Genomic DNA, 110,883 nt, shown 5'->3' with positions numbered 1-110,883 from the left:
GGGTGTCTGCCCTGGCACTCCCCCGCTGTTGTCTCCAAAATGACTCGTTCTCCACGCCTGTCGCTGCAGGTCGGGTGGACGCAAAGCCAGGTGGAAACTCTGTCATGTTCCACTTTTGGATTGGGGGGTGTTGGGGGTGGAGGTGTTGTGGAGGAGGGTGGGGGTGCCATTTTTCTCCACCATTATCACTTTACGTCGAGGAGGCGCCATAAAATGGCCGCCCGAGCCGTGTGTCAGCCCAGGGTCAGTTACACACTCGTAACTTGCCTCGCACAAAGAACTCTGTGTGAAATGAACACAACCACACAACAGGGGCCGCATTCTCCCCGGTCAGAGCTACAGTGGACAGGACAGCTTCGTCCTCAGACAGACACATGCTCACATCGCATTGTCCAAAGGCCATCCGAGGCCTCAGCGCACTCACGGATCCAAAAAAAAGAGAAAATAAATTTTCCAAAGAATAGTGTAACCTGCATCCATGCACACCACACCCACCACAGTGCCAGCCGAGTGGTTCACTCAGTGGCCGTGTGATTTTATTGCTATGCCGTCACCACGGGTGATGGCCTTATCTGGTGGCTGATAAACCGGTGGGAAGCAGGTGGAGGTGGAGCCACTCCCATGCAGCTGCAGGCATCAAGGCATCTGGGAAAAAACGGATTTCGGTGCCAGCTTTAGATCATCCTGTGTCCCAGGTGTCAATGCTGCCTGGGCCTGGCTGATGTAAATAGGATGGTGAGAGTCCTCTTACTCATAAGTAGTCATGGTGAAAACCGTCTGGTATTGATACGTGGGGAGATACGGAGGAGCTTTGTGAGTGAAGCGCTTTGCTTGTCACGGATATTTCAGCCCAAACTGATGGGTGCTGATCCGGAGTGCTCTGTGTGTCGAGCCCTTGTTCCATATCAGCTGTGAGGTTGTAGTAAAGTCTTGACTGACTAGTGCAATAAACACATGATAAAGTATATATTTATGTCTCACTATGCTTTGCGGTGCAATTGCATCTTCTTTAACCTTTAGACCATGGATGATTGATATGAAGTCTGTAAAAATTAGTTCATGAGAAGGAGATTTATCATCGCAAGCAAAGGTCACCTATACATCTAGAAAGGGTCAAGTGTCATAAATCTCACTGGGGCAACAGGTATTTAACAGATATTTAAATTAATACCTCTCAACATTATAATTATAATAAAATAACATTGATATATCTAATTGTTGTATAAAGTCATATACATTTAATGTCACGTACTCTTTCATCACTGAGTGGGAACGGTATGACAGGTCACACCCACAGAGGCCACACCCTTCCTTTACCTAACTCACAAAAAAAACAACGATCCCCACCCACTGACGTCCATATGTTACACAACATGAGCTATATACATAATGCTGTTTCTACCGCTGCATATGGTAGAGACGCCCTGTAAAGCTTTGAGCAGTAAAGCTCGTTTGTATATCCTGATACACTGCAAACATGTGCTGATTAGAGCAGCAGATAAAAGTGATTAACATCTCACTGGGTTTCATTGGGCCAGTTGTGTAACCCACCCACTGAGTAACAAATTAACTATTACGTTTGAAACTTTGAAAAATAGTATTATATACAAAATTAAGCGTTACAAAGTAATTTTCAGTATACACAAAATCCTTTGTAAGTCATGCACAGTTATCATCAGGACAGAATAGTTTAAGAAATAGAGGAATTCAGGACAATGGGAGGACTTTCAAATGTAGAGGAGAGCGAGTTCTGTGACACTAAACTAGATTCTTTCGATCGCGCCCTTCCCGTCTCTCAGAGCAAAAACACATTCCAGTACTTGGGAAAACAAAACAATCCTATCCTGTTGCTCTACCCCCCCCCCCCCCCCCCCCACACACACACACACACGTCTTTGATCCTCTAAAGCAGTTTCATTGCTATTTACATAAAAATAAGTCAAGTTAGTGTGCTTAGAGCAGTACCGAGAACCTCTGAATCCCTACAAAGTGTCACTGCCTGTGCTTAATTCCATGAGAACCTCAGTAGTAACTTACACATAAGTACTCAATTTAGTGAAAAAAGGATTCCAGTGTGCATGAATGAGTAAATGGGCCAGGGGGGCAGTGAGACCACAGGGTAGCTGCAGCAGTGAGTTTAGCAGGCTCTTTGTCCCTACATGCGTGTGTACTCTGGAGCCAGACTAATTGTTCATTTATTTACCATTGCAAACATCCATATCCTCTTACAGGCAGCGCTGTGACACCAATAGATCTGTTGGCCAAGCTTTGGAAACGCCATTATAGTTACGGTGTCATGGAAAGGCAGTTTTACTTACATAGCGGTTTTCACAATACTATCATAAAGCATCTCAGCATACGGCATACCGATGTCCAGAAAGAAAAAGTGGATGGGGACTGTGGTGTTTAAAAATCCGCCAAATATAGCATGAAGAACGTACTTGGATATGAGCCAAGACCCAAAGTGGGGACTTGTCCTGCCCTTATGGTGGTGTTCTAGTCTTTGAAGAGAGGTCTATGTACTATTTCACACCTATCTCATTGCTTTTCTTTCTTTTCATGATAATGGTTTAAGAGAAACAGATACGTGCGGCAAGTATTGACCTGAACTAATTTCCATGAAGGTGTGGACGCGTTGCCTTACAACATCTGTCATTGGAACAAAAAACATTATGTCACTGATTTCTCAATCAGTGTGTCATTACATTATTTCCCTATACTGGTTAGGAGACTTTTTTAGTTTTTGTCGGTTTCTTTTCTTACATCTGGCATAATAAAGGAAATGGACTTTGTAAACTTTGTGAGAAATATACATTTTACTTGTTTTATTTCAGAATATTCTGTGACTGCCAGGATTTTCTTATTTATCCAGAAGATATTGTCAACAAATGACATACTAAGATGGTCGTAAATATATAGAAAATAATTCATTTTATTCATTTTAAAGAAACAAACATTTACAAACTTCTTCCTTTATCATTTATTTTTTCCCCCAAAAATGTTCAGAGTAACTGAAATTCCGCACACACATTACCATAAAAGAGAAGTACATTTTAGCAAAGAAATGGATTGGTGAGGGAGAGCCTCGGGGGGTGGGACTTGGAAGGACTTGATTGGTGTGAGGGCGGGCCCTGTGGGCCGGACTTTGAAGGCTGGAGTTGCTTTAAAAGCCTGGCAGTCTCCCTCCCTCCTACCCTGTGCACTCATTTGCCTGCATTGCTGCTCTTTGCCTCGCCGTTGCAATCCTCTCTCACTCGCACTACAGATACCATGAGTACAAGGCTCTCCTATTCTGTGCGTTCCTCCACCTCCCAGGCGCCCCTGGCCCAGGTGTCCATGCAGCGCACCTCTGTCCGGCCTTCCTTCACGTCGGCCAGCATCCACGGCGGAGCCGGAGGCCAGGGTTCTCGCATCTCCTCGGCCTCCTTCGGCGGCCTGCGCAGCGGGCTGGGAGTTCCGGCCTCCTCCGTGGCCACCTCCTTCCAGGTATCCTCAGGCGGCGGCACCGGCGAGATCATGGGCAACGAGAAGTTTGCCATGCAGAACCTGAACGACCGCCTGGCCTCCTACCTGGAGAAGGTGAGGTCCCTGGAGAAGGCCAACAGCAAGTTGGAGCTGCAGATCCGCGAGGCCCTGGAGAAGAGGGGCCCTGACGTCCATGACTACAGCCGCTACCAGGCCATCCTCGATGACCTGCGAAAGAAGGTGAGCGTGTGTGGGCGCAGAGTGCAGGGATCCGGGGGGGCGGACGGACACCAGAGAGCCTGGGCCTGACCTTGAATGTCCAAATGAATGAACACCGCAGAGGACTTTCACTGGGTCCAGGACAGAATGTAACCTATGAGAGAAATGGCACATCTCGGCCAGTTAAAGGTGGTCTGGGTTAGTGAGTAGGTCCAGGGAGTTTTTCTAGAGAAGTATAAGATAGCCAAGACTGATGAGCATAGAGCTGAGGTAGAAAACTGGTTTTAAAGGTCTGCTGCTTTTCATAGTTTACATTCCTATGAGTAAGCATATCCGTCCTGTGTTTATTCCTCGTCACGCGTTCCTGCAGCTCCCTGAGGACAGAAACTCTACTTCAGAGGAGAGAGAATTTTGTAGCCTGTGGGAAAAGTCGAAAAGTCTAAACAGTCTAAGCTGAGTCCACCTGGTACAAAATGATATAGGCTGACAGACATTAATAGTGTGAAAGTTCTGAGGGGTTTTGACTGTCATGACCAACTATCCTGTCACAGTAAATGATCAATGTTGAATTGTTCAGAAAGCTGAAGTGGAGACAATAATATGCTAAAGCACACCTAAGGCCGTGGAAGTTAAGACTTCTTTGCTTTACATCCAAGGGTAATATTAGCTAAGTTATATATGGTATGAAGGTGTATGTCATCGGCGTCATGTGGTTGCCATTCATCGGGCAGGCTCAGGGTAAAATGACTGCTTCATTACACTTAAATAAAGCTTAAGTTCCCATTTGTCAAGAGTGAGTCAAGCAAAAAAGACATCCAGAACAGTTGTATGAGGTCATATTATATAGCCATTTATAACATGTTATTAAAACTTTTATCATGAGCTCAAAAAAATGTTTTAATTATGACTATATCAACAATAAATATCAACTATATCAACTACTGAATGCAGGCATGACAGGTTTATATGGAATTGTAATTTATTGATTGATTATTAACTAGATTAACATGACTTTATACTTAAATAGTGTTTGGGAAAACTAAAACCTTTTTATTGAATTAGCATTAGCATAATTATGCATGCATAGCTCAAACCCCTTGTGACACATGGTAGCATTAGCGATTGGTCAACATGATTAGCCTACATAAGGCTAGCTCACTGGAAGTTGGCACAATGGGTAACACTTATGGCTTTCATACAAGGATAGGTTTGCATGCTATCATGCAAAGCTTTTACAAAAAAGCCTCGCAGGCAAGGAAAAACAAGAAACCTGACAACCTCCGCCTTGCTCCTAACAAGCTTTGATGTCCCCTTAAACTGGTTTAGCCTATGAATGAACTGTTGTTAATGATTGTCCCTTGGACTCTGACACCTGCTACTCCCCAGGTCTTATCTAAGCAAACTAAAGCCACAGGACCCCGTTGCCTCTCCAGCTAACAAGGTGTCAGTTTTCCTTTCCTGAGAGTTTCCAGTTTTAGCAGAATTTCCAGTTTCATATACAGAAAAGTCACTGAAGAGAATAGGATTGCTTTGATCTTTGACCTATTCATTGTTTAATAAATACATTCTTTTTTAAAATTTTAATAATGTTCTTCCAGAAGTTTTTATATTGAAGCTACATTTCTGTATTTTTCCTTCTGGCCCATTTTCTCCAGCCCTCCAATCATTGGAATGGTTTGTTAACCTTTATCTTCTGATTGGTTGTAGGTCTTTGATGCTACTGTGGATAACGCCCGCCTCGTGCTCCAGATTGACAATGCTCGCCTAGCTGCTGACGACTTCAGGGTGAAGTGAGTGAACCCTTTTTTTTTTTGGCATAGAAAACACATGTTTTCAAAATAAACCATCGTTTCATATCCATAAAGTAGGGTGATCTGTGTAATTCCCTATATTAATAATGTGTTACACTATAGCAACATTTAATAATTCGTGTTTTTTTTTAAAGGTATGAGTCAGAGTTGACCATCCGCCAGTCAGTGGAGGCTGATATTGTTGGCCTGAGGAAGGTCATCGATGATACCAACCTTGGCCGCATGAACCTTGAGAGTGAGATCGAGGCCCTCAAGGAGGAGCTTATCTTTCTCAAGAAGAACCACGACAATGTGAGTCTTCATCCAGCGTTGTCCAGCTTCAGCTGGCTTCATCCAGCTGGGCCTCTAAAACTATGTTCACTTGGTCATCACTTTCTTTCTTTGTCTTAATAGGAGGTGATGGAGCTGCGCAACCAGATTGCCCAGTCGGGAGTGCAGGTGGACGTTGATGCTCCAAAGGGCCAGGACCTCGCTCAGATCATGGAGGAGATGAGATCCAAGTATGAGAAGATAGCCCAGAAGAACCAAGACGAGCTCAAAACCTGGCATGAGTCACAGGTATGTTTAAACAAAACCTGTTGTAGATATTAGTTCTTTTTTACCATGTCTTGGGAGGACAAGCTCTGAAAACAGTGGGTTTTTTTCTTTAGAAAGGTCAAGCTCTTTCCAATTCTCTGTTCATAAGATAAAAACTCAACTGTCCCCTTTACAGATCCAAGAAGTGCAGGTACAGGTCACACAGAGCACAGAGGCCCTCCAGGGTGCAAGAACAGAAATCAATGACCTGCGCAGACAGCTTCAGACGCTGGAGATCGAGCTGGAATCACAGAAGAACTTGGTGCGTTCCACATGCTGCTTTCCTTTGTACTTTTTAGTTAATCCATGTCAGTTGCTTTTCTCCTTGTGGAGTTGGACAGGTTTCATATATAAACCAACAACCAAACAGCTTTGAAAATTTAAGGCACTAATCGATGATTCTAGTGAGCCTGAAATTCACCAAGCTTCAGGATTTGAACTTGCTTCTATCAGTAGTTTGTGTACTAAGAATGTCCCTACCAAGACCTAAAGTGTGTCTCTGCTTCTCCGTCACTGGGTGAACAGGGTTCCTCGTGGTTCTAATGGCTCCTGTGTGTTTTGTTTTTTTTTTGCAGAAAGCGTCACTGGAGGGCACACTGCGGGACACAGAGATGCGCTATAACATGGAGATCGAGAATCTGAATTCAGTCATCGTGCAGTTGGAGGCCGAGCTGATGCAGATTCGCGCCAACATTCAGCAGCAGTCCCAGGATTATGAAGCTCTCCTCAACATGAAAATGAAGCTGGAGGCGGAGATTGCCACCTACAGGAGACTCCTCGATGGCGGAGACTTCAAGTGAGCTCACGTTCGTACAACGCCTTCTTGCTGTAGTTCACCGTGTAGTGCAAATGTAGTCATCTCAACGCAATTCGAGAAATCTCTCTCTGCATCTCTCTTTCTCTGTCTCACCTCACCTTAGGCTCGAGGACGCTGTTGACGAGCAGAAAAGGGTAAAAGTGATGACCGTCACACAGACACTGGTGGATGGAAAAGTGGTGTCCTCAACCACGGAGACGAAGGAGAGAAAACTCTAAATAACCCAACCTGGACAACACAATGCAAACACTTCATAGGCCAATACTAACAACTATCCACAGTGTAGTAAGTTTGGAGGAAGAGAGCTATTTATTGGAGCCAGAGTGCCTTAGCTTCAGTCTGTCAGGGATAATGGTGAAGTTTATTTTTCAGAGTTAACAGATATGGGCAGAAGCATACATCCCTGTGTTAAGTAACACGGCTATTTTGTGAAATCATCAAGAATGGCCATGTTTGTTTTGCTTGTTGTGTTGTACATGATCTGGTTAGTTTCAATAAATCTGAAGTCTTCTCATACTTCACGTCTCTGTGATATTGTGGGAATTGAACAGAAAAATTCAGTTATAACACAAAAGCCTTTACATCATTTTTGTTTATATCAAGTATCAAACACAAAATCAGCAAAAAAGCATACTATTCCTTACACTTTATCATTTGAATTCTGATAAATAAACTTAAAATGAATAAACTTTCATCTTAGCACTAGTTGAGATATTCTTAGCTTTTTTTCCTCCAAGAAGTCACAAAGAAGCTATTTTAAAAAAGGTTAAGACTAAGTGAAGCAAGGGAAAGGAGAAAGCAGGATAATGAAGGAGTGGCCACGAGACCTGTCTGGATGTCTGGAGGAGGCAGGATGTGTGGACTTTGAGTCAGAGGTTCTGCTCCTTAAAACAATGTATTTCATTAACTGAAGGTCATTCAGTATTCAATACCCCCTTCAGATGTAACATCTCATTTTCACATGGTAAATATGCTTGGAAAACATCGCCACATTCATATAAAAAATCTGATCATAAAGCCCACCCCCCAAAAATTAATTAAACAAATAAAAATGACTAAAATTAAGCTTGTGGAAATTTGCTAACCCTGAAATGCCTTTAAATTATTTGATTTATTGGAGAACAGGCCACACGCAGAGACAAACAAGCAAAGGCAATCTCTCATAAATGATATTTGTGAACTTAACTGCGGCATTCAATATGAATTAAAGGCTAGTACCATTTCATTCTGAAACAAGTGAAATGGGTTATGTTGTTGTGCATGAATACTGTAATAGTATATAAATCTAATTTTAATGTTTGTTATTACATAAGACTTACCTTTTCATATCTGGTTGCTTTATGCGAATAACCATTCAATTAGTTTGTTTTGTTACTGCTGTTGTTGTTGTTGTTGTTCACACCTAGATACACAGGACCAAAATATACACCAATTAGCCATTGCTATCACTTTCGTAATAAATGATGTAGGTCCCCCTCGTGCCGACACATGCACATATAACAATATCTATATATAGATACAAATATCTCCACATACATACACACATACTTCATCATCATCTCACCCCTCTAGGTCCTTAGCAAAGGCAACCTTTAATAACACCGCGAACGTGTGGAAACAAAACAGCTTTTCTTGATGTTTTAAGCTGGATGCAAGCTTTCCCTGCAGAACTGCTGAAAGCATCAGACTCCACCTTCGCAGGCTTCCCTTCTGCCGGTGGTGCTTCCTGGTGCCATCTCTTCCTCAGGAACGTGACACACACCCACTCGTCCACATGATGTAAAAGAAAGCGTGATTCATCAGACCAGGACGCCCTCTTCCATTGCTCTATGGTTCAGTTCTCATGCTCACATGCCTGTTGTAGAAGCTTTAGGCAGTGTACAGGGATGGGGTGGGTGGGGCAGTGATGGGGTGGGTGGGGCAGTGATGGGGCAGTGGTGAGGCAGTGATGGGGTGGGTGGGGCAGTGATGGGGCAGTGGTGAGGCAGTGATGGGGTGGGTGGGGCAGTGATGGGGCAGTGGTGAGGCAGTGATGGGGTGGGTGGGGCAGTGATGGGGCAGTGCTGAGGCAGTGATGGGGTGGGTGGGGCAGTGATGGGGCAGTGGTGAGGCAGTGATGGGGTGGGTGGGGCAGTGATGGGGCAGTGGTGAGGCAGTGATGGGGTGGGTGGGGCAGTGAAGGGGCAGTGATGAGGCAGGTGGGGCAGTGATGGGGCATATGAATGCACATGAGGAACTGAAGAAGTTCAAAGTGGTGACTGTCACATAAAACCTAATGGATGGGAAGATGGAAATGAAGGAACAGAACATAGGATCATAGAGAGCTTCAGGTCCTCCAGCAGGTCCAAACATTGCAGTATACAAGAAACTGGAAAGATAACTGGAAAAATAACACTGACAACCATTCTGGAAACTGGAAAGAAAACTGGAAAAATAACACTGACTACCATTCTGGAAACTGGAAAAATAACTGGAAAAATAACTTCCCACTATGAAACTGCGTCACTACTTTAAGTGTCCTTTAGCAAGTGTTTGACATTGCATTCTGTTTTACTGGACATCATTCTGTAGAGTTATACTTATGATCAATCTCTTTGGTAGTATGTTGTATATTTCAAAAATGATAATACGTGTATTTCATCGGTATCATACCAATCACTATATTCTGCCAAAGCTGTTGCAAGATCTGAAAACTTGCCAGTCACATAGCTTTTTCCCCTAAAGAAAAACTACAAACCATAAATCTGTTGCAAAGCTGTTTTAAGAAACCTTAGTTGTTGTATTTGGTTCCCGATTCTTGCTAGTGTCTTCTAAACTTGTCCCCATCCTCCTCCTTCAGTCCAGCATGCTTCATGGAAAGCTTTCTCCAAAGCACTTCCCACCGGACTGTGTTGCATCGGAGGGTGACAAGCTGGTGTTGCAAAAAAGCACTAGAAAAGAAACTTTGACTTGACCACATGATACTTGTTCTCAGAGCAATTATTGCAGTGACAGCTATCAGGATGTAAAGGCACTTTAGCCAAATTATTCTTAAAAAAAATCGGTACGATAGTTTTAATTCTACATGAAAGCCTTCATGAAAGAATATCCATGACTACCTATTTTTCCCTCTTTATGAGAACTGCTATTTAAATTGTCTTGGTTTTATGCAAAGATGGCTCAGAGTCTCTCTCTCCCTCTCTCTCTATCTGTGTGTGTGTGTGTGTGTGTGTGTGTGTGTGTGTGTGTGTGTGTGTGTGTGTGTGTAAATGGACTATTAACTACAGGTCAACGAAGGCAACTCTGGTAGTATCATGTACTGTATTTGCAGCCAAGCCAGGAAGATGTTACAGAATTTAGACAGACAAGTATCCAAGGATTTCACAGTCCTTATAAAAGCCTTACATTGTATGAATAATCATAACTTATAATGCATTATTAACCTTAGTTAAACTCTCTGAACCTGATCAACTATATTACTCAATAAAATGTTGCACTGTACTGTGAGAAATAGCTTGACATGCTACTCTCCTCAGTAAGCGCCTCTCCCTAAGGAGTGGTTTCCTTCCCTCTCCTCATGCGTGAACTTTTGTATAATAACTGGTAACTTACAATGTACCAGATTATTCATTCTTTAATCCCTGCGTTCCCTCTAAACTATTTTTATTAAATTAGTTTGACTCGATATCGCACACACTTAGGGAGACGAACACCATGAACTGATCCCTGAGTGAGAGAGATGGAGTGTTACAGTGACTAAGTTTAGAACGTTCCACTGTGGCTTCGTCTAAAAGGAGAGTTTTGTGGCTGACTGTGATGCAGAGTTTCCACTCAGGACCTCCCTCCTCCTCAGACTGGGCAGCTTGAAAGAGCTCATTCAAAAGAAAAGACAACTGTTCTGAAGGCAGACAGACTGAAGGGAGGAGTGTGAACCAAAGATTGACAAATAATGAATCTTTTGAGTGTATTTACTGAACTGGATTGGTTTCCTGTACTGCATCTAAAGGAGTTTTAACAAAAAACAGTGACTGACACTTGACTTCTTTTGTCTGCATCACTTTCATTTAGTTGACGCTTTTATCCAAAGCAACTTACAATTATGACTGAGTACAACTTGAGCAATTGAGGGTTAAGGGTCTTGCTCAGGGGTCCAACAGTGGCAAATTGGCAGCAACCTTCCGATTACAAGTCAAGTACCTTAACCACTGAGCTACCACTAAGTTTACACGATGTGTCTTATCTTCATACCAGACATATACATAATGTACAAAATAGACAAACGGTAGTTTAGAAAAACTGATAAACATCTTAATATCCTAATATGAGTTTGGTTCTATTTCAGCATAATGTGTGAATATTTGATCATGTACACTACATGTTGCACAATCCCTGAATTTACATTTCACATCACTAGCATAAATCCAGCCTGGGAACATTTCTTGCAAGAGAGACTTTCTATTTATTTATTTATTTAATGTCGTAAAATGAAACTTAAGGCAAACTCATGGGAAACTCATGACAAACTAACTAAATACTATAAACCTTGTCAGATATAGAACACAAAACCTATTTGCTTATAAAATCAAACAAAACGGCATCATAAGAATATGTAGACATTACTCAGACTATGAATTATGTGAAACTGGAGAGCTCGCAATTTCAGTCCTTTGAAGACAAAGTCACTGATGCCTTTCTTATCTCAAACAAGGAATCTGAATATTAGACTTGCAGATGTTACAGGTCTAGTGCCTTGTAATTGCTTCCAAGGTGCACAAAACACGTAACAACCCTCCAGGCCCTGGTATGAGTTTCAGTTTCAGGTTGCTCAATGAACCTTTGTCCAACCTATATTGATCATGTTCTCAGACCCCTGGTTATGCAGATCCAGTACCCCCCCCAACCCCCCCCCCCCCCCCCCCCCCCCCCCCCCCGCCCACACACACACACACACACACACACACACACACCAGGGAGGTTTGGGAGTTACGTTAATCCCTTTGATCTACACACCTTGCAAGGTATTTAAGACAATATGCTGAGTATGACTCTGTATAAATAAGAGCCTCCTATACAATCAGTTTCTGAGGATGGTACTTTGCTGTACTGATTGTGTGCGGGATTGCAAAGATGTTCACCACCAGGAATGAAAGAATAAAAGAAGGATAGATAATATCCTGAACAGTGACTGGACAGCAGCACAATAAGTTAAGAGTTATGAAGTTCTGCTACGACAGTAAAAAACAAACAAACTGTTCACTGCTACCTAAATGGTCCACAGCCCTAAATCCAAGAAAAACATGCAGCAAAATACAACCTTTTTCCATGTAGGACCATCATGTCCTTCAAAGCAAGGGAATATATCATCAAGGAGGTCATGACTTGTACATCACCCCATGTGATCTGTTTGCTCTACTGCAATCACGTGGACTTTAGTGTATTGGACTGCAGGCGTTAATGTGGACAGTGTAGATCTTAGGTGAATGAACTTTCGTCGAAACTATCATACCGGCTCTGCAGCCCAAAAGACTGCTGGCGACTCCCGTTATCCTCCAATCTGTGGATTCTGCTGCAAATTCTTTTGTAATCGAAGCATGCTAACACCTGGTTGTTCTTATCTCCTGGGTGGGAGTCGCTAGTGACATCCAGTTGTGGTGCATTCTTAAGCTCCTGCCTCCTGGTGTTACTTAACACAGTAGGATGGACATATTCTGCCTTGTTGTACTCCATATTTGTGCAGAGGGCTTTTGACTGGGTGGGTATCATCAGCCCCATCTTTAGATTATGACTTTTTTAAAAATTATTATCTTTTATGATTAGTCCTATGTTACATTTATTTACATTTACATTTATGGTTAGTCCTATGTTCCATTTGTTCCATTTCATTCTGTAAATGTGTTATTTAAAATATCATTTGTATGTGTAACTATTTATCTTATGTTGTGCTAATAAACCCTTAGTTACCTTGAACCCACATAAAGCTCAGCTTTTTAGACAGCATTACATCATGTAAAGGCCTAATCACTAAGTTATGATTATTTAGTTATGATGACGTTTAGATTTCAGGACAAAATGTGCTCAAACTTCACCTTTATCTGGTAATTGATTTGGTAACGTTCCCACCATATGTGACTTCATCACACGCACACTTTGTCCACTCCAAAACATCGATGAATTCCGGTAAGTTTGGGCAGGTCACTAAACTAAGCTGGGCTCCAGTTCACCAGAGTCCTAAACTACAGCCTCAAAAATCTCTACGCTAAATTAACTCTCTCTATATATACTCTTTATAACTCTTTATAAAGCCACTAAGAAAGACTCCTGCTCAGATTATGTACCACTACTGACTAATTTCAAACACCTAAAAGAAACTGTCAAATAAACAAGGCCGTATTGACAGCTTTTCTTTCCATATTTAGTCTCATTTTTGTTGTCCAGCTTCGCGCCAGACCACTCGTCTTGCTGCTCTCGGCTCTGTCTGCACCTGAGCCAGCGTTAGCATCCCTGACAGGATGAGTGGACTTCAAAGGGAACGTTTACAATGCAGCTGCTATAAGAGAAATATCTTGGCCCTTTGAACATCGCATAGCTGCCATTCTGAGTACCCAGTTTGCCCTGAGCTAGAGATCATGCCATAAATCCCCCCACAGCTGTTTTGCTCCTGCACGTTCCGCAGCTTCGGCTGAGAACATGTGAGTTGTGTGGACCTTTACTTTCAATTCAGACTGGAGGACAAACTCATTATGCTCTCACCTCTGTTCAAATTTAAGGTGAAATTACTGGGCCGGTTTTTTGGACACACGTTAAGCTTGGTCTTAAAATAAACTGAGCTATCAAGTGCTGCTATCATGGAAACCCCTTGTTTAAACTATAAGTAAAAAATCTATTATAGTGAAATAGCGGCCTAGGCGAAGATTTCATTAACAAAAACATATTACGGTGGTTTTTGTTCGTCATCAAAGAGGGGAAGGATTTGTCAGGAGGGAAAGCAAAGGGAAACAGGTGGGAAATAAATTAAGTCAAAAGAAGTAGCATTTAAGAAAACCACAGGTAGACCGTTATATTCTCCCTCCGCATATGTTAGTCATCACCGCGTGGTGAGTGGCACTTAGACCCAGTGCTCTGGCAGCTTCCATTTTAATTTAGGGAAAACCCAATGGAATGTTAACCATAGTTACCATGGTAGCGCGTAATAAAAACTCCTACCTACTCCTGTGGGTGGCTCCATGAAAACCAAACTTTAGGCTGAACTGGGAGAATAAGTGACACCATATGAAGCAGCATGCTCTTTCCTTATAGATAGAGAATTCTTCTGCTTTCATGGGTTACTACTTATTATACATTATGGCAATTACTTCAAAATACAACAAAAACAAAAGAATTCAAATTCTATTATTAAAGTGATTTTGAATTCAAAATATACGGTCAAAAAAAAACCAAAACAGAATAAGACTGTAAAATAACAAATATGTTAATAATGTGCCAAAGCCACAGTTTATTGTTGATGGACTGCTTTCAATATGTTATTGTTATTAGCAAAGAAATAAAAGAGATTGTAACTAGCTGCTCATTTTTATGATAGAAAGTCCCACAGTCTTAATGGGATTTTAGGTATTTGCTCTCACAAACAGTAATTATCGTAAATATCATCCCTTATGTATAATGAAATAGTATTCCAGTAGTATATAGTATTGTGAGTAAAAGCTAAATAGTGATTTTGCTATAGAGGCAACATGGCATTCACTTTTAAACTACTGCTAAATGTCACACAAGTAGCCCCTGGTAACTAATTACCTTCTGAGTGGGTATTTCTTTAATGTAGAATCCTTGAATTTAAATAGGGAGAGGAAAAAGGACTAAAATATACGATCACCAAGAACAAGTTAATGTCAGGTAACTGCAGGCTGGTGACAAACAGTAACATTTTGTCAGTATAAAGTGCATATATTCACCTTTTAAAGAGACGTTTATTTTTTACAGAGGTTTACTTTTTTCAAGAACTTCTAAAAGTTTACTTCTTTAAAAAAAAGGTTTGCTTTAAATTTGCTTTTTAAAGATAACTACTTTTTAGAGTTTACTTTTTAAAGAGAAGTTTAGTTCTTAGAGAGAAGTTTGCTATTTAAAGAAAACTTTTTACAAAGAAGCTTACTTGTAAAAAGTTTACTTACAGAGAAGTTTAGTTTTTACAACGTAGTTAACTTTGTAAAGAAAATTTTACTTCTTAAAGAGAATTTTACTTCTTAAAAAGAAGTTTACTTTTTAGTCTTTTTAGTCTTTGCCTTCACCTTCCAACACTCACACACTCACCAAAAATCTATACAAACAACAACAACAACAAAAAAAACCTATTTTTACGCCGGTCAAAGGTCATGGGCTCATAAGTGCTAGAACCCCACAGTATTATAAAGGACACTTGTGTAATTGTAAGGCTTGAGTTAAAATCCTGTCTGGCTCATTTGGGTTCACAGTTAAAATCCCACAAAACCCAAGAAAAGATTAAGAGTTAATATTCAGACAGGCAGGCTTCCTACAAAGTAGACACAAAGCAGAAGCTCACATATATCTCGTTGTCTCAGCATTAAGGGAGCAAGAGACGGGGAGGCACCATACTTGTTATACCAGTGGAATGTGAAAACAACACAGAGCTGAGAGTGGTCAGAAGGTTATCAGTTCTGTTCATCTCCCTTAAACTTAATGGCACTGTTTATTGTCTCTCACATATATGTATCTATATTACTTAAATAAACTGACACCAAAAAATTGATGAAGATCAGTAGCACCACACTTAAATGTAAGACTAAAAAAAAAAAAAATCTTGGTGTTCTGACTTGGTGGGTTTTTTTGCTCTTGTTTTGGTTCATGTGCTGTTCTTTTTTGGTGAAATGTTCACTAGAAGAGAAACGAGGCTCAAATAAAATCTCCTGTCACGTCAAATTCTCCAGATTCTGTGGATAATTAGGTGCAATTCTGTGATAATTTGGTGTTTTTTTCCCTGTTGGTACTGCTCTGATTTAATCCACCAATTTCTTGCTTCTTGAAGGTGTTTGTTTCTTTATTAGTTACAGAAAAACACCAAAAAACAAAGGTAGCAAAAGCAGAAAAGGAAGTATTTTCTTACCAATACTGTAGACACAATGGATCAGGGTCTGGCAACAATAAAGTTAACATTGCAATAAATATCATGTCCATTAAAGTAATACTCTGTAAACAAATTAGACTAACACGCTTTGGACCCGACCTATTTTTCAGTAGGTTATGGGTGTTAGAAAAAAGTTGACATGACAAGTAATAAATTATTTTGTCCATAATAATTTCCTGTGTGTGTGTGTGTGTGTGTGTGTGTGTGTGTGTGTGTGTGCGTGCACTGACAGAAATAATCACAATCACATGGTCAATTGTACCCTGACCATAACTCATGTGTTGACTAAACCATTCATCAGCTCATTTACTACAGAATGATGAGACGCCCACAAACACACTCACATACTATTATATTTGACTCATTTGTGCATTGAGATCAAATCAAGGTCAGAAAACTGTGATAATGACTTTATAATGCTTCTGAAGTCTTCTGAGTATGAAATTATAGCAATACAGTGGTAAAGATCCTCATATAAATAACCTTGGGATTTCTAGTCCTAGGGGAAAGTGATAATATGTCTGAACTGAATGGGTTTAACGAAGGTTTAACAAAAGGTTTCTATGTGATGATGTGAGATTAAGAAAGATTTCTGTGTGACTCCCTTACAAGGAAGCATTGGTACCTTTTTTAATGAATGAGTGTTCAGTATGAGGCAGCCTTGCACCCCTGGAAAGTAAATAACACGTCCTGATATATCTTCTCTGGTCCAAACCCATCAACAGTGATACCTTCTATGGGCTTTAACAGCTTTTCGCATAATCGTCTCTTAAAATCCTCTACGTGAGAGTTCAGGATGTATTGTGCTTAGGAGAACTCCAGGAAATTATTGATCTTCAAAAGAATGATGAACAACCTCCTTCTTACTTCATAGGGAAGAAATGTGATGCTAACATGGCCTTTCCTCAGCATTCTACAAGACAGTTTGACCTAAGGAGCATTATTATTACCCAGTTAGCAATGGTGCTTGTTTGACATCTCCAAGAAGACATCACTAAAGAGTAACCAAATGTGGTACAAATGAATGCTGTGTGCTACAGGCAGCCTGGTGAAACACTATTTTAGTCCAGATGCTCACATTACTGGAAATCAGCCCCTGGAGAAGGTTTGTGCGACTTCACAGGGCAGGAACTCAAACCAGGGGAGAAACAGCAGGAAAGCAGAAGCTCTCTCTCATAAGTAAACAGCCCAGTTATTGTCTTTTTCCTGACATGCCTAAAATGAAAAGAGCATTGCAAGCCAAGTCACACAGCAGAAGGGCAAGGGGTCAAATCGCAATACTGGTCGTGTATGACCGAGATCGTGTCCTTCTCATTGGCCGGGCTGATAGGAGGTCCAGTTAGCTCAGATATGACCAAAAAAGGGATTTTTTTTTCTTCCTCAGAGCTACTGAGAATCCCTCTCAGCAGAGGGAGGCAGGGGGAAATGAAGAACTTTGTCAAGTGAAGAATGCTGCAAACATTACATGGCATTAACACAAATCTCATAATGACTGAATCTCAGGTCTCAGGGATAGAAGGATAGAAAGAAAATCCAGTAGAAAAGGAGAGTACAAAGAGATAGGCTCATGAAGGCTGGCTGGGCGGTCCCTGGTTATGAAGGTAGACAATGCTACCAACTTACAAGCTGGATCTAGTCCCAATGGTCTCAAATTGCAGACAGTAAACGTTGTATTAGGCATGGGTGTGCCAACAGACCTCAGTGTAAGCAGGTACCATGCTATGCCCCACCTCCTATAGGTAAATCATCCAGACTGGGCTTAAACCAGTGTTTATAGTCTTATTTTATCTTATTCTCTTCTTTGGTGCTTTTATTAGTATTGTTTAAATATGTAACTTGAAATGTGAGGTGAAATCCTTACTGTGCTGGTTTGCAGCAGACATCATGCTGTGTCTCTTTGGCCTGCATGCTGTTATAGTAGTCTTGTCTAAATATGTGAGAATCGTCAAGGTATGTTGGTGTGTAGTACGCTAAGTAAAGAATCATTATTTGAATTCGACTTGTCACTATCAGTTGCCGGGTGTCCTATCAGTATTTCCATAATCCTAACTGAGCCTTTCGATTTACACAAAACATGTCCATTTACCTTGAAATCTAAACCAGACACTGAAAGAGCCTCAGTGAGTGTCTGGGTCTGTGTCTGCCAAGTATGTGTGTGCTCCCCGTACAGGTTTCCATAAGTCTACTTTCTTATAGGATTCTCGGTTGCACGATATTGCATCTTGGCAGAATCAACGTTTCTTATCTACAGTTCATAATTGCCCATTAGTGGTATCTGTTTAATATCTCAAGAGTGTGCATGTGGGTGTGGGTGTAAAAGTAGCATGACTCTCTACTGACTGACATTCTGTCATGGTAGACTGAGCATTCCAGATCCTACCTGTTCACCTGGTTGATTAGCAGAAGAAACAGAAATTCCTCTTATTATGGTCTTGTACAACAGGATATCCATAAGGGACTATTCTCCTGTGTCTTTTCTCAGCCAGTCGTGAGGGAATGCTTTATGGAACAGTAATATTTTTAACTGTAACTGTAAATCAAAGTAAAACTTTTCCCCGATTGCAGTGCATGATTGCAAAAGGTGGGAAATAAATGTGTTTGGCTGGTTCTGTGTAAGGACACAGAACACAGGATTACACAAATGAAGCTCACCGTGGGCCCCTGGACTTTATCTCGTATCTAATGACATAAAACACTCTTCCAAAGAGCAGCGTCCGGGTTCCTGTTTCTTTAAGATGACATTATCCATGCTATGCACTTAAAGGCAAAGGTACGAGAAAGGTTGGATCGTGTCTAACTTGCATAGTGAGGGTATAGCTGTAACTCTGGATTGGCTAGTGGTCACTGAGAGTCTGCTAATTAAATGGGAAGGTTGCATTTATATTTACTCCGTTTTCTTATTTTACCTTCAGTTGGGTTAGGATTGTTATCCTTTTAAAGGTTTGGATTAGCAGTGATGTAGTCATTTGCTATTGCCCATTTTTCTTAATAGTTACCATAAATGTCCAAATGTATTTATTTTATGTAGTTATAAAGAACACTATGCCAGTGCACATAGAGATTATGGTTACTGTCATAAGAAAAGAAAAGATCTATAAACAAGATCTTTCTCTTCCCTCCCCTCCGTACTAACAGTAGCAACTGGGACATGAGGAGTCTGAGTATAGTCTGTATGACTGGATGACAATATATAATACAGTGTCTGGATCTCTGGAATGTTATGGCCTACAACACAGTTCATTAATGCCATATAAAGCTGTCACACCACTTTGCGCTCAATCTTTGCGTAATTAAAGGAAGGTATGAGATTTTCATGACATCACTAACATCATTACATTAATGAAATTTGAAAAAACTAAGTGATTGGAATGGTTGAATAAATTAATGTTTGGTTGAATAAATGGGTCACAAAATTGTCATGTTTAAAGTGATAGATCAGCAGACACAGTGAACCCATTCACTGTGGAGTAGATCTCACCTGGGCTATGTTGCAGGTCAGAACTGAAATGTTTACGTCATGCACCAAATTACATTAAAAGACGCTAGCTCTAGTTAGCTTGTTCAGTTTTCACTGAGACGGGTCCACAGGCCTTTTTCAGCTTTTTTTCAAGGTGTTTTGTCTGAAAAAAGAGAACCACTTCTAACTCAGTAAAAATGTTTAATATCCATTTAATCTAATCAAAAGACATGAAGGCCAGACTCAGCCTGTTCTCATGGCAGTGTTTACTTCTTGTTTGCAAACCGTGGTGCGATAAACCCGATGATATCAACTTCCAGGAATTCTGGGACAGTGAAAGGAGGAGATTCCCCCCAGATTGGTTTGCGATGGCTCGCCATTTGCCGGAATGCTCAGCACTGTCTGCCAACTTAGCCGCAGGGGCGTAAACCGAGCGTCTGATAAGCACCTGTCTGTCCTGGAACATGGCATGCCACCACTGTAACACAGGGTCACTCCTTCCCACTCACCGGAGCGCCCGAGGACCGCCTCAAAAAGAATGGCAAACGTTTCACTTTTCGCACTTTATTTACTGCAGTCATTTACCGCCCATTTACTTAACCTCCTCGTGTTTGCAGAGTTATGAGGACTCAGTGGGTTTGTTTGAGGGGAGGTGAAAGGGAAGAGAGAGAGAGATATATGCACATCCCCAGGTTGACTCAGGTGACTTTTATAACACTGACACACTTTCATAAGAGTGTGTTTCATAGCACTGTTTGTAGGTTCTGCATATGGCTTAAGTGTAAGTGTGAAATGTGTTTAACAGCCTAGTCAGTACTGAAGCCTGCTATAAAGACACACTTTGTGCAGATCGGTTTGGATCTACTTTAACAGTAAACACTGTAGAGGGAAGTCAGTAATGAGGGTATAACCTGGCACAGACTCACAGCTACTAAAACAGGTCTCTTTTGTAACTGTCAGAACGGTCTAAACAAATTGTTCTGCCAAACAAACCATTAAATGTACTTGACACAGTCTTTATATGAATACCATAAAGTGCTCCAATATCTGACATTAGAATGCCAAATACCACGAACCTGTTAAAACTACAAGGAACTAACATACTGTTTTGAAAAATGGCTTGTGTATGTGCGATGTGTGCTTGTTAATGCAAATAAATATGGGCTTGTGTGTGTGTAGCCTGAACAAACCAAAGAAGGTTCGGGTACTGTAGCTACATTCTTCTCACTTCACTGGCCCATATAATGATCACGCCAAACTAAACACGCACACACGCGCACACACACAAACACACTCTGCTAACTTGGTTTCAGCATTAAGCAATAAGAAAAAGGCCATCTGTAAAATGCGTAGAAAGATGTGATTAACTGTATTTTATTCAGGCTTCCCAGGCTATATGATTAATGAACAGCTGTTGATCCAACAGGAGTAAACAGAGGACTGAGAAAGCTGGTGAGTTGCATGTCAATATAACACACACACACACACACACACACACACACACACACACACAGAGTCAGCTTTAAACCATCTTTGTCTATTCTTTTACAGTGATGAATAACTGCGTGCCGCATCACCTATAGATAGCAGGGCCGCTGCGTGCGATTTAGATAACCTCTGTCATTGCCCAAATCTCTCCCACAGGACCCGGCTCTCTGATCCCATGATCAGCACTATGAAAGCCCTCAGGTGGGCAATCATCTGCCAACCCCACCTGCAGAAAACAAACAACCTGCTGACTCAGCTGCCTGCAGCCTGGCAACCGCGGGACAGGACCATGGCCAAATGGCCCTGTGTGTTGGAGTCTGTCCCCAGAGGCAGAGCTGCAAGAGCTGGATCATTGTCCAGGTTTTCTATGGTCCAGCAGCTACTGGCTCAGCCTTGGAAGAGACTTGTTTATGAGAAACAGACTTGGGGGGTGGGGAGTGGTGGTGTATAACCAGAAGTTGCCAAACCTGCATGAAAGGTTTCACCCATATCCGATCACTATTCGTATAACAACAGTTCTTTTGGTTCACCACTCTTGGAGTGTTACTGTGATAGACCAGCTCACTGATTCGCTGAGTACATTGTGGTGCCTGAGAAAGAGAGCAGATCTACATCAGATCCGCTTGTGATGTGAATCACAAATGAAAGCAAAAACAGGCACTCTGTGTGTGCGCTATTAAGGCATAAAACACCTTTTGAAATGAACTGGAAACTGCACATGCTGGCTGCCTTTTGGTATGTAAGGGGAGCTGGCCTGTTGTCAAAAAACAAAAAGATGAAACTGCTTGGCATTTACTACAACCTTTGGCTTTTGCTGTGAGGAGAAAAGTGGACGTGACGGAGACGGAGAGGGCGCGTGGGCTGCGTCAGGCCGCTAGGACAACTCTGGATCCCTCCCACGTACCCTGGCCTTGCCCTGCTTGGACACGTAGGGCACGGGGAAGCCGTTGCCATGGCTGCAGCCTGTTATTCGTGTAAAAACAAAAGGCCCCAAAAGGGGAAAGCCTTGAAGCAGTTTCTCCGACCCAACTCAGGAAAGCGATCCTAATGAAGGAGGAAATGAATGGCAAGGTGTCGTTAGCAGAGCGACTTGCTGTTGAAAAGGTCTTAGGGAAAGCAGGAGTTGTCAGTTAATAAATGTTCAGTGACAAAGAGCAATTTGAAAACTAAACCTTTTCATGGAGGATTTGTGGCAGGAATGTAAAATAAATAACTTTAGGTTCATACTTCGTCATGAAGTCGATGCAGTCTAATTGCCAGGCTTCGTATCTATATTGTCACTGTATTTATTCTGCTTTTGTGGTTGACTGGTGAAGCCTAAAGGAAGCATTGCTAAGGAGAACTGCACTTATCTAACGCCATGAAGCTGGGGATTGACACAGAGTGGAAATCGCGGCTGAAACCCCAAGACAGTTCCTTTGGAATGGGTCAGAAATAAAGCAGCAAAAAACAAACAAACAGTCGTTTGGACTGCTGTTCGCTTATAAATAAAATTAAAATACACCTCTCCTCGGCCACCGGAGTCTAAGCATGACGTGTCCTTCAGCCGGATGCCATCTCCGTCTTCAGAGACAAGGCTGCCACCCAGTGGCCTATCAATAAATACAGCTTTCATTACAGATGCGCAGTTGTAATGCCTAGAAACTGTCCCACCTCGTCATGCATAGTTCGTATTAGCCACTGTCCAGCTCCTGTCCATAAATCTGTATTCAACTGGATATTTCTGGATATTCTCAAGATAGCAGAGACTCTGACACATGATGATAAAACTCCACCAACACCGCTGCGTTTGATAAACGTGTACTAGCTTAACATTACGTTTTAATAGTATATTGAGAAGGGTCCAGCAGCCAAATACGCAATCGGGACTGATAGCGGTCACAATCTGAACAATAATGTCTGAACAGTAATGCCTAACAGGTACATAATAAAGCAGCCGGTGAATGTTGATAGCTGTCTCTAACAAAGTTGGTGGTCCGTGCATGTATATAGATGCTCTTTGATGAAAAACAAGTGTTTAGTTCATGAGTTTCAAAAATATCGATTTGACAATTATGACTAAAGAAATCTGGGAAATTCCTTATTTGATGAGGTGGAAAACATTAACCTTAACTACTTCAGATAATATTAACAATAAGTGCCTAATCTTATTGCAGGTGCTAATAGAAAGGCCTTGGCTGTGGTTGCTCATGGTGCGTCTGCGTTAACGTTAACTGTTGAACTAGCTGCTAACGTTGCTAACACTCTCTCACAATTTGGGGTGACTACCAAAAATTCACGTCTGTAGCAAGCAAACTAGAGGCAGATAACGTCCACGCCTTGACCTGGAAGGCCAAACACAATAAGAGACATTGTTAGTGCGTAAAACCCACTCGACTCGTCCGGCGGCGAAGGCCCAGTCTGAGCGAGCTGAACTGGCTTGCGCTACGTACGGCGCGTGCGGAGGGCGCGGCCACGAGCGGCTGACGTCTCCATCCGGGGACGTGACACGCACTCGTTCTCTAATCATGGCGGCGTCAGGTGAGCGCTCCAAGGGGTTGTGCCCGGGCCGGTTTGTGAAATTACGGTCGTAAAGTGTGGCTTTGGGGGGACGAGTTGGAGTGAATAGTGCGAAGCGAAGTGTAACGTAGATTGGTCCACTGCTGCCGAATACATTTTAGCGGCAACGAGGGAGTAGGAAGAGCCGTAATTCTGAGTTGGAAGATCGCTGCGTAGAAAACTGGCATGCACAGCCTAGCTCGGATACTGAAAGTACCTCAGTTAGCATTAGTATTAGCTACGTCAGGCAGAGGCTGGCTAGCTGGCGTTAGCTAGTTCATTTTCATGTTCCGAAGTTGCGCCGATAACGGTGAACAGTGTTGCGAAGCTTGAAGTTATGCCCTTGCACATTTCGCGTGGCTCTATTGTTTTATTAAACGGGCCATGTAAGAGTTTGTTTATTCGGCGGTCTCTGCTAGCTAGGTTAGCTAGCTCGCGAGCAGTTTTGTGGGTTTTTTTACGCGGTGTCTCGGACAAGCGTTATGACAGGATAGAAAACAGTTGTACGTACGCGTCGTCTACAAGGCGAGTAAGTTTTTGCAAAGCGATTGGCGACGGTAGAGTCATTTACTCGTCGCCTTGAGTTGTTGGAGCGCAGGCGCGAAGCTGAGGGAGGGGCTGTTTGCCTTGGAGAGGTTCTGGAGCAAACTACCCACGTGTACTTCTGGGGGGGGGGGGGGGGGGTGATCTGTTGTGTTTACTCGGACTTTGTTGGCTAAAAACAAAAATCGAGTTAGTAAGTATGTTGGCTGTCGGCGTCTAAGCAACGCATCGGGGCAGGCGTTGTGTGGAAACCGATGCGGAGTGCACGGTTGTTGTGGAGCGTGCGCACAGCCGTTTGGCAAGTGTAAAACCCACCGCAGAGGGCGAATGTGAAGGCATGTGGCTATAGGTGTACAGAGACCTGCGCTACAATTTGATGTGCATCATACAACGGTTGTGAAAAGAGGTCGTATTAGTGCTAAGAAAAAAAAGCGACGGCAGATTTACTGCGTCACCGTTTTATGGTTGTTTGTAGGCTACGTAATCGCATGCAGCCTTATACCCCGTATCTATGATGCTGTTGTAGTATTATTATCAGTTATATTTATATAGCGCCTTTCTCGAACTCAAGGACGCTTTACAGAAATGTAGGTTTGCGGGTTTTGTTAAGGTCTAGCTATAGAGCACTCCGATTCCAATGACGGAATCAGGACGGAATGTCCTGATCGGGCAGATTGGCACTATAGAGTTCGGAGACGTGTAGTAGCGTTTCAGCTGCAGAGCAAAACATCCACGCTCCACGTGTCGCAAAGAGGACTCAATCAGTACCTTGCACCTTTGGTTGGCACATGGGATGCTTGACCTGCAGTCAAATCTAATGCATCTCAGATATGTATTTAGTCTTCAGTTCGTTTCTGTTACAGATAAGGAAAGCGGTTCCAAATTTCTGTACATGCTTGGCCTCTGTCTTACAGTTAGAGCAGTGCTGATATAAAATCAGTTTCATATATTAACAAAATCATAAAGCCTTTTGCATTAAAAGTTCCAAAGTTCTTTTTATTTAAGCGCAGCCCACAGATGATTACACTTGCAGCTCTTTGCCTGTCATGCATGTTTGATCCACTGCATGTTTTGTGTGTGTGTGTCTTGGGTAAATACCTCTGTTGGTAATAGTCAAAGGTGTGAGCCTAGTTCATATGTCATCAGCATTAAAACTCACTCAGAGAGCACTGTAGATTAGACTGCCTATTCATTTCCTTAGCTGCTGCACCACTGCATGAGGCCTGGCATCTTGGCAACCATCTTGGTGCCAGCATGTTCATTTGAATCTACCACGACTGACTGTGGTGACGATGGGAGCCAGCGCTCCAGGGCACCACTGACATGGAAATCACGAGAGTGGAAAGGGCTGAGCTCCTGTTCTGTGAGGCCCGGTGAACAAAATGCATACAATGACATAAGGAAAATTGTAGAGCCGTGTTGTTTCGAGCCGTGTAATCTGTCCAGAATCATTTGGACCCTTTGAATGAATTGTGCGGAGGTAACGTGTTTTGTCACTGTTTCACTGCTCTGAGAGGGCCAAGTGTTATGCCCTGCTCCGTGGTATTCACAGGTAGCTGAGCATACTTACGTTATGTAATTGTTACCTTTTACCTTGCCTCCACAGCTAAGAAGAACAAGAAGAAGGGAAAGACCCTTACCCTGACTGACTTCTTAGCAGAGGACAGTGGTGGGAGTGCTCCCTCCAGCTACCCGCCCCCCAAGCCCACCAGCTGGGCAGACGAAACAGATGACCTGGAGGGAGATGGTAAGACACTTACCAGGAAATAGGCAGCACACGGCTTACGAGCAGGCTTCATTTTATACTCAGACAATCTCTTTTGACAGTTTTTGTTAGGCAGCCTATTAATTCATTTGCTATGTTTACTGTTTTATCTGTTGTGGGATCAGTCTGTGTACGTCCTGGCTTTGTGATGTGCAGATTGAACAGGCCTCCCTTTCAAACTGTCTGCTTTGCCTCTTGCTAGCAGTAACCACGTCCTGGCACACGGAGGATGACGTGTATCGCGCACCCCCCATTGACCGCTCCATCCTTCCAACGGCGCCACGCGCAGCCCGCGAGCCCAACATCGACCGCTCCCGTCTGCCCCGCAACCCCCCCTACACCGCCTTCCTAGGCAACCTGCCCTATGATGTTACCGAGGACTCCATTAAGGATTTCTTCCGGGGCCTCAGTGTAGGTGGTTTTGTCTTTGTTTGTTTGTTTTTCCTCCCTCTGCCCCATTTTGGACGCCATTGTCCAGCTGTGAGCAAGCCGCCCGCGCCCGTCATACATTCATTGGAACCTTCCGTGTTTTGCAACGATTATCTGCTTTGATCGATTAACCTGTGGGGAAATGGCAGCATAGGAACAATTTGGGTTTGAAAGAGTCCATGCTTTTTAGTTCTGAGGCATTTAAAACCGTGGTTTTCACATTTGAAACCAACATGAGCAACCGATCTCAGGATATCAGCCATAAAAGGAACACGCGTCTGTACTTAGAAGACCGACCACAGATGGTTGCGTGGAACGGTCTGGTGTTATACAGAGGAATTTATGGCTTAGTTTCTTTTCATGTGTTTTTTGCTGATTGTAAAGTACATTTAATATTTTCTTGCTCCTTATGAGAAAGCAATTGGGCAGTTTAGATTCTCGGAGAGGTGCCAAAGCTAACCCAGTGGACTGGTTAGACTGGTTTGCCTGTAAGCCTCGTCATTCACATACAGCTGTTGCTCTTAACGTGAGTTCCAGAGTAGGGACTCGCTTCAGTTTTCCACATGTTCTTTTGTGTTGGACCATGGGCCTCATTTATTACTGTGCTTCACCTCTCAGAATGTCTTTTTTTTTTTTTTTTTTTTTTTTTTTTTTTTTTTTTGGAAGGGTTGAAAATAGTATAGAATTGGGTGAAGGTTTAGGCCACAGTTGGTATGCAGATGTAACAGATTTGCATTATGTCAACAGCCTAGGACTCAGTAGGTGCAGTTAATGGAATGTTCTCTATCCGTTGAGGAAGTTGAGGGGAGCTGTTTTATATGAGTCTTCTAGGCACAGTCAAGTTCATGGTAGTCTGTCCATATGGATGATATAAATACCACGTCAAGAACGCCTGCCTTCTTACTGTACAGCAGTGGACCTCTATATGCCATGCCACCAGTGTCCTGTAATCTATTTTGATCCCATCGGTCTAGTTAGAAATCATCTATAGTATCTGTGGAAGTCTGTGCAGATGTCAGTTTCCTTTGGTCTCTTTCTTGATTGACTTGTGTCACTGTGGATTACAGGTCATGGCAAATCTATAAGGTAGGTACCCATAATGCCATGAGCGTCGGTGTTTCCTAGGGCCAACCCGTCCAAACTAAGCAGTCAGGAACACAGAATATTTGCTAGAGTGTAGCTGGGAGCTGGTATAGAGCCAAAATGTCTGGGCTCCTCAAGGAGAGTGGATATCCACAAGGACAGGAACCACTCGAGATCACTGCGATTTATATGTACACTGGAAACTTAGGCCTGAGTAAGAGCTCCAGTTGTGTACTGTTATACACAGTGCACATTATGATATTTAGCCACAGCTGTTACATTGCACAGCTCGGTCACATACATTTTGGGGATGACGTCGATGCCCAGTGATCTCACAAGGTCTGCTCTTTACCGCCGCTCACTGTGTTTTTGCAGATCAGTGCGGTTCGTCTCCCGCGGGAGCCCAGTAACCCAGAGAGACTGAAGGGCTTCGGCTACGCAGAGTTTGACGATGTGGAGTCTCTTCTGCGGGCCCTCAGTCTCAACGAGGAGGTGAGGACTTTAATTTAGCCGTTTTTATGGACTTGTACTATATATGCTCTGTTAAGGGGTTATGCTAATACTAACAATGTTTTTTAATAGCGCTGATGCTAATTCCAAAGACCAAGCTGGCCTAAATGAATAGAAGATAAGAGAAGTAACAAAATTTGAGTTTTCTTAACTGCCTTTGGGCTTAGGGACTAGACGCTATTAATATCACTTGGGCAATTTTCCTTTGTCTTTGTCATTTGTGGCCACTAGGTGGTGTTTTCTCTCTGTCTTGTATTAAACATTTGGGCTTATGGGATGCCTGGATAATGACACAATGTTCCTCTTTCCCACACACTTCTTTAACAACCCATTTTTCTACAGAACTTGGGGAATCGCAGGATCCGTGTGGACATTGCAGATCAGTCCAATGAGAAAGGTATGTATTGCATATGTGTCAACATGAGTCATAAATGCTTTTGCAGGATGATTTCAATAGATTTCTCCCCCCCAATCACCATCTTTGCTCCATAAAATACAAGGTTACCACAAATTTTAGTTGAGAGCAGTACAAGTTGTTTTTTGGCCTGTTTGAAATATTTATAATTGAACCTAAATAATGGTCACGAACGGACCTGCTGTTGGCCCTCCACGTTTCCCCCACTAAACTCCCACCTCACTGATCCTCCCTCCCTCCTTCCAGAGAGGGATGACCGGTCCACAATGGGGCGGGACCGCAACCGTGGCGGTGACTTGGGACCTGACAAGACCGACTCGGACTGGCGGGCGAGGCCGAGCACCGACACGGACGAAGGACCGCGCCGAGATGACTCGTATGCAGAACGTGAGGAATATTTCAACCTTCAGATAACAATAAATACTGCTGTGCTGCCTTCGTTAGTGAGTGAACAGTGGCAGAACCTAAACTTGTAACGTCTTGCCGATCACGCGTTAGTAGATCACAGCCGTTGGTTATGGGGCGGCATTTGGCCCAGATGTTTCAGAAAAGCAAGGCGACACTTTCACGTTGGCCTTGGTGCGAGGCTTAAATCTTGTAGCCAGAGAATCCTTCTGAAGAGAAGTTCCGTGATGCTATTAAAGGACCACGAACAATTACTGAGCGCTCAGTCTCCTTCCAGTCTTGCAGGGGCTGTATGGGTGTAACATTTTAAGAGAAGCGCAGGCCTCCGTGCTCATGAGTCGAGGTCTTGGGCAGGCTGTTCACGACAGGAAGCAGGGCATGCGAAGAACACGAAGGGCCACTCGAAGTTGGACTTGAAAACACTGTTACCCCACCAAGAGTGACTTACGAAAGTTCCTTGTTATTGACTCATAGACTGCATTCTGTCTGGTACAGTAGGATAGAGAAAATATGTAGGTTAGAGAAAATGTGTTTGTGCTCACTATGATTTAGGGTCCAGAGATCGTTACAAGTCAGACCGGTACCGCGACGGTCCACGGCGGGACAACGATCGCTACGACAGCGGCAGAGACAGATATCGGGACCGCTACGATGATCGCAGAGACTACGACAGAGGTGGCGCAGCTTTGATAATGTTATGCAAATTTTATGCTAAATTTAAACACTAGCTTGTAAAATACTGATTCATTCTGTGCTTGTAGGCATGTAGTGTAGCTGTCGGGTTTGAATTGCTGAGTGTCACTAACCTTGCTCTACAGCTGGCTACGAATCGCGCAGCACGGGGCGGCGGCAGTTCGGCAGTGGCTTCCCCCGCGACTATGACGACCGGCGGGACGACTACCGGGGCAGCGGTGACCGTTACGGAGATCGCTACGGAGACCGGGATGACAGATACGAGAGACGAGAGGAGAGGCGCGAGGACCGAGGTGAGCCGGCATGTTCTAATTCAACCCGTCCCTTCAGACAAAGGGGGGTTGCTTTCTTACATTCCCCTAGGAGTTTTTGGTGTGTTGGAGGCTTACGTACGTGTGTGTGTGTGTGTGTGTGTGTGTGTGTGCGCGTGCGCACATTCATACTCAGGCCCCCCTCAGAGGCCCAAGCTGAACCTGAAGCCACGCAGCGTCCCCAAAGACGAGGAGGCGGGCAGCTCCCCCACCACTCCGTCCAGCCGCAGCGCCTCCATCTTTGGCGGGGCCAAGCCCGTGGACACGGCCGCGAAGGAGAGGGAGGTGGAGGAGAGGCTGAAGAGAGAGCAAGAGAGGCTACAGAGACAGCTGGATGAGGAGAAGGGCAGAGGGCCTGAACGCAAGCCAAGAGAGAGGTACAACACTCACCAGCTCACCTTGACCCAAGTATATTTATAAACTGTTCCTGTGCTCTATTGAGTGGGTTGTCCTCCACACGATTTATGGTTAGCCTATTGACCAGTACTGGACTGGGGACATGATGTGCTTGACTGTCCAGTTGATGACTGCAGTGTACACAAGCACAGGGGGTTGGGGTTGACCATAATACCAGGCCTGTGAGCAGTTGTAGTGTTCGGGCTAAATGAACTGAAATTCTTTACGTTTTTTCCCTTTATTAAATGGCAAAGTTTGAACACTTAAAACGTGAACGATTTTGGATTCAGTGGATTGCAGATCACGTGGTGTTTATTTGCTTGTAGTCGGTGTCCACTGCATGCACAAACCGCTTAAATGGCAGGTGTTCCAAACTGAAACCATATGGCTTTAAAAAGACTATAATTCTACATTTAAAAGAAATGTTGTATTATTGAAGGCTGCATTAAGAAGTGTACTCCTAGCTAGTCACTTGGGTCCTGACATTTCACAGTTAACTAAGACCACGTATGCAGTACACATTAGGGCTCCACCTAACAATTCTTTTGTTATCGAGTAAACAGTTTTTTTCTGATTAGTTAGTTAATCTAATGACTAGTTACTCAATAACATATAACAATTTACCCTTAATAAATGACTTTTTTTTTTCTATTTATATTTTATGCAGTTTTTTATTCGTCAGGCAACAGTTAACTTTTTCTAGCAGAGTAACTGAAACTAGTGCAATCAAATCTCAGCAGCGATAACACATCTAGGCGCATACTCAATCTCCTTCCTTCCGTCCCCCCTCTTCCTGTCTTTGGCCATGGGTCTCTCGTGTGTCCTTAGTTGGGAAGACCGTAAGAATATAATTAGGCTTTACAGTGGAGGAATGTCAGCATGTCTACATGCTCTAAGGTCAGCCTTGATCTCTTTTGGTCACGATGTTCTCAGTGACTGAAAACAGGCGTTCAGAAGGCGTTGATGTTGCAGGGACAGAGGGCAGTGAATTGGCCAAAACATCCACGGCTGGGGACCTTCCACCATTGGAGGGGACCTTTGCAATACATTCCCTGTTCAATACGATCTTCACCAAAATACACGAGTACCCCATTTCTCATTGTTTCATAATCAACACTGTCGTCTTATGGCCTGTTGTGCTCCTCCGGCTCTGAGCCCAGCAACGTGTCCAGTACAGTTGTTGGTCTCCTCTTTGAGACCCGCGGCTGGGCCCTGGCCAAGACCTCCTGCTCCACACTTGCCTTTTGAAGCTGATCCTTCTCACTTCTTTTGGCTTGAAGTGCAAGTGTCACAACTCTGACTTGCACCTTCAGGATATCGTCTCATGACACAAACTTCAGCTTGCAGAGCCTAGGGTCAGGGGCAGCAGCAATGACGTGCACGTTTTGACCACGTTCTCTGAATGTGGTCTTGTTCTCCCGTCGTCTCCTGTGCTGCGGCTCTCTGCAAAGAGTTGACAAGGAGCATACTCGAAGGGTGTTTTGTGTTTGACTCCTAAGTATGCCTCTGTCGCAGTACCAGTCCAAGCATCTGTAGTAAGTGTGGTCTTTTTATTTATTTATTTTGTATGCAACAGTTTTAAATTCGCCTTTCACTCGAGTATCCTCGTTTTTTTTTTTTTTCTCCATGAAATCCATAAAGTGGTGCCTGGGGGCGAAGTGTATGCCCTGTGTGAAATGCACCGATCATCTCGTGGAAGCCTTGACGCTCCACAATAGCAAGGGGCCTCCGCTGTGAGATGCTGTCAGAAAGCTCAATAGCTGTCTGGGATGTATGTGGATTTGGGTTCCTTTTGTGGGAAAAGTCCCCCACACTGCTTTGCCTAGAGGCTCGCAAAACACACAATGATGGCCTATTACATATTTTTACATTTCCACATCACTTCTGTGATATGATTATTCATTACAGATTCATTTAATCCCTGTATGACACAGGAAACCGCTCCCTTGGAGAATCAGTCATTTTCTTAAGTACTTAAAACTTAAAATGGTTGACATGGGTTTATTCCATCATTGGAGTAATATGCTGTTAAGATGATCGCTGGTATTGTATTTTTGGTGTGGGGCAAAGAAAATGACCCTGACATCAGTCACAATACAACACTGTGGCAGAGAAAATACTGTGACATGCTTGATGGAGTAAACAGAAAATAAAGTGACAAACACAATGTTAGATGACACGGGGGCTAATGTGGCCTTATCCTAATGGCAGCAGTGCAGAAATGACTTTTAACGCGGCGACGATGAAGAACCAATTAGAAAATCGATTTTAAATGACTGCCACTAACAAACATTCCTCACTTTGATAATCCTAATGCTTGGGTGGCAACTAAACGTAAACATGACGTGGGGTGATGTCTTGCTGCCTTCCTTCCAAAGCGCTCCAGGTTGATTCAAGTGTTTGTGCATTGCAGTTGTACTGTGTAACGGGCAACCATCTTGCTTCATAGCAATATGCCAACACGTTATGCAAATCGACGTGTTTTTGTAATCAGTGCCGACTGTTATGACCATGAGTCACCCCAGCCCTTGCATACATGTCTTTTCACAAATCCCCTACTCTAGTTAAGTTACTAATACTTAGTGTAGCTATGTCTGCCTGCTTGTCATGTTTTGAAAAATGGAGGAACCCTGTTGAGTTGCTCTGTTTCTGCTGTCCTTGATTACTCATTTAGGCATCCCAGCTGGCGAAGCGAGGACCAGGCCACAGAGCGCTCCCGCACAGGAAGTGAGTCGTCGCAACCAGGAACTACTACAAGCAGAGGTAAGCTTGTACTGAGATCTCCATCTTCTGACTTGCAATCAGAAGGTTGCCAGTTCAAGCCCCACCACTGCCAAGTTGCCGCTGTCGGGCCCCTGAGTGAGACCCTTAAACCCCTCAATTGCTCAAGTTGTACTCGGGTCATAATTGTACGTCGCTTTGAATAAAAGCGTCAGCTAAGTGCCGTAAACGTAGTGGAGCCGGAGTGGGCGAGGTGGGCAATTTGCTTTGACGACATGCTTCGCTCACGCACCAGGCTCCAGGCGCCGGGAGAGCGAGCGCTCGCTGGACAACGAGGTGTTTGGCGGCTGCGACGAGGAGCCGCCCTCTCCGAGCAGTCATGCCCCCTCTCCCAGGCAGGAAGGGCTCCCACTGAAGGTGGTTCCGGCCCCGCCTCCCAAGGAGAACGCCTGGGTGAAGAGGAGTGCCATGAGTGGGGGCTCCAGCGAGAGCGAGGCCAAGCCTGCCGTCTCCCCCACCAGCGCTGCCCCGGCCAAAAGGTGAGTGTGCAGACACCCGGTGTGCAGACAACTCGCCCCCTGCCCAAATGCAGAGCCCCCCCCCCCTGCTCAAGAACTCGGAGAACGTTCTGCCCTGCGTTGGGCAGCACCAGGAGACCAGGCACTCATTCAAGCTGGCAGGGCTCTGCTGTAGCTGTTGCTGAATACGGCACTGCATGAATGGGGTTTCTGGCTCAGAGTGCCATCCTGAAGCACTGAAGTCACTTGGGAGAGAAGGAAAAAGTTTGTGAGGTGCCACTATTCAGCTAATGAGAAAACGGAAGCTCACAAGAAGACCCGATGATGCATGTTTCTGCCTCGTTTCTGCCTGCTGTATGTAAGCTGTCAAGCGGATGTGCGCAAATAATGTGCGGATAATGTGCAGATGTGCTCAAATAATGATTTTGGTTTAAAGACACATGACGGGGATTTCTTAACAAGCCATTATTTATTCTTTGACAACTTTTAAAAATTCACAAAATAATATTTTAATTTACATTCAATAAGAGAATTCATGTTATATACTAAAAGTTAATTGATTGGGGGTGGGGTGGGGTGGGGGGGGTGCGTCTTTTTTTTTTTTGCCGCATTCACTTGGGAATATTTCATTGAGATGGCCCCTTATGTCTGAGGCTGTCTCAGAATGCCTCAGGATGTCTCTGACTCGAGTCCTGTCTGATTTCAGCTCTACAAGCTCAGCCGATGAAAGAGTTCCCCAGAAAGGTAAAGGTAAGCGTCCCAGCCATGCAGGCCAATGGAGCACATTGGTGTTCGACATTGAGCATCCAGCCCACCGCAATCTCAAAGCCTTGTCAAGCTTTCATATACTTAAAAAAAAAAAAAAAGACACCTTCTCCCACATCCTTTCTGAAAAGGCAAAAGAATGCTCCGATACAGCTCCATATGCTGTAAAACGTTGTCTGCTCCAAAGAGTCCCCCTTTGCTGATGGACGTCTCTCTTGCTACTACAAGAGCCAACATTAAAATGGCCACTCTGTGCCCTTTAAGCGAGCGCCATAGTTGGTTGGCTGTCTGTAACCCCCCCTCCCCCCTTGCTGCTGACCCCTGTAGCTGTGTAGTCATCTATAGCCCCCCTCTGCTGAACGCCTGGCTCTCCTTGCAGATGAGAACAAGGCAGACGGTGTGCATCGGGACAGGGGCCCCTCACGGGGCCGTGGTGGGGCCTCGGGTCCTGGAGCAGGGAGAGGCCGTGGGGACGCCTCCAGCCGAGACCGGCGGAAGGAAACAGACAGGTTAGCCTCTCTATGGCGCCCCTTGTGGCCAAAAGAGGAAAGGGAGTAGAATTCCTCTGGCTCTGCCCATCTCTGTAGGGGTATGCCAGCCTGAGAATGGTCCTTGTTGAGACACAGAATATTTTTGATTTATTTATTACTCAAGTCATTAGAGAGAGATGGGTGACCCAGAAGAATTTTGCCTCTGTTCAGGTTTGCCTTCTAGAGTCCTAAGTCCACTTGTAGCTGCCCTTAAACCTCATGATTCGTAAAGTCCTGTTTCTTTTTTCGGTTATGGCTCCATACAGTCCTGCCTTGTTATTGTTGTCTTTAACAAAAAGGCTCTATGGTTAATCTGCCATTTGAAAATGCTGAAAAAATCTAGTATGAATTTAAAACATTGTGTTTAGCAGTATGTTGAAGAGCAGTTCATTATGACTGCCAAATCATGCCCTGTGGACTTCATGTAGATACCCCACACCCTGTTTCTGCAAAATAAAAAATCAAATCTGGGACCTCTAGGGCTTAATTTGAAATGGGCTCCTCCTTTACTTACAGTGCGTTATTCAACTTGTAAAAGCCACTGCTTATGCTCTTGTAATATTCTATACCATTTTAGCCCAGAAGTTGCATTATATCATATTCCTAAACCAGCAATTAAAAAAGGCCATTGGGTTGTTTGTGGCCTTTAAGCAGAAACAGACTTCTGAACTGTTTGTCTCCTTTGAAACCTTGGTCCTCTCTGGGCAAGTTGCATCTGGCCTCAGGAACTCAAAAACCATGAGTAAGGTGTTCTATTCTAATGTAATTTTAGCTAGAGGACTAAGTGTGCAACTACAGGGGTAGGTGTGTGGCAGAAACTGTCCCCCACAGTGCTGTTTCACTCTGTTGTACGTTGCTTGTAGAAAGGACGTCAGAAGAGAGCGAGATCTCAGACCAGCACCAGAGCCAAAGAAATATGAGGAATCTCCCAGTCCTGTGAGTGACAGAGTGAAGGCTTTCTCTGGGGGGAGAGCCCCTTCCGGAGATTCCCTGCGCTTCCGTCTTTACTCCTGGGTGTCCCCCTGTCTTCATCCAAATATTCCAGAATGGAGAACCCCTGGGTGAAATATGGATCTCGTTTCTCCAGTTGGTTCAGATTAGTGTAAGAAGTCACCTGGGAAAGGACACATGGAGAGGTCGTCATCTGAGGGCTTGTTAAATGCACTCTATAAGAATAAATATTTCACAGCTGAATGCAGTATTAACTCTGGGAAATTCATAACAGGGTCCTTGTGAAAATAATGAGCGAGAATGGCTGGTTAGCAGTAGATTCTAAATGGGCTAGAAAAAAAAAACAAACAAACCCAGAATAGCTTCACCTTCCAAACATCAGAAATTCATACATTATGTTCATTTGGTTATTTTGAGTTTTGATAAGTTTGTTAAAGCAAGGAAAGGACATGAGGAGAAAGACAGCCTGCCAGTTACAGTAATTCTGAAAGTCCCATAAGGGTTCAGCGCTGTAACCAGGTGTCTAAGAGAAACTACAAACTGTTCCAATCTGAAAAATTAGTGTGTGTGTGTGTGTGTGTGTGTGTGTGTGTGTGTGTGTGTGTGTGTGTGTGTGTGTGTGTGTGTGTGTGTGTGTGTGTGTGTGTGTGTGTGTGTGTGCGCACAACACCACTCACTGCTGCACTGATGACTCTTTCTTTCATGCTCAGAATATTCAGTTCTTGAATTTTGCAGTTTGCTTCGCCTCACGGGTCTTGATGTCAAAAAAAATGTTATTGGCAGACATGATTTACTCCTGTAAGAGGAGAAAAATGTAAAGAATTGTTCCTTTGAGAATCTGACCTGTCAAACCCCCATTATGGGGCTGTGTGCTGTTGCCCCAATGGCCTGTAGCACTTTGAATCAGTGGAAAGAGTGGAGTATACCAAATGCATCTGGTAGTAAGGTACTAAATTTAATTCATAAGGCACAATGGCCACAATATAAGTACCATTTATAAACTCCAAAGTATATTTTTCTTTCTTAATTCCAAATTTACCAAATCCTTCTTCTTTGTTTTTGTTTGTTTGTTAGTTAGTTAGTTTTTTTTTTTGTTTTTTTTTTTTATGAGGGTTGTGGTTCATTTCAGCAGGGTATACTGGACAGTAGAGGTCACCCTCTGTCCTTCGTGGATATGTGTTGTTTTGGGCTGATTTTTATATTGGCTGAGAGGAAGCTGAACAACACGTGTGCCTGAACGAAGCACATACCCTTAGCAGTACTGAACCAGCGGTACCCTGATGTGATGCTTGCAAGGACTGGAAACTGTCCGTGACCCAAATGAGCATTGGTAAAATGGTTGGGGAAATGGAGGAAGTCTAAACGCAGGAGGGACACATTTATCATAAATTGCTTCATCTTCAGTGAGAAGAAAGCTGTCTTCTGTAAAAAGCATGCACGATCACATTTAGTGTGTTGTGTTTTCAGGACCTATGCAGCTGTTGCTCAAGTAGGCATGTGTTCTGAATTTGGGGAGAGACCCATCGTGGGGAACTCAATAAAGAGACAAACAAGACATGACTGGGTTAAAATGGTCATAAGAAAACAAACATGGTTTCTGCTAGCATCAAGCTCTCGCCTTGTATTGTCCTTCGTTCTCTTGAATCGTTAAATCACAAAGATTTTATCCAATTTTTGTTTTAAAGCTAACTATGTAACCTTGTTTCCCTGAAAGCCCGTTTCTCATGGAATCCAACATATATTCAACTTATCATATCTACCATATATCTGCCATTTCTGTAGGTAACTGATGCAGATTCTGAAAAGATATGGCATAATTTTAAGATGTGCAGCTTTATCAATTAACCATAAATGGTTTACATCAAATGTTAAAAAGAAGCTTTGGTCATTTTGTCATTCGTTCTTAATCTTTAAAAATTCTGGTGACCAAAGACCCTTCCAAATTGTTTAAAGGATCTTTAAAGGAAAATGTGCTCATCAAAGCCATATTTGGTTTGATAAAGCACTTAAAGTATGGAAAATGCAGTTGAAGTATTGGAATGCCTCTCCTGTTTTTGCTTTGGTGCTCTCACTCGGTATTCTTTGAAGTCACTTACAGTTTAGGCCACTGTGCAGACCATAAGAATCAGCAGAAGTCAGTGTCATTAAAAAATGCAGCGTAAAAGCCAGTATTGGCAAAGTCCATTCATTTGCAATAAACAGGACCTATTCACCGTTAAAAATCAGGTGTTTTAATTTAGCAAAGTACCTCTGTTCAAAAGGTTTTTAAAAAAATCTGGCTAGCTGTTATTTCATTGGCAGTTTCATTACAAGTTGTTGTCATCTCTCTTGACAGAAATTCAGCTCGGCCAGTAAATACGCAGCCTTGCTAATGGATGGCGACCAGGGAGAAGACGTTGAGGAAAGAGATTGAGTGGTAGACGGACGGACTGCACTGAAGACGGTCAAAAATGAAATCTGAATGAATTCTCCAGCTTCCCCACCCCACCCCACCCCCCTTTCCCATGCAACACTGAAGGTCCCAGCTCTACTCCATTAAAGCGACATCCTTGCCCAAGAGCTTCCTTTTCCAGGACTGAAAGGAAGCGAGTGTGGGGAAAATATCGGACTCATTTTTGAAATAAGCGGACATGTGGGAAGTTGGATAAAATGATCATGACGACTAATAAAGAAGTGGGCTTCAAAAGAGAGACAATCTGATGGCGTTGTTGCGGTCACTTCCGCGTACGTGGCACCTCGCGTGCATATCTAGTTGTAGCTTAACAAAGTGGAGAGTGCCACAAGGTAGGTTTCATACCAAAGTTGGGTGTCTAGTTGCAAAGGGTTTTTGCTTGTTTTCCTTTACTCACAGGACCGCGTCAGAAAACCTTGTGGCGGTCCTAGCTGACTTCGTGTCTTAAACCATAGCGTACTATCATATGAGGCTTGTATCAGGGATGACTTCCTACTACTTGGGTGCCAGAAAGCAAACATTTCCCACCACATGCAAATCAGTTTTTGCAAACTCCATCATGGCAACTTTTTTTCTTTTTTTGGTCCACCTGGCACGTTTCATCTTGCTGATCCGTTCATTCTTGCGGACAAGTTTATTGAGCTACCTCTGTGGCCTGATGTGCCGTCAGAACAAACGTTTTGTATCAAAAGCCTCACATTCAAATGGGATGTTCCTTTGCCCAGTATATTCTGCTGATTCAGACGTTGGTGACCTAAATTGCTTTTTGAATCACTCAGTGCCCTTTGTGTGCGTTCTGAATAAAGGTTTTAATAACAGTTATAAAGTCTGTATATACAGCCTAGAGGGTATTAATTCATAGAGCATCTCTGCACGTGTTTGAAAATATCCTAGAAAACCAAGGAGTTACATGTTACATTATGTAACTGAATAACAACTAGAGATGATGAGGTGTTTTACAGGATCCTCAGGATAACTGAGATGAATAGAAGGCTTCATTTAGACACACAATCTGCTCTTTTCAGGTCTGGTTTGGACTACTTTCACAAGCCAACAGCTATTTCAGCAAACAATCAGAGGCTTGCAGCTTGTCTAAACACAGGCTCCCTATCAACTAAACAACACAAAGATTGAAGAGCTGCAAAACGTCGTCTCCTGCAAAGTCAGGAGGTTTTCTGGGTGGTTTTTTGTTTTTGTTTTTTAATAGGAGGTGCAGAAGACAGGGTGACAAGTTCATACCCAGGCCCTGTTAAGGATCTCCATCTTTTGAACTGTTTGGTGTATGGCTTTGAGGTCAAAGATCATCTGTACGGTTCTGAGTCCAGCTGGTCAGTGTGTTTGAAAGGAACAGGGTCCATGTTAATGCAGGACATTGTGAGCCTCAGTGTCCATGTGCAAACACTTAAGATTGTAGCGTATCAGTTTGATGCAAAGCTTAAGGGATATTCCATGATCTTCTTCAGAACCTCCAGTTTCCATGAATGCAAGCACATTTGTGTCCTTTGCAATGGGAATGTTGGATTTCAGTAAAAAGCCCACTGTGTGCTTGTTAAGGACAAATTTTACCAAAATGGCACAATTTGCCTGAAGTTCATTGAAACCCGCGGTAAGTTAGCAAATTACTTAGTGCTTTGATTGAAAGCCCTGTTCGCCTTCTTCATCTCCATGCTGAGAACTTCCACCTTTGCTTCCCCTTCGCCCTCTGACCCTTTGCTGCGCCAAGGCCAAAGAATGTGCCCTCAACCCCAGGCTGTTGAGGTCTTGTAAATAGAGGCCAGGCCCTGGAGCCTAATCGCTGCTCCTAGAACAGCAGCCCTTGACAGGAAGCAGTCTGGTCTGCTGGACATGCCGCAGAGAACAGGAACCGAATGTTCTCAGCCTGAACATCTGTGTGAGTGCTCCCCGTCGCCACGCGACACTGACATTTTCTCAGCGTCTTCGTGCTGCTGCCTCCCACTATGTTCTATTCTGATAACTTGGCCTAAGTGCGCTTAACCAGTCCCCCTCACCCCCACCTTTTTATGTAATTTTTTTTTTTTTTTTTCCCCTTTTGCGGTTACTTTGGACACTGATCTAGGCACCAACAAGCCTTTGATTTTGATCCCAGTCAGATGTTATGTTAACTTACCCTATGGGTAACTGTCCGCCTGACACAGGATGTTGCTAGTAGCATCCCTGCCTCTGTCCTGCCATTTCCTCCACTGTATTTGGTCATTTCAGTCACTATTAATAGTGCCCCATCGCACATCTGCATTATGTACCCTTGAGTCAGTGCACAACGGGACTTTTGTGTTCTGGTTTTGAACCAACGGTGGCGATTGATTGGAGTTTGTTCCTTTCCTTCCTGGATCTCTAGTCTGGTTTCCAGGCATTTTTGGCCCAGCAATCTGCCAAGTTTCCCTTCAAAACCATCACACACAATCTCCCATTGTAGAGGACGCTAGTGGTTTTTAAAAAAAATAAATAAATCTTCCCATTTTCACCACAGCCTGTTGACTCTAAACAGATGAGTCCTGCTCAGATACATTACACTGTTCATGCCCTAAATTAACCCAGTGAAATTACTGAAGGGCATATCGCTAGAAGTTTTTTAAAGTTATTCAGTAAACTCCCTTTTGTGCGATATGGCTGTATGCCTCTGTTTTCAGCCTGTGTGTTCTCTGGAGGAACACACGGATCATTCAGGTGAGCTGGAGCCCCTGACATATAGCAGCAGTTAGCGAATGATCTGACTACTAGTGCATGGCTCATCTTCCTTTATATCCCTGACATGTTATACCTTCACTGGTCTGAGGGCCAGATGAGAACACAGTGCCGTTTTCCTGCGCTCATATCATTCTTTGAGCAATCATATACTACTTTTAAATGGATGTTTTTCGTCATAGATTTTTTTTTCTTTTTTTTTTTTCTTTTTTTTCCCCTCCTTTCATTGTGCAATATTCCTTGGGATTTGGCAGCATTTCAGTCCTTGTACGTGAAATACTGCCATGTTTTTTTGCCTTCCGTTTCTCAAACTTGGGACACACACCCAGATCTGGGCACAACCTGTTTATGGTGTTGTTGGGGTGTTTTGGGGTTTGCTTGTTTTTTGTTTTTGTCCTTGGCCAGCAAGCTCAAGATTAGAATTCTAAATACAGGTCTAACCAAACCCTGAAACCCTGGACAATTCCATAGCATTACAATATGTGCTAACTGACCGCTGGGTTAGGTGGAGACTGCGGTAAATGTAGAAAAGGCCTCGTTTAGGCACCGTGGGGGTTTTTAGATTATGGTTTAGCATAAACTGTGGCCTCCACGCCGTAGTCTCTCTCGTTCTCTCCCCCGTGGGTGGTGCCATGTAGCCATCTGCTGTGGCTTCAGGATCTGCACTTGGTGCTAATGTACTACATTTTATGACAGACATTTCTGCATTAACGTGCTGCATAAATGGTTTTATTTGAAGTATTCCTTAACTGACACTACGCCTAAGTGAAGTTGTTGGCCTCAATTTGCCATAGCCATAAATACGCTGTGCTATGGCCTTGTAGGCCAAACCTAGGTGCAGCACGCTGCTGCCGAGCAGGCACATCCACCAGCCAAGGAATCGCTATAAACCGGGGGTGGAAGGAGTCTTTCCCAGGCATTTCAAACCCAATGGAAAGCTACCCATCACAGAAGCATTTCCTAATGGATCCCCTCCTTTGCTGACTGCTGTACAAAACCAACAGATACAAATAGCCAGGACTGCATATTCCCCAATACCACTCACCTAACTGACTCAGATGGCCTTAGATGACTGAGATTTACAGCTGGCAAAAGGACTTTTAAAACACCAGCAATCAAACCAGTTAAGCATATTATCCTCTGAAAAATAATGGATAAAGCATCGTCCTCGTTTCAGGTCAATGCAGACCTGGAGGTGTAAACACCCGCCATGCAACAGCCGCAGCAGGTTTTTACATGATCCGTATGTTTGTTTTCCTTGAACAGCTTAAGGTGTCATTTCCCGAGCGCTCGGCCTGGTTTTAAATAAACGAGTGTTTATTCAAAACAAAGCAAAAAAAAAAAAAAAAAAAAAGGGTGGTGAGTCCCAACTGTCTACTCCTCTGCCTTCTGTCTGTGTATCTCTCCATATTTGGGCTGTTCCTGGTCATACTTTCTTTCTCTGTCCTGGAGGGCTGCTACCGGACGGAAGGCCGAGAAAGCCCGCCGGATTCTGGCGACTCCCCCCTCCATCTGTGCATACACAAGTCAGTTATCGTCCCATACTCTTCGGTCTAAATGTTTTCCCTTATCCTCCTGCTGCCTTATTCCCTTTAAAAGTCTCCCCTGCCAGATAGTGAGATATGGTGGCTACCAAGGGACGTCCGTAGCCTTGCCAGAAAGAGCTCCGCTGTTGGCAGCTGGATGAGTTTGTCTGTAGACCACCTTCACTGCAGGTGCTGAAAGACTTTGACTTGTTTCGTTACACCAACACGTGGTGGGGTGGTTTGCTTCACAGAGGTAACGTTAGGGTGTTGAGAATTGGCACTGAACCCTAACAGCTGAACAAACCTGGGAAGCGGCGATCACTGGATTGTGCGTCCATAATGCTGCTTTGTGTTTGTGAACAGCATCATTTCCTTAATTAATTCTCTTATCTAAAAATATTTGTCATAAGATGTTTTGCTGTTTGCTTCCTAAAATATAAAACAAAATTTTTTCTTATTGAAGTAATCTATGTGGCCAAGTTAATTACCAGAAGTTAAACAGAGCTAGAAGCGTGGGCTGTGGTCGTTAGCGCCAGCTCACATTTTTGAGTTTTGGAAGTGACGCTTGACAGAATGAAATCATTTGATTGGATTTAAGATGTCGTATTTTGTGTGTACATAATTTACAGATTAGCACTTTGTTTCCACAAACATTCCATATGGAAACTTCAGCGATGGCTATCGCGCCAGCCAGGCAATGGCAGGCGGCGTAAATGTTTTTAAAGGGGTACTGTGTTTCTGTGTACCTGGGAACACAGACCAGTAGTTCTGCCAGTCAGATCTCTGAGTCAAGAGAGAGCGCGCGAGGGGGGGAGGACAGGAAATGGGGGAGAGTGTGAGGGAGAGGGGGCTTTTAGAGGCACGAGTGGAATTTGCCTTAAAAGGGGTACGGTTTAAAGGCCCCACAAGTCTGGATTGCCTCACCATCCCCCAACACCCCCCAAAACTAGCAGCCGAAAAACAAGTGGGGAGAAAAAAAAAAAAGTGAAATAGTCTCTCAGCAGGGTGTGCAATGCCCCTGCCGTGCTCCAGTCAAGGAGGCCAAGGAGGGGGAAGCTGAGCGGTGGCTGACCAGTGCAGGGCTGCTCTCGCTCCTGTTGTCGTGGTTACGCAGCCTGGCTGACAGAGCGACGGGAGAAAGCAGCACTCGTCCCCCGCCCGAGCTCGGTCTTCCCTGTTCTCCGGATCTGCCGCCTCCTGTGCATCTTCCCGCGGCCAAGTCCGCCCCTGCGCAGGCTGCGGGACGACCTGTGAGAGACAGCGGAGAGGCACCGCAGGAGGGGTCGGTAAAGGGAGAGAGGAGGGGGTCCGGCTTTGGGGGCCCCGCTGGCTGGGTGGAGGGTGAGCGGAGGCACAGGGACGCGGCAGCTGGGGAAAGGCAGACGGGCGGGCACTGATGACCCGCGTGTGGCGCTGAGACGGGGAGCACGGTTGCACGGACCTTTTAGCACGTGTACAAGACAGCGTGTTCAGGGGAAAGGAAGAACCTCACTACCAGCATGCATGTGTGTGAATGTGAACACAATGGTTGTGTGTGTGTGTGTGTGTGTGTGGAGGAACGGTGGTGGGGGGGGGGGGGGCACAATAAATATTCCCCAGGCTTCGACTCGGAGTGTGTGTGCGTTACTGTGTGTTCGTGGTTTCGAGTGTTGATAGAGGCTTACTTTTCATAATCCTAGTGTGTCTCTGGGGCAAATGTGGGCGTGAGCATGAGCTGGTGTGTGAGGGTGTGTGTGTGTGTGTGTGTGTGCGCACATGTGCGCTTGCCTGAACGAGAGCCAGCAGAAGGGGAAGGGCCTCGATTCGGCGGACAAAAACAGCTGCGCCAGTGTGCTTGGCAAAACACGCGAAAGAGCACGAGAGCGGGCCAGAGGCGAGGCAGGACCAAGAGTGTGGGACCGGTCGGGTCCACGGCTCTATATGGGTTGCGCCCTGGGTACAGACTGCTGTGGGGCTGAGCCGGAGCCAGAGCCGGTGACGGGCACTGGGAAGAGAGAGCGGACAGACAGCAGGGGCAACATGAGGCTCACCAAGGTGAGTTCCTCAAGTACCTACAGAGTGTGGCTTTGCAGAGCAGCAGCTCAGGAACAGTGAGGATGGAGTGTTGTTGAGCAGGACGTTGAGGGGTTTTTGTTGTGACAGAGTGAGTGTTGCCGTCTGTGGAGATGTTTGGGGGTTTTTTTGTTTTGGTTTTTTTTGTCTAGATGTCCAGATTGTAATTTGGCTCTTAAAATTCCTCTTGTTGTTCATTTTGAGGTTTTTGTTATGTTCCTCTGGCTGCAGGTTAACTTTTACCCCTTTGGAACTCATATTTTTAGAACTGTTTATATGCAAGGCCGTGTTGAGTAATGATGTTGATTTGTTCTCCATGAGCGGAGTAGGAATGAATCTCTGTGTGTGTGTGTGTGTGTGAGAGAGAGAGAGAGAATGTGCACTGGTCTGGTCTCTAGGGCTTGCTCACATCATGTGCAGTGTGGGAATGTTGAGCTCTCTTTATGATGTCACTGACTTGAAGTGGACCTTCTGTCTCTGATGCTGGCCTGGGAATCAAAAGTTTGTGTGTGTGTGTGTTTGAGAAAAAGAGACACAATGTCCCCTCCTCTCGATGCAACACTGAATGTAGTCCATCATACTCATTTCAAGTGATCAATGCTATTCGTAAACTGTTGTCTCTGCTCAGACACATAGGTGAGTACTTCTAGTAAAAAGTTCACATCCAATCTTCATTCCCAGCTTGGGCTTGTCTGGCAATTCCCCTGCCGATACTTTAATAGCAAGGTTTGCAAAAGCATGCGGTTTATTTTGAGTTTTTCTTCTCATTGCTATAATCACCCAATTGCTATCATTTGTTTTTGCAGAAGTTTTTCGTTTTAATATTGGTATGTTTTTTATACAGTGGGAACAGTGCAAGTCTGTGGTACTTAAAAAACAGTATTTGATCATGTCACAAGTAACATGATTTGTATCAAATGTATTAAGGAACCATAAGGAAGCAGTATGACAGTTATGCACACTTGACAAAGTGCATCCAGTATGTTCAAGCACATTTGAACGACCCATACAATTTATTTATCCTATTCACATAACCACGCACTACTTATTTAGTTCCTGTGTTTGCACGATGCGTTTTGTGAGGTATAACATAAGACAGGGTTCTTGTCCGGAGTGAATGTTGTCCGGCGAGGCTGTCAGTGCGTCTGGACACTCACTGAGCTGCCATAGTCACTGAACGGTCACTCATCATTCCCGTCTCCACCCTGCGGCAGGCAGGATGTAGGTCGGGGGTCAAAGTTTTATTGTCTTCCAGGTTGACGGCGAGGCCGCCTTTGGTTCCCACGATCACCTTCTGCCCTGCCAGAGTGACACTAGGGTAGAGGATTGGTGCGGCAATGTTAGGCCGCGGTTGTGGTCGGGACGATCTCGCCTGACCACCAGCACGCGGGAATAAGGTGGCCGTTTTTCAGACTCTTGATGGCAAAAAAAAAAAAAGAAGCGTAATGGTGCGTCTCAGGTGTTTGCGAGGGGTGCTCACGCCCAGCTTTGTAAGCACCGTGAGAACAGTGATGTGTCTAACTTTTGTTTGTGTGGTTTATGCTATATTCCTAGAATATCCCTGGAATGACAAACCTAGAACAAGTAGTAGTTTATGGCATCCAGCATCCACTGGCATACGCCATAAACACCGCGCAGGGAAATGCCTGGTCAGATCCACACACAAAAACGGCCAGTTATTCCCATAGAACTGGAACACACTTATGCCACCATGTGTGATACATAGAAGATGTATGCTCACCACACAGTTTATTAGAATCATTTATGCATTAGAAACACTCTTGCAGGTGAATTGCTAGGGGACTTCTGTTGCCGTGCAGAGTTTGTGCTCTCGGTCTTCCGGCTCTTCTTCAGTGCTCAGTTTCTGACCACAGGGCTGCTGTTGGCTGAGTATTTTTTGGGTGGTGGACCTCTCTCAGCCCAGAAGTGACACTGACATTTGAAATCTCCAACAACACTGTTGTGCCTGATACACACATACAAGCACGATGCCCACTAGCACGCCCCTGACTGCCAGTCATATTGCTGCGTTGCGATAGGTTGGCCACCTGATTAATATCCAAGCAGCAGTGGTCCTGTGGTCAGAAACTGACCAATGATGAATGGGGTAATGGACAACTGAGCAATTAGCTATGCCGACAGCTTGTAACTGTACACCTATGAAGTGCAACTATAAGATAAGTGTATCTATTAAAGTGGACAGTGAGTGAGTGTGGAAGGTTGGTTCTTCGACCAAACTGGGCGGTGAGTGTAGTTCCCAAGGTGACCGAGAGACCGTTTGTAACTGTGCCCACACACGTGCCCTAGCAAAAATATGATCCTGTTTTGTAGGCCCTCTGTTCTGTCAACAGATGGTGTGACGAGAGAGGGAGCGAGAGAGAGGATCTGACGCAGAACGTTAGATGGCGAGAAAGAGGAAAACCACTCATCCTGTGTTTTAGTTTCCCAGTGTAGCTGCAGCTCTGAGCCTGCCCAGGTCACGAAAACAGATATATCCCCCCCCCCCCCCCCCCCGCTCGTAGCCCACCCTTACATCCCCCCAGAGGAGAGCCGCACATCGCTGTCAGGAAAGAGAGGGATATGCTTCAGCATTTGACCCTTCCTGTCCATTGCCCTCTTGAGCCGTAGCGTTTGTGGTTTGCTCTCTCTGTCTTTCTCCTGTGCAGTACCCGCTTTCCCCCCCACAGCCTTCCGTTACCCCTCCCTCCCCCGTGAACAGCTGCAGTTGATCAGCCCTTGGCTTTTCTTTTACCCAATCATTCCTGCCCTCCCTTCTCCCCTCTTCATTTCCTCTGTCTAAATGTTCCTGTCTCTCTCTCTCTCTCTCTTTTTTTTTGGTTTGTTTGTTTCCTCTTTCAGCCTTATATCACCTGTACTTTTCAGGCCATTAAAGTGTTACACACGATTACACCTCCACGCCCCATATATGTCCTTAGTTGCGTCCTTTTCATTTCAGTTGCTTAATTTTAGTCAAAATTAGGTACTTTTCTTTCCCAAATTCAACCCCAACCCAACCCACAACCGCTCACTACTAAGGGAGCGATACATTAAGACGTTCTATGCTCTGAGCTAACTTTAGGTGCGCGCGCACGGCCCTGGCTTCCTGTTTTCCCGCACGGAACAATTTTTAGTGTCACACACACGTCCTTTGAAACACGGTACAAACGGTACAGTCAGGGACGCCGTTCAGGGGCCGATTCCCAAACTGCTGCATCTAGTTCAGGGTCCCTACCTGTATGTGAGGGTCTGTTCTCTCTCCCCCCCCCCCCAAGGGCCTACACCTTACTGAGGGATAGAAGTGCGGGAAAGCGAGAACAAGTCTGCTAGAAAGGCGAGCAGTCAGCGCGGGGTCTCCTTAGGCCCCTCTGATACACAAAGCCGCCTTTTTTCTCGCTCTCACCCCTCCCTGGGGTTCTGTAAACGGTGTAAATTCATATCCACGTGGCTGCGGGACTGACGGAGAGTGATGGGGACGTGTTTCATTCCTGGCACGCCGGGGCTGAGCTCATATTTACTCTCCCTGATCCCAGCGCTCTCTCTCTCTCTCTCTCTCTCTCTCTCTCTCTCTCTCTCTCTCGAAGCTGATTTTACCCTCCTCTCCCATTCCTAGCAAATTCTCTCTTTTTCTCTCTCTCTGCCCCCACCCAATCGGCCCATCCTACTTTTTCCTCTCTTTGGTCCCTAGAGTGGATCGCCTGGTAAAAACACACCGTAGCAGTGGAGAGGTAGGAAGCCCGGCTCTATTTTTGTGTTGCTTACGCCTGAGAGATTCTATCCGTGTAACATTTTCCCATTCCCTCGTTGTTCTCACCAAGAAATGCGGCCTCCCTCTCTCCCAACACTACAGGTGTCTTTTATTGCTGCTAAATTGGAAGGGAAGTTGAAAACACACAATTGGTCATGCTTAACTTTAGATTTTAGGTTTCTTTAACTTGTCCTTACCTGCCGGCCAAACATGGACCTATAAGGTCTGTGATCTGATAATTTTATTTATATAGCATGCGCATGTAAGTTAGCATCATGTATACCAGTTATCAGAGGATTCAGCACAGATATGAGTGGTGTAATTATTTCCACATGCTATGCTACTTTACACAAATACAGAAAAGAAATTGGAACTCAGTATATTCTGGTTCACCAGAAGAAAAAGACTTGTGGCACATTTGTGTTTTGATATTTTTGAGCTGGGTTCTGTACCTTTGTACCCTTGTGATTGGGATACTTGGGAGAGATTGAGAGTTCAAGTTCTAGTTTGGTTTATTCGTCACATACATAGTCATACACAGTATAACTCGCAGTGAAATGGTGCTAAATATTTTTGATTTTTAAGGAGATTGATGGTCTTTTTTTGGAGGGGGGGAGTCTAAGTGATGGTATTCATCATTCGGCCAAGGCTTCTTAAACAGTGCACGACACAATCTTTCCAGACTCTGTTTTGAGTGTAGGATGAGGGCGCGCACACTGCCGTGCGGTAAAAAGGTGCGATGACATCTTCCACCACTTGATGTCGCACTCGTACCGTTAGTGCGCTAAGAGACTTGGTATTAGTCGGTATGTAATGATGTTTCATACCATCAATTCCATAAACCCCAAACCCATAAATATTGCATTCATCACCCAAATTTCGGTGTTAAATTTATAGCAAGTCACGTCGTACCTAATTGAATGCTAACTATTAACAATCTGATTGTATATGCATGTTCTCATTTTCAATAGTCATGTTATTGCATGAGGGATATTATTGTTCACGTACCCTGTCTGGTTTTGGGAACCTTGGGCTTGTTTTGTTTGTGTGTGTGTGGGGGAGGGTGTACGTGGGTTTTTTTTTTTTTATCATCAATTTTATTAGTATCTCTTCCACACTTGCGCTGGGATAGAACCTCACATTGATAGGCAACGAAACGGGCACGTCCCATTTTGCATTCTAGCCAATCAGGAATCCGTTCTAGACCCCCTTCTCCATGAAGTAGCCAATCAAAACGTGCGCTTCCAGTAATACCTTTTCTTTCGTGACTCCTCCCACGACCACAGAGTTGTGAGAAAGTAAGGAAAACATCGCAATAGCAGCAGTCGGAAAACCTGTTCCACTCTAACGGGGAATGTACGAAATGTATTAAAACGAGAAATCGACATACCTGTATGTTAGGTGGAGTTCCCTGGAGAAACATGAGTAAGGTACGGCTTGAATTTTAAAAAGGTTCAGTGTAAAACTTTGATTTTTATGTCTGAGTCCGTCTTCCAAAGTTTCATATTCTGGTTAAAAAAAAACAGCATCTATTTTTCTCTCGTAACATTTTAAAGTGTGCATTATGTAGTCTGCACTTGCTACACGACCGCCGCTGTGCCGTTTATTACAGGGTCATATTGACGGAGTTGCGCGTTTGCCGTTGCGCGCCACCTCGTTTGCGCGTCTGTTTTAGAAGGCTACCCGAACGATCAAACGTGGACCTTCCACAGCTGTACAAGAAAGCAACGCAACCCACCTTGCGCCACTCGCAGCTCTGTTGCTTTAGGTTTAAGTCTGTAACACGAGAGGCCACCGCTACCAACTTTGTCCGGGGTGTCGACGCCTGGCGCAGATGCGTCTCTGTCGTCCTGGCCGCGTTGTTCATGTTCTCTGGCGTGGTTCGTGGCAAAAAGAGAAACGGTTACGCCAGAGATGGCGTAATATGACCCGACGGGGGGGTCTTCCTCCGTAAATTCGGCACGCGGTTTGGTTGATGATTTGCCCCGCGTACATAATAAATGGAAACTCCTCGGAACGAGCTGTGCGTTTTTTTTAATCCCCGGCGTAATGAAACCCGACGGTCCTTAATTCGAAACATCCCCGTAGTCATGTAAAGTGTTTATAGTAAATTGCGTGCCGGGGCAACGGTGAGAGTACGCAATGTAGCATTTCTAACTTTTGCCATAGTTTGGAGCTTACGTATGTGGCGGGGGGGGGGAAGCAATCATATGACTTGTGGCGAAGGCCCCCCCCCCCCCCCCCCCTTCCTTCTGCCCGCGATAAATCGGTTACTAATAGTTACTGCGCCACAAATTATTAAACGCCTGAGTGGAGACGCTCTAAAAGGTAGGGGGCATCAAAGGCAAATCCCTGGTGGTGTGACCTGTTCGGTGTGTGTAGTTGAGGATTTTAAGACTCTAGTGTGATCCAACAAGAAAAGGCTGTGAAATTGCTATCATTCAGTGACTTTTTCTTGCTTTATTAAGAATATGGCTGGGCACTTTTTTTCTGCAGTTGGTGATAGAAAAAAAAGAAGGCAACAAACTGAAAGGGGTGTAAAAGGTTTATATACACATCTCCTGCTGTAGAGTTCAATCTTGGGAGCTAAAAGCGCAAGAACTTGGTGGATTGTTTGGCAGTACAACATCTAGTCGCCGCACACCGACACAGCTACCAGATTTGGGTGAAGGCCTCCCATGGTTAATAAAATAGACAGATAAAATAAGGCAGAAAAAAACTTGGCTGAACGATTGGGTACCCTCTCATAATTAGCAGGGGACGCAGAGCTGTTTGCTGTGCGCTAACTCCTCCGCCAGCTACGTCATTGAGTGTTACTCCTTCATCTAAAGGGAGAAGGCGAACTGAAGGAGTTCCTGACATGCTTCGGCCCGTTCTCCTAACGACCCATTCAAAGCAGGCCGGATGTCGTGCAGGGTCTGGGGCGTTTTGGCCCGTCTCGGACTGCCGGTCGTAACGATGTGCGGAGTGTTGCTCAAACCAAAAAAGTCTGTAAGACTGCGTTGCCCCGGCGCGTCGCCGTGGAGCTCCCTGCGCTTGGCCGGCGATCCCAGCGAGGGTTGCAGCTGTTGCGTGATGCAGCCAGGCTGTGCGCTGAGCGCCTGATAAGACCCAGTGCTGGCACGGTACGACATATTTGCATCTCCTTGTGAGCGTGCTGGGAGCCAGCTAATGGCAAGGTAAACAGCAGATAAGAGTCGGCGCTTGAGCGACTGGGCTAGGACCCGCTGTGGGCCTGCCTGCCCTGCGGAGCGCCCAGAATGGTGCTGCGATGTGTTTCGGAGTGACTACAGAAACATGCCGCGCATTATGACTTTGATATTTGGTATTCGATAGACGCTCCCTTGTGTCGGGCTGTCTCTCTCACCCACTTGCTTGGTGGGACCTGACTGTGTGTCTTGGACTCCACAAAGCTCACGATGCTCTCTGATGGGTTTGCCTGAACTATCTCAGCTCATATCCAGCTGCGTGTATGTGCGGGCGCACACACACACACAAATCCCTTAAACTGTAAACGCTGTGAATAACGCTGGCTAGAGAAAACAGCTGTTTACCCAAGAGAAATGCACACACTGAAAGAGTTCTGAGCTTGTAGAGTAGCTGCAGTACAATGATGGTAGCAACTGATGACTGGGTGCAGTGCTCGAGTATAAACGGACAAGTGAAAATTACTGTCATATAAAACAAGTACAGCGACTGCATAACAAATAACTCCATTCCATAATTGATGGTTATTCAAAGGAAATGCCTGTGTTTCATCGAACCAAGCTAGCCTTCATGCACCAGCACTCATGCAGTGCTTTGGAACTGTAGTTTTAAAAAGAATAAAAAATTCTGTAATTCATGTATGTATCTATTATGTTTTTAAATCATTAGGCCGCTTGCAAAGCTAGATCTTACTTAACCACACAAGCACATGGGCACGAACCTGCGTGCGTGTGTGTATTTTCAGTACTTTGTCTGTCTACGTTTCCTCCAGTACACATCCCATAGTCTCGAGGTTTCCAGTCCATCTTGGTGTTTTGAGGAAAGCCAAAGTGTTATATTTAGTAAGCTGATAACATTGTGCTGTTTGGAGTTCTTCCTCGATAACAGCCTGCCGCTACTGGCCGACGTGTGCGAGCCATGCACAGAGCTCCTGTGCAGACACGCAGCTGATGGACCAGTGGCGTTAATTCCTGGTGAGCCAGCCAAGGTAACGGATGTTGGTTATTAATAGTCTTGTAGGGCTGCTGCAGCCGCGTTTCATTTCGTCCGGTGCTTCAAACTTTAATCAGCATTACAGCTCATAAACACTGAAGGCTCTCATTTTCTGTTGGCTGAGAAATATTGTTTTATGGTTGGGGGGGGGGGGGGGGGTTGGTTAAAATCACACAGATTTTTTAGCATATTAGAGGGATTTTGTGCCAGATTAATAAAAATACTAAATAATTGGACCAACACACATTTGTGCCATAGAGAGAGAGAGAGAGAGAGAGAGAGAGAGAGAACGAACAAGGCAGAAGGGCGGAGAGATAGAGGCTGAAGCGGGCACAGGTAAAGCAACAGAGATTTCTCCACATCCAGGAGGGGAGCTTTGTAGTGTCCTGACAAGTGAGTCCATATAAGGTTTCCCCTCAAAAGACCAGTCGCCCAGAGCCATCTCAAAATGCACCGCAGTTTCCGTGACGATTTTCTGTGAGGAAGTCTAGAAAGGTGTGATGCGTACTAAGGAAACGAGCGCGGCGCACCCCAATGTTTCCCTCTCAGCATGTGGCTGAGGAGCCAGCAGCAGGGAAACGTGTGCGCGCAGGACGCCGGGAAGGCCGCGGAGAGAGCAGGGGACAGGAAGCTCGTAATGGCGCCGCGCTGACCTCATCTCTGGAACAGGCTGTCTCTGTTCCCCTGACTGCCTGTCCCACCCTGCACGCGCGCGCGCGCACACACACACACACACACACACACACACAGGCCAATTTCATACACACATATCCAGAACAGTTCCTCCTTCACTCTGTCCCACCCTGGACGCACACTGTGCCAGTGAGTTGTGAGGGGGCGTGCTTGCACACACTTGGATATCCCCCGGCGAGCGAGCCATGCTAATGAAAGGGCCGACGTATTGAAAACCACAAGCATGCAAGACCCCCTACAAGACCCCCCCCCCCCACTCTCACTGTAGTAAGACTGCCACTAGGAAAACAGTAGGGTTTCTGGGATCATGGCATCGACCTCAAACCCACAAGCATTCTTGAGGCATCAGATCACACCTCCCCCAGCAGATTAGTCCCCAGCAGCTGTAAACCGATCCTCAAATGCACCAGCACAGGGCAAACGGATGCTCGTGGGATGCGAGCCTCGGGTTCTGTCCCGCGGCTTCGGTCGCCGAGCCAGTCGAGGTCGCTTGAAGGACACGTGTGTCCTCGTCCTTCCGTCCTATTGCGCTGCGGAGCTGCCTCGCTACTGCCGCTGGTGACCGCACGAAGTTTTCTGCTGCGCCTGCTCTGGATGAGTGCTCGTCACCGCCGGAGACGACAGGTCGACGGAGGCCAGGCGCAGCCGAGGGGCGCGGTCCTTACAGGAGAATCACGCGTGCGCTTCCATTCTGCACGTGCGCCATCTCCTCCCCCAAGTGCATGTATGTCTGTCTGTCCATCGTGTGTGTGTGTGTGTGTGTGTGTGTGTGTGTGTATTATCCACTTCTCTCTTCAATTCCTCCTCTGTTCTTTGATTTGGGCCTGGGCCCTGGAGTGGTGTGAGGAAAGGGCGGGTCCTCGCTCTCAAAGGTTGTCTTTTTGTCGTCCACGGAGCCTCTGGCTGGTTGAAATTAAGCGAACAGGCCCTCCTTGTCACACGGGCAGCGGGCATGCCCTGGCGGACTGTTTTCTGCCCGCCCTGGCCCTCGCCTGCTCTCCAGGGGCGTCCACAGTGGAGGGTACTCCAGACTCAGAACCTGGTGGTGGGGGCGAGGGCGGGTTGTCTAATACAGGTATCTAGCTTTTCCGTTGCGGCGAAGTGTTTGGGTGTAAATCGTTTTTCCGTTTGGGGCACTGACCCTCGTGGACTATCAGATTGAAAAGGTAGGAGAGGTTTTATTTGCCCTTTCTTTATACATACTCTGCCCACACTTTATCTCCCCAACTGTTCTTGCATTCATTTAAGACAAGGAATGCCATCCATCAAGAAAACAAGGGCTGAACCATTGCGATGTTGAAATAAACATAGCTTTTGTACACTGTATAAACTCGTTTGTGATCGTAGAAGTTGGTTTAGAAATAATTTGGGAGACATAAGTACCCTCTTAGGCAATGTGAAGAAAAATATTATATAAAAGGATGGGTGAAGTAAAATGAAAATACGAGTGAGGGTTTTAAGATGGCTGGGTTAGAAGTGCCAGAGTGCCGGTGTCGTCTGGGAGAGCCGTTCTGGTCCTCCCCTCTCTCTGGCCCTCTGCCCAAACCGTACATATAATCTTAATCTCACGGCGTAATATGTCAATCTGGAGCCGTTTATTCATGCTGGGGGTGGAGTGGGGGACGAACAGCTGAGCAGCTGATTGTTGTCGTGGGATATTCTGTAACTGCGTGTCGCGGCTTTGAAGGCCTCGGGGACCGTAGCAGCAGTTTGGAAAAAACCTGCATTCCCATGTGCTTTCCGTGTTCTGCAATTACGAGAACCATCCCTGCCCGCTCCTTCTCCGGTCTGTGTCGGCGCGCGAGAGGCTCGAATCTGAAGAATGGGAAGTACTCTCAGATGCGTTAAAGGCCAAAAGCTCTCTGCAGCTCTCTCGCCTTATTTTTTGCAAATTCGATAAAAGCGCATTTTTAAGGACAAAGTCATAACATTTGTTTCATTTCGTCTATTACAGCCTTTAGTCAGCTTCCAGTTTCTTACCTTGTGTGGCAAAAGCCTTTGAATTTAAATCTCCCTGCTTGGTATCAGATTTCCTTCTGTCCTTCTGCAGGCCCATCCCTCTGTCAGCAAGCAGGACATCAGCACGCACGCTTCCATCCACACTAAACAAGCAGCCGCAGCACAGGGGGTGTTGGGAGCCTACTGGGACGGGGGATGTTGGGAGGCTGCTTCCCGCGCTAAATCTGAACCCGTGCCGACTCCACGGGTGTTTTTAAAGTGCTGGTCGCTTCGCGCACGAACGACTTCGCTCGTGACCATCTTCTCCTCCCGCGTGCTCTCTTACGCACGTTATCGCCGTGCGCTTCAGGCTCCTCTGCCCAGTTTCCTCTGGGTCTTCTGAGTAAGGCGGCGGTTGGGTGGGATTTGGGTTTTGTACATTTGAATATGAACTGGAGTTAGAAAATTGTTGGATTGCAAAGGTATTTGCTAATAATACACATGAAGAGAAAAAAAAATCGTATATATATATATATATATATGTGTGTGTGTGTGTGTGTGTGTGTGTGTGTGTGTGTGTGTGTGTGTGTGTGTGTGTGTGTGTGTATAAAAACTTCATGTCTTGATATACAAGCAAATGTGTGTATGTGCGTTACCCAGTGTCCCTGGGGAAACATGATGAGTGTGAGACAGGAAAACTCCAAATTGTAAAAGCTTCTCTTTTTGGTTACTGAGTTAAAGTTTGAGTTCCACTTATCTGGAGGAGGTGAGGATCGGGAGGTGGGCAGAGAGTCAGGTGGTGCCCGCTCAGAGAGTCTTCCGTGGAGAGCTGTGTGGCACTGATGGGCGCTACATCTCTGGCCAGCTGTCTAAACAGAGCCTGCCACTGAGACGCGAGCGGGATCGGGCTCCCTCGGGCCTCAGGCTGCTACCGTATGATGATGGAAAAGCATACACACCCCCACACAAACTGGCATTCCCCTCCCGGCTTAGGTGTCGAATGCTACGCAATGCCCGCCATGCTCTTGGACACCTGGAGCAGTGGGCGTGCGCGCAGAAGCAAGCACGTCGTCCACGATCAGATCCGATCTTAAACCGTAAGGTGTACGTGCATGCATGCATGTGTCCGTGTGTGTGTGTGTGTGTGTGTGTGTGTGTGTGTGTGGGCGGGTGGGCGGGTGTAAGGCAGGCTGCAGAGATCACTGGAGTGGATCAGCTGCATATGAGCCCTCTGGCTTCCCGTAAACAACAAAATGTCTTTAAGACAAGGTGTGTCGAGGTGAGATTAAGTGTTACGCAAGTGATGCTTTGTCCTCCTGCTTGACTTTGAAGGATGAGACACTCAGCACACAGAGAGGGCCTTAAGAGTCCTGCGCAGGAGGTCCTGACTGAAAACGAGACGTGGCGACGTCTCTGACTGAGAAGACGAGACCTGGCGAGGACTCCAACAGGAGGGATGGAGTAACCTCTGATGGCTTTCTGTTCTGCAGGCGAAGGGCGAGCCCCATGCCTTTAAGGAGAAGACCTTCAAGAAGAGGCGTCAGTGTGTGGTGTGTAAGCAGAGCATAGAGAGCCTGGGATCCTTCTGCCGAGGTGAGACCCTCCCCCCGGCTCCACCTACCAGGATGGCTCGATTGACGCTTAGCCCACAAGTAAACCGATACAGTCCTAGCTGATGTTCCACTGTATTGGAAATAAGTAGCTTGTGAAACCATGACTCGCCGAAACCTTGCTCCGAAGGAAATTTCGCATTAAGTAGCTTTGATCTTTATCTTGCTGAATCTGTTTTATGTTGTTCTCTGTTTTATCTCCAGTCTGCAAAACAGCCACTCATAAGAAATGTGAAAGCAAGGTAAGGAACCTTTGTATTTACGTTTTACTGCTCTGTAGTAATATCACCCAACAACCATCCAAACAGCGTTGCCGCCCAGCAAATAAAGGCCTTGGGTTTCTCAGTTAACCGAATAGCTAGGTCTGGCTGTCTCCATCTTTCTGTCTACCTCTCTACCTCTCTCTCTCTCTCTCCGTCTCTGAGGCAGCCGCTCCCCGCGCTGTTCCTGCGAAAGGCTCATTGACGGGTTCGGGGTTGGCCGCTCTGGTTTGGCATGGCGAGTCTGTGGGACTCTGCGGCATGTTGGGCAAGAAGCGCATGCAGCATGCTTTCTTACCCAGATAAACGCATCTGGTGAACAGCTCAGCCGGCCTCTCTTCGTCGGACGCGTTTTTCACCTCAGTTAGAAATCCTTTTCCACCGAAGTTCGATGCCAGTTTCACTAAAAGCGTAAGAACGCGCTCTTTGTTTTTGTGTGATGGTTTTGTACCGAGTGTCCTGACGGAGGCATGGATTGGGTGAAGAGCTCTTGGTAATCTCTGGGAAAGATCTAATCCCTCTTCCATTGGATGCCATGTCAGTCTTGTTACTATGGATTTCCCCTTGGTTATAGCCTAATGTCTTAATCTGGATTATTGACCAGACTGCTGTTTTGCCAGGATTTGGGTGAAACATGCCATCAGATGTTCATCTGGTTTAGCACAGGGATGGCCAGAGTCCAATAAAACTGTTTTTCTCAGCTGTCTTCTCTCAATTGTAACAGTTGCCCTAGAGGTTGTTGCGTGTGTATCGACCATTTTCCACTGTTCATCTGCAGTTCTTCACATGCTCTCTGCATTCTGTCTGGTTAGATCGCAGATTCTCTGCGTCAGTTACTTTGCGGCAAACACCGGCAATATGTCGTTCTATTTTTAAAAAATAGTTTCTTTGCAGATATGATTGGACAATGGTGAAAACAGTAGCTAGCAGGAAATAAGAACACACTATCATTCACCGAAGTACTGTGAGTTCACCTAACTCTTTAGACAGATTTTAGTGGTGTTGTGTAGGTGCGAAATGGGGCCCCAGATAGTTTAGACAGATGAAGGTGACTGATTAGAAACAAGGTAGCATCTCTTCCTGCCAAATGGTGGAGTTACACTGAGAAGACGATCTGCTCGAATGTGAATGGATGAGGGGGAAACGCAGAGCTTAAGAGATCTGTGTGTTTATTTATAGTGTTCACGATCTAAACAGTGAGGCTTCTTCTTCTGAGACTCTGCACTGTCATGACTTGAGTCTCCAATTGCTGTGTTTTCTTGGTCATACGAGACGTCTGGCCGGCATTGCGGTCTGCAGCGATAGGGATCATCCCAGTGCCGGAAGGGCGTGGCCCCCCCGGGGGGGGATGTTGGCGACCCTCGGCACCTTTTTCGCAACCCTGGCTCTCGGTACCCTCCATTGGCCAGGCTGAACAAAGAGCTGCTTTGGAGAGCCGCCCGGCCCCACCTGAGTGAGGGTGGACAAAGCAGCCTGGCACGTCTTAATGCCAGTGGCGCAGATCAAAGTGCCGGGGGGCCTTCCAGGGAGTCCAAGAAAGCAAAGACACCCGATGCCACACCGTCGACAGCAGAGCTAGTAGGACTCTCGGGCTGCTGAGCAGGACTTCCGACCTAGCTCACACTAGCCCTGACCCTAGACCCTAACCCTAGCCCATGCTAACCTAAACCCTAAACGCTAGCTCAGGATGACTCTGACCTTAGATCAGTCTAACCCTTGCTCAGTCTGCAACCTCGGCCCTCACGGATCCGTAAGCCCGGCCCCTTTCGTTGCCAATACCGTACGTATGTCTGGAGCAGAGTCACCTGTTTCCTTTGTTTGGCCCAGGCACACTTCTTCCATCCCGTGACGCGTAGTTCATTTCGACTGTTCCGCCGTGTTCCTCCACACAAGACCGTCCCACCCAAATGGAGAACAGACCCGGGGCCGTGTGTTTGAGCGATTCCGTTTAAGAGCGAGGGGACTGAAAGCATGAGTAGTGGAGAGGCATCCATACATTTGAACACGCCCTGTGCCGCAGGAGTAGCTTTCTCTCAGGATACTCACACTCCAAGCTTTCTACCTTAGCCTTACTCCTCTACGTGGACGAAACCCCCTCCCTAAGGAAATCGCAAAGATGCGTTTTGGTAGTTGGGCTACTGACGTCTATCGAGTGAGTAAAGGTATTGAGGCAGCGGGAGGTATATCTTTTTAGAAGGGTTGGGTAGGGCATGTCTGACCTATTGTGTCCACAGTAAGAGCACTTTTTGTCTTGACCAGGATAATAGTGCCGGATAGAACTTGGTGAATATTTGCACAATGCATAATAAAAGTCCTTCGGCTATATTTCTTTCAACACCATCCGCGCCAAGCTGTACTTAGTTGATCTTCTAATGACTTAAGTGTTTTGGATGTTCATAACTTGCTGAAACATGTACAAAACACACGTGATGGTTCTCCACAGCTGTATTTGTCATAAACTGTGTAAAATAAGCCCTGTTTATGAGTCTCTTTTAAAAATAAACATTTAGCAGGCCCAGGATCAGTTTCTTCAACATCTTATGATCTCAAAGCCAGCACCCACTCCAGGCCAGTGGCTGGCTGCATCCGCTGTTTGTCCAGGCTGACTCAGTGCCCTGGTGACTAAGGCATTCATCTCCTCTATTTGTGTCAACTTGTGCTGCAGTTGAATAGTGCCCCCCCCCCCCCCATCATTCTACGACATGAGTTCAATGCTTCTAAAGTGGATCTGCAAACAATTCAGTGAGCAGTAAGCATCTTCTGACCACGGCCAGTGTCGCCCGAGGCACTGGGGCGAAGTGAGTTCACGCTTTCATGGAGCTGCTATCTGCACTCTTTCCCTCAACAACTTGTTTTTTTTTTTTATGGTGTTTTTCTCAAATGGCATTTCCTGAAAGCAAAGATAGACCCATGATTGTTGTCTGTGCTCCTGCTCGTGGGTGTGTGTGTGTGTGTGTAAGTCTAGGTCATGGTACACCCTTTTCTCCAACCTTAAAACCCAGGAAAGAAACTCTGGTTATTTGAGAGACAGCTGGCTCACCCTCTATTGTAAGGAGTCTCTCCATTTTCTCTCTCTTTCACACGCCCATGCGCAGGCACGCACGCACACACACACACACACACACACACACACACTCGCACACAAAGAAAAACCAACAAAAAAAACATAATTTCAGTGTCACAGTATTGAAAATGACCGGATCTTATATGAGTAGCAGACAGGGACAGACAGAGACAAAGAAAGACACAGACGAGGACAGAGGGAGATAAAGAAAGAAAGAAAGACAGACAGACAGGGACGGAGGGAGAGAAAGGGGGCCAAAGGGGGAGCCGCTAGTCTGAGGGAGGAAGGAACGTCTCTGTCACAGTCAAAAGAAAAAAAGGCCCCGTTTCCTACTGTAATGGGGAGGGGTTGGGTGGGGTGGAGGTTCTGTCGGTGGGGCCTCTGATGGGTGTAGGACAGGACAAGCCACCCGAGAGGGACGCTAATTCCCATAACCCCTCTAGCACTTAAGCTTACAGTCTCATCAACGTCACGTGTGTGTGTGTGTGTGTGTGTGTGTGTGTGTGTGTGTGTGTGTGTGTGTGTGTGTTGTGTCCAGGGGCTTATTCAGACGTGTAATGATACTGTAGGAGCAAGTATAGATGGTAGATGGTCTGTGTGTGGAGTGAATCACTGTCTGCACCGTCTGCACAAGGTCAAAGATATTCGATATGAATCAATGGTGCATTAAAGACCAGATCATGACAGTGGAGTAGATCACTCCACATGAAGTACACAGAATTCAGCTATTCAAGTCGTTTAGGCCATGGACGTTCTACATGTCTTGTACAACGTGTATTCACGTGTACAGGAGATAAGAGATTTCTAAATGTGATTTCAAGGATTTATGCCTGAAAACTAACATATTTTGTCACACTTTAAATTCCTCTTGTGGTGTTAAGAAGGTTTAGAAAACTATATACCAAATACCAGTCAGTAAAGCTTTGAAATATGAATCGTTTAAATCCAATAGCATGGCATCACAAAGCGAAAGTTGGTTGCTGTTCCAGGACCACCACAAATTCAGCCCCCGTACCTGTGTTTACACAGCACGTAAAACCCCTGGCAGGCCAGCTGTAGCCGGAGTATGGGAAATATGACAAGGCCACGCTGTAAACAAGCAAGCCTAGGTGACGTGGGATTTTTCCACTGTTGAGATCTCTTAATTGTACCCTCTTGCTCTCTCTCGCTGTTTTTTGTGAGGAGTGTGTTTACTTTTGTTTATTTTTGTCCTGACTCTCAGCCCTCCGAATGCTTGCTTCTCCCTGGTGGGCCTGTGGTTCCTGTTTACACTGGCGACATGACAACAATTTGACTATAATAATGATGGGCTAACGAGACGGAGGAGGTGGGCGGGCGGTTAGGGAGAAGGACAGGCTGGGATAATTAAAGAGCTGATTTGTAGGAATGAGGATGCGGTTGCGCTAGATGATGTCCACTGGAGATCACGATCTTTTTGGATCAGGATGTGTGTTTAGGAATCACGTCAGCTGCCACAGTACTGTATGGAAGGTGTGTTTGTGCATGTGACTCTGCGTGTATGTGTGTGTGTGTGTGTGTGTGTGTGTGTGAAAAATCAAATCAAATCAAATTTATTTATATAGTGCTTTTTGCAACAGATGTTGTCACAAAGCAGTTTTACAAATGTCCAAGTCCAAGTCTCCAGTGAGCAAGCCAAGGGTGACAGTGGCAAGGAAAAACTCCCTAGAGCATGAGGAAGAAACCTTGAGAGGAACCAAGACTCAAAGGGGGGGCCATCCTCCTCTGGCTGAGAACGATCACCACAGTAGTAACAATTCTAAAAGAAAAATAAATAAATAATAATAAAATGAAAAAATAAGCAATTAATGTTTTGTCCGGTTATCTAGAGGTCCTAGTCTTGTCCTGATGGTCTACGTGTGCCCAAAACCTACGCAAGAGAACGTCTATCAAGGGCAATGGAGAAGGAGTTGGCTGGTGTGGAGGTGTGGTGGGCTACAGCAGGGGGTGGTGGGAGCAGCCATAGCAGTTGAGACGGGTTGGAGCTCAGTAACATCATGACATCGGGGTAGGTGTACCTCGGAAGAAAAAGAGACCAGATTATTAGGCATGTCCAGGTATGAAGTGTGTAAATTAGGGAACTATGATGTGCAAGGATGGACTCTAGCAGATCTAGGTATGGAAGCACGGCTAAAAGGAGCCAGAAGGAACAACAGGCGTGAGGACACCCTGGAACATCAGCACTCCGCCGCTCCCAGGCAACAAACTTAAGTGACAAAATAGAGGTGAAGTGACAGCATCATAACATCCCAGTTTACCAGAACTCTCAATGCCCACGGACCCCCAGATCTACACCTTTACCTAAGATAGGAAGGAGTTGATAACATCCCTGACTGCACAGAGGTTTTCAGCCTAGCCTTAAATACTGAGACTGTGTGTCAGCCTCGAACATTTAGAGGAAGGTTATTCCATAGTGTGGGAGCAGGAAAATGCTCTGCCCCCTGCGGTAGATTTTCTTATTCTTGGTCTTAGTAAAAAGCCTGCACCTTTTGATCTAAGCAGATATGGTGGGACATAATGCACTAGGAGTTCTCTAAGGTACTGTGCGGCAAGCCCATTTAGTGCTTTGTAAGTCATTAGAAGCATTTAATAATCAATACAAAATTTTACTGGGAGCCAATGTAAAGTAGCTAAGATAGGAGTGATGTGATCAAATTTTCTAGTTTTAGTAAGAACTCTGCCTGCTGCATTTTGAACTAGCTGGAGCTCGTTTAGGCACTTAATGGTACGGCCAGATTGTAAGGCATTGCAGTCGTCCAATCTGGAAGTGGTAAATGCATGGACTGGCTTTTCTGTGTCATGTAAGAAGAACATGTTCCTAATCTTGAAATGTTCCTAAAGTGGAGAAAGATGGTCCTAGAAATATTGTTTACATGAGCTTCAAACAAGACACTGGAATCCATAATAACTGCAAGATCTTTAACTGTTAGAGAAGATCTGATTGGGAGACCATTGTGGTTCATGGAGTAATTAAAGAGTGAGGACCTCGCTGTCTGTGGGCCTAATAGAAGCACTTCTGTTTTGTCAGGATTAAGTGAGAGAAAATTCCTCAACATTCAAGCCTCTGACATCCTTTATGCATTCCTCAATAATACTAAGATGATGTATGTTCTCTGGTTTGGCTAAGACATAAAGCTAAGCATCATCATCATCATAGCAATGGAAACTAGCACAGTGTTTACGTGTAATGTCACCTAGAGGTAGCATATATAAAGAAAAAAGGCAAAGGCCCTAGAATGATCCTTGTGGGACACCATAGCTAACCTTGTTGTAGGCTGAGAAGTCTCCATTTATGTTAACAAATTGGTAACTAGATACGATTTAAACCAAGAAATCCCCTAATCCCATCACCATTTTTGAGTCTATCTAGTAAAATGTTGTGATCTATAGTGACAAATGCTGCACTCGGATCAAGCAATTTAAGCAAAGAGACACAACCCTGATGAGAAGCCAACAACAGGTCATTAACTACTTTAATCAGTGCTGTCTCTGTACTATGATTAGGCCTAAACCCTGACTGAAGGACTCCATGTATTTGGTTATGATTCAGGTATGAGCTTGACCGCTGATCTACAGCTTTTTCTAGGATCTTGGAAATAAATGGAAGCTTTGAGATCAGCCTGTAGTTTGACAGCTCACTTTTTTTTCGTTTTTGGCTTGGTTGTTCAGGCAGCTACTTGGTGATCAGATGTCAAGTTAATACTCTGAATGTTATCTCTAATGTGCCTAATTTTCTCATTAAAGAAATTCATGAACTCATTACTACTGTGTTATAATCTGAGCATTGGTGTCAGTTGGATGTGCAATTGTACTAAATAGAAATCTAGGATTATTTGTGTTATTTTTTATTAGTGTTGAGAGAGAAGCTGTTCGAGCAGTAATAATTGCTACAAGCTTATTGTGGCACCATTTACATTCTATTTTCAGGTGTTTTGTTTTAAATTTGTGATCGTTATACCAAGGTACTAGTTTTTTTTAATAGAGCAACATTATTGAGTGTGCAGTGGAATACTGATTCTAAGCATTCATTTGATCAAGTTCCGTGGGGTTTGAGTGTATCCTAGTCGCAAATGATAAGTCTGGGAGATTCGCAATAAATGTAGTGGCTGACATGATCGTGCGTCTGGTATGATAGCGAGGTGAGGTTACTATGTTGTGACTCATAAGTAGTTCAAATGAAATTAGGGAATGGTCTGAGATGACCTCCGACTGGGGTAGTATGACTACGTTCTCTATGTCTACAGTGTATGTCAGTACTAAGACAAGTGCATGTCCACCAGAGTGTGTGGGTGCTCTTATACATTGGGTAAAACCAGTTGATTCTAATATAGAACTAAAGGCCGATCTCAGAGGGTCTTGGGCAATATCAAAGTGAATATTGAAATCACTAACATGTGTTTGTATGTGTGTGTGTGTGTGTGTGTGTGTACATGCGTGCAGTTGTGCCCATTCCTCCATCATTACCTCGTAAGCTTCAGAAGACACAGCCTTGACTTAGCAGTCACCCCTCAGGGACACATGTGACATCAGTCTACATGTTTTATGCGGTCATAACCTCACAACCAGCCTCATGGGGGTCATTCCAGACCTCACAGAAAAGCAGATCTGCTGCACATGGCCTCTCTTTCCTTGGTGAGCCATTACAGGCAGAGGAGGGAGATTTACACCCATCCGAAGTCTGTTTTGCCATGAGCAAAAAAAAAAAAGAATAAAAATCCATTGAAGAGCCGCATATGAGTTTGGGCTCGCGAGTTTCATGCCGACTAAAGCGACTTTCAGAAGCACCTCACGTCATAGATGCTAACAGGGCTCTAGCAGTGATCCCGTGATAGTCATGCTTTAATAAACAGCATGTGAGGTTGTGCGCTCAGTGTTGGGTATTAAAGATTTGATGAATACAGACGTCTTTTTAAAAAAAAAAAACAAAAAAAAAACAAAACAAATCTGCTCTTGGCAGTGGGCAGGGCTGAAATGACGGAAAAACCCTCTCAGGCAGACGGTGACGGCCCTTAGCCAGAGTGCTGCATTCCGCCCTGACTACTCCGACTAATGGCGCTGTTTACACCAGAGGCCACGGCAGGCCTGCCTCTCCACCCACGCATGCTCCACTCCTCCTCCTCCTCCTCTTCCTCCTCCTCCTCGTCTCTGTCACCCTCTCTCCCCATCCCACTGTGGTCCTAAACCCTGGTCGTACCCCCCCCCCCCCCCCCGTCCTTATTTTCTCTGTTATCCGCTTGTCCTCTCCAATGTCTATCCCTGCACTTCCCGTTTTTGAATCCCCCATCCCAGGTCTGGATGGCAAGCTTCCTTTTCCACCCCCCCTCCGCCCACCGCTTCTGCCGGCTGGATAGGTCCACATCCGGAGGCTCTGGACATGAGCGCTAGTTAATCCAGCAGACCCAAAGGCAGTTAAGATCAGGGCCTCACCGTCCATGTCGCTGTGAGCACTGTTCATGTCATGTGACTTTACAGGCTGTCAGAGCTGGAGACTGAGCAGAGATGGTTAGTGGCCCCTCGCCTTGTGTTAAGCAGAGGCCCAGAGCCGGAGACACACACACACACACACACACACACACACACACACACACACACACACACACACACACACACACACACACACACACACACCACTTGATCCTGTCTGGGCAAACTGGGGGTTGTAAGTAGCCTGACGTAGCTTAGAGGGACAGGGTGGAGCGGTTATGGCTGGGCCATGTTGGGGTTGGAGGTGGCCTTCAACAAACCCCAGACCGCGTGGTGTTGCGTTTGGCCCAACGCAACCCCTCAAGCCCCCTGAAGCCCCCTGCCGCCCCTCGGGCAGTGCGCTGAGCACGCTGGAAGCCTGCTGGGGCCTTGGCCGTTCCTGCTAGACCAGTGAAACGGACAGGGAGGGCAAGACGGAGGAAAAGAGAAAGAGAAAGAAAACGTAAGAGAGGGAGAGCAAGCATTTGCAGGAAACAAGTGCGTAAGTGTTGGCCCAGGAGATGGAATCTGGCGTGTTTGTTCTGGAGTAATGCTCCCTTGCTGCAGGGCCCCAAAATGAGAGAGAGAGAGAGAGAGAGTGATGCGGCGAGTGTTAGTCTGAGAGGAGGGAGGCAGGCGCAGTGGACGAGGACAAACCATAAAAACCAGAAATGAAAGGACAGCAGAATGGATGGCAGCGAGAGAGGACAGGAAGTAGGAGAGCAAGGGGCGGCGAGACAGGTGTTGACAGCAGCCCGTTTAACATCCAGGCCTTTTTTTTTTCGACTCTCCCGGGTCGGTCACCGGCGTGCGTACTAATAACTTTAACGTGCACTTTCTAATGTGCACTCTCTGATTGCTGAAACATGTTCAGAGCTGTGACATGCTTCCTGTAGAGCAGCGCTTGCGTTCTCAGTCCTATCCCAGCGTTTTTCAAGGCTCCACTGGGGGGAGATATTGGCCCAATAGCGCCACTCGTTCTCGCTTGTGTGTGCAGGCGGTGCTGTCCTAGCAACCCATAATGTGTACACACACACACACACACACACACACACACACACACACACACACTTTTTTTCCTTCATCAGAGCTCCTAGTGTGTGCCATCAACTTGTTCTCATCTAAACATTTAAGTTTACTTTTCTTTAATACTTTAATGCACACTGCAGCCATGCAACACACACACCTTCATGCACAATTGAGCCCGAATCCCGATTTCCGGAAACAACTCCAGACGTATACAGTGTCCAAGCAAAACTAACAAGTCTGCTTACATGCAACTGTTCATTTATTCAGTGTATCACATAACCAGAATACACATCTGATAACTTCTCTCACCAGAAGACACACACACAAACAGAGTCAGAGAGCAAGGCCAGTGGCATGAGCTCACCCGCCTGAGCGTATTTCCTGTGGCCAAACAAACAGGGCAGGACTGGGTTGGGGAGCGGATGTGCTCTCAGGGTCGGGGGGTGGGTTTACAGTGGGATGTTATGTAACCGTACACACACACACACACACACACACACGTGCACAAACTCTCCGCTCTCCCCCTTACACTGCCTGACGTAAGCCCGCTGCCTGACCAACATTACTCTCCTTACTCAGAGTAGGTCAAAGGTCAGCCCCCCACCCCTTTTCCAGTACTAAGGGGAATGCAGACCTCGTTTCTAATGCCTCCCTAGCCCCTTTAGTGCCCCTCGCATCAGTAGCATGGGGGGAGATGTCCCTTCCCCAGCTTATCTGGCAGCGTGAGGAAACATTTCCTCCTCCCCCCCCAGCGATGCCCCTCCCTTTCCCCTCCCCCCAACGATGCTGAACGGGCTCCAGCTAACGAGCGAGACGGGCCTGACTCACGGTGGCAGGCTGCGTGTGGTGTATGCTTGAACGTGGGGGCACAGGTGGGTGGAGGCCCGTGCAATCGTGATGGCGATACCTGCATGTTCCAGTCACGCTGTTCTGCTTCTTTCCAGGTCAGCGGCAACTGTGTCCCGGCCCAGCCCTCTGACCCGGTGAGTCCCGCCTCCTGCCCCGCCCCTGCTACAGGGCTGGCTATCTACTCTGTAACACTTCACCTGCACATTCACTGTTGCACCTGCTCAGCCGTGCTTCTGTTTCAATTCACGGAGGAGGTCCGCCCTAAACGTTTGTGGCGTGGGATCCTTACACCGCACGCGTGACTCGGCTCGGCAGCTAATTACCGCGTAGTTCCGGAGTTTTACGTGGGCAGGGAAATGTGCAAAAATGGACCCACATCGGGGAAACCACTTCTAGGGAGTTCCAGTGTGACGGCAGCTTACTCCTGAGGGTGCCTTCTCGCTCCCCGGGAGCTGATGACAGCTTCTGATTGGTGGAGGGATGAGAGGGGGGCGGGAGTCGCGCCAGTGGCCGGAGCTACTGGGGATTCTCGCTTTTTCCTCCTGGCCATTTTTCTCCTTCCATCTCCAACCCCCCTCCTTTAATGTACATTAAATGTGCAGGCAGCATTAAGGCCACATTCTTATCCCATGGCTGTGTTCATTTATACTGTATCTGTCCTTTTATGTGCAGCAGCGGAGAGCCACAGCCTCCTCCAGACATATTCAACATCTGGTAAGAGTCCGACTCTCTTTCTCTCTGTCCACAAGCGATGACAAATGTCCTGCGTTCTCACGTCCATAAGGGAAGGCGATAGGGCGAGAGAGAGAGAGAGAGAGAGAGAGAGAGAGAGAGAGATCGAGAGAGAGAGAGAGAGAGAGACTCACTTGTTTGTTTGTTTTTTTTTCACTTGGGTTTGTCACTTGAATTTGACTGATGTGTTGAGCCGCTTCAGAGCATCAAAACCACTTTCCAAACGTAAAAATCGCAGCTCGGTGCGCTCGTAGAGGACTGGCAGGCTGCGGCACTGGCCGAGCCAGACACTGTGAGTGTGCTTGTGTGTAAAGGTCCTCGCCAGCATGGTTTCAAACAGGCTTTTCGTGCTGACACAGTTATGGGATTGCATGACTGTAAATGATGGTGGAAAGTCTTAAACTCTGTGCGTTTGCGCGCGCGCGCACCCAATGGTAGAAAAACATATCACCATGTTGTGTGGGAATTTGGCTACTCCATATGAGGAACATTTGCTCTTTTCTATAACAATGGAGCTTTTATTTTAAAAAAAAAACCCAAACAAAACATTCAAACAAAAACCAAAAGTGTTTTTTTTTGTGTGTGGTTACTGAGGGTAAAGGTTATGTTGTGGTGTGGTCATAGCAGTATGTGTGCTGTAGCTATATGGTAACATGCACATGATAAACTGTATTATAATAGTCCCATTATTTGTATTCTTCTCCAGGGCTCGACCAAGTCTCTGCCGTATACCAAACAGAGAGGTGGTCTACCCAGGTTAGTCCTCTGCAGTAGCGCCCCCTAGCTGCTGTCATGCCACCCCACAGCCTAAGAGCCGCCTGCCAGAGCCTCGGGTTGGCGGCTCTCACAGATGAATTGCCAAATCTCGACATGTGTTTATTTGCTCGTAAACTTTGGGGCTTTATCTCTTGGCCAAAGCCTGTCGAGTTCATCTCGGCAGACGCCGAGTAGGGAGTGGTCCGCAGCAGAGGCCGAGTCATCGCTCAAATACGTGGACACGTTCCTTCCCCCAGAAACCGACAGCTGGGCTGTTTCCCATCAGAACCGGATGTGCGTGACCTCCGGTCCAATTAAACGTGTCTACGTGTGTTATTTTATCGTTGCTCTCTTCACGTCGTCCAAGTGTGGTTGGTGCGTTGGACGTAGTAAATAGTTCAGAAATGTGTCGAGAGAAATCCTCATTCTCTCCCTCTCTGTCTCCTTGTCTTCCCTCTCTTTCTGTCTGTCTCTCTCTCTCTCTCTCTCTCGCTCTTTCCAACTGTCCCTCTGTGCTGACCCCCCCCCCCCCCCAACCCCCGGCTCCCCAGGAGTTTCAGTGTGGACCGGGTGATAGACAGGGTGATGGAGCGCCAATACGACTTCGACCTGACCTACATCACCGAGCGCATCATCTCCGTCTTCTTCCCGCCGCTGCTGGACGAGCAGCGCTACCGCCTCAACCTCAAGGAGGTGGCGGCCATGCTCAAGTCCAAACACCAGGACAAGTTCCTGGTGAGCATCCCCAGGGTTCGGACCTGCCGAGCTGAGGACCTTTCACCTTACCCTTTCCTCTGCTAACGTGGTCTTTCTTTTCCTCTACAGTTGTTCAATTTGTCGGAGAAGAGGCATGACATCACACGCCTTAATCCCAAGGTTGGCTTTTCATGGGTGTGATGTCACATGTTTACAGTGTAACATAAATCGTTAAAAGGAAGGAAGATTTTGACAGCAAAACCAATGTATCTGTTTTATCTTTTGCGCACTCTGCACTCACTCACTCTCTCTCTCTTTCTCTCTCTCTCTCTCTCAGGTCCATGACTTCGGCTGGCCAGACCTACACGCCCCCCCCTTGGACAAGATTTGTGCCATGTGCAAAGCAATGGAGACGTGGTTGAACTCTGACCCCCAGCATGTGGTGGTCCTGCACTGCAAGGTCAGAAGTCATGCCTTTTAGGGGGTCACGTGGGTGGTGCAGACCACAGGAGAATACCAGTGTGAAGATGACTCATGCGCTCAGTGTGGACATCTCTATACATCATCTAAGTCAGGAAAGAAGGACAGACATGAGGCAGGACGAGACTGGATGTTATTACGTATTATTTAATCCGACACGTGTCCGTAATTAAAATGTAGTTTCCACCAAATTTTGAAAAACTCCTGAGCTGTTGTGAAAGGAAAACCTGTTGTAGGAGACTATGGCTTTCTGACTATTTGTAAAGCTGCCACCAAAGAGCAGGGAGATCTATAAAGATGACAGTTGGGTCACTTTTCTTTTGAGATTCCAGGCCTTCTTGTACTGAATGCTGGTGTCTTCTTAAAGGGTAATAAAGGGAGGACGGGCGTCATCATCGCTGCCTACATGCACTACAGCAAGATCTCTGCAGGGTGAGAAGCTCCACGTAACACGCCGCTCGAAGGTCCCCACATCGCTTGTAACACGCCACCTTTGTTTAGCCTGTACAAGTTCGTTGAGGAAAATATCACAACAGAGCAATCACGTACACGAGGCAGGGATATGATGCATTAATAAATGGAAAAGTTCAAATCAAATTAACTTATGAAAAAGAGGTAAGTCAAGAATCAAGCTTGATTTCTGTTTACCGTTGTGTGTTTTCTTCTTTGTATCAACCTGGATCTCTTCATATGCCCTTTCTACATTCTTGGCATTCTTTTGCCCCTCTCTCTCTCTCTCTCTCTCTCTCTCTCTCCATAAGTCGTTTGACCTCTCTGCTTGTGTCCATATGCAGGGCAGATCAGGCCCTCAGCACTCTGGCCATGAGGAAGTTCTGTGAGGACAAAGTTTCATCGTCTCTTCAGCCCTCTCAGAACAGGTGCCTCTTCCCACCTTGTTTACCGGCTACTCCACACACGCGTTGTTTTTGTTGTCGTGTTTGTTTGCTTGTTTGTTTTCCAGTTTGCCACCCCTTGCTTATCTGTTTCTGTAGGTATATCTACTACTTTGGCGGACTTCTGTCCGGGTCCATAAAGATGAACAGCAGTCCCCTCTTCCTACACCAGGTCCTAATTCCCACCATCCCCACATTTCAGGCTGACGGAGGTGAGTGGCGCAGGGGGCGGAGCAAGGGGCGGGGCCTGTGCATGAGCTCACGTTTAGCTGGCCTCCATGCAACATGCTGATCACATGTGCTGTGAACGGTTCGGTGTCGCGCGCGCACACACTTCCGCATGTTTCTGCACGCGCGCCCGCTTCCGTGCGCGTGTTTGTTTTTAATCGCTTGCAGTGTGGGAGAAGGACTTAGCAAGAGATGGCACATTCCAATCTGCTCGTGTCTCACCGTGTGTCTCACAAGCAGCGTTTCTCGTCCGCTCCAGGCTACTGTCCCTTCCTGAAGATCTATCAGTCCATGCAGCTACTCTACACCTCGGGAATATAGTGAGTGTAGATCACATCAGATAATGCTCTCAACCATAAAGTTATTCCCACACTGCAGTAAATGAAGTAAATGTGCGCGCGTGTGCGTGCGTGTGTGCAGTGATTTGCAGGGCTCAACAGGCAGGAAGTTGTGTGTGACCATTGAACCTGCCCTGTTGCTGAAAGGTGACATCATGGTATGTGAGTCTGTCAAACTCACTAGGACAAATACAGACACAGGCACCAATACACGCACACAAACTCTCTCTTTTTTCTCTCTCTCTCTCTCTCTCACTCTCTCTCTCTCTCTCTCTCTCTCTCACTCACTCACTCACTTTAGGTCAAGTGCTATCACAGGCGCGTACAGATGGCTGAGAGGGACACGGTATTCCGGCTCCAGTTCCACACCTGCACCATCCACGGAGCACAACTCTGGTTCGGGAAAGGGGAGCTGGATGAAGCCTGCTCTGGTATGGTGCCCTGAAACGCTCCAGCCTGGAGTCCAAAGCTCCTCTCCGTACCGCTCCTGTGGTCCGTTACTTTCACTTTGTGGAATGTTAAATCCTGCCACAAGTGTTCAGCATGAGTTATCTATAACGTCCCAAGTTGGGCTAGCTTTCAACTGCAACATGACCTGTAACTGTTTTAGATAAAACACTGGGCCATTCGTTTAAGATCTACTTGCTACCAGACCTCCTCCTACTGGACAACACCTGCTTACTGCAGCTGTCTAATTGAGATTATATACGCCCTCTGGATTCTCCGTGGGCTTTGTAATAGCTCAGTGGGGAACGGACTTCAACTGCTTGCGAGTGCCTGGGAAAGTTCGACTTTTGTGGTTCGTGCACCGCGAGATGTTTTGTCTCACGGTTTGAAGTATTAAAGTCTGATTTGGCTCGAGATTTAGGACTCGTAGGACTTGACAGAACCCACGATGTAGCTGACTTCATGTCTTTACTTTGACTTGTTTTGTCCCTCGTCGCTCTCTGTAGATGACAGATTCCCCCCAGATGCCACTGTGGAATTTGTCTTCTCCTCTGGACCAGAGAAAATCAAAGGTCTTTGACTCCTTCAGATTCAGTTGATTACACTGTGTTTTTGTGCATTCTTGTAAAATGTTGGTATTCTAGAGATGTGTAGATTTATTCTATTATGCACTTATTTCTGTATATTTCTATAGAATATTTTTAAGAACATACACTTGTATGACTGTGTGCCATGATATAACGACAGGAGCCTTGGTACGTTTACTATATTAACATATTTACATATTTTTACATGTTAACGTGTTTTATGGGGTCTAGGGCGGGAATACCAACGGAATGACCCAGCAGTCACTGTTGACTATAACACTGCTGATCCAGTGGTGCGCTGGGACTCGTACGAGAACTTTAACCTGCGACATGAGGACAGTCTAGAGGGTATGAGTGTGTAAACCCGAACCTGTTTACACAGCTGAAATATTCGAATGTTTGAAATATTAAGCCCACTGAACTGTTGGTTAATGGGAGATTTCTGTGCTTCCTCCAAGATATAGCCCACACCCGAGGGCCTCTGGATGGCAGCTTGTATGCCCAGGTGAAGAAGCGTCGTGCTACAGGACTCTCCGCCCTCCCCTCCACCAATGGCAGCCCAGGGCGGAGCCCCGAGGAGAGGCCCACCCAGCTGTTATCCGTCAGCACCGACTCGGGACGCTCATCGGCTCCGCCCGAGCGCTTCGAGGACCCGCCCGGACCGGCCCCGCCCACTCAGCAGGAGCGGGAGGAGCTGGACCGCCTGCTGGGAGGGATCGAGGGCGGGAGGGCTGGGAGAGATCGCGAGCGTGAGACAGCCATCTTGGACGACGGAGACTCGCTGCCGCCGGAGCGGACAGGCTCGCTGCGGTTGGGCCGCTCGTGTTCGTGCAGGGCGGGCTACAGGTCGCAACGCTGCGCCGAGCCGGGCTGTGACCGCCTCCATCACCTGCCCAATGGGTGCTGCCTGGAGCACGCCGCTTCCACCAATGGCCACGCGGGGGCCCCCTCGCCTGCTCTGCCGTCGCTGCTGGGGTTGTGCCAGCACCACAGCGCCCACTCTCACCAGTCTCTTCCGCCCCCGGACCTGCTGTGGGACCGGCAGCAAGGGCCTCAGCACTACCTGCACCGGACATGCTCCGAGGGTGCCACCAGCCGGCACCTGTGCCCTTATCCGGGCCAGGAGCTCGGCCCCCACCCGCACAGCCCCTCTCCCGGGGGCCGACTGCTCTGCAGGGCCGACGAGTATATCCCTTATCCCCAGCCCCACCACGCTCACTCACACCCCCCCAAGCCGGCCGGCCCCTACCACGACGTGATGCTGATGGATGGCCTGCCTCCACCCGGCTGCCCGTGCCGGGACTGCTGCCTGAGACGAGAGGACTTCTACGCCCTGCGTCTCGACAGAGGGGAGGGACTGCACTGGGAAAGGGACGAGCTTCCCCGAGAAGGCGGGATAAGGCGGGGCAGAGAGCCCGACCTTCCAAGAGGGGCGGAACTGCACTGGGAGCGTGAGGCAGGGCTGAGGCGGCCCCGAGAGGCACCCCTCCACTGGGACAGGGACAGGGAGGCGGAGCTGCAGTGGGAGAGGGAGCGAGAGGTGGAGTACTGGCACAGAAGGGCCGCGGTGGCGCCGTACGCCACGCCGGGTCACGACGTTCCCGCCTTCGCCTTTGACCCTCTGCCCGCCGGCCACCCGGCCTACCCCGAGCCCTCGCGCTCGCACGCCCACCTGGACTTGAAGTACAGCAGCAGTTCCAGCGGCTACCAGACGCCCCACCAGACCTGCCCCTGCTCACCATACCAGCCCTCCCCCTCCGAGAGCCGCGGCTACGCTTCGGGCTACCAGTCTGAGTCCACGTCCCCTCTGCCCACCACCTGCACGTTCTACAGCCCGGCCCACCACGTCGGCGGCCCCCCGGACGGACACGCCGAGTCCCACCCGCAGGACTGTGTCTCCGGCACACCAGGTCAGATGCGCCGCCACGCGCCACGTGAACGGTCCTACAGGGGTAGCACAGTGGACATCGTTAGGAACAGACGGGGCGTGGCTAATCGCGTTGGCGTTCGGTTGGCATCGTTTAACTTCAGCTCAGAATGTTCAAACTGATACACGCGTTGCCTTTTTAGATTGTAATTGCACTTTTTCTGCCCTTCTACCAGACGGCCCTGGAGTCCAAGTTGAGAATGTGGGTTGGCGGGACCACATTACCCATGGTTCCTTGAGACGCCTGCAAAGAGACGCACGGGCTGCATGCTCCACCCCCTCTGATATCTCTGGTCCGCCCACTCCAATCCACACCAGCAGCCCGCTGTGCGCGCAGGAGAGGTAACTGGGCTGTTAGCCCGAACACCAACATACCGTGTTATTCCAATTCAAACTGAGTGAAGTATTGTCAGCAAACTGACGAGGTCTAGCCTGTCCCTTCCAGCCCCAGTCTAAGCGTGCGGGAACAGGACGCTCGATGTTCGGAGGTCAGCACAGACAGCAACATGCCCCTGGCCCAGGAAAGGGTGGAGCCTGTCACGCCACAGCCCCCCAGTGCTTGGCAAGAGCTTCAGCGAATAGAGAGCCCAGCCACCAAACCTTCCCGGCCCTCCAGGTCCCTCCCTCAGCCAAGCTCCTCCCCTTCTCGGCAGCTATCCACTCACTCCGCCCTCATCGCGCCCTCTACCGACACTCACCATCAAGCCCCACCCTGTCCGCCCACGCTGCCGCGATCCCTCCAGCAGAGCACCGGGCGGCCCAGCCCATCTCCCGCCCCGCCGAACGAGGAAGCAGGTCCTGCCCCTCCGGCTGGATCTCCTGCCCAGGCTCATTCCGTGTCCCCGTCCCCTCTGCAGCCCGAGTCTGTACCGGCCCGGCTGCAGAGCAACGGGCTGCCGCTGACTCCAGAGCCGGAGACGCCCAGGTCGGTTTCTTCCGTCCCCGCCTCGCCTCGGCCTCCCCCGGCCAGCCGGGAAAGCTCACCCTCGCCCGAGCCTCCGGTGCCAGGCTTCGCCACCCTGGGCCGGAAGCTGATGCTGGGTGCCGACCCGACCCTACGCACAGTGCACGCGCAGCCCTGCGCAGGCATGGACAGTAGCCCCGCCCCCTCTGACGGCCACTCCATGCCCACCTTCCCCCTATCGCCGGGCTGTTATCCTGCCGTGGTCCCGCCGGGCTCCGCCACCCAGCCCCCGCTCCCGGAGAAACGCCGCCAGGGCGCCCTTCCTGGATCACCCGGGGACAGGTCGGGCGCCCCGAGGGTGTCGGTGGGTAACTCGCCTTCAGCCCAGCACCACGTGACCTTCTCCCCATCAGTGGCAGCAGCTGAGGGGCAGGACGAGGGGCCAACAGACAGTGATGTGGCCACCCAGGTCAGCGTGAAGTTTGTGCAGGACAGCTCTCGGTTCTGGTACAAGCCTGGCATCTCCCGAGACCAAGGTGAGCCAGGACAAGCCCTGGTGCCAGACTCTCGAAGCTATTCCTTCTCTCCCACCATGTTCCTGTTTTAGCAGAGGGAAGAAACTGAATTTTAGCATACATTGGATTTTGCATGTGTATGGTAAAACAATTTGACCTCCTTTTCACCTGTATTAACAATGTTATAAAAATAAATGTCTAGGTCAGTGCTATATAAATAAATGCTCGTCAGAAACAAGCATGGTCAAAAACATAAATATCAGGCAATAAGCTGTTGTTTCTTTTAGCAGGACACTAGTTACATTATTTTTACATTATGACCAAAATAAAACAAAAGAATCAGCTATCGCCTAAAATCAGTTTGCTCTCCAAATAAAAGGAAATGTCCCTGAATAGTCACTTTTCACATTTGTGTATGTATTTATGTTTTATCGTGATCCCTCCACCCCGTGTGCAGCTATCACTGCTCTGAAGGAACGGGAACCAGGCACCTTTATCATTCGCGACAGCAACTCTTTCCAGGGGGCCTACGGCCTCGCCCTCAAAGTGGCCACTCCGCCGCCTAACGTCAGTAACCACGGCAACAAAGGTAAGGCAGCTCCCCCCCAGAGCAGTGTCTCTCTCTCTCTCTCTCTCTCTCTCTCTCTCTCTCTCTCTCTCTATATATATATATATATATATATATATATATATATATATATATGCCCTTAAGTTAGACTAAAGACTAAAGACTAAAGACAAATCCTCACACTAATCAGCGTGTTGTTATTACAGCAGTGCTGCTTAGCCCATGTCAGTGCAAGACGCCCTTAAGGCTGCACCTGAAAATTAGTGTGAGGATTTAACATAAAATACATGGATTAATGTCTTGAGTCTGATTTAAGGTCATATATGTGTACGTCTGAAGAACCAAAGCTAAACGCTTCGGAAAAGTGCCTGGCCCAGTTCAGTGTTTAGTTTAATAACTGGGTCCCGAAGTTCCAAACGCCTCAAAGATGCAGCGGTATGTTGCAGAACGAATGTGAGGCTTTGAGCGAATGTGAATTCTTAGACGGGTTTTTCTAGGAAGATTACCAATTAATCTAATCTGTAAAGGACTAGAAAATCCAGATTCAGTCAGGAATAATGATAAAGACTGGGGGTGAGGTTTGTAATGAAATGTGAGTAAAATCTTGCATTCAGGGCCAAGTTGAATAACATTTATATAACAATTTAATAATATAAGAAATGTGTGCTGATCATACATCCAACTAAAATTTTTGTTGTTTTTTTAGTGTTTAAAATTATTTGGGTATTAACATTTGAGTATTAATGACTAGTCTTCAGATCAGTGTTTTTGATTTTGCGAGATTCTGGTCATTGTGACTTTGGAGTTTACGCTTGTCTCAAGCGCCCCCTTGTGGACATTTACCGCATGCACATAATGCACGACAGGTTTACACTCGAGTACAGTTTTAATCTCGTTTTAACGGAAACGTTGTTCCTGTTTTCTCTTGACAGGGGGCGATCCTCTGGAGCAGCTTGTCAGACATTTCCTGATCGAAATCGGCCCACGAGGGGTAAAGATCAAAGGCTGCCAAAATGAACCCCACTTTGGTGAGCAGATTAAGGACCTAGCTCCTGGAGTCATGTCTCGGCACACGAAGCACTCAAGATTTATTTACATTTATGGCCTTTGGCAGATGCTCTTATCCAGAGCGACTTACAAAATTGCTGTCATTTACTCACAAATGAGTAAATTTACTCAAAAATGTATGTATGGCTGGACATTGGGGTGGAGAATTGCATGGCTGCAGCTGGGGCCAGATAGCACTTGTTTATCAGAGCTAGGGTCCTACCTGTTCCCACAGCACTGAGTGGGAATCTTGATCAGTCAACGGCATTCACTAGAGCTGCTTGCATCCCAGAATGCAGTTACTGTTGGCTAAAATCGCAGGGCTTTTTGTGTGATGTACTCTGCTCACTCATGTTCGTGTGGGTGGATGTCTGGAAAGCGTGAAAAGTCCAAATCAACACTTTGTGTGTGTGTGTGTGTGTGTGTGTGTCTGCTCACAGGGAGTTTGTCAGCGCTGGTGTATCAGCATTCCATCAGCCCCATCTCTTTGCCTTGTGCGCTCCGTATCCCAGAGAAAGGTAAACTTTCAGCACAGCCATCACAACGGCTTTGCCGCACCCGCTCCCAAAAAAACCTGACGCGCAGCAAGCATCTCTGTGCTGTGGGGGCTGCCAGACAGCCACATTTGACCAGCATCAGTGGACTGTTGTAGCTGTTTAACGGTTGGATTTTTATTGGCTGTAGTAGCTAGTTGTGGTTTTCAGGAAGTGGCAAGTTGTATTTTTGAGGATTCATTTTATTATTGAACAACTACATTTTGCCTAAGAAAAAGAAACTAAAACCTAAAAATTCTTCACAGCTTGGTACAGGGTGTTGATCTCCTCAGGCCACACCCTCCCTCATTACACAAATACACATCACCTGATATTTTTAAATCCAATAAGCATTCAAGTTGTTACAGCTTGGAGTTGGAAAATACAGGGCCTTGAAAAAGTATTCATACCCCTTGAACTTTTCCACATTCTTTCATGTTACACCCACAAACTTAAATGTATTTTATTTTTACATCTTTATCCCTGACCTGTCTGGTGTGTTCCTTGGTTTTCACGATGCTGTTTGATCACTAATGTTCTCTAACAAACCTATGAGCTCTTCACAAAACAGCTGTAGTTATACTGAGAATAAATTACACACAAGTGGACTCTATTTGCTAATTTGGTGACCTTTGAAGGCAATTGGTCACACTGGATATTATTTAGGGGTATCAGAGTACAGGGGGCTGAATACAAATGCACGCCACTTTCCAGATTTTTATTTATTAAAAAATTTGAAAAACATGTAATCATTATCTTTTCACTTCACAAGTTTGTAGGTGTAACTTGGAAAAATGTGGAAAAGTTAGGGGGTATGAATACATTTTCAAGGCCCTGTATGTATAGAAATGATGATATGGTCAAAATACTGTCTTGCCTAATAATTGTGAACACAGTGTATAAGAGCTCGGGGTGGGTGGAGCTGGTGCTGATGAACTTGGATGTTGGGTGGTGTCTCCTAACCCCGCAGACCCCATAGGAGAGGCACAGGAGGTGCAGCCGTCCAGCAACATGAGTACAGCAGCAGATCTGCTCAAACAGGGAGCAGGTGAGACCTCCCCCACGGCTCCACACACGTTCTTCTGCATTTTCTCCTCCTCATCCTCATTTCTGGGGTCTTTTCATCTTTAATCTTCTTCTGTACGGTTCCTCTTCTTCCTCACCGCCCTCCTCCTCCTCCCCTCAGCTTGTAACGTGCTCTACCTGAACTCGGTGGAGACGGAGTCCCTGACAGGACCGCAGGCCATCGCCAGGGCGACGGATGCCACCATGTCGCGCGGTCCCCGCACCTCCGCCACGGTGGTCCACTTCAAAGTGTCGGCGCAGGGCATCACACTGACCGACAGCCAGCGCAGGTACAATGCCAGCGCTATCAACCTCTAAGCGACCCCAGCAGGATACAGGGGTCACATGCTGTAAGGCAGCTTCAGGACACCGTCTGTGTCGTGCCAGCCGATTGGTCGGTCTATGTTTACTGACCGAGGGCATTGTGATCGTGTTTCTGTAGGGTGTTCTTCAGGAGGCACTACCCCATCAACAGTGTGACATTCAGCAGCGTAGATCCACAGGACAGGAGGTTGGTGGGCCCGACAGCGCAGGGGGCGGGACAGAGGCAAGCCTGGCTCCGCCCCCCCAGTAGGGAACTGGGAATGACCAGGGCCACACTGACACATGACTGAAGCTTTGCAGTGCTGTTTTTGTTTGTTCACTCGCTCATTCATTGAGTGATTCATTTACATGACATGTGTTATAGGCTCATACAGTCAACAGCATCACCCTCATACGTGGAAGGTTTTATTGGCCATTTGTGCTTTAGATTCATTGCTCGACACTCAGATGTGATTTTTACTACTAAAACTGATGAACAATCATCTGCCAGTTAGCGCATGAACTCGCAGGCTGCTCTGTGTATGTGTGTGTGCATAATTAGCTTTGGAGCTCTGTTGTAATAGCATAAGTCTGGAACATAAGCCTACTGAATCCAAGTTGTGTTGGCTGTCCTCTTGTAAATGGCCCCTTTAGTCCTGAGCTTGGAGCAGCAGATCTCAACAGTCCAACAACACGATACTACTTCAGTTAACAACACACCATCAAGACTTCTAAACGACAACCCCAGAATGTGTGTGTGTGTGTGTGTGTGTGTGTGTGTGTGTGCGCGCACGTGTGTGTGACAGATGGAGCATGTCTGTATCTGTCTGCAGATTTGTGTGCACGCGCATGTGAGTGTCTGTTTCTGAGTCTGTCTCTGTCTCCTCCCACAATAGGTGGACTAACTCAGACAGCACGTCGTCTAAGTAAGTTCAGTGTGTATGTCTTTCTGGGTTAGGTGTGTGTGTTTCCCATGTCAATGTTGTGTGACTGTGCTGGTTATGCGCTTGCCATCTTGTTCATTCATTTCACACTTACTCAAGTTTTGAGAATTCAAAAATATTTTTGAAATGCACCACCAACAACCACCACCAAACAGAATAAATATATTACTGACTATATTAATTTTAAAAAGTATATTCGTTAATATTTCTCCCATCACGCCACACACAGCTGTGTATGCCAGCCTGCACACACTCACGGTTCCGTCTCTTTCCGGGCAGAGTGTTTGGGTTTGTAGCTAAGAAACCAGGCAGCGTGGCGGAGAACGTGTGTCACCTGTTCGCCGAGCTGGACCCTGAGCAGCCTGCCACTGCCATCGTGAACTTCATCAACAAAGTCATGCTGGGTCCTCAGCGACGCTAGAGGACGAGGGCTGGCTGGCTGCTTGTCGTACAGGAGCAGGATTCCCTCTGCACATCCGCTTCGGTCCTGCAAGGCAACGTAATGCCGTACTAGAAGACGTCGGTCAAGTGCCATCATAGAAAGCGGCCTGTTGGTTAGAAAGCCAAAGCACCGGAACAAATCTGTTTGCCAGCAGGTGAAGGGCTTTACTCGACTCCAAAGACCAAAATGAACTGTAAAGTGCTAGATTCTATTTTTTTTTTAAAGACAACACACTGAAATGCTGCAAAATAGAAAATATATAAAATAACAACCCATAGCACAGAGAATGGAGAATAACTTTGAGATCACCAACATTTGAATTGGAAATATATTAAGTACTGTTTGTTCAAGAAATTACTGTTGCGTTTCACATGCACTCAGAAAAACAATATTGTATAGAGGAAACTGCAGCTGACAATCAACATGTCTGGTTAATGTCATTATTTGTCTTTTTTTATTTAACTATACAAGATGGTAGCAGCTTGGGTTTTTTGTGTGTGTGTTTAAGTATACTTTTTTGGAACCGAGAGTAGGTGCCATCGATTTCTTGTCTAGCCTGCAGGGTGAGAGAGAGTACTGTTATGTGGAGAGTGTTCGAGCTCGGCAGGGAGGGAATGACTGAGGAACCGCAGTGTTGAAGGCAGGTCGGCGACATGCTGTACCAGTACTCCACTAAGGAGGATTTTTGATGGTTTGGAAGTCTAAGGGAGGTTTTTTTTGTTTTTGTTTTTTTTTTTAAGCGAGAAATTGGTGACAGTTGAGGCAGGAACTACGTTTTTGACCTTCGGTCACTGTCGTCTTGATGTTTTCACCTGCCTTCCAGAGGAGAGAAGGAAAAAAAAAAAAAAACAACCAACAACCGAGTTTATTACTAGAAACCTTTAATTCCCATTAAATACTCACTGTTCACGATCAATATGGATTGAAAATAATTCCTGCTATAATGTGTAGTGGGACATCCTGCTGCTGAATAATCTGTAAACATGCAGGCCAAGTTATCACTCTCCCCCCTCAAATTTCATGTCGCGTTTCATTTTCATGTTAACGAGACAGACGACTTTAATGAAATCGCCAAAGCTTCTACTTAACGACCTTTGCTGAGCACTCTTGTATTTGAGCTTTATTCAGTCACGTTTTAAAAGTGCCATGTATTGTATTTTCGTGTATCACTGAGTTAATGTTGCTTTGTTTTTTAAGAGACAGATAAAGACATGTCTGACAGCTTTAATATATTGTATTCTATATTTTCTTGTTGATCATTGTAGTAATATATTCTCACATGCAGCTGACCTAGAGAGTAAAAGAGACTTCAAGTTAGGAAACATTTTTATGAAATGTATTTTTTTTTAACTACATGCTATTTTTTTTTCCAGTGTAAGCACAAATGAAGAATATAATAAATGTAAAGAAGTGGTACCAAATTATTTGTGCTTTTGTTCGTAATACTATACTATTACTACTTATAACTAAATATTTGTTGAGCTAATCTTCAGTTGAACCAAATTATTATGTTCGCTAACTTCCATATAGCCACTAACATTTGCTAGAAAAAATGTATTTAGAAAACTAAGCCACATGGTAAAGTCCAAAATGGAAATCCAAAACTGACTGCAAGTGCTCTATAAATTAACGAAGTAAAACTTGACTATGAAACACTCCTGTCTGTCAAGCCTCCTGTCATACTCAATCTGAGGTCTTAATTTATGTGGTTAAACTAATTAATTACACCTGCTGGCTTGAGCTATTCAGCAAGTAGCTGGAATGAAACCCTGGGTGGTATATCCTCCTCTCTGATCCCTGTAATGCACCCCTCAGCCGACACGCCATGGCATGACTTTCCCTATTGAAGGAGTGCCAGACCGGACCCGCGGGACAGGATGAGGTGGGGATGTTTGCAGGAACATTTCGTTGCCGATCAATTATTAAACCCTGTGTTTTGTACTCACAGGTTGTTTGTTTAGCCAAAGATGAGCCTCTGAATCACATGCCTTGTACTTTTTCTTTATCTCCAACCATGTTTAAACATTACATATCCATGCAATGCGTGGGACGTTTGATACAGTCTAATGAGTCCCAACTTAAAGGAAAACGTTTCTGTAATGGGTATATCAAAAGGGACAATGTAAACAAAGTACATATCATAAAAAGCATCTTCACTTTCACAATCTTTGGTAAGTTGTTGATATATTCTATCTACAATTGGGAAAAAACAAATACCTACCAAAAACTAGACAAACATGTTCCACAGACATTTGGTTTAGTTCACCGTTAGTAAATGAACAAATGAAACCTACATTTTGACTGGTCTTCTGTGGTGGTGTTTATGTAATCTGATACAGTAGCATTCTGTACAAACAAGTGGAGAAAAGCAAATCAAAAACTAATAATTAGAAAAACATTCATCAAGTGCTGGTTATAAAATGTTCCCCTTTGGTTTTGGTTCTACCATGAAAATAAAACAAAGACAAAAAAAGTTCAAAAGACATTCACGATTTCAGTGAGCGGACCTGTAACTAAGGGGCAGAGCCATATTTAAGGCCGTGTGGGACCCACGATGGTGACCAACCACATAGTACTTGAGGCAGTGGTGATTGAACTTGGACTAAACATAGTTTAGCACGTAGCAGAATTGAGACGACTCACAAGCATTGTGAACTGGGAGTTCCTACATTTGCTTTAAGGAAAAAGTCCTGCTCCTAGATGCTTCTAGTGTCAAAATGGGGTTCGCGGGAAACCGCATCATGAATCGCCTGGCTGAAGTGAGAGGTTTTGCATGTAGCCAACCCAGGTGGTGTAGTGCTTATTTTAAGTGTAGAATCGAGACATCAAATCGGCCATTGGCCCTCCTCTAATCTATGGGCCAACCTTTACAATGTAGCCATTACCTCTACGAAGAGAAGCCCTTTAGTACCACTGAGGTCAATCCATTGCATACAAAAAAACAACAGGTAGCTCCGAAGAATAAATAAAAAGGTTGTTCCCAAGTGGAATAGTTGTGAACGTTTCTCAGAGTCTGCTGGTACGTCGTTTAGCTGTCACTGAGGGACTTCGATGAAGCACTTGAAGTCTCGTGGGAACGAGGGGGGGTGGGGGTGGGGGGGATTGTGGAACAGCGACGCTTCAGGAGAAGGCGGTGGCACGGGCAAGGTGGGGGTCGTGCACTTCGGCGAAGTCCGCATCCTGAGCCGAGTCTGGGCTGCGCTCGTCCCCCATCTCTGGGGACAGGCAGCCCTCCACGTCCTCCTCCATCTGTTCCAATTTCATTCTACCGTGATGCCTGCACACACAGAGCCGGTCGAGGTCAAGCACAGAGTCTGCGATCTCGCTGCAAAGTCAGGATCATTTTGTACTGTTTCCTGAGGGTTTTTTTTTTTTTTGTTGGTTTTTTTTTTTTTTGCCGGGGGCGTAAAGGATTTCACTGACTGACAGAATAATCAAGTAATACTATAAAGAACTGCCATTTAAAACACAAATGGAAAACGCTACACTAAAAGATCATGCAAATGACAAACAAAGCATATGATGAACAAAAAAACAAACAAACAAAAAAAACCAACAAACATTTACAAGAAACAAATACAAGTAAATTTATAGTCTACTTCAATAAAAATGAGGTTTAATCCTTAATCCAAAGATTAGCCACAGATTTAAAGCAACCTGGTCTTGAGGCACCACGCTGCCAGTGTCGCGGCAAACATACACTAAAGAGCAGAGCGCTAGCTACGTTGAGAACGCGGACAGGGACTCACAGGGCAGACATAGGGGAGAGGTCCAGGCTGGAGTCGCTGCGGGAGCCATCCTCGTGTTCGTGCGAGCTCATCTCCTCGTGCATGCCGCCTGCCAGGGCCTTGAGACCGGAGCCTCCCACAGAGGCGGAGCCGTAGAGAGGAAGGCTGCTGTCCACCATCGCTGCCTGCAGGGAGTCGCACCGTTACACCACGCCGCCCGGGGTGCTTTCGGCTCGGGGGTGTGGGCCCCCCCGAGTCACGTGTCCGCATGTCTGCTGGAATCGCCGGGGGCCGAAATTCGCCCAACTGGCTGACGCCGAGCAGTTTTTATGAGCTAGTCAAATGGTGCTATTCTGACTTCCGACCTGTCTATATACCCTCCTCCCGCACCTTACAATAAGGCGCAAAAATAAAATGTGAAGCTCATTACTAGGTACCTGTAAAGCTGAGAGGGCAGTGCTCTGGCCAAGGTTTGACTGGATGTTCTTCACCAGAGACGGTGACCTACGGCACACGTTTTAGGATTAACCCAAAATTAAACCAAAGTATACCCTGCACCGTGGAATTAAAATCAATCACTTTCCATTAATGAATAGGAAGAAATGGGAAATCTTACCCAGTGATCTTCTGAGGTCTTCTCTTCTGAAACTCCAGCTCGTCCACAGTCCAAACAGCTCCTTTCACGTTCTCCACTCTCACAAAACACTTGTGCAGACTAAGATTATGACGAACTGCATTCTGCAAAGCGCAGACAGGAGAACAAGGCCATCTCAGGAGGTTACACGGCACAACTGCAGATTGTACATTGTCCTTGAATTTGAGAAAGGTGCTGAATAAAATGTAACAACCACCACCACCACCACCACAACAACCACCACCACCACCACCAAAACCTTGGACAAAGCACTATAACTGTCCTGTGTACACACAATATAATCGCCTTGTGCACACAATATAATTGCCTTGTTTACACATCATAATCACCTTGTTTACACACCATAATGGCCTTGTTTACACACCATAATGGCCTTGTTTACACACCATAATGGCCTTGTTTACACACCATAATGGCCTTGTTTTTACCTTCCATGTTGCTGCGTTGCGCCTGAAATACGCAAATGTTCGAGTGAACCAGTTGTAGATTTCATTTAGTGTTAGCTGCTTTTCTGGGGACTCAAAAATTGCCTGAAAAAGATTTGAAGAGCCACACATTTAATCATGAGTGTTTGTAGTTCTCGTCCATCCCATGTTACGTCTGCCTCTCTTAAAGGCATAACAGTCGGTAATTGTGGTGTTTTGACATTTCCCAAACAAAACCTGGGTATTTACAAACTTTAGACGTCACATGGCGTCACAGAGAGCTCGGCAGCAGTGCCAGATGTGCCTTACCTGTCTTATTAAAGCTGCATATGTGAATGGCGGTCTGACCTCAGCACTTAAATAAAACTCCTTATTCTGCACAATATCTGAGAGGTGGGGATAGAGGGGAAAACAAAAACACACAGAGGTCAGAGGTCAACGCTAACACCTTAAAACCTTCACCCAGAAGCTCACTGGTAGAAATTAAGAACCTCTTTCTTTCAGGCGCTTATAACTCGCCACGAGCTGAACTACAGAAGCGGCAGCGCTCAAGGTCGCACGCAGTTCAGCAATATTGCTGTATTTACGATATCTCATATTCCAGTGATGCGACCTGGCTAGGTTTACTCTTATCGATCAAGTACACATTCATCGTAAGGCGATAATTGCAAGGCTGGTCAAAAGGATGTGTCTGACTGGGTGCATCTCTAGAGGAGAGCGCTTCCTTCCCGAACCTTGGTCCATGGCCAGGTTGTACTTGTCCGTGTAACGTTTGCGGACGGGCCCCACCCCGTGCAGGCTGCCTGGGATGATGACGGTGGGCGTCTGGGGCAGTGGCGTGAGGGGTGTGGATGGTGCCGTGGCACTCTGAGAAAGACTCATAGAGGGGGTAGTCTTGGGAACCGTCGCCTTGGCGAGGGTGAGGCTGGAAACTAGGTTGACCTTTTAGAATGCATGCGCACGCACACACACACACACACACACACACACACACACACACACACACACACCTTAGTTTAAAACCTTATAGTAGTATTCAAGTAATATGAAGGTCAATTTAAATGTAAAAGTTGAGACTATTTAAAAGATGGAAAGGGGGAAAACAATCACAAATGTAGAAAAAAACCCCAAACATGATTAGAATAAAAACACACAACATAAATGTCACTGATATCAGCTTTGTGGAGTCTACTTCAAATCTCTTCAGTGAATGTTGTAGGGTTAAAAAAAAATAAATTAGGTGCAATATGGAATTTAGATGGTCTTCTAATCTCACACTGACAGACACCATCCATCGCCAACCAGCATCTGGGATTGTTTACCTCTGTGCTGTGGCCGTCATGCTGTCCAGTCATGAAGCTTAATGCGAATTACAAATCCTTCCAGTTTCACCGGACCAAAACATTTTTTGAAACTCCTCACTGTTCCACCACCTAATGTCACTTTCCATAAGCCAAAGGTAATCTCTATCTGTACAATCACAGCTGATATATTCCACATGAAAATAAATGACAATTTATAGTATTTATTTTGAAAATAAACCACTGCAGCGAGGCAAATGGGGCTTTCCACTGTAATAAAATGCATCCAAGCATAACTGCCCACCCAGAAAAAGTTCCAGCACTGAGTGAGAATCAAAAAGTTTCCCAGGTTCTGGGGAGAGGCCCCGAGTCCCAGCCAGTGAGGCGAGCTGGTTTACTTACAGGCTGTGGGCTTTGTTTAGGCTCAGTAGATTTGACATGGAGGTGGGCCATCATGGCCTGGAGTCGTTCTTTGTCTTTAGCTAGCTGTTTGGCAAACACAAACAAGGCAGCCGCAAAGATGAGTCATCTGTTCGCGATACTTCTCAGACCTTCCTAGCTGCTTTCTCTAGTATTCTTTAAGAGGATATTATGGGATATTTATGGGATGTAAATAGTATTAAATGCATTTTTTATCAAATTGAAAGTTAAAGGTAAATTTCACAGTTAAAACATGTAAAATTAAGCTTCTTAGCCTGAGGCCATGGCCAAACCAAAACCAATAGCTTGGTTGTCCTGTTCCATGTTTAGCGTCCTGCTGACCACGTACCTGCAGCTCCAGCTGCTGAACCACCTGCATCTGAACTCGACACTGGGCTGTGCTCTTGTCGTCCAATGCGTGTTCACTGTTTAAATGCCTGTAGGGGAAAACATATATCCAAAAATAACTAATTACACACACACACACACACACACACACACACACACACACACGATCTAGTAACAGGCAGCTGCGGGTTAAGAATGAAAGTGAGTGAATGACAAGCGAGTTGGAAGGAGCTTTAGGTGTTGCTGCATTTATGAGGTTGATCACTAGGGGGCAGTTTAGTCCAAGGTGAGTGGCACACCACCACACACTCCAACTACATGATCCCACGTTTCCAAGGAAAACTGAAATATGGATTCATGGTATAGCTAGTTTTGCTGCCAGGTTTTTACTGCCCACTCAGAACTGACCATTAAAATAGCACTTGCTGTTTGACTGCTGACGTGTCAATCAAAACAAATGCTCCATTTAAATAAAATCCATATTCTCTGAAACTCAAAAGAACCCTACATTACCTAGAAATACATTTGGAAATGGGATCATAGCCAAAATATAAACATTGCAACCACAAACGCGCCATTTCTATTATTTACAGCTACTTAAACCGTAAAGAAGGCAAACACAGTTCAGCGCAACCATTTCAAACACAGTCACAATTTACAGTCCTGTTTACCATCTTACAGCAGAGACCCGCCGCACCTCTTATCAAACAATTTCAACTGTATAAAGTTCCAGCGGGGAACAACAGAGAGTTACGACAAAAAACGTCCATCGTACACAGAACGGGGCCCTGGCCGAGGCCAGGATGATCCGTGGTCATTCCGAGCATGTTTTTAATAGCGCGGCTGGGCCGAGCTGCGGAACAAAGGCGGTGTTGTGGCAATAGTTTGGGCGGGGCCATGGAGCGGGAACAGGGGTCAGGGTCAGTGGAGGGGGCACAGATAAACATCCTCCTGTTGTTTGTTTTGGGAGGGATGGCCAGGATCACCATGGGTACACTGTTTATCGCGGTGCTTGGCTCAACCCCGAGGGGCCCCACCGCTGCACCACCAGAGGGACGGGAAAGGAGAGGACTTGTGAAGCGGAAGAGAAAGAAGAGGGTGCACACCGAAATGAGCTGACGAAGAAAGAAAAATGCGGCGGGGGGGGGTGGGACAGAAAAGCCTACGAATGAGTAAGCACACGAGTAAGAAACCACTAAGTACACAACGTTGCCGAGTTGTTTTCTTCAACGCCCCCCTCCCCTTACTGCACAGGAGAAATACAGACAGGATGAAAGAGAGACAGAGGGTGAGCAAGACGCCGCGAGGGCGCACGAGCGAGAGTGCACGAGCAAAGTCTCCACTTACTTGAGGAACGACTGGAAGTCTCCCAACACAGCCTCGCAACCCGGCCACTTGCACACGCCGTGGCTGTAAAGTGGATGGCTGCTCTGGGAATGAGTCTCCTGTGAACTACCACACAAAGAAGAGAGTTCAACGCAAAGCACGGTCAGATTTGGGGGTGTAACGTTATACACATCTTCAGGCTCAACGTGATGCTTGATTCTGAGGTCAGGACTCGATTTTCGATATTTTGTGTGTGGAGTTCAAACAAGTCGGCACTACGTTGACGCTGCGTTCTGCCTACGAGCAAGTCAAACTACGCATGCTAATTAGACCGAGTCGTTTTGTGCGCAACGCTCGAATTGCACCACCTGTGCCAAACATCAAATGTTACCCCGCATTCACACTGGCAGCAGCACAATTCTATGAATCGAAGCTCATTTGTTTTTAATGACAGCCTGAGAATAACAGTGGCAGAAAAGTACAGGGACCGGTATTCCGGCCTCTACTGCAAGCTGAGGAGTCAACAGGGCTGGTTAATAACGAGCTGTGTTGAAGCGATTCAGTCATTTAGAGGGGCTTTGTTTATGGGATATGCCCAATCGCGGCGCCTCTCAAATCTCTCATGGCACATTATTTGCTTGTTTGCGATTGCCATGCCTGGCTTGCCAACGCAAATTCGTCCCCTTTAGCAAAGTTCTAGTGAAGAGCCCGCAGTCTAGTGTTTGTCATTTTAAACAATTCTGATAAACCACTGCGCATCCAAAACAGACACTACTGTTGAAAAACCCACATATTGCAACATTAATACTGTGGCAATCATGTAAGAAAACCTTCAGTACTGACAAATGTAGCCATCAGATCTGTCAGCAGATCCAGACCCCACAGGTGAACATGTTATTCAGGAACACGTCGGTGAGGTCATGCCCTCAGAGACAAATCAATAGGGTAGTTTTGAAGAGTTCCCTTTCTCACAGTATCAGTCTGGTATCCAGTGTTGCATTAGCAGTATTTGAGACACTGCTGATATGGTGACAAGCCCACTGCTTCCAGCTGAGCACAACGGAAACGTTCACGTATCCGTGTGGAAGGCGGAGTACGGCCACCGCGGAGCCAGTGAGGTCTCCCTCTCTTGTGTGTATTCATAAAAAAAGGTCTCCATGTTTCAAGTCACTGATCTCAGCTCAGCTATCCTACGACCTTAGATACAATCCGAGACTTTTGCTGTAAATGACTCATTAATGAAGCACAATGCGACACATTCATTGCTACCGTTACGACACTTTACTGCTATGGCACATTAATTCCAACATGTTAACTGTTACTGCTCTGTGATATCAGAAGTTAGAAAAGGCCCTTTAAAAGCAAAGTGAAAAAGTCAGTGAAATCTCCAGTATGGCCTTGGACGACTCGGTGAGAGCGTGTCCATTCTGCGTGTTACACAGGAATAAAGATCTGAGCAGCACACTTTTACATTCCATTTAATATTCTGCAATGCAGTTTTCTATTCTTGTGAAAGTCACAGGAAGTGACAGAAACTTCAGGAGGTAAATAAATACAAGATTAAACAAGCAAACAAACTCTAAATGGACTATTCAAAATAATGCTCCTATAATAGTCTGTTGATGAGGGGAATATTACTCCTCTAATATTCATAACAAATACTGGAATTTTCCATCTACTGGAGCTGGGATATGCAATCTTGTTTACAAAACCGTAAGTGGAATGATGAGTCATTCCTTACACATTCCAGGTGAAATAAGACTATGAACAGGTCCCCTCTCCCTATGACACACATGCCCACAATCCATATCACATCCTGCGCAATCACAAACGATGCAAATCTGACAAACAAATTAATGCAGCTTTTTTGCAAATGAACGAGAACGCAAAAAACAACAAAAATATGTTTCCCGGGCTTTGTTTACATGCACTCTCCGAACCAGACAACGCTCTGAAATTCCAGCCCACGAGGCAGAGGTATGGTGCAGAAAGCACCCAGTGACCTGCTCCTGTGGAGTTTAATTAGTGCTCTTAAGCCAGAAGACTCGAGAGCAGGGCTTGAGGATATGGCCTCTATCCAGCTACGACCAGATCCCAGAGGAATGGTCCTTATTAAGGAGCATGTGGAAGGGGGGGGATAAAGGGAGGAGGCATACATTTGTCAGGAGACTTTACAGCTCTGTGAGGGAGAGCAGTGCCCCCCCGGGGGGGTGGAGGGGAATGATGGCGTTTCTCCATCTTCCAGGAGAGGTGGGCTCGGGCCCGCTCCGTGCACGCAGGGTTCCAGTTGCAGGCGCCTCCCTGCCGGCGAGGAATTTGTGTGATACACGAGACAGGCCGCGCGGTCCTCGAGCGGGCGCCCTGAACCAAAGGAAACCGCCGGCGCGCAGAGGGAAAACCAGCCCAGCCGCTTGGAGCGGTGGGGTTTCAGAGGACAAGCGGCACTGCGGCAGCTGCCCGTAAGAGGTCTCGGAATAACCTCCGGGCTCCGCAATGACTTCATAGAACGGCAGGTAAAAGAAACCAGTCAATAATCCTCGCCCGACACTTCAAAGTAAAAAACACTGTGGACTTCAAGGTAATGGGGTGGGGGGGTTGCAGAAATGCAACATTTTACAATATGGTGGGATAGTATGGAGTAACACGTGGTAAGAGCTTCACAATAGGTACACAACAACCATACTGAGGTATTATTACTACATATTGCGGTAATATTACTACATATTGCGGCTACCTTATGCCTTGGAATATTTTGAAAGTGCAAGTGGTGAACGATTTTAGTAACAATCTGAACGTCCACGCTTGTCGTGGCTCGCAAGTTCCGAACCAACAATCTCGCCGACAGCGATGTTGCGATGACGCGATGACTAATGGAGAGCCTTGGTAAGCCCCAACACGCAGGACCCTTCGGCCCCTTGGTGTTCCCCGCCGCATGCCCGAACCAAAAAGACATCCGCCCGTGTAACCGATGCATTCTTGAGTGCATCGATAAATGGGATTGCAAACACAGAAGTGAGCACCTCTGTGTGCGCGACTTGGAGCACGTAAGCAAACATCTTGCATACAGCCTACAGGGTACAAAACAGCACATCCAAAAGAGTTTCACACGGCCACAAAAACAACTATCGCGCCCAACACCTGAGCCTCGCACGGCAACGCCCTGCCACAGCGAAAATAGCATCTACCAATCAGCAAACAGTTGCTGAACTGGTTTTTACGGGGCACCTCAAATGCCTGGAATGCCACAGGGAACCAGCTGATGCACCTAAAGGCATGTGAAAATTCATCAAATCCAACCTGGGAGAAGCCAACAACGTTAACAACTGCCTGTGGTGCAATTCCTGAACCTGACTCGCTCCTGGAGATCCCGTTGGAGTTTAGCTCCAACACACCTGACTCAGATATTCAGATGCTACCGAAGGGCTCAATTAAGTGAGCGAGCCGTTTTACACTGGGGTTAGGAAGCAAATATTGCCTGGCAGGGATGGGCACGACAGCTGCACACACGTGCACCCGAACCAAAAAAAATGAGAAAAAGACTATCGATAATCCATTATTCCTATGCATTAACTGACAAAATCAATAATTCATCTTAAATGTGGAACTTAAATAATTTGCTACAGCCTCTCATTTAGCATTGCATTTTTGTTTATTGTTTTTTTTTTTTAAACACACAAAAGTAACTGAAAATAATAAGAAATAAAGACTTTATGAACATATGATTACTATACTGACTTGTACTGGCTTCTTAACATCTTTTTACTTTAATTTTCTGTCTGTACATGCACGTTACAGAACGGACTGCACTTTAAACTCATGTTAACCAGTTTTACATAGCTAGCTAATGCCATGACGAGACAAGCTGCCACACGTTTAATAGGTGTTTGAAGGTGTGCTAAATGCGCCTAAAACATAAACCGATTGGGCTTAGCATATTCTAACGACTGGTGGTATTCAAGCTTCAGTAATTTAGAAGGGGCAACGCTGGCATCCAGCCGAGAGCTTATGCTGTGCAATCCGCTGCATTTCAGAGCGAGCTGCTGTGCTCCGTGTCTTCCCAGACGAGTAAAGTTTAATTACCACGCTCCTGCACAGTCTTCACAGTCCTCCACGCCAGAGTGTTTTTTGCTTTCCTCTGCCCGTCTAAATCTTGCGCATCCTGCATGAAGCCTGTTTAAATCTCTTTAATGCAACGCTCCCAGCCGGGCTGGTGCAGGACGGCGGTCGTACCTCTCTCTCCGGGGGGGCCGGGGCGCGTGGTGCCCATTGGTGCTGGGGTGCTGGCTGAGCGGCGGCGGCTTGGGCGGAGAGGGCGACTTGTCGGCCCTGCTCTTCTCCTCCGCCCTGCCCTCCGTCACGTCCTTCCACAGCTGCTGCAGCTCGGCCGGGATCAGACCTGCGGGACATGGCTGGGCGTTCACCAGCTTTCCTGCCGTCTAGTCGCGCGGACACTGTGCTATCGCTGTTGCGCCAACGGCACTAAGGCGCGCTGCTATCATTTACATTTCTGTTATTGCGTTTGAAATCATAGCAGTGCAGACCGTGCCCACTTGGAAGATCAAAGTGCTTTTAATCACATGCCTGGAGAGTCGATACATACCGTACAAAGCCTTAAACCGCAAAATAATAATTCTCCTAATGAAGTGGCCGCATGCTTGAGAGACCATTACGGCTTATGTTCTGGGGCGGAGTGGCTGTAGTCCACTGCGTAATGAAACGGACAGGCTCACTGTGACAAAGTAATCGGTTCAGACAGCTGTAACGTGAGAGCGCCATGCCCTCACCAGTGAGCAGCTTGCACGAACAGCACCCCCACCCCCCCCTCCCCAGCGTTTAGGTCCGGCATCAGTCTGGTCCCACACTGACCTGTAGGCCTGCTATGACTGGGCCTAAATCCCTATGTCAGGAACGCCTGCTGAATAACACCACAAAGAGAGGATGGGAGGAGGCAGACTAGCTGGTGCTGGTGGAGGAAGGTGATGGAGCGGTGAGGGTCGGGTGGTGGGCGGCCTACCGTGGGGCAGTGAGGCGAGCGTGGCCGTGGTGGGCGGGAGCGCGAGCAGGCCCTGCCTCTGCAGGCTGAGCAGGTGCTGTTGTTGGAGGGACAGGAGCTGCTGCTGGACAGCCATCTGCTGGGCGATCGCGTGCTGCGGGAGGACACGCACACACACACACACACACACACACACACACACGCGCACACACGCACACACGCACACGGGGCTAAGAGGCATGTTTGGACACGGCAGGGGGCGTCGGTGGGCTGCTGCTCCTACCTCCTTGCTAGGTTTGCCGGCGTGCTGCTGCTGGAGAAGCTGCAGGTGGAGCTCCTCTTGCTGCTTCTTGTAGAACTCCTGGAGCTGTTGCTGCAACGGAGCAAAAGGGAAAAGGCGTCACGGGGCGTGACGGGACGTTCCGAGGCGTTACGGGGGTGGGGGGCTGGCGATAGGCTGGCATGCGCAACTACCTGCTGTAACATCAGCGCCTGTTGCTGCTGGAGGAGCAACTGCAGCTGCTGGGGACTCAGGACCTGCTGTTGGAGGAGCTGCTGCATCTGCTGAGGAGTGACCACCTGAGGGGTCACCATCGGCAACGACACGGGCACCTGCACACACACACACCTTCAATACTTTCGCAATAAATCCTAAAAACAAAACCCATATTCTCCCGATTTCTCTTGCTGAGACACACCAAGCAAACTCCTAGCAAAGACCCACGCAGCAACAGTTCCATCCAGCTGATTAAAAATCTTCTCTAGCTCCCAGCAATAGACCGAGCATGTCTGCACCCCTGGAGGGGAGCACTTGGAGGCTTGGTGTGTAGTGGCGCACGTGCGGCTAGCTAGCGCGGCGGGCACAGGCGCACCCCTCGGCCATCCCGCTAACTGGGTTTTGCGCTCATCTCTCAGATCCCATCCACGCTGAATACAGGAGGGACAGTAGAGGACACGCTGTGCCGCTCCCTAACAGCGAATGCAGGCCCCTTGTTTTCACAATCTGGGCATTTCAGGGAAATAACTCGAGTTCTCAGAGTTTTAACCGTAAACATCAACAAGGCTACATAAACAAACAAACATCTCTTGAAAAAATGTGGTGCTCAGAATTCTGCATTGCTTCAACGGAGACAAATTCCCCTGACCTGAATGTATGTGTGTGCGTGTCAGGGTGACATCTCTTCAAACTAGGCTCCTTATTTAAACCTCCACACATGTATAATTTACAAACATGATTGAGCAAGACAAAAAAAAAAAAAAAAAGTTTATTTTAAAAAAAAGACAAATGCATTATTCATTTCCACTTTTGCTGTGTCGACATGGGTTCAGACATGAGCATTAAAGCGACTACAAAAGAAAGCAGAAAAACATTAATACCCACAAGAGAGACCAACATCTTTACAAATGTACAGCCTTTAAAATGGGCTCGCACGCATCACCTAGCCCCGAGCAATTACTGCTCAAGCCGCATGCGCACACGCACACACATAGCTTTTTAAAATTGTTTACAACAAACATAAACAGAATAATTAAAGTCACATTTGTGGAGCCATATAAATAATACATCCACTGGGGTACACAGCAACTGTAAAAACAAAACTGGAGATTGCATTTTAATTAAGGCTCTGCAACACAAACAAACAAGGGGCTCCAGTAAAGCCAGCTGTGTTGAGCTTCAAGTAAACACCGCGTTGGACCATGTCACTGCAACTATGAGTGAAATATAACAGAGGACTGTCACACACACACACACACACACACGCTTCTTTCCCACACCATCTCTTTGTGCACGTGTGTGCGGCAGAGATGGGGAAGATGAATGTAAGCTACTGTGAAGGTCTAATAACAGCTAAAAAAAATTTTTTTTTTTAAAAACATCATTCAACCAATAACAGAGGAAAACAAACCAGAAAACCCCCATCAGGGCTGCTTGGCTGAAGACGACAGCGAAGAGCAGCTCGGCAAGACAAGCCAGCAAAACCTGGGCAGAGCTTCCTCACTACACTGAAACACGAGAGCAACTCCGCAACCCCTCGGCTTAACCCCAACATACCGACCAATTAATGTAAATAATTCTCCTTTTACAGTCTCAGCCAGCGCTGATGAGTGCTGTCTCCATGACGACAGACAAGTCCAAACATCGTTTTGTTGTTGTTATTGTTCTTGCCAGTGTGTCAGAGAACCAACTCCCCATGAGTGAGCACATGTCAACAAGCGAGCGCTTCTGAAAACACAGCCCATAAATCAACAGGCTTCAACGGTCCAAAAACAAACATAGCCCTTTGTTATTGCCCTCAATACCTTGAACATTTCTGGTTTGGGTTCCCCACCCAAAGTAAAAATAACATTCTTTCCTTTACTCTGCATCTGGGTAAATATGAAAAGCAGAGACACACACACACACACACACACACACACACACACACACACACACACACAGACACACACAAAAAAAAGGAACGCACTAATAACTCATGCCCTGTTAAGACTTTCTGTTCTTAAAGGGGGGGGGGGTGATTTGATTTCTGCGCAGCCAACGCCAGCAAGCCACAAAGAGAAGGAGAAAACCTTTCAGCATTACAGAGCTATTGTTTACAAAATGGAATCAAGGATCAGGTGTCATGGACCCCCAACCCCCAACCCCAGTCACTTGTTTAGTTCAACACTTACTTTGTGACATTACAGGGGTAGGGGGAGGAAAAATGATTAAATAAATCGATGTTGCCCTGATGTAAATGACTCCCTCCCGGTCCACAGGCTGTGATGGCTTTGTAATGTGTCCCGGTAATCCCCTGTTCATACCATGCTCACTCTCACACAGCAAACAAAGTTCTTCCCTGCTAACAACTTCAACAGACATGAACCAGAGGAACATAAGCTCCTCGTGTAAGAAGCTGATATACATTTTTAAAAGTGATGTACATACAGGGGGGTGAAAATAAATAAATAAATAATAATAAAAAAAATCCAACCATTATACAAGTTTAAAAATAACACGTGTGCCTCATTCAAAAACAGCACACAAATAGCTGATGTTAAAACACGTAACAAAACCGGGTACAAGAGCCAAGAACCTCATCAATAAGGCGAATAAATGTACTTCACAGACGCCAGCCTCCATAGCTTGCTCAACCAAAAGCACGCCAGCCAACTCGCCGAGCGCAGCACAAACCTGATTAATTCCATTGGCGTTAAAGGCGGGATGTCATGCAGCACCAGTCTTGTTTTAATGCTGTTGAGAGTAGCGGTGGCAGCGCTCTGCTATCGTGAATCCAACCGCCCAACCCATCCTGCCCCCCTCTTCCACCAATGGCAGGCGCCCAAAGAGGACAACCTCCGTTTAACTGGGCACTCACGTGTCACTGGCCGGTAGCCCCGCCCTGTGTACCTCCCATGTCGACAGGATGTCCAACCTGAACCACTGACATGCTAAAGCTCCCGTTTATTCACTTGGCCGCAAAGAAACATGCAAGTTCATCATTATCAGTAGGCATTGCAGAACCAAAAGGAATCGAATAATTTTGTCCATGAAGCACTTCAGGCCCTTTGAAAACTTAAAATGAATTAGGAGGCATAAAACATTTTTAGTAAACTCCAAAGCAAATATTTAGACAGTGGATTTGTGTCCTTGGGAACTGGCATCCAAGGCAAATAATACAGTTGTAAAACAGTACTGTTGTGTTCAATCTTCAAAACATAAGATAAACCAGACGTTTGTGTTTAGTAATATTAAACACCATCAAACCTCTGTGTGTGTGGGGGGGGGGGGGGGGGGAACAATAAACAGACTGTAGTTCTACCTGTGTTTCTGGCTCCTTCTCCACACTCTTCTGGGATTTCTCCCCACTCTGTTGTTGCTGTTGTTGAGCAACTTGAAGTGCCTGAAGATGCAAAAAACAATAACAGTTTCCTGATTGGCTCGGCAGATCTCCAAGGACTATTCATGTGTTTTTGAGAGGAGTGCATGCAAGTGGACTCTTTGTCAGTCTGTTACTGCACACAACATTTAAGCCTTTGTCCTTTCGTAAATTTCTATAAAGGCCATGTCCTCTGGAAAAGGCCAGATCCCCTCAAGTACAACAACAGGGTGGAGTGTTTTAAGCTCCACTTCCACTTACTTTTTTTTGGTTGTAGTCCCAAAATACATTCTGGAACACACAAGAAATGACTTTCCAACCTTTTCAAACTGCAAATCTTAATATATTTTTATTTCGTATCCAAGCCGAGCTTCACAGAGACGGTCGTTCGCTTTTAGCGTCCCAAATCAAGGCTGAGCTTTAACACCAGCATGATCACAGATCTGGGAAGGACCCAAACAAAAACAAACAAACAAAAAAAAAAAGTGGCTGAATCGTCCTCTTAAATGCTTCCTGAGACATGAGTCAAGTCTTGCCTTTGCTGGGATGAATCAGCACTGCTCCACCACTGGTGAAGGTGTGCTCAGGCAGTACAGACAAAGCGCAAACAGGACCGAAAGTTTGAATGGCCTGTGAATGCAGACTGGGCCGGCAAGATATGTGGGGGGTCACAAAATACCACACAGACCAAAAGTATCATGGAAATACACACACACAGGAGACCACCACTACAGATCACAAAAAAGGGCATTTCCTCAGTTCTAGACAAGAAATTCTGGTTGTGTACTGTGGGGGGATATCAAGGTGGACCTCGTTTAAAAAAAGATTTGTACACAGTGATGTGCTCATAGTCGTGTGTGCAATTTCACTTTTAAAGTAATGATTTTAAAAAATGACAAGGTGAGCCGAAAATATGCCACAATTAATGCACATTTCCCACATGATGTACAGACACTTCTGGACATTTTTCTCCCTCTCAAACCTGTTGTGCATTAATTCACCCCTGCATTACCCCTTCTTGAAAACGTGGCAAACCAAGCGTCCATCGTGCAAGACCGGGCCAATTTCTTAGCTCATGAGAATGATATTGACTTCCTAGAGCTGGCATGGAGTTTGGAGAGAACACCATCCCCTTATTTTATATGCAAAACATATATTTTATATGCAAAATTTTCTAGGAACTTTTGTGATATTTATAAATAACTCGCACCTGTAGTTTGGATCTTGTATTCATTCATACACTTTTATAAAGCAGTCACACAAAAGCGCCGAGCAACAGTAAATCCAGTAAGGCATTTCCAGTAAGGCTCGTTATAGAAATGAGGCCCCTGGTCTTTGTAAGAAGCAGCGACAGGGTGCTGGATTAGGAGGGTCTACAGCATGGTGGAGGTGCGTGTCGTAGAGCGGTAGAAGGACTGGCGGCGCGTGTATTATGGCGGCAGCACTGGGGTTGTGTGTAGGGCAGTGGGGGTTGCGTGTAGCAGAGCGCTGGAAGTGCTCACGGTGTTTGTAGCGCAGTGAGAGAGTGTTAGCAGTGGTCTGTCTCTTCAGCATGAAACCGCAGTACAAGGTAAACCACAGTGGCCTGGCCCTGTTTAACAGTGTTCAACACCCCCAATGGGACATGCTAGTTATGATTTAATGCTAGCATATCGGTGTGCCACAGTGTGCATCGCCACTGGGTCCAATCGAGTAGGGTAAAGTCCAACTACACAACTACCCACCTCAGTCTGAAGCTAACCATGTATCAATTTCAATCTCTGTCCATGCAAACACTTTCAATTGTGTGGACTCCCAACCATGGACAGCCGTTGTACAGATTAAACGATGTCTGGCTTTATCTTAGCTTTCCCCCCCACAAGTTTGGTGGCACGTAAAGCAACAAAGGTTGCTTCCAAAATCTACAAATGATGTACATGAGAAACATAGAAATAAATCAACAATCCTCTACATAATGTTCTCGAAAGCCCGGTCAATCACAGCTTTCTACACTCTAGCTTCTACAAGTAAATGTACAGTGCAATAGCAGGCCTGTGGTTGGATTATAAACCAACCTTTAACAGAAAAAAAGCGGCTGGTTTTAACTGAATACATTTACGTAAATGCCGCAAATGTTAAAACAGCAAACAGTTAAAACAGCAAACAAGAGGCTTAAACAGTTATATAGTAAAAACTTTTACATGATACCAGAAAACCACAAATGAGTAACAAGGTGTACTAGAGCACTAGTGTATTTTACACAAGGACATTTTCCACTTTCTCCAATATACTAGCTCTCATTTTCCATTGTTAAGCACCAACAAACGGAAAACCAGGAAACCGGAATTCAACATTTGTGAAAACAAAATGGCCAGTGAGAGGAGCGTCCTCCTTGCTCAGACCTCTCACACCTCGGCAGGGTTGAACATCTGGCCCTGCGGAACTCCCCCATGTGGAGCACGGCGGAAAGAAAAGAATGGTGGATGGGACATGAGGGGAAATGGAAAACTTCAATGGAGAAGCAACAGGAGAAGCAGACGGATCATGTCAAGAGAAACCCAAGGGATCTGAAAATGATACTAGATATGGGAGAAAGCTAAGAAGGTTGTTTTTCACCCCCAAAAAAGGGGGGGGGGATTGTGAGGTTGGGGAATTGAAGGGGGTGAAGGGGGCTGCTCTGAAACCCACAGCTGTCTGGAATATATTTCAGAAGCTGGAGGGTGACTGTGGTGACATCATTTGTCTGGAAGCTAAGCGTGAGGCACGGAGAATGGCCGACGGTGTGTGTGGGTGATTGCTGCAGAGTGGCTTTGGCGTTCGGGAAGCACGCGGTCACAAATGCCACAACAGAGCCAGACCTTTAGGCCGGAATTGGGCTTCTCAAGTCTGAGCTAACTTCTAAATTACAATGCTGAATATTACAGGAGAAAAATGTGTTGACAGCTGTCTCCAGAGAATAGCTGGTTTGCTGCATGTTTGCTCAAGACTGGTTGCTTAACAACGCCATTGTGCAACAAGTGTTGGAATGTCAGTTAGCATTTACTTTTGAGTAACCATTTCCTTAAAGTAACACTGTCTTCAGCCTCCTTTGATGGAGATTGCAGTGATAAATGGCCTGAGAAGACACTTTACCTGTTGTATCTGCTGTGTTTTGGTTGTAGATGCCTTCACCGCTGAAGTCTCACTGGTGGCTTGTTCCTCCTCAGAGCTCAGTCGCTCCTGGCCGGCTGGGCTGCTGTTGGTGGCTTGATCCGTCTTGGACTCCTGCATATCGCCGTAATGACCTAAACAAAAGAGAGACACAGACACAGACACACACCTTAGCAACAATCAGCACAGCTCAAACATCATGCTAAGGGACTTTAAGGGATGAGGGGCAACAACCAACCACTCAAAACAGCAGATGGACTGAGAAAGCTGGAGTCTACATGGTACAGACAAACTTGGCCATCTTGAGTAATACTACATGAAAAGAAGACAGAAGCAGGAAAATGCTGACACTACATTCTCTGAATGAAAAATAATCGGGCACAAAAAGTGTCATTCTGAGAGAATGAGTGTGGGTTCTGCCCTTCAACCAATATCCTGCTCTGTCCACCTTAAAGTCAACAAACATCTGTGCAAAACAGCCTGTTCACATCAGTGTGTCCAAACAAACTGCCATGAAAACATAAGATTCCTAGACCTACTGCTACACGATGGAGGTTAACCTGTTATATAGTCCTGTTAAATATTTCGAATTCAGCAACAGGATTTTGCCCTCGTGAGAACTTCAGGCTAGCTCTCTATGGGAAATGGTCTATATGGAAAAAGACAAGCTTCATGAAACAAGTGAATCATCCAAGTGAACCACCTCCAGATTATATATTTTGCCAGTTCCATCACCATCTCTGATTCCCCCCTCAAAAGGCCTTCTTCATTGCAAAGAACATTCACCAGTCCTTGCATGGTTAAACCCACTCCCACACAAAGAACCCAGAGCTGATATTTTCTAAATAACTGATTGCCACCATGACTACAGTAAACAAAGCAGCCCAAGGTTCGGTGTTTATTAACAAACACATTGTGCTTCTGGAGCAATTTAACATTAACCAGGTGGTACGATCCACAGATCTTGCAGGTGCCATAATACACTGGGAGGGCCTTATGTAAACAGCTGGTGGGGGCGGGGGGAGCGATTCAAAAAGCAACACCGCCAGAGTAAACAGTGGAGAAAATCTCTAGACAAACAAGCTGCCCCTCTCCTGACATGAATGTGAACCAGAACAGAGCTCACGGGATACGAGGGTGTGTTATTAGATGCAAACAGGCTCGCAGCCCTTTTTGCATGGAAGATATAACAGTTTCAAATACTTTTTTTATACAAATACTTTATTAGTTACCCATGTCGTTAATGTCTCTTAAAGCATTTGCAGCATCAGTGCACATCATTACCATTATAGCAGCAAGCTAACGGTGTTTGTAAGGATGCGATGCATTAACTTTTCTTACCGCAGTTCTGCTTTAGAACAGCAGCAAACATAGAAAACAGCAATTTTATACATTTAAACCGATATGAACAGTTCTGAGGAAACACTTACATGGGACTCCTTCTCATTGACAAGTACGGTATTATATTTGAGCTTGGCAGAAAACTAAAATGTAGAATGCATTATGTTTTAGTAACACATTAAGCTCATTAGATAATTAGCATGGCAGTGCATAACAAAACAGATGAACGCAAAAAAAAAAAAAAAAAAAAAAAAAAACCAAAAAAAAAAAAAACCAAAGCACTTTTCCCCCATTTCAATTAATCTGCAGAAAATAAGAATAAAATCATACAATTAATTTCTGCATGAAAATGATGCTTGACTGACAGATTTCCGTGTTTTGTTTTTTTTTACTCCTTGTTCAGCAAGCCGACTCTCTCACGCCATGCGGATACACAGCCCTGTACAACATATCCGCGTGGCTCACCCACAGAAGGTAACCTCGTGATTGCCTTCACACTTGTGCTCGTGTTGTAGGCCAGCACGATTTCATGAAAAGGATCCCCAGTCTGGGATGTGCGAGCTGAAGAAAAAGAGAAGGTCCTCCTGCTCCTCACGCATTTCATCTCAACCTTTGGGGGTCATCACAGATATAAATCACTCAACTCTCACGCTACAGATACTGACCAAAATTAATAAGTTAAAATCAGGTCAAAACGGCTGTGCTATTGGCAAACGTGATGCACCCCCTCAATGTCCTGCACTGGCAGAAAAAGGTGAAATTCTAAATTCTATAAATGGGTCTAAAAGATCCCAGCAGAAAATGGCAATAGCAATGGATGGTGCAACCTTGTTCTACCTGACAATCATTTTTTGCTAACTGTTTTTAAACAGTTAGTTAATTGTGATTTTTTTTTGCCATTGCTGGGGCATGTTACAGCAGTTACTTGCAAGTACTAAAGGAGATAATGAAACCTGAAACTTTGCAATGGAATAGCCTACCCATGTGATCTTGAAAAATTAGGTAATTAAAAGTGCTTCAGTATAATCAGATAGCTTAAAGGGGAGGGGGAGATCTTCCAAATAAACAATACAATTTATGAATAGACAGAATGAGCGAGAGATCATTTATAGGGCACCTACATTTTATGAGACCATAACACAACCACCACACAGCATGGTAATTGCATAGCTAACGTAGCAAACAATAATACAAACCAGGTAAATGAATGTCAGAAAATTAGTTATGATGCTGTGAATATGTTTAGCTGGTCTTCTCACATTATGGCCACCAATCTGTGGGAGAGAGATTTTGTTCCAAGTACAACTGAGACATGTGAAACTGCCTATGAGAATTTGAGCCTCAAGCGTTAAGCTGCGTCTCTTTATTTTTCACAAAGCCACCTTTGATTCCACGTAGATTTAGTGATGCCTGTGATCCACGTAGATTCGGTGATGCCTGTGGTGGGTACATCTCCCTCATGACGGCCTGCCTGCTGACTGGAAGCAATACGGGCTGTAGAATTGCTGTCCAGGACAAGCCAGCCCACCATGACTAAAATGTCATGTTCTATTACATTTGGGTTCATCGCTCAAAGGCACAAATAACTTCCATAAGTGGTTGGTGTGTTTTGGCGCAAGCCACACGGTTTTCTTACATTTCTACTTAGCCTGTGTATTTTTCACCGTTCACCATCATAAAGTCCCTTTACAGTGGAAACAGAGGTCCGTTTCCAGAAACTGGCACCGCAGACCAGATTCCTTATTCCACCACAATTCTCAATTTCCACTGTAGTACTGGCATACAGTTGCAAACAAAAGGTTGCGAACCCTTTTTACTTATCTGTATTTCTGCATGAATTAAAAATGTATGTGGACCTATAGATAACCTTAAAAACCAGTAATACCAGTAATTGGCGTTAGGTGTTCCATTCAACTCAGCTAGGAGTATTGCTCTGCCATACATAATCAATAGGAATACCACACTCAGTAAGAGCTATATTCTCAGAACAGCTACAACTGGCTCCCTGAACAGCCACAGTTCGATGTGTCGTCAATTCCATGAGGTATTGGAACACATTCATTTGAGAGTTTGCTCCATGTTGACATAATTGCATCATGAAACGGCTGCAGATTTGTCAGCTACACATTAATGCTGTGGATTCCTCGTTCTACCTCAGCCAAGAGAGGCTCTGCTGGACTCAATGTGCTGAACTCACAGTAACGGAACCGGTCTGAGGTGATGGTTACATGGTGCACTGTAACACGGCACATTACCGTTCTGGAACTAGACATTATAAGATGGGCAAATTGGAGCCATAATGGGAAGCACATGGTCTGTGACAATAAGGAGATATGCTGCAGCATTCAAAGGATGCTGGCATTAGGGGACCTAATGTGAGCAGAGACAACCTTTCCCACCCAATTAAACCCCCACCACCCTGAACTGCTGACAAAAGCCAGGTTGAGTCCATGGTTCCCTACTATCTGGATGTTGCAGGGAAAAAAAAAACAAAAAAACAAGATTCTTCAGACATGCAATGCCGCCTTTTTCCAACAGTCCTGTTTAAATTGGCTTGAGGCCACTGTACAGTCCTGTTCTGAGTGGTATTCTCCCGTTGTAGTCCATCAACCTTCAACATGCAGTGTGTTTTGAGATGGTTGTGTTCAACATGGTTGTAAGGAGTGGATATTTGAGTTATCATAGTCGTCCTGACAGCTCAAACCAGTCTGGCCATTCTCCTCTGACCTCCCTCATAAACAAGGCGTTCCCACCCACAGAACCGCCACTCAGTAGACGTGTTTTGCTTTTCACACCTGTATGTGTAAACGCTGGAGTCTGCTGTGCGTGAAAATTGCAGGAGAACAACAGCTTCACAAATACTCACACCAGCCCATCTGGCACCAACTACCACGCCACATTCCAGTTTACTCAAATAACATCCCCCCCCCCTCCAAATCGGATTTTACCGTGAACATTAACTGATACTGTCAGTTGAGCCGTGTCTGCATGCTTTCACGCGCTGCACTGCTGCCGCACGATTGGCTCATTGGCTAACTTCATGTACTAGCAGGTGTACAGGTATTCCTAATAAAGTGGCCCGTGATGGTAACATACACCACTGATTGCTTGAACCTCATAACAGAAGTCTGTTGTAATTCTGTTGCACATTACAGTGTAATGTGGTGCAATATGGACTTATCAAGAAGGACCCTCAAGAAAAGCTGCTGCTAAAAGACTGGAAGAGGTTATAACTGGATTTGTACAGACGTGAGCCTTCAGCACTCTAAGAGGACAGTTGCAAACGGGTGAAATGCAATGTCGCTGCACTGTTGCCACACCGTTGCCTAGGAGTCCAACCAAGATCAGCGCATGTGTTTGCCAATCAATCCTCAAACAAGATCCCTAAATAACAGCCAAGGATCTGTAAGCATCCCTTGCATTTAATATCATCAGTGTTCATAAGACTACCTTGAAAATAAAACCCGAGGTACTCAATAGGAGGTTACTACTGATGATACACATTATGCAAGCAATAAATCAAACCAAACAAAACATGAAAGCAACCTCAAGGCCGGATGCCAAAATGAACCTCACTACCAAAGCAAATGTTCTGTGGACGGTGCAGACAAAAGTTGGACTTTTTGGTAAACATACACAGTGTCATATTTGGACACACTGCATATAAAACACTGCATACCATTAAACTATCAGAGCCGCAGCCAAACTGTAAAGCATGAAGAAGAGAATGGTTTTGCTGCCTCAGGGATTTGATGGTCTGCTATCAGCGAGAGACTAATGAATTCCAACCTGTATAAGGAATTGCTACCACAGAATATATCAGGGTATCTGTCCATGACCTATAAAACAAATAAAATAATGCAACGTCTGAGTCTTGTCCTCAAATCTTACTCAAATTCTGTCCTGAAGCAAATCTTTCAAGCAATACTTTCAGAACACACATGCATATAAAAATATACATATATACAAGCAATTTGTATTTGGCAAAACATTTTGTGCATACCAAGATACAAGAAAACTGCTGTGCATGCTAATCTGTAGCTACGGAATATGTTTTAAGTTAATTCCAGTAAAGAACATAATGTTCATTACTTTATAAGGCATTTTCCATCAAATGATTTTACCTTTGCCTCAAATTGTTACACTATACTTTTACCACTATTCTACACTTCCTTTTCTAGTACGTCTGAGCAAACCCTGTAAACCCTGGATGCTGTAGGCCAATAAATGTGCTGAAAAGGCTAGCATGTTGTAGAGGTCCCCTGCAATACTGCTTTAAGTCTGTCACACCATGGAAGAAAGACGTGGGGCTATCGATGTTCAAAATGTGTGTGGAATAAAAGAGAAGAAAAAAGCAGACACACACACTTTTTAAAAATATTAACTATGCATGTGTCAATTTCACTGAAACAAGTTTGTCTGGCTAGTTCATATTTGTTAGGCTAAAGTTAGCGAGGTAACCCAAAAAGTTAGATATCTCATAAATGTATCGTATCCTGCAAGTGTACTCCAGTAGTATGGTATTAATTCAGATTCAATAATTTGATTTTAAATCACATGTACATAAAAAGAAATTGTATCCACACTGATATAAATGGCAATGGATGCAAATAAATACACAGATTCTGAACGTTTAAGTCATTTGTTCAATATAGATAGATACTGCACTGTAAAACATCAAGCGATGTTAGTTAAACTCAAAAGTATTTTAATCAATATGACTTAAAATTATGACCAAAACGATAGGATGACAAAATACCATTCTGTAATGCAGGTACGTCTAAAGAATCTCAAACTTTCTTGTGGCTGGAGGAAACGAAACTACTTTAAGTTCCACACCAGTGCATTCATGTGTTTGCCATCAACATGACATACAAACAAAAGTTAAATCGGTTGAATATTTTTAGTCAACACAATCTCTCTCAGTTCTTTAAAAAAAAAAAAAAAAGAAAAGAAAGAAGGTACTCTGTTGCCTTCTTTCACTTTGGATTTTATCAGCTCTGTGGTGACATGCCAAAACCAATCTCAAGGGCAAACAAAGATTGCATAACAGCCCTGTTGTTCCCAGCCATTTGGACAGGTGTGTGGGGCTCAAGATATGACAAAAGAATTAGTGGCATTTGTATAATGATCAAACTGATACTGTAGAGGGACACGGTGTGCACACAATCCCCAAAAAAAAGGGTAGAAGTGGGTAATTTTTTTAGAAAATTGGAATTCGAGGAGAATTAACAATGTCACTTTTAGTTAAGCCCATCCAGAGGCAGGCCAGCGTGAAAGCAAGAAAATGCCCCCAAGCATGTTGAGCAACAAACATTTGCCTTTTGCGAATGTGGATCAGCAGCGTGCAACAGAGAGCGTGTGTCCACTTGTGTTGCAAGTTGCCATGCACTCAATGATGTGCAAGATCGTTTAGCACGAGCCAGGTTTTCCTAGTAGGATTGACCCTTCACACAAGCAGCGAATAACACAAGCAAAAGTATATAGCAGAGGAACATTTAAAAAAGCGAAAGAACGAGAAGAAAAGAAAAGGGTTCGGCCTCGGTTCAGACAGGTACCATCACATCTGTACCAGCGCAAGTTTGACAACGGGTGTGTCTCTGTGTCTGCAATTACGGCAAGAAAACATCTTTCAGTCATTGGCGCAATCACTGACAATTCATCTTCTCTTGCTCAAAGTGCCCAAGGCGTTCACCTTAATCAGCATGTCTCCAACAAATACCACAACTGTAACGCTACAAACTCAAACCGATTGGAGAAAGAACATGGTTAAATAATTTGCTGTAGCTCAGCTAGGCAAAGGGGTAAGCCCCACCCCGACCAAGAGGTCATGACCAGCATGCAACAGCAACGCACACACAAGCAGTTTGTTAGCAAATCGGCTCTCGTACTGGGCGTTGTTTGCCCGTTAGGGAAAGCTGCATCGCTGCATCAGCTTGTATTAATTTAGAGGATGCAGGATCCTAGCAGATTTCCTACATTCCGAGCTTCATATGTATCTAGTGCCAGTTCAAAGCACCAGAACGCACGGTCTTGTGAAGCATCTGACAACCAGATATTTAATGGACGTTCTGACAGAACAAAAGTGCTCCTTTTAGACCAAATGAGAGACCATTATAAAGTGCAATGGATAAAAATAAAACACAGACAGGGTATACAAAAGTAGAAATGCTTAGATTGGCATATTGTGAATACTCCCTCACTTGCACAATACCGATGTGGAGCATTTTTAAAATCCATCAGTTAGTTTTTTGTTTTTTTTAACCAAACAAATAAATAAAATATTTGTCCTATATTAAATTGTCAAACAAATAACATTGGCTACTGAGTCCACAACTATCCACGTTATGATACCTAGATCTGGGCATTACGCTTATTTGAACATCTGCGACTACATTCTCTTAGAGAGAAACTTCTAAGTAAATTAACCTTACATACCATGGCCAGATCCTATTGTTTCTTTATAAAACACATGCTCATCTTAAGTCGGCACAGAGCAATTTAAGTGCATTACCAGTAGGGTTCAAACCACAAAGGATGTGGCTACCATACTCTCTGCCCTGTGAAATTTTAAATTCCAATAAGCTATATACATGGTTATGATAAATTTCACCAGCTCGAATGTATTATTTCTTAACGGCTGCCCCAGTAGGAGTCCTTACAAACGCAGAGCAACATTTTAAAGTGCCAAAACTCATGAACCTCATAAATGAGTCACATAATATTGATTGTAAGAATATGCCAGCCACATCACTGACTGGCATGGTTACTACAGAACAGGAAAGTGGAGGACAGAGATAAAAGGGAGGAAAAAAAAAAGTGAACATTAAACAGATGATGTAAGGAGATGAGAATAGGATTTCTCAGGGCACGGTCCTGCACAATCACTACACATGCAAGGACATGAAATCAGACGAGCACAGAAAAACACCCCTCTCTCCACGCCGCAATCCCATCACACACTTACACACAGGAAGCACTGCAAAGTCATCAAACACACCCTTAATAGGCAAACAATACCCGGTATGTCAGCAGCTGTCAAAAACCTCCCACAGATGCTACAAAGTCACACCCTAAAATTTGGTAAAAGAAGGAATAACATTTTCAAAACATCCTAATCATTAAGTCTGGTTCACAATATGAATCACATTATGCACCAAATTGATTGTTGAATGCCAGGTTAACAAAGGATTTTATGATTAGAGGATTATTTAATTGCTTCAGTAAAGTCAGTGCCAAACCAACGGTAACAAAGAGCAATTTCCCATGACATTTAACCACAACTGTCCCACTGAAGCAGAACACTGTTAAATAACATAGCCAGCAGGAGACACATGGATGACAAGTCCTGCTCTACCACCTTTTATTATCCAAACACATCTGGAGCAGAGTTGCACCCGAAGCAACACCATAAACGTAAAGTAAAAATTTATTTGTTATTTGTTCAACTAAGCAGAAAAGTGAAATCTTTAGGACAAATGTTTTAAAGATGTGAGCGCTGCTGGCACGTACTACATCCTCAGGGCACGCAACACCTGGTTCACAGAAATTCAAACACTGCAAAGAACATGGTCGCGACTACAAATGATAGTCTACACGACATTATTAAAAAGAATCCATCTTTAGCTTCGTTACCTTAGTTATCTATCGACTTTGGGGACTAAAAACAAAGAAGTGAGGCGACTTCTTTTTTTTTCAGCCCTCTGAACGAACAAAAATGTAGTGCCATGCCGGATAAGCCTTTGTCGTGAGTATATGGACGTCAGTAGCAGACTTCACCTGGCCGTGCCGAAGGGAATAAAAAGCCAAGAGGTCACGTCTTATCTATGAAATCCTTTAAACGTTATAGTCCGAAACTACAGCAAGTTACTGAATACTAGCCGACAAGTGAGCGGACTGAAAAGCCGCAACTACCTTCGTATGGCAAACTTCAAAAATGTTTGCTTCAACTCGCTAAGTTCGCCAAGCTAGCGTAACTTCTCTAAAAACACGACGCACATGTGTTAGCCAGTAACCGAGCCGCGTCTGTCAACGAGGGATGACATTTGCCAACGTTCCCGTTTACAGTGGCAGCGTAGAGAACACTATTCACCGCAGATATTTGTTGGTTTTAATCGTAACGCCACCAACGCTCAAAAATTAACCCGGCGGAAAACGACCGCTTTCTTAGTGAATAGCTTGGCTAGCTAACACATACTCGGCTAGCTAGGTAGCTAGCTGGGCAGCACGTACTCTGTAGCTACGTTAGCCAGTTAGCCGGCTAGCTAAGATCCAGGCTCGAAACACTGATGTGTAAAACCATACTATGTACTGAAAGCCAGACTTGACCAAAAAAAAATATTTTTTTTTATCAACTCACCGGAATGAAGTTCACGTACTACAGATATTGACAGAAGTTGGTGGAAAGAGGACGGTGGTTTTCGCGAAAGCTACAGCGGCAAACCGGAGATCACTTGCCGCTGGCGCTGCCTCGCTCTAGTGTGAGTGCTTGGAACGCATTCGCGCAGAAGTACGGAGCACAATGTAAACAAATGTATTCATGCGCTCCCGGGACTAGGGAACTATTCTCGCAACCACAGAGATAAAACAGAAAACAACATATTTATTCCAAAAATGTTAAATAAATAAATATTTGGAATTTATGCTTGAAATATCTTGTCGGTAACGTCTAAATGTGGACCTTGGGTTTGATCTTTTCAGTAATTTGTAAAAGCATGACGTCATATCCACCTGCTGAGTAATCACAGAAAAATGTTTTAAAAGATTCTTGCTATACATTTGATTCATTTTAAAATACATTTAGTGTGTTGGACAGCATCAAGGCACCACCGC

At 45.7% G+C, this 110,883-nt stretch overlaps 4 protein-coding genes across 15 annotated transcripts; 3 read left to right on the top strand and 1 right to left on the bottom strand.

Moving 5' to 3' along the window:
* The first annotated feature begins 3,183 nt into the window (after window positions 1-3,183).
* On the top strand, window positions 3,184-7,404 carry krt18a.1 (keratin 18a, tandem duplicate 1). Of its 2 annotated transcripts, none has more exons than XM_027008439.2 (7): window positions 3,184-3,705; window positions 5,392-5,474; window positions 5,630-5,786; window positions 5,889-6,053; window positions 6,208-6,333; window positions 6,647-6,867; window positions 6,992-7,404. In XM_027008439.2, the coding sequence occupies exons 1-7, from the start codon at window positions 3,271-3,273 to the stop codon at window positions 7,104-7,106; spliced, it is 1,302 nt and encodes a 433-aa protein (XP_026864240.2). In that variant the 5' UTR covers window positions 3,184-3,270; the 3' UTR covers window positions 7,107-7,404. The 2 variants fall into 2 exon arrangements, with proteins under 2 accessions (XP_026864240.2, XP_026864241.2); XM_027008440.2 differs by having other exon boundaries at window positions 6,647-6,877; window positions 6,992-7,023.
* A 16,005-nt stretch (window positions 7,405-23,409) lies between these two features.
* eif4ba (eukaryotic translation initiation factor 4Ba) lies at window positions 23,410-38,806 on the top strand. 4 transcript variants are annotated; one of them, XM_027017912.2, is made up of 15 exons: window positions 23,411-23,468; window positions 25,636-25,776; window positions 26,000-26,205; window positions 27,682-27,798; window positions 28,159-28,213; window positions 28,478-28,618; window positions 29,189-29,311; window positions 29,455-29,622; window positions 29,777-30,017; window positions 32,711-32,799; window positions 33,053-33,296; window positions 33,982-34,025; window positions 34,420-34,549; window positions 35,434-35,506; window positions 37,857-38,806. In XM_027017912.2, exons 1-15 carry the CDS (start codon window positions 23,456-23,458, stop codon window positions 37,932-37,934), a joined length of 1,863 nt encoding a protein of 620 aa, XP_026873713.1. In that variant the 5' UTR covers window positions 23,411-23,455; the 3' UTR covers window positions 37,935-38,806. The 4 variants fall into 4 exon arrangements, with proteins under 4 accessions (XP_026873714.1, XP_026873715.1, XP_026873713.1 ...); XM_027017911.2 differs by having other exon boundaries at window positions 23,413-23,468; window positions 25,997-26,205; XM_027017913.2 differs by lacking the exon at window positions 35,434-35,506 and having other exon boundaries at window positions 23,410-23,468; window positions 25,997-26,205.
* A 5,195-nt stretch (window positions 38,807-44,001) lies between these two features.
* Window positions 44,002-81,384, top strand: tns2a (tensin 2a). 5 transcript variants are annotated; one of them, XM_027017936.2, is made up of 28 exons: window positions 44,002-44,236; window positions 56,321-56,423; window positions 56,645-56,682; window positions 67,219-67,257; window positions 67,796-67,837; window positions 68,562-68,611; window positions 69,163-69,346; window positions 69,437-69,487; window positions 69,645-69,767; window positions 70,155-70,219; window positions 70,582-70,665; window positions 70,780-70,892; window positions 71,168-71,228; window positions 71,329-71,404; window positions 71,548-71,677; window positions 72,200-72,265; window positions 72,512-72,628; window positions 72,745-74,190; window positions 74,384-74,549; window positions 74,653-75,647; window positions 76,084-76,215; window positions 77,127-77,222; window positions 77,682-77,759; window positions 78,745-78,822; window positions 78,961-79,129; window positions 79,282-79,350; window positions 80,039-80,068; window positions 80,366-81,384. In XM_027017936.2, exons 1-28 carry the CDS (start codon window positions 44,123-44,125, stop codon window positions 80,505-80,507), a joined length of 4,857 nt encoding a protein of 1,618 aa, XP_026873737.2. In that variant the 5' UTR covers window positions 44,002-44,122; the 3' UTR covers window positions 80,508-81,384. The 5 variants fall into 5 exon arrangements, with proteins under 5 accessions (XP_026873737.2, XP_026873736.2, XP_026873735.2 ...); XM_027017935.2 differs by having other exon boundaries at window positions 44,003-44,236; window positions 67,799-67,837; window positions 72,739-74,190; XM_027017934.2 differs by having other exon boundaries at window positions 44,003-44,236; window positions 72,739-74,190.
* A 1,131-nt stretch (window positions 81,385-82,515) lies between these two features.
* foxp1a (forkhead box P1a) lies at window positions 82,516-110,517 on the bottom strand. Of its 4 annotated transcripts, none has more exons than XM_027017916.2 (17): window positions 110,411-110,517; window positions 100,693-100,844; window positions 97,525-97,605; window positions 94,199-94,336; window positions 94,008-94,097; window positions 93,746-93,878; window positions 92,962-93,127; window positions 88,753-88,857; window positions 87,407-87,494; window positions 87,040-87,123; window positions 86,071-86,278; window positions 85,646-85,722; window positions 85,340-85,441; window positions 84,873-84,994; window positions 84,694-84,760; window positions 84,278-84,441; window positions 82,516-83,805 (listed from the first exon to the last, which is right to left on the bottom strand). In XM_027017916.2, exons 2-17 carry the CDS (start codon window positions 100,828-100,830, stop codon window positions 83,649-83,651), a joined length of 1,920 nt encoding a protein of 639 aa, XP_026873717.2. In that variant the 5' UTR covers window positions 100,831-100,844; window positions 110,411-110,517; the 3' UTR covers window positions 82,516-83,648. The 4 variants fall into 4 exon arrangements, with proteins under 4 accessions (XP_026873717.2, XP_026873718.2, XP_026873719.2 ...); XM_027017917.2 differs by lacking the exon at window positions 110,411-110,517 and adding an exon at window positions 109,687-109,879; XM_027017918.2 differs by lacking the exons at window positions 97,525-97,605; window positions 100,693-100,844; window positions 110,411-110,517 and adding an exon at window positions 96,897-97,041.
* Between the last annotated feature and the right edge of the window lie 366 nt (window positions 110,518-110,883).

The sequence above is a fragment of the Electrophorus electricus genome, chromosome 24 (genome assembly GCF_013358815.1).
Source record: "Electrophorus electricus isolate fEleEle1 chromosome 24, fEleEle1.pri, whole genome shotgun sequence".
Classification (NCBI taxonomy): domain Eukaryota; kingdom Metazoa; phylum Chordata; class Actinopteri; order Gymnotiformes; family Gymnotidae; genus Electrophorus; species Electrophorus electricus.
The sequence above is the reverse complement of the archived record's forward strand: the minus strand, read 5'-3'. Positions and strand labels throughout refer to the sequence as shown.

Coding starts and splice junctions, on each gene's coding strand:
- krt18a.1 (XM_027008439.2), top strand. CDS start 3,271: ATGAGTACAAGGCTCTCCTATTCTGTGCGTTCCTCCACCTCCCAGGCG. Junction 3,706..5,391: donor TCGATGACCTGCGAAAGAAG/GTGAGCGTGTGT, acceptor GATTGGTTGTAG/GTCTTTGATGCTACTGTGGA. Junction 5,475..5,629: donor GCTGACGACTTCAGGGTGAA/GTGAGTGAACCC, acceptor TTTTTTTTAAAG/GTATGAGTCAGAGTTGACCA.
- eif4ba (XM_027017911.2), top strand. Junction 27,799..28,158: donor CCCTCAGTCTCAACGAGGAG/GTGAGGACTTTA, acceptor ATTTTTCTACAG/AACTTGGGGAATCGCAGGAT. Junction 29,623..29,776: donor GGAGAGGCGCGAGGACCGAG/GTGAGCCGGCAT, acceptor ATTCATACTCAG/GCCCCCCTCAGAGGCCCAAG.
- tns2a (XM_027017934.2), top strand. CDS start 44,123: ATGGGTTGCGCCCTGGGTACAGACTGCTGTGGGGCTGAGCCGGAGCCA. Junction 44,237..56,320: donor GCAACATGAGGCTCACCAAG/GTGAGTTCCTCA, acceptor TCTGTTCTGCAG/GCGAAGGGCGAGCCCCATGC. Junction 79,130..79,281: donor CTGACCGACAGCCAGCGCAG/GTACAATGCCAG, acceptor GTGTTTCTGTAG/GGTGTTCTTCAGGAGGCACT.
- foxp1a (XM_027017916.2), bottom strand. CDS start 100,830: ATGCAGGAGTCCAAGACGGATCAAGCCACCAACAGCAGCCCAGCCGGC. Junction 94,098..94,198: donor AGGCGCTGATGTTACAGCAG/GTAGTTGCGCAT, acceptor GCTCCGTTGCAG/CAACAGCTCCAGGAGTTCTA. Junction 86,279..87,039: donor CTAAACAAAGCCCACAGCCT/GTAAGTAAACCA, acceptor GCATTCTAAAAG/GTCAACCTAGTTTCCAGCCT.